At 43.9% G+C, this 144179-nt stretch overlaps 1 protein-coding gene and 1 long non-coding RNA gene across 3 annotated transcripts in view; both read left to right on the top strand.

The window, feature by feature from the left end:
• Positions 1–14884, top strand: part of LOC306928362 (heterogeneous nuclear ribonucleoprotein A/B-like) — a 15556-nt gene extending 672 nt beyond the window's left edge. The window contains exons 2-9 of one of the 2 annotated variants that reach the window (XM_079508413.1): positions 1172–1412; positions 2218–2386; positions 3192–3350; positions 3824–3955; positions 5708–5819; positions 6974–7126; positions 8201–8289; positions 13590–14884. In XM_079508413.1, coding sequence (XP_079364539.1) covers positions 1207–1412; positions 2218–2386; positions 3192–3350; positions 3824–3955; positions 5708–5819; positions 6974–7126; positions 8201–8274 — 1005 coding nt within the window. In that variant the 5' untranslated portion in view covers positions 1172–1206 and the 3' untranslated portion in view covers positions 8275–8289; positions 13590–14884. The remainder of the gene's footprint in view (positions 1–1171; positions 1413–2217; positions 2387–3191; positions 3351–3823; positions 3956–5707; positions 5820–6973; positions 7127–8200; positions 8290–13589) is intronic. The other variant, XM_079508414.1, reaches the window with a different exon arrangement.
• Positions 14885–25402: 10518 nt separating this feature from the next.
• Positions 25403–123139, top strand: LOC306928538. The gene is made up of 5 exons (XR_013790706.1): positions 25403–25509; positions 87277–87366; positions 113596–113707; positions 120992–121096; positions 122856–123139. It is a non-coding gene; the product is annotated as an uncharacterized lncRNA (long non-coding RNA).
• Positions 123140–144179: the final 21040 nt, after the last annotated feature.

The following is a 144179-nucleotide window of genomic DNA, read 5'->3' as shown; positions in this document are numbered from 1 at the left end:
TTGGTTATTTTAATGTTAATTTTAAAGGCCGGTTCGTTTCTGTGTGCGTGTTGTTATGGATGGATGATGCTAATGCTAAAGCCCGAATCAATGGGGGTTTCTTTACGTTGGTTTTGGGCCCATTATCATTTCACGCGCGCTTCTAGAATATACTATAAAAAACGTGTTAGTTGAGGGGATATATATATGTTTATAAATGTAACCAACTGAACCCCAGGTTTTATATTCGTATTCTTTCAAAGTTGCAAATGAAACAGTTTGTTTTAGTGTGATTGTACACTTAAGAATGATCACACAGGCTCATTTCCTGCTTTTGTCTCGTTGCGTCCCATTCAAACTGAACGAGCATTCCTTAAACTGTGGCTTGTTTACAACTACACTGGTGTTATTGGTGATCAAAACTCAAGGGCTTTAGTTTTAATTTAATGTTTTATTGCACTTAACCATACCAGCCTTTACAATAGGCAATAGTGCATGCGTCCTACTTGTGAATACAATGTGTATGTAGTATGCGTGTGCTCTAATGTGATTTAGAGTGGGGGTGGAACCCCGAGTGCGTTCCCGGGGGTCCCCAGCTACAAATATTCCTCATTTGTACGCAATAATTCTGTTATTTTTTAAGTGACCAGCCATCAGCAGCCATGGCAGACACAGACTGAATCCTTCTGTACTTCAGTATTTTATTTAAAAATAATAATCACATTTTATAGCGCTTTTCCAAGCGCTCAAAGCGCTTTACAATGGTCGATGTATTGGGAGGTGAACAGTCAATGCAAGCGTCCTCACTTCCCACATTCACACACCAATGGTGTCAACTTAGCGTGCACCTACCGACTCAAGTAACCAGCCATCAGACTAAAATCTTTCTGAACTTGTCTCTCCAGTATTTTATTAACGTGAGCAGCCATGGTTGGCCGACACAGACTAAATATTCTTATTTTCTTAGTGACCAGCCATGGCAGACACCGACTAAATCCTTCTCTTGATTTTACTTGAGCAGCCATCACGGACACGGAGACTAGATGTTGTGCAGCCATCAGCAGCAGCCATGGCAGACACATAGAGACTAAATCGTTCTGCCCTTGTCTCCAGTATTTTATTGAAGTGGGCAGCCATCGGCAGCAGCCACGGCAGACTAATAGATACTAAATCGTTCTGCCCTTGTCTCCAGTATTTTATTGAAGTAAGCAGCCATCAGCAGCAGCCATGGCAGACGCAGAGAACCAGTTCATGGAGACGTCGGAGGAGAACGGCCAGGAGGGCGCGGAGGAGGCCCAGAACGGAGCGGAGCAGGAGGAGGCGGTCGCCATCGAGGAGGTGGAGGAGGAAGGAGGCGACATATTGGAGGGGGGAGAGCCCGGCGACGGTGACGGAGGGAAGATCAACGCCAGCAAGGGAGAGGACGATGCAGGGTGAGTGTCATTGGACGGGGACGGGTGGACAATGCAGGGGTTGATTGTATTTAGTGTGGACGTTAGTGCTGTGGGATTCTTGCTCAAATGTGAATCTCGATTAAATTTTCCTCCACAAGATGATCACACGATTCGATCAGGTTTTCAATGAAAATATCTATAAAAAAACATAAGAGTAACTCAAATGAATCGGGGCCGTCAACTAGTGCTGCACCATTTTCGCTCAAATTTTGAAATGAGATCGCATAGCCAGTGTCGGAATCTCGATCTTTTGTCGATTAATTGTGCAGCACTAGGTCGTCAAGGAGTGTGTGTGTGTGTGTGTAGTGTGGATGTCGTCAGGGATGGGTTTGGGAAGCCACGCCCAACACAGAGGAACCGCAAACGGATCCGTTCATGTTTGGAACCTTTTCCGGGTCAGAGGTTCACTCGGTTCCATTTGTACACACTCTGCATTACAGACCTGTATGGTTCATTTGTAACCCTCTATAGGGGTGAGTGTAAACTCAGGAATGGGGCGGTGTTGTCACGATTAGTTTTCAAGCTAATCTATGCCAAAAACTAAAATCCTTAATCATAATGAACATAATTGATGTATATAAAAAAAATGCAGTTCCATTTGCCTTTTTAGGCTTCGTAAACAATGCACATGGCAGATATAGCAAAACAGAAATAACTGACCTGTTTTCATGTGCTTTTCATGTGCTTGACTTGACGTTCCTCGTCACACCAACCACTGATCCCGGGAGTTGTATTTATAATTTGGCCACTGATCCCGGTGTTGTATGTATTTTTATTTCGGCAGCAAAATGTTTGTCGGCGGCCTCAGCTGGGACACAAGTAAAAAAGACCTGAAGGACTACTTCACCAAGTTCGGCGAGGTCTCGGACTGCACCATCAAGATCGACGCCGGCACCGGTCGCTCACGAGGCTTCGGCTTCGTTCTCTTCAAAGACTCCATGAGTGTCGACAAGGTGGGTGGACTGTACTCGCAGTGTGTTTTTACGAGCTTGTAGGTCTGCTATTTTTGAAAAATCATGCAAATGCGGCGCAAATCTTTGAATATATATTCTTTCAGAGCAAACGTTTTAACTCAAATATTTGCTTCTGGGGGTGTCCCTGGAGCAACGTATTTTCAGATGGGGGTTGGCGGCCAATTACATATATTTTTTGGGGTCCTTGACATGAAATATTGAGCACCACTGCTATTGAAACGGGTATTTCAGAAAACTGTCGGGATTTAGAAGACATTTTTTTTTATTTGAGCAAATAATTGAATATATATATTTTTTCAAAGCAAACATTTTTAACTCAAATCTTTACTTCTGGGGGGTGGTCCCTGGAACACACTATTTGGGGATGGCGGGTCGGCGGCCAAATGCATATCATTTTGGGGGCCCTTGACTGGAAATAAGTTTGAGCACCGCTGAACGTTTCTCACATAACTGTTTTAGATTTAGAAGACGTTTTGAGACTCTTAACCCATTCTGGGCGGGAACTCCTTTTATACTTTAGCTGTTGAAAATAGCAGATCTACAAGCTCATTCTCGTTTTAAACTAAAATCTTTGCTTCTGGGGGTTCCCTGGAACAACATATTTTCAGATGGGGGTCGGCGGCCAATTCTTTTTGGGGGTCCTTGACATGAAAATGTTTGAGAATGACTGGCATAGAAACATGGGTGTTTCAGAAAACGTCAGGATTTAGAAGACATTTGTAGAATCGTCTAAATGGGTTAATGGTTTGAAACGTGCGTCTCCCCCACCCCCCCTTGCGTCCAGGTGTTAGAACAGAAGGAACACAGGTTGGACGGCCGACAGATCGACCCCAAGCGGGCCATGGCCATGAAGAAGGAGCCCGCCAAGAAGATCTTTGTCGGGGGCTTGAATCCCGACGCCACCGAAGACACCATCAGGGAATACTTCGGGGCCTTCGGAGAGGTTCGTTGGGTGTTTTGTGTGTGTGGGTGTGTCAAGAGACATGTGTAATTATTTAATATAAAAGGCTAAATGACTATCTAAATTACTATAATCTTCACTACAGTTTGCAAAATGAATATGGGCGTGAAGTAATGGCACCCCTAGCCCATTTTGACCTGTGGTAACCTATACGTTACGTATACGTTTATTTCATGCCAGGAGATACCTGTCATTCTTTATAATTTTTTTAATAAGAATCTGAAGGTTTTCAGGAACTTTACGAGTAAGTGGTTTTCAAATTGGCTTCAGGTCTAAAGTGTCTTTGTGCTAAACAGAAACCCCCGGTAGTGTGTAAGCCACAATCATAAGGGGGATCCTGCCAAACGCATACATTTTTGTCTTGCGTTTCATTTGATGTCTTCTTTAGGAAAAGCTGCGTTGTAACAGCCTTTGAAACTTTTCCTCCCAACGTCCTTTCGTCCTTTCACTTCCAGATCGACACCATCGAGCTCCCCATCGACACTAAAACACAGAAGAGGAGGGGCTTCATCTTCATCACGTACAAAGAGGAGTCCTGTGTGAAGAAATGCCTGGAGAAGAAGTTCCACACCATCGAAGGGAGCAAGGTAACGGATCTGCGACGGTGTCTGTGTCTCACTCATATAAAGGCTGAGCTACAACAAACGAGGCTTGTTGTGAACAAGTGCTGCGAGCTTGTAGATCTGCTGTTCTGTCCGTCACTGTCGTTAGGCCTGTCCCAATTAATACATAATCGCCTAATTGCAATTATTTGAGAATCATTTTTATATTTTCAAACATTTTTCAAAAATAGCGGAAATGGCAGCTCTACAAGCTTACAATATGTCACGGCATATGGTAAGCTTGTAGAACTTTCTGCCATTTAATTTTTTTTGGCAAAGAGAAAAATATTACAAATGATTAAACGCGCCAGTGATTTCTTTGTATATTTAAGTTATTTGTCATATGTGCCCTGTGCAATTTGTAATTGCGAAGCCTGAAAGGCAAACGGGAATCCAAATTTTAGCCGTTCAATGACCAAAACACACAATTAAATCGTATTACTGTGACAATTAACCGTCAACTTAAACGTGTAATCGTGACAGCCCTACTTGCACAGCGGAGCATAAATTAGGCTTCAGTGCTTGGCACTTTTATGGCAGTCCTTTTCAAGAGGCAAGCCTTGTGTGTCACGGTTTGCCCTTTACAACTGCTCGGACGTCGCCGGCTCACATTCATGCGTGTTGGGAAGTTTATATTGTGACATGACGCGTGTTTACTCTGTGGTTTGGTTTGTGGCAGTGAGTCAACATTTAAAAATGCTCTGCCTAAACGAGCGCTTCCCCGCCAGGAAGTATTTTGGGTGTGGTTTTGACTTTGCATGTGGATGTTTTTTTTCCCTTTTCTTTAATGACTTGATGACGGCAGGTACACACAGTGATTTACAAACTAAACAATGAAGCTGCAATAAATATGCAAGGGTCACTGTACAGGAGAACAAAATGTAATGCCTTGTGGACAGACTATTGGATTACTGGCTATTGACCGCAATGATCCGAAAATGCAAATACCAGTTCAAAATGTACATTATATTTATTTATGTATCGGTATCGCACACAATGTCGCCAATGATGATCGCACAATGTAGCTCAGGTTCAACGCAGCTTTGTAAAACAAATGGCAGATACACGTGCTATCAGATCAGTGGATCTGACGTGTAATTTCAGCATTTTGGGCTAGCATCGGAGGCAGCCGGTACTCTTTATGAGAACCAGTGTTTTTGGCAGCAAGTTTTAGTCAGTCTCTTGAATAGTTTCCATTTAGTCATATTTTAGTCACCTGGAATGTTTTACCGTTAGTCTAGTTTTAGTCTACTAAATCTACAGTTGATTTACTCGACTAAAATGTGTTTTGGCGGGCCTTAATGCTGTCGTAATGACTGTTTTTGCACGTGCTGAAAATAGCAAATCTACAAGCTCACAACGTGTCGCGACGCCTTGTGAGCTTGTAGATCTGCTATTTTCAGCATGCAACCAAGTGTAAAATTACTTGTACTGGACGTCTTGTCCACTAGTCCCTTCCTAACATTTAGTCTAGTTTTTATTTGTCAATTGACATTGTCAATATATTTAGGTTTAGTCGTCATAGCTTAGTTTTCATTTACTTAACCATTTGGTTTTTGCCAGTGAAAAAAGGTAGTCGACGGACATTTTTCGTATTAGTCGACAAAAACAACACTGATGAGAACAACTACTGCGTCAGAATGAAATGACATCGGAGACATCGGCACAGGAGCGTTCCGACGGGCCATTTCGCCGAGCTCAACATCTCGTGTCTTTAACCCCTTCCCTCCCCTCCAGTGTGAGCTGAAGATCGCGCAGCCTAAGGAGGTGTACCAGCAGCTGCAGTACGGCGGTGGTCGGGGGGGCTACGGCGGCGGAGGAGGAGGACGGGGCGGCAGGGGGCGTGGAGGTGAGTCGAGGGTTAATGGGGAACTAACGGACGGACGCCGCCCGGCTGCGTCGGTGTCTTTCACTTCAGTTTTTATTTTGTTGCTGTCGGGACAGGAAACCTCATAACTCCATTTTTGAGGTTCTTGATTTTGTTTTTTTGCATAAATCAGTGCTATTGAACACCCTTTACGTCTGTGTTTCGAAAATATTGAACCAATATAAAGTAGTTCAAAATGCTTGGGACAAAACCTCTTAACTCCATTGGACCCTCAAAATGTCTGCTAAAGCAACGAACTCCACAACCTCTCCCCCTCTCATGGAAGTAATTGACAATATATAAAGTTACAACACCAACTTTGATGAGGCTGTATTGCTTTGTTTTAAAAATATATGGTTTTCTTAATTTCCTGAGTCAAGGTCGTCTCTGCTAGGCCTGTCACAATTGTTGCATACTGGCCTATTAATTGCAATTATTTGAGATGATCATAATTCGTTTGGCATAATTGCCAATCTTTTCCATGTTGAAAAAATTCCATATTTTTTCCCAACATTTAGAGCCATCTCTACAAGCTTGTAGATCAACTATTTCTGCTACTGTGCATTTTTTTTTAAAGACAAAGATCTGAAAAAATATCACATTTCAGTGATTTCTTTGTATATCTAAGTTATTTGTCATATCTGTCCTGTGCAATTTGTGATTACGATGCCTTCTCTTAACTGATTTACGAAGCCTAAAAGGCAAACGGAAATACAAATTGTAACGTCGACTCGGCAGGTATACTGCATGTTTTAACCCATTTTGGGCGGGAACCCCTTTTGGTGTTAGCATTATGTTATGCTTTAGCTATTGAAAAATAACAGATATACAAGCTCGTAGCGCGCCACTCGATGGCCCGCTATGAGCTTGTAGATCTGCTATTTTTGAAAAATCGAAGAACGACTGACATGGAAACATAGCTTTTTCAGAAAACTGTCAGGATGTAGAAGACATTTATAGAATCTGATCTCAGGTCAAAATGGGTTAACGTGTCTCTGTGGATGCTCTAGGTCAGAGCCAGGGCTGGAACCAGGTGTACTTCATGTTTTAACGTGTCTCTGTGGATGCTCTAGGTCAGAGCCAGGGCTGGAACCAGGTGTACTTCATGTTTTAACGTGTCTCTGTGGATGCTCTAGGTCAGAGCCAGGGCTGGAACCAGGGCTACAGCAACTACTGGAATCAAGGCTACGGTAACCAAGGCTATGGCGGCTACGGAGGCTACGGCGGCTACGGAAACTACGACTACTCTTCCGGTTACTACGGATACGGGGGTGGAGGTTACGACTACAGTGAGTTGTCTGGACGCCGTGCGCCCAACGCACCGGGGATGTAGTAATACTGGTAGAGACAGTCACACAGAAAGGACTTAAAAATTAATAACCTTTCAGTGTCGGATTTGTGCAAAAAAACAAACAAATCCGATCTGACAAATGGTCGTGTATCGTGTTGTCAATTAAATTCAATTTAAGAGCTTTTATTGGCATGATAAAACATACCTTTACGTTGCCAAAGCAAGTGTCAAAATATAATAAAACTGTTGAAAATGGGGGGTGGGAAGTATATACAGTTGTCAGAGGAAGCGATGGCAAAGTTGACTTTCCTGTGTTTGTTTACCACGCAAAGAATGTTGACGTCATCTCCTCTATTGGGAGAAGGATTGTGGTCTTATTTCAGTGGTTCTCACCAAGTTGGGGTTCCAGGGGGTCCCCCAGCTAAATGATTTGTTATTTAGGAACCAAATGGATCCTTGTTGCAGGTTATTGGTGGCCTTAAGGCCTATTCATAGTCCAGTTTTCGGTGAAACGGTGATTAGTTAAACAGATGTGTTGTGTGAGCGAGCGGTGACCACCGCGGGAGGCGTGGCGTCATGATGTAGTTTCCCGTGGTCACCTCTTCACCGAAAACTGGACTATGACCAGGCTTCAATGTATGCCAAACTCTGGGCTCCTTGAAATAATTATAAAAAAAGCTTTGAGAATCACTGGCTTAGTTCAAAATTGCAGTTGTCTATGTTAATTCTGTAAAACTTTTAATTGATTGGATTGACACTTAGACATAACATTTAGACTTTATTATTATTAACGTAAGTGCATCAACAAAAGAGAGACAAACACACACACCGGTATTGCTACATCCCTGGTACAACACGCATAACACGGCAAAAAAAAAGCCCTCGCTTCCTCCGCCTTCCTCGGATGCGAAGCGAGTCTGGGAGGGTGGAAGGAAAAAAAAAGACGGGTGAGCTGAATCGTTGGCTGAGCTTGGAAGGGGGTGGGGGGGGGGGGAAAGCCACCACCTGCCTGACTGTTTGACTTGTCTCTTGCCAGAAGCACTCAGTCGCCTCTCTCTCTGTCCCCCCGCAGACCAGGGCAATGCGCAGAGCTATGGGAAATCGCCGAGACGGGGAAGCCACCAGAGTAGCTACAAGCCATACTGATCATTGTAGTGCAAGGTATGCTATGTCTTCATAGTCCAAACTTTGTAACTACTATATATATATATTATATACAACTACTGCCATTTAAATTAGTGGGGGTCGGGGGGAGGGGGTTTGTTATCGTAGCGGAGCAAGCGACCCGTTTTCTAGAATCCCCCCCCCGTTGGTATTTACTAACCATTCTTAGAACCCTTTTAAGAGGCCTTGATTTGACCTTTGGCATTTTGTGGGGGTGAGAGCACAGAGACCTGTGGCCTGTCGAATAAATTGGGATGGGAGTGCAGTCGTGATTCTTAGTTTGTTTCGACCTGCAAAGCATTGAATTCATTCCCCTTGTAAAAAAAATTGTTTGGGTCAATGGTTCATGGTTAAAAATAATATTTAAAAAAACCTTCGGGCCAAGCTCATCTTTTGGGCCATGTAAAAGTAGATGTAGTTAATTATCTTAATGTAAGTGTGAGTCACCCCCACCCCACCCCCCCTCCCCTCCACACCACACCCACAACTGTATATTTTTAGCAGCAATTCTAACCACTTAAACCCTATTATACTATAGTCGACCGGGATCCCCCCCCCCCCAGGGCTCCGTACTGGGTCCGCTAGTAGCAAAAATAGCATGTCTACAATCTCGCTGTATAGATCTGCTAATTTTCCCTAGGGTTCAAGTGGTTAGAAACTGTGCCAGCCATTAGAGGCCCCATGAAGGTAGGCGCCAGCCTCAGAATCGACCATTATAGCCCCCCCATGCTACAGGCACTCGCCTCGGAGCCAGCCATTAGAGGCCCCATGCTACAGGCCTCAGAGCGAGGGTTCAGAAACCTTCAGGGAGATGGGAGACTCTCTGCTTTACAGCTGCAAGCTCCGAGCAACTTCACACTAGAGGGACGGTTCAGGTTGTCTTGTTTGCTTCCTTCCTTTTTTTTCCTTTTTTTTTTCTTCCCAGAATGAAGAAGCCTTTCTGATTCGAGGGTTTCTTTGGTTGCGTCCAAAAGGCCTCTGTCTCCTATTTTTATATCGGAGACATTTGAGATGGTAGCCCAAGTAGCTGCTACTGCTGCTCTTGTTCTGCCATTGAAAATGCAAGTAATTATTTCTGTTACTATAAAGACTAGCTTTGCAAAATCTTAAATATGATTTTGTGTCCCCTTAATTATGAGCATGTTGACTTCCTCATTGGACATCAATGTCTAGAAATGGCAGATATACAAGCTCAAAATGTGTTTGCAAACCGAACGCGTGAGCTTATACATTTAGCTATTTCTGTACGACAAAGTTTCATCGATGGGGCTTATGTGGTAAATTGTGTCCTCTGCTAGTCAACAGCTGCACGAAGAAGGAAAAAAAAAAACAACTTTTGGATTAACTGGAAGAAAATGCAATACATCAGCAAGGCTTCTTTTTAAAAAGAGAAAAAAAAACCCTGAACTGTCCCTTTATAATGGAGACCCCTGTGCTTCTGCCCTCATAACTTTCTAACAACGCTATGCTGGTCTTTAAGACCCTCGTCATGCCATACTGGTCTAACCAACGCAGCGCTGGCTTTATAACCAAATGCTATATATCTGTTAAGACTTGGAATGGGACTCTTGACAGAATTCACTGTTCTTTATGCACTTTATGTTTTTGCTACAGCTGTTTTTCGTGTGTGTGTGTGTGTGTGTATATATACAAATGTACATGCTTTTTTTTTTTGAATATTCAACACTCATATTTGAATGAACCCGTTAATGAATTCATCAATGTCAAAATGTAACGAATGTTAGGATGGGATGACTGAAGCCCAAAGCCTACATTTTGCTCTTGTCTAAATAACCTTGTCGCTTGGCCAACATTTCTGATGTACAAGCTTGTCGTGCGTCTCAAATGACCCAGTGTGAGCTTGGACATCGTTTATTTTACGGCATTGTGACAAGATCATACAGTGAAGTAGACTCTATGCACATATACTTTTTTTGTTTGTTTGTTTTTTAAATAACTCTTCCTACTTCTAGGCCTCTTCACACTTCCTTCACAGGTGTTACCGATGATGATAATTCTGTTAATTTAGTGTACAGTGGTTCTCAAACGTTTTCATTTCAAGGACCCCCATAACTCTTGAGTGTACAAATGGAACGAATTTGGTTCCATTTGTACACTGTTGCACGTGACCCGTACGGGGCCATTTGGAACCCTCTCAAGAGCACTTTGAGACCCACTGGTGTAGCAGAGTGTCTCCAGTGAGCAAACCTGCACAATGGCAGCACCCTGACTCCGTTTGACCAGAATGGAACTGAGCCTTCATTAGTATTAGCACTGACTCTTGTTTGACCAGAATGGAACAGAGCCCGCATTAGCGTCATTAACACAGACTCTGTTTGACCAGAATGGAACAGAGCCTTCATTGGCATCATCGGTAACGCCTGTGAAGGAAGTCTGAAGAGGCCCGGAAGTAGGACATGTTGTTCGTTTTCCAAAATGGCGTCTGTGCATAGAGCCTATAAATTGGGCTTTAGGCATGCCTTTATACTTGGTTGCACCACAGGCTTGTATAATGGTGCAGATCTACAGACTTGACAAATAGGACTTGACAATTAGTCTCAAGTTATATTTTTTGAGACAAGAAGTGGGCTGATATTGTGGAACCGGTGGTGCAGAGTTGTAAAATGTCCCCTTAACCAAAAAGATTTAACATTTAAGTGTGGTTCCTTTGTAAAATGCCCCCCATACCAAAGTTTCAGAATAAGATATGTGACGCACATCCTCCATTCTTGGTGCTGAGCCAAACTGTTAAAGGGCCACTTCACCCCTTTTGCAACCAGATCTTATTTTAATGATGTTTGGGAGACAAACACTTTTTTACGTTTTACGTGCGTAATGTGTTTTTAGATATTGTAGGACTCCATAATGCTTTTGTCCACTGCTCTTCCTTGTGGATAGCAAGGAAGATTAGAGAAGGAAGTGTCATGGTCAAGTGACTGCTTCGCCGTGACACATTCATGTAACCGGAAGTTACATGAATACAAAGCAGTGAATGGAGCCAGCTGGTCCAGCTCATAACAAACATTATTTATGAACCATTGAGACCTGTCATATAATCGGTTCAGGAATATAAAAGACGTATCACAGTTTGTTTTCTAAACACTTGCTTTTCGATGTGCACAGTACATTTTATTTGAGGATTTAAACGGCAGCAGGTATCGTTTCTGTTCCGGGGGTATCGTGACATTTTAGATACTTCTATAAAATGAGTGTACACATCGAAAAGCAACACAGCAGACATAATGTCTTCTGTTATTTGCCAGAAGCGATTCCTTTACAAAATATCTCAGTCATTCAGAAATGGTGTGTGTTCATGAGCTGGTCACTGGGCTCTCATTGACTCCAGTGCATTCTGCCAAACTTCCGGGTGCAGTTTGGCTCCCATGGTGTGACGAATCTGCCGCCTGGAATTGCGTGATAGCGAAAATGACGTTGGTGACCTTACCTCCATTTCATACACATTGATGTAGTCCAGGAAATAAGTGAGCCCAGTGTCCATGACATCATGGAGCCCATGGACACTTTGCAATGGTGAAATATCTAAAAGCCCATATTACCCACATAAAAACCCCAGGAAAGGGTTTATTTTCTCCCAAACATCATTAAAGTAAGATCTGGTTGCAAAAGGGGTGAAGTGGCCCTTTAAGACGACAACGTAGAAAAAAGCAAGGGCTTGCAACTCACTTTAACCCATTCAGGGCGGGAACCCTTTTTGGCATTGAAAAATAGCAGATCTACAAGCTCATAGCGAGTAGGTCTGCTATTTTTGAAAGATCGTGAAAATGTGCCGCAAACTTTTGAATATACTCTTTCAGAACGAACGTTTTTAACTCAAATCTTTGCTTCTGGGGGGTGCATGGAACAACATATTTTCAGATGGGGATCCGCAGCCAAATACAAATAATTCTGGGGGTCCTTGACATGAAAAAGGTTGAGCACCACTGACATAGAAACAGGTTTTTCAGACAAATGTTAAGATTTAGAAGACTTTTTTTTAGAATGGTCCTCGGGTCTAAATGAGTTAAGATGCTCCCAAAAACCTTTCTTCAGCGACAAAGCAGGCAGAACATATGACGCAGCCTTCGACCGCCAAGTATACTTGACAAAGACCTCACGGTCATGATGCGAGCCCCTCCCTTTTCCCCATACCAACCCATTTAGACCTGAGGTTGATTCTACAAAATGTCTTCTAAATCATGACCGTTTTCTGAAAAACCTATGTTATCAGTGGTGCTCTATCAGTGGTGCTCTTAACATTTTCATGTCAAGGACCCCAACAATTATATGTAATTGGCCGCCAACCCCATCTGAAAATGTTGTTCCAGGGACCCCCCCCCCCCCCCCAGAAGCAAAGATTTGAGTTAAAAACGTTCACTCTGAAAGAATATGTATTCAAAGATTTGTGCCACATTTTCACGATAAAAAAGGCAGATCGACAACCTCGTAGCGCGGCACCTATTTTTCAATGGCTAAAGTATGGCATAGTGCTTAAAACACAAAGGATTTCCTGTCCTGAATGGGTTAACATTAAAGTCTGGTTCCCTTGTAAATGTACCAAAGTCTGTAAAGGAAGTAGAGTTCGCACAGCTCTTAGTCACGATGCAAAAAACCCAAACATTGTATTGGTACTTTTTATTTTTTTATCATACCCTGTGAAGAAGGCATATTGTTTGCCGAAACGTTGGTCTTTCAATAAAGCTTTTTTGCATCGTGACTACGAGCTGTGCATCCTCTCCTTCCTTTACAAGTTTTATCTCCCATGGTCGGCACCTCCCCACTATTGGTGTGCGCTCCTACCTACCTCTTTGTTTGCTCTGATACCCCGTACCAAAGTTTAACATTAAACTGTGGTTCCTTTTTTTTTTTAAATGTCCCCATACCAAAGTTTAACATTAACCAATTTAGACCTGAGGCCGATTCTACAAATGCCTTCTAAATTCTGACAGTTTTCTGAAAAATCCTATGTTTCTATGTCAGTGGTTCTTAAACATTTTCATGTCAAGGACACCCAAACATATATGTAATTGGCCCCATCAGAAAATATGTTGTTCCAGGGACCCCCCAGAAGCAAAGATGTGAGCTCTGAAATAATCTATATAAAGATTTGCGCCACATTTTCACGATTCTTCAAAAATAGCTAAAGTATAGCAATGCTTAAAACACCAATAGGGGTTCCCGTACAGAATGGGTTAAAGTGCGTTTCCTTTTTTAAAAGGTCCCCATACCAAAGTTTAACATTAAACTGTGGTTCCTTTTGGTTTCTCTCTCTCTCTCTCATCTCCCGCTCGTCTTCGCAGGGCTCTAGTGGTCCAGGGTAGGAGGTAAAAGGCGGAACGGAGCGACATAAAAAAAAAAAACTAAAAAAAAAAAAAAAACTTGGCAGGATCGACATCGACAGCACGCTGGACTGGACTCTACTTCCCCCTCCACCCCACCCCACTGCCCCCCCCCCCATTTGACAGAAGACCATTTTGTACAGAGATCATCAGAATACAATGTTAACTTTTTTCCATGCGTTCTTTTTGGTTTTGTTTTGTTTTATCCTATCGTTTTTAGGTTTTATTTCTTTGAGTTTTTTGTTTTTTTTCCTTTAGTGTCCGTTCCCCCTGCCGCCCCCCTTCCCCCCCCACATTTCCAGAAATGGAAGTGTAAATTTTTACTGTACTTTTTGGTACCTTTTTTGAGTCTAATGTATTGTAAGGGTTGTATTTTACATGTCTGCTAGCTTTACAGGAGGAATATTGGCGCTGTAAAGGAAGCATTTTTTTTGGACAAATAAAAAATGATTTTCAGTAATTTTTTCCCCCTCCTGTTCTGGTGTTTCCAGACTTCTGGTCCACAAGTTTAAAAAGAAGGAAGAAAAAAAAAAAAAAAGGAACGGCCATGTTATAAGAAGACGGATTTTGTTTTTTTAAGTGAGATTTGGTTTCTATAGATTGCTGGGCTTAAATATAAGGGATATTTCAAGATGCACAATTAATTTGTTATTCAAAAGTGTAAACATTGGTTTTTTGTGTCTTAACAAACAACACTGCGTTAATTCGAGCACATTGGAGTTTTCTGCTAGAAAAAAAAATATATAGCTTCTAATATTGGGTTTGTACTCGTTTGCGTGTCGCCTCGCGCGCTGAAACCCGGCTGATCGATCGGCTAAAGCAGCAAAGTGTAAATCGGCCATAGTAGGCATGCCCTCTGAGAATTCGGCTCTGACGTTTGTAGCTTTTGTTTTCTCCTCCCCTCCCCGTTTCAAGTATACAAATTGGTCACGTTGAGAGGGTTTGTTTCTCAATGTCCAGAACATTGACGTTCATGTCTGCATCAATAATGTCCTTCTAGCCTGGCAAACTGTAGGCTGCTCTTCTCAGAGCCGTGGAAAACGGGCACAGTTTGTTGTCACTTTAAAAAAAAGAAGAATAATTATACAAATGTGGAAATATGCAGCTCCGCCTTTTCTTTTTAAGAGTGACAACTGCTGTATTGCATGTTGTTTTTTTTTTGGAGACGGGGGAAAAAAACCTGTATTGATTTAGCAACCTAAGTTTTTAGTGTCATTTTGGTTCCTCTGCTGGCTTCAATATATCTTTTTTTTTTGTGTGTTTTTTCTTAAAGTGCCATTGGTTTTAAGAAATTCTAAAAGTTAACTGTTTCGTCTAGAGAGGGAGCCTTCAGTCCTCCCGGAGTCTCCTCAGCCAGTGTATTTGGAAAAGTTTGTTAGAAATAAAACATTCTGGTTTATAAATAACAATCTGTGTTCTTCCAATGCTTAATGTTAATGCTACTGATAATGTTAATGTGACTATTGGAGGAAACACTTTGGGTTTATCTTTGGCTTTTTTTCCATCAAAATACCTGCTTTGATATTTGTCTTTTTTTAAGCAATTGATCAAACTTTGAAACCCAATTTTTGTTCAACTTAAAACTGCACTATGTAACTTTCCCTCTTCTACTCCCCCCATATTTGAACCTGCCTGGTTTTCCTGCGCATGTGCTGAAATGTTTTAGTCTATTGACCCAATTGAGCCTGCCTTGCCTGCTTGCTCAGGGGATAAATTGAATCTTGACTGCCGGGTCAAAAATTCGTGTCAGCTCCTGTGTCTTGACACATTCTAAAAATGTCTCGATGGAAGAGCAGGGAGACTAAATGCAACTGCCCCATATGTGTAACTTGTACAATTGGGGTGGTTATATTCTGTCCGTACCAGTTTTAAAATGACAATTTATTCATTATAAAGTTACATAGTGTGCCTCTTTAGCCACATTAATGCTATCCTCTCTATTCTGGACATGGTGGTGAAAATGACCTCTACAAGGTCAGAACGGGTAGTTGAATCTGCTATTTTAGACAAAGTGGCTGCGGTAGGTACTAGGTAGAGGGTAGAAGGGAGGAGGGGGGCCAAGAATATAGACCCCTGTGGCATCTAGAGTTTGAGACTTGATGTCAGCCTAGTCCAATGGTTCTTAAAGTGGGGTGGTTCCAAATGGGTCCTTATGTTACGGGCCTCTAACGTACAAATTGAACCAAATGGACCCATAACTGGCACCCTTTGGTTTCTATATTTCACTTTCACACACAAAATAAATGAACTGATATGGAAAAGTCATGGCCGCTGCCTCACATTAGAATTGTATTATTCTAAACTAAGGGGGTGGCTGTGAGCTTTCCATGACTTTTTAATTCATTTATTTTTGATATTTGAAAGTGAAATATCCCTTTTAACCACACAACCACATATACTGAGGATTACAATAATTTTAATTGGCTTAAGTGATGAATGTACACCAATTTATCATATTGGTAACTAAACTAATTCAATGGGAACAATTTACACGGTTTATGAAATGATGGCAGAAAGAAGCATGGCACTCTTAAAGCTAAGGGTGTAATGTAGCATGTCTGCTGTCCTGTTTGGGCTCCACGCACCGTTTCTCAACATCGGGTCCGGGTACCAGATGGGGGTGCAAATGGAAATATTGCTGAGGATCTGCCAGTGTATCAGGGACCCAGAGGTATACATTTCCTCATCTGAAACATTTTATTTATATAGCACTTCTCAAAGTTCTCACTCACCACGTGCTTTACATAGAGAAAAATACAAATAAAAAAGGACAATAGTACAGAACAGAAAACGGCCTATATACAATTTATTTCAAATGGGACAGCAAATAAGAACATGGAAATAACATGAAACATCTGGAAATGCCTGTTCAAATAGTTTTTTTTTTTTAGATCTTAAAAATGTCCACAGAAGCTGCGGATCACAACTTAGGTGTGTGTGTGTGTGTGTGTGTGTAATACCGTAGGTAGGAATAGAATTGGCTCATTTGGCTGTCAATCGAACAGCCAGGCACGCTAGTTTAGTGAACGCCCACCAAAACAACACATGAAACACAGCACAAGTTACCGTCTTAGCGAAAATTGTGACGAAAGAAACATGGAGGAGAAACTAAGACCACGGCAAAAAGAAAAGGCAATGCAGTTACAACAACAAGGACTGGGAAGTATTTATCCGTGAGTGAAGCCAGTGCAAGACTCACAATTAAGCCACGTGCTGCAGGAGGCGTCACTCTGTGGATGGCTGCACCAAAACAAGATTCCAACACAGATAATAAGGTAACGGCAGTCGGCAGCTGAAATAACTAGTGTTTATACAAGTGGTTCCCAAACCTTTTCTTGTCAAGGACCCCCAAATTGACACCTATTAGCCTGCGGACCCCCATTTGAAAACACATGCCAGGGACCCCCATAAGAGAAGTTGAGAAGATGTTTACAGCTCTATAGCAGTGATTCTCAACCTGTTTAATTTCAAGGACCCCAGTTTGATATGCCTTAGACTATGCCATAGTTACAGATGTGCTTGCACCTGTGCTTGAACTCACAAGTGGCAAAACTGCCCACAATCCATTCTTTTCAGTTGGCTTTGTTAGGAGGATGCTTTGATAAAGTAAACATTTCTTTATTGGTTCATTATTGGTTGTAATTAATGTCTTCACAATCAAATCAAAGCATCTTGGTTGGTTGGTTGTAGTTTTATGTATTCTTTGGTTGGTTGGTTGGTGTATTGTCCAGTTGTATTGGTTGGTGTGTTTACAGTTTACAATTTAGGCATTAATCCAGAGCGATTTACAGTAAGCAAGAACAAAAAAACATGGTAATACATCAACTACATAAAAAATAGTCATCATGATTCATTCACACGTATAAGCTTAATTAAGAACCTAACAGTATAATATCTATCTAATGCAGGGCTTGACATTAACGTTTTAACTTCGGACAAGTACATTTCCCAATTCACTTGTCCGGGCACAAAAGTCACTTGTCCGGAGCACGAGCACACACATAGGCCTACATTTTAAATCAACTAACTGTAATGCCCGATTCATACTCCTATTTTAGAGCCGAATAAAAGTCGGTTCGGCTCTGTAGAGCCTACAATGTGACGTCATTTGAGGTTCGGAGGGGCGGGTACCGTCCTGAAGTCGGCTCTTCGGTGCTACTGAAAATTTCTGACGAGCCAAAATCATTTCGGCACTACAGCGCCGAAACAGCGGTAAAATAGGAGTATGAATCGGCCCTTAGTTGGTTTTACTTGGTGAATACTTGAATATTAGGTGAATATTCTAAGTTTGCAAGTTAATAGCCCTAGATTAGAATGTCTTGTGATCTTCATGTATTCCAAATGCACAGCCATAGATCGGTCCTATCCGTGCACGGTTACCAGACTGACCTCGTCTGCATTTTAACTTATAGCACTGCCTGTGCACCCGCCCAATAATTAATTCCTAAGACTTGGAGTCGTTTTGGGGACTAGTTTCATATTAATTTGAAAGTTCTGGCAGAAAATGTGTATTTAGTCAAATATCTCCACTTTTCCATGCGCTGCACACGGACAACCTTCTCTCCGGCGAGGGGCCCGGAATGAGTGCAAACTTTAGGAAGCACAAATGTATGGGGCACACAAAACAGGTTGTGTGATCAATTACCCAACACCAATCACAACACACCTGTCAATTGTGTGCTCCATAATGTTTGTGCAATTCCCAAACATCGACTGTTCCCAAAGGACGTTTTTTTTTCTTCAGTCTAGCTTTGGCTCATGTAAAAGTGGCAATATTTTACATAACATGTTTTCTGCCAGAACTTTCACATGGATATGAAACTAGAGGACAATATATGACTCAAAGTTTACATGCTGATGTGGTCAGTCTGCTAACTGCTCTGATAGGACTGATATATGGCTGTGTATTTGGTATTTGGAATACATGAAATAAGTAAGTAAGATTACAGACATTCTAGGACTATTAACAATATTGGAAAGCTGATGATTAGGAAAGCCAGACAATATTGTTGGCTCGTATGACGTCACAGAAAAAGCGAAACCAAGAGTCACTTGTCCAACGGACAAGTACAATTTAATGCACTTGTCCGGGAAGATTTCATACTTGTCCCAGACAAGCCTTAATGTCAAGCCCTATGTCTACATAAAGTGCTATTTAAGTTGCATAAATTGAGCCTATGCATACGCCGCTCTGTAGGAGGACCTTGAAATGCATGGACTCTGAAATTAACCCTAGAACATTAAAGGAGAATTCCATACTAGAAGGCTTTCTTACCTTTATTTGTAGTTGTTACGTCCCCACCAAAAAGGTCCAGGTGTTATTTTGTGCAAAAGTGCATTATTGGCTTTCCCCTACCATAAGCCCTCAATGGGGGTTGGGTTTTTCTGCTAATTTGCTTATTTCCATCGAAATAAGTAGTAAAGTGTGCCGCTTGGGATACTATTTAAATTATGAAAAGAGGATATATAAAAAGAAAAAAGATTTTTGAGCGATGGAAATAAGCGAATTAGCACGACACCCCATAGCCCCATTCAATTCAATTCAATTCAATTCAATTCAATTCAATTCAATTCAATTCAATTCAATTCAATTCAATTCAATTCATAGTCGACGAACATTTTTCGTCTTAGTTTTAGTCGACAAAAACAACACTGCTTCTATGGAAGCACATTGCGCAGCGAAAGTAGCCGATTTACAATCGCTCGCAGGTGCATTGAGAGCTTGTAGATCGGCTCTTTTGGTTATTATTTTAATATTGGAGCATTGGAAATGATCAAACTATCTGTGCAGTTCAAGCATCTTCCACAAAATCCTAATGGTCTTGAGATATTTCATAAAAGCACATGTTAAAGCCTCAATCAGTGATTTTGTCACCTGGTTGGCAGTATGTAGAACGGTGTGAGGGGGGTTCCTGTCACACCGTTTCCCAAATCGCACATTAGGAGGGACACCAAGGGGCGGGATTCCATTTTTGCTTTAAACCATGCCATCTACATCTACAGTACAAGTATGTACATCTACAGTAAAAGCTCACATCGGCTGTTTTTGGGAAAGATATTTGGTGTTGCGGGAAAAGGGAGGGACCAAGACCCCTGGGAGACCCATGTCCGAAATAATAATAATAATAATACGCTTTATTTGATTCAGCACCTTTCCAGAACAATGTCACACAGTGCTTGACAGATGAAGAAATAAATTGAGTTTGAAGTGGTATTAAGCGTTGTATGCTGACAATCACAAATCATTGATGCAACATCGACAATTTTCATGCTTGTAGATTGGCTATTGTCACTCAATTAGATCTTGAACATTGCTTAATTGACATTTCCACCATATGTTTTAATGGCACATCCACAATGGTGATGTCAGGTTGAAAGTGGTGAGTTTCATTGGTAGTTGCAATCAGGCTTTATGTGTGATTGGCATCTAGTTGTCTATAGGCCCCATTTAGACTGCAGTCACATCCAGTCAAATCTGATTTATTCCTCAAATCTGCATTTGCAAGTGACCAGACCGGATGGTCTGTCGCAGATCTGCATTCAGACTGGCAGCGGAATCCAGCTCTGTGCCACATACAGATTGGAATCCGATTTGTTTAAATCAGTCTAAAACATAAAACAAGTCACATGGATCAGGCTCAAATCAGACTTGAATCAGATTTGAAACCACCTCTGAATGTGACTCAAGTCACATTTGTAAAAACCGGATTCCATGTGCATTTCAATGGGTAAAGAAAATTGTCAAATATCACGTAAGAAAGAGGCAAACGTTGTGAAAATAGCCTTTTCCCCAATCCAAATACGATTATTTTGGGGCCTGGAAAGTTTGGGCCCCTTGGCTTGGGATAAGCAAGTTAAGCAACACATTTCTTGTGCAGACATTTTTTCAAATATTATGCTTGATATTGTTTTGAAGTTAATGTTTATAGTTGAAGACAGTCAATGGGGCTTGGATAAAGCTTGGAACCTTGCCCACATTTGGAGTCATACATACTCTGTGTGATGTCATATAGATTACTGATGTGACATCACAGGTTGCTTGAAGAGAAGAGAGAAAGAGAAAAGCACTCAGTCGAGTAATTCAACGTATCGGGGTGCACGGTTCAGGTAGAGACAGTCCATAGAAAACAATACCAGCACTCACTTTGTATCCAATAGGATTCTTGTTTTATTTTAATTTCCCCCAGCAGCAAACAAACGGACGTTTCGGCCAGGAGGCCTGACCTGAGGACGATTCTACAAATGACTTCTAAATCCTGACAGTTTTCTATATCAGTTGTTCTCAACCCCCAGAATTATCTGTAGGCTATGCGGACCCCCATCTGAAAATATGTAGTTCCAGGGACCCCCCACAAGCAAAGACATGAGTTAAAAACCCTGAAAGAATATATATTCAAAGATTTGCGCAACATTTTCAAGATTTTCAAAAATAGCAGATTTACAAGCTCGTAGCGCGGCACTTGGTGCGCTATGAGCTTGTAGATCTGCTATTTTTCAATAGCTAAAGCATTAACCTAATGCTTAAAACACCAAAAGGGGTTCCCGTACAGAATGGGTTAAGAGTGCTGTAAAGAAACACTGGTATATATTAGCTAGTGATCCGAATGTGGGTCATGTGTTTTAAACAGCCTCCCATCTTTGCGCATAAACGTGACAAAACAATGTAGACTCTTTAGTGAGAACAGACTGTTAACTTCCACCGTCCCATAGTCTATGTCCGATTTACCTACAGGCAACTTTCCATGTTCTGTGTTCATTGCAATGCAATGATCAGAGGTAATCATTTAATTACATCCACACTCTGGGAAAAAAAGATTGATGTCATGTATTATCACCTGTGTAAAACTAAGTTTGTTGTGTATCTGTTGAAGTGCCCGTGCAGCCTATAGGGGTAAAACCAAAAGAGAACTTAAAGGACAACTTTAGTTTTTTTCAACCAAGGTTCATGTTTTAGGTTGTTATTAGACAAAGTAAACGATTAGTGTTAATTGTTTTTCATTTGCTTCTTTTGTTTTAGCGATTTTAGCTATTTTTGACAGGGGGGGGGGCAGGGGCATTCGAACATGGTCCTAAATATGTATTTTTTTACAAAACAATATGGTGATTTATTTTTGAGTGGTGTAAACCACTCATACGACTGGCTTTGTTAGTTTACGTGTCTGTCTATCTGTGCTAAAAAAATGAGCATGGTTGCTTCGGTCACCCAGTTTACCCGGGTGTGATTTCATTACGTCAGACATTACGTCAGATCAGAGCTGATCAGGCTATATAAGACCTTACACCACTCAGTTCACACGGGTGTGATTTTTTAATTATTTACTATAGTCCTACAAGACTCCAAGAAATTATATCTGGCCACAAAAGATCACGGGATCTGTTGAATGTGACAAACTGACATATTGAGCCTATGATACACAGTATGGCATCCCCCTAGTACCTCTACCTTCACATTCAGTAGATCCTGTGATCATTTGTGGCCAGATGTAATATCCTAGGACTATAGTAAATATGACTATGACTACTAAATACGACTATGACTAAATATACTGTTGATTTTGTCAACAAATAAAAACTAGACTAAAATGTTAGGAAGGGACTAGTGGACAAGAGATTCAGTATAAGTCATTTTACACTTGGTTGCATGCTGAAAATAGCAGATCTACAATCTCGCAAGCTTGTAGATCGGCTATTTTCAGCAAGTGTAAAATCAGTCATTACGACGGCATCAAGGCCTCCCAAAATACATTTTAGTCGAATAAATCAACTGTCGACTAAAACTAGACTAACACTAAAGCATTCCAGGTGACTGAAATGTGACTGAAACTAAATAAACTATTCAAGAGACTATGACTAAAACTAAAATAGAAATTTGCTGCCAAAAACAACACTGGTGGGACATAAGGTTTGCTCTCTGAGGTTTCCGGGCATTGAGGCTGTTCAGCCTTTAAAAAGAGGCCGGGGATTGTGAAAGATTACTGTTACAGCAGAGAGAGGATTCATACCTTACAAACCGAACACCTGGAAGGGCTTAATGCGGAGCTATACACTGACACCACGCTAGACAGGAACGCCCAAAAACGTAAGAATTTACCCCGGAGTTTTCTATGGCTGCCAATGCAACTTGGTCCAATCCTTAATCACGTACGGACAAACATCTATGCCGATGCTATCTAACTTGCGGAGGTAGCGTGCCTTGTCCACGGGCAACAGATCTTTCAACGTATGGCATTGCAAATACGTTTGATAATCGCTACTCTGCTCAATATTGTTTTGAAAATGCCGCAAATTGCATTGCAGTGAACGAGCGAAAATCACAACTTCCCCCGTTTGTGGGCGGAGTCACAGTTTGAGGCGCTGTTTACGCGCCGTGGTGTCAGTGTATTGCTCGATTGTTTTCTATAATTGTTTTTATATACTTACTGTGTACTTGAATTGTGCTTAAAAAGTGAGGTAGTAGTAAGAACTAGTTTCCCTTTTCTATGGTTGTGAAACGATGTACAGTACTGCTTCTACAGATAATAGGGAGGCTTAAAGATTGGGCCCTCTCCTATTCTTTATATTCTTTATATACTTTATATACCATGGAATTAATGACTCTTAAAATGTTCTTTATATATTATTTGGTCTAGGTGAGTCTGTCTGGGTTTTGAAACCTGCACAGGGCCAGGTGTTTAAAAAAAAAAAAAGGCTTCTAATAGGAGTCTTAAAATATAGAAGTATTGTACCTGTATGTTGTTGTTATTTGTACTTGTTTTTCTTGTTGTTTTAATTGACCCCCTGTGGGAAAATGTGTTTAATGATGAAATTAGTCGTATTAATGACTAATAAGAGATGTGGTGCACTCGGACCGCTTCGTGTGTGGCACCGAGGTCCCCTTTATAAGTGACACCCATGTCACAGGTTGGCCTCACGATGTCATGAGGGTCACGAGCTAAATGTGTAAATACAACTCCACGATCATTTTAAAGAACATGTTATCCATTTACAGTGGTGGAAAGCATAAGTACGCTACTGTACTTAAGTACACATTTGAGATGTTATACGTCTACTCTACTCCACTACATCTCAGAGGCAAATATTGTACTTTTACTCCACTACATGCAATTGTTTGAAAACTTAAGTTACTATAGTCTACTTAGACTACTTACATAATTATTACAAAACTTACATTAACCACGTCAGCACTGTATACATTTCGGCCATTTTAAATTAGGCGATCTACAAGCTCACAATGCGTTGCGATTGGGGGAAAAAAATAAGTAAAAAAATCTTCTCTTCTGGGGGTCCCTGGCATGCACAAAACCCTCCCCTATCCCCAGATTTATAGCTGTTGCCAAATAAATATCAAATATATAGCAATTTGGGGGTCCATAGATGCTTGATTGAATACTACATTGCATTCTAGTACACCATCCAGGTTGTACAGTGGTGAACACATATAATGATCAATAATTATATTCCCAATAACATAATGGCCATTCTGCATAAACAAATGTTTACTTTGAATTGTGCACTGCTGTCTAGTCTAGCCCTAGAACGGCTCTTGTTCCATACAGTATATACAGTATTTCACATACAGAGCCATAGAACGGTCGCACTTACTTTCATGTCGGACGTAAACTTGGTGGCCTAAATGTGATAAATGCTCTGTTTGTACTCACCCATTAAATAATTCCAAAGACGTGGAGTGAAATATGGTCCTCTAGTTTCATATCCATGTGAAAGTTCTGGCACAAAACGTGTATTTAGTCAATTATCTCCACTTTTTCACGAGATGCACACGGACGTCTTTCTCTCCGGGCAAAGGGGCCCGGAATGACAGCTGGACTTCATTTATCAAAACTTACTCTGATCATCACAAACGTCATCACCAATTGACCAGGGAAACACAAAAGTTTGGGTCACACAATTGGCAGGTGCCTTGCGATAGGTGCTGGGTAATTAATCACACCACCTGCCAATTGTGTGACCCAAACATTTGTGTTTCCCTGGTCAATTGGTGATGACATCTGCGGTAAACAGGACGTATTCGTAAAATCAGTCCATCGATCATTCCGGGCCCCTTTGCCCGGAGAGAAAGACGTCCGTGTGCATCTCTTGAAAAAGTGGAGATAATTGACTAAATACACGTTTTGTGCCAGAACTTTCACATGGATATAAAACTAGAGGACCATATTTCACTCCACGTCTTTGGAATTATTTAATGGCTGAGTACAAACGGAGGATTTATCACATTTAGGCCGCCCATAATTCGATTCAACCAGGAACGGGTGGAAGGGAGCTATGCCTATGATACATGAACATTTACGAAGTTAATTAAATGATCACAGGCATTCTAGGTCTACTGTCTAGTCCACACATTGACTAATGGACTACTTGATTGAGTTGATTATGTTGACTAACTAAATTGACTACTTTGACTAGTTGTAGGCTACTTCCATAGGACACTGATGTAAACTAATGTACCCATTCTACAAACTGAACAAAAAATCAAATCAATCAATGAATGAATGAATCAATCAATCAACCAATTCCTTGACTAATGGCACGCGCGCGCACACGCACACACACACACACACCGCCCCATGCCCCTCATCAACACAGCATCAAAACCACCTGTGTCCGCAGAAAGTTCTACGCAGCATCAATACAAGTGCACACGCGAGACGAGTCGACTGGAGGAATAATCTGCAACATTACATTCACCTGTCGTGTGTTAGTAGTTATTAACTTGCTTGCATGTCGTTAAAGTGAGTCGGTGTTAAACTAACATGATGCCAAACGCAAGCACACCTTGGAGTGGACAAGGGAATACTTTGGTGCTTTTTCGTCGACGGAGGACCGAAGCAGCAGAAAGTAAACGCTACAGGACAGCTTCTCGGTGAGTTTTTCGTTCACAACAGCGGTTTTCAAGTTAACCCTTTTCATTTCAAGTGTCCATTATTTATTATGCATTTTGAGTCACGAGCCACCGTTTGATGACATTTAGCACAGATCCAACGCTTAAGTGTTGTTGGCAAATGTCGAATGGGAAGGCGGTGACGATAAATGAGTTTAGTTACATGAGAACCCGTGCATGAATTACCAAGTAAGTGCCGTCTAATTATTTCTGCATGGCGTGTTGTAAATAATCTGTCTGTTTGGTTAACTGGTAGACAAACATTAGGGCGTTACTGCTGTCATGTGCAAACCTAAACCCGTTTTCAAGCTTGGTTAAAAATCACACATTTGTTCTATCCCGTGCTTTAATTTGCCAAATTAATGCACACACCATCAGTGCCATTAGCCCACAACAGAGGCTGTTTTCAACCCTACTTGATTTAGCCTCTCGGACCCAAAACTTAATGTTTTGTTGTTTTTTTTGTCCACAATTCCATCCATTCTGTATTGATGTTGGTTCCATTAGGGGAGATAACAGGCACACGTTGATCAAAAGGCAAAACTATTGCTTATAATGTACACAAATGTACGCTCTCAAGAGCGTACATTTGTGTACATTATAAGCGGGTGCTGGGTGCTGCTATGGCTGGAACCTTGTGATGCAGCAGACATATTCATTGTCACACTTTGCAATGTTCTGTTACCTACTGTGTTTATGGCATGAATTATATTTTGTCTGTGTTGTGAAAAACGCGACTCATACACGTGTGTGTAACTGGTATACGTGAGAGCACCTCCCACTAAAATGTATGTCCACGCCCCTGCCGGCATTGGTGGTCAGCAGTTTCCGTAGTGTAGTGGTTATCACGTTCGCCTCACACGCGAAAGGTCCCCGGTTCGAAACCGGGCGGAAACATCTTTTGAGCCTTTTCCTCTCTGAAACGGGCTGCGTTATGAAATGTATTGGGAATTCTAACTGGCAAATGTGACCAGATTTGACTGAGGGGCTGACATTGTTTTTGTTTGTAACTTTTGTCGGGTGAAAGCAGGGAATCATAGCTTCAAATTGACATTGGTTGTTCAGTTTGACCCACCAGTTTTGGAGATATGGCTTATAGAGTAATGTCTTGCAGGAGTAGTGGGGGGGAAAAGAGTGAGCAGAGAAAATGGGCTTCAAAGCTTGCTTTCAGTTCTATGATCTGTGACTTTAGGGGGCGCTGTTTTCCCTTCTTTCCTCCAGCAGTCCACCAGCAGTGTTGCCATGTCTGCTTATTATAATAATTATTATTTGTGCTTGTTTCTAAAGAAACATAATGTATAGCCTACTGTATACATTACACAATGTATACTGTATACATTGTGTAATGTATAACCTGATTATTTGGGCTTGTTTCTAAAGTGTAGTTATGGAGTGTTGGTAACCAAGTGGACCCTTATTAGATCTTTAACTATTCAGAGTGTAAAATAAAACATTACATTTGGTTTCATTTTCAAGTCTACACAATAATAATTGTTCTCTCCTTTAAAAAAGAAAATACTGTATTTATTGGGCATTGTGTAGTATGAAAATCAGAATATAACCAACAAATAAACAGTACAAAATGAAAATAACAGTGACAGATACATTATGTGGATGTTTCAGATGAGTACAAATAAAAAAGGTATAAAAATGCAATAAACAACAGTATAAACAAACAACGTTTGAGTGTGTCCTTACACACTCTTGCTCTCAAACTCTGCTAGCACTAATTGTGCTAAATTCCTCTGTTTCATTAGCCTGTTATCTCTCCTAATGGTACCAACATTAATACAGCATGGAATTGTGTAAAAGTCTTATTTTTCCTCATTGTTATTTTTATTTGGGCTTGTTTTGAATGTGTATATTGCTTATTTTGGATATGGACCAGTGGTTTAAACGTTTTCATGTCAAGGACCCTAATGTTGTTTGTCTGCAGACCAAAATAACGTTATGCCAGGGACAAGATTTGTGTTAAAATGTAACCTACATTTAATGCTTGTAGATCGGCTATTTTTGCTTATTGTCTCCACCAGGCCGAAGGCATGGGGAGAGAGTGTTTTTGGGCTTGTTTTCAGTTTTGGTGGCTAGCTCCCAATAGCAGAAGTAAACTATCTTGTAAGCTAGCTTTTGTGTCTAGCTCCTATATGCATTACAGTGAAAGCTAGAATTCTGACTGGCTAGCTCCCACTAGCTGTGTGTGTGTGTGTGTGTGTGTGTGTGTGTGTGTGTGTGTGTGTGTGTGTGTGTGTGTGTGTGTGTGTGTGTGTGTGTGTGTGTGTGTGTGTGTGTGTGTGTGTGTGTGTGTGTGTGTGTGTGTGTGTGTGTGTGTGTGTGTGTGTGTGTGTGTGTGAGCATTTTGATGTCTAGTTCTTATCAGCGTCCCATTGCAAGCTAGTGTTTTGGTGGTGGCTACCTTGTGATAGCATTTCAAACTTCAGCATTCTCAGCTTTTCCATGACTTGTAGTGCCCTTGCATTTCTGTGGCTAACTCCTGCTAGAATTTTAGATAGGGGCTGCCAAGTTTCAGCAAATGGTAAGAGTGAGACCTTAGTGATTTGGCCTTTTTAACATCGATTTAGAGAAATACAGACATTCCACTCTAGAAAAAAAATCCTAAAATATATGAAGATTTGCATATGCCACATATATGAGGATATGATCTTTATTATCACCAATGTATTTCCTATAAATCCACATACTGTTGCACATATTAACCTGAATATGGAATATATGCAGGATATTCTGCATAGGCTATATAGTAGCGGATTCGACTGTTATCATACGATCTTATGGGCCCAGTATGTCTGTTTATCATGCATCTTATGGGCCCAGTATGGCCATACTGGCCTACTCACCATAGTAGCCTGGTCAAGGTTTCCCCCTGGTGGACGTGTCATTGTCTCCACCAGGCCGAAGGCATGGGGAGAGAGTATGTTTTGCACTCCGTGTGTGTGTGTGTGTGTGTGTGTGTGTGTGTGTCCGTCCTTCCTTCCGTCCTTCCGTCCGTCCGTTATCAGCTAATCTCCGGCACCGTTGGCCTGATCCATGCCAAACTTTGCACACACTCTCCCTGGATGCCAACAACGAACCTCTGCCCCAAATATTCTTCAATGGCCTGTTATAGCGCCACCATGAGGCCGATTTAGGCAAAACACATTTCTGTACATTACTCGTACACATTTCATCCATACATCACACAATTCGGTATACAAAATCTTCATAGTCATGTGATCAACACGGATCTGCACCATTTCCCATCTTCCATCCTGATTGGCTAAGATTGGCTTCCCAAGCTCACATGATTGGTCCGTTTCGAACAAAATGTCGCAAATCACAAACGGTGTGCAATTTCCGTGAAATTATACACGCACATTTCCACTAGGCCGAGGACGACATGCCACTCATTCTTTTCCAAATCAGCCTCATGGTGGCGCTATAACAGGCCAATTCCTGTTTTTAGCTATAACTGCATCGATCTGTATACAACTTATGTATGCGCACTCCCTAGAGGCCATGGAAAAACATTGTCTCTGCATCCCTCCACATCTACCGGTTATAGCGCCACCATGAGGCCGATTTCTGCAAAACACATTGCTTATGTTAGTCGCACAGATTTCATCCAAATCTCACACAAATCGGTACACACGATCTCTGTAGTCATGTGAACAAGACAGTCTGTTGGATTGCTCAGATTCTACACTGATTGGCTAACATTGCCTTCCAAAGTTTTCAGGAGTGGCCCGTTTTGTTCACAATGCTGCACATGTCCTGCTCATCCAGAATTCTATCCTCAGAGATGCTATGAGTGATCTGGCTCTGCATTTCCTCAACAAAAGAACATTGTTGCAAAAAACAAAAACATACAAACATGTTTATATTACTCCTAAACATTTTGCCAAACATCTCACACAGTCCTATCCTCCTGGTGGAGACCTGTGCCCGGAAGGGCACTTTTTCTAGTTTCCAACTATTGTCGGTGCATGGAAACTAGGGGCTACTAATATATATACTATTCTCTGCCTATCGGGACGTAACTCGGACGGCGCTGAGTCGGGTCTGGTGGCCAGACACGGCGCGCCTCCATCAGGACATCAGTGATTATCAAGCGAAATAATCACGGAAAACTACCGACTGAGCCGTTGGGTTGGCAGAGCATGCCCATACTAGCTCGAAAAATTCGTACTGATCCTAACTGATAACTGCGGTCTTGTCCATTGATACCAGTCGAAACGGGTGTATATAGCCTATACTATATTGGCATGTATATGTATTTCCTTTCCATGTGTGGAGTGGGAAAACACCCCTGTTTTAAATGCATTAGACCAGTGGTTCTCAAACCTTTACCATTTGCTTTAAACTAAAGAGAAAATGATAGCTAGAAATTATGATGCTGAATGATAACCCACCCTTTCAATGATAGCATTTAACATAATTAGTGAGATTTGCACCAGGTCAATAAGAGATGGTGACTATATTGGTCAGGTCTGATATGCAGTGTTTTTGGCAGCAGATTTTGGTTTTAGTCAGTCTCTTGAATAGTTTTAATTTAGTTTCAGTCACATTTAGTCACCTGGAATGTCTTAGTGTTAGTCTAGTTTTAGTCAACTAAATATCATAAGATTTTAGTTGACTGAATCTACAGTTGATTTAGTCGACTAAAATGTATTTGATGCCGTTGTAATGACTGTTTTTACACTTGCTGAAAATAGCTTGCGTTGTAGTGAGCTATTTTCAGCATGCAAACCAAGTTTAAAATGACTTATACTGGATCCCTTGTCAACTAGTCCCTAACATGTTAGTCTAGTTTTTATTTATCGACGGAATTGTCAGTATATTTAGTCTTAGTTTTAGTCATCATAGCTTAGTTTTCTTTTAGTTGTAGTAGTTTTCATCAGTGGAAAAAGGTAGTCGACAAACTTATCATCATAGTTTTAGTCGACACTGCTGATATGTGATATGACGGACTACATCACAAATGTATCTAAATTGTCAATATATTTAATCACCCACCTCTGTTGATCTGTCTCTCCCTCTCCAAGCTATTACTTAAAAACATGTCAAGGTTTTGCTTTCCATCTTGCATCATTGCATTCGACTTTAATGTAAACCTTGACTGAGTGTCTCATTTCTGATATTGTCCTTTTCATTAAATTGCCAATATCACCATATGCACCACCCCAACTGTGGCTGTACTCCCTGCTGAGAATATCTATGCCTATCGATGAGATGAGAGCAGGGCAGGAATTTCACGGCGGCCATGGCCGTCGTTGCCCCTCTCTTTGGCCGTGTGCCCCTCGAAAAAGTATATGCCCATACGGCCACAGTGGCCGTGGTGCACCGACCGGCGCCCACAGAAGTTAATTTTACCGTTTTTCCTCTGCGCAATTTTCCAGTCATTACGGTAACCAATGTTCCTCTCACGTCCCGCGCAGAACAAATCTGTGTTGTAGTTGTGTTGCCATTTGCAAAGTGGTTTGGTACTTTGCCTTAATAACTACTGCCGCTGGTCGTCATGACACACACACACACCCCCGCACGCCTCCTCGTCCGTGCCACACATACACGCACTGACAGAGTAAACATTTAGCCCACATGCCAATGTAGCTAATCTAGCTATCCATTCTACCGTATCTATCTAGCCCACCAAAACAAACAAATGTACTTTTGCGTCGCATTATGGATAGCGACAGAGAAATACCATGGATATAATTAAACAATTGTTCCCCTGTGCACAGCACACACTGTCTCCAGGTAAGAACAAAAAAAACTGATCTGAAGCTGCACTTTCACTTTGTGTTGACTTACTGTATCTCCAGAGTCCTCAGTCCTGCAGCGGTGCAGCCCCACATTGGAGAAATTATCTTATCTGTCACTAACCTCTCTACAATGCCATGTTAGTTTAGCACAAAATATAGGCTTTTCTAAACCAAGCCCTTATTCAAAAGTTATGTAGGCTGTCATTGTATTTTCTGTGAATTAACTCAGTTTAACCCAATGATCCTCAGCCATTTAAATGTCAAGGACCCCCAAATTAAATTTATATGAATTAGCCTAGGGTGACAGCCTGACAGGGTCCTAGGCCATTTCATTATGATTTTCATCTCTGGACTGGGACCCCAAAACAGTAGCTACTTATATTTTGTTTTTTAAAGCTGGGATTATTTATTTAAGAAGCACTGTTCTGAACCAATGTTCCCCTTGGAATTTTTTTTAATCGTCCTTAACCTTTTTAAGCTAAAATAATTATGGCCGGGGACTTAAAAATATTTTTTTAATTGATAGCCTTCATGCCCTGTCACTCGGCCTCAAAAAGTTGACCAGTGGCCTTGTCTGGATGAGAGTGAATGACCCAGCCTAGTTTGCTAATTACATAAATTAAATGGTACTAGTTAGTAGTGCTGCTGCTTAAAACTTAACCCCCCCCCCCCCCCCCCCCCCCCCCACCCCACCCCACACACACCACAAATCAGACTGCTCACAGACTACAGCGAGCCATCATAAAAGAGATCATATTACAGCCAGCAGCAGCACTACCACCACACACGCACAACAACCGGACCAACAGTCACTGCAACAAGTCTACATGTTTATTTACCTGGTTGCAGTGTTGCCGTAGTTCACGCTGATGCATTTTCTTTTTCTGGTATCCAGAAGGATAAACTCGCTTCATGACAGATAGATTCCGTTCTGTCTCAAAACAAACTTGTCCCGTCCGAAGTTGGCAAACACTTTGAAAAGGGAGTGAGCCGCGCAGGGAAAATAACTGCTACTTCTCATTCTGATAACCAAGGTATGCCGTTTACCCTTCTTTGTAGCCTACACAGGACGTTCTTTGCGCAGGTGGTGGGCGCTGCACAGGTGGCCGCGCAGTGTACACTGTGCAAAGCAGAGGGGCTCTTGAGGAATCAGGGGACTTACGCAGCCTGTGTAGTCAGCGTGAGAAACACCTTTTGTGGCGTGAGTGCGTGTGACAGACAATAAATGCGTGACTCTCACGCCCATTTTGTGAGAGTTGGCAGCCATGTTTTAGCCCTGTTTAGTAAGAAATAAATTTGGTGGCTAGCAGCCCTATCTAGAATTTTGGTGTGAGGTCTCATTTTGGATTTTAGGCCTTTGATTTAAAAGAAACACCATCCATCTTCAACCGCTTATCCAGACCCGGGTCGTGGGGGCAACAGTTCCAGCAGAGATCTTCCCTCTCCAGAGCAACATTAGCATCTTTCTTTTAGGGGATGCTGAGGCGTTCCCAGGCCAGTGTGGTCTGCCAAGGGGTCTCCTTCCAGTGGGACGTGCAGCAAGGATCTCCCTATGGAGACACTTGGGAGGCAAAACCAGATGCCGTAACCACCTAAGCTGGCTCCTTTCCAGGTGAAGAAGCAGCGACTCTACTCCGAGTCTCTCTTGCGTGATTGAACTTCTCACCCTATCTCTAAGGAAGATGCCATCCACCTGGACTCTGAGAAAACCCGTTTCGTCTGCCAATGAAATGGTAGCTGCCAGAGAGTCCTGTGGTTGAACTTTGTTTCATAGACATAGAAAAAACACAGGTTTCCGTAGTGTAGTGGTTATCACGTTCGCCTCACACGCGAAAGGTCCCCGGTTCGAAACCGGGCGGAAACATTAGAAAGTTTTTTTTTTTTTTTTTTCAGAGCTGTGTGTCCCTGAGCCTGTCCCTGACTGGTGGCCTGGGTCTGTCTGAGCACAAACATCTTGGTTGGTTTTCACCATTTCTCAACCGTTTTGGACGCGGGGCGGCTTGCCGTAAACGGCCCGGCCCCCTGGCTGCATTCCTGGGGGTCTGGATGTTCCAGGGACCCCCAGGGACCCCCACACGGCAACTGTCATTTCTCGACCGTTTCGGACGCGGGGCAGCTCGCCGCAACCGGGCCAGCCCCCTGGGCACGTTCCTGGTGGTCTGGTTGTTCCAGGGACCCCCAGGGACCCCCCGGGGACCCCCAGGCCCCGCGGACCCCCACATGTTAACTGTAGTTTCTCGACCGTTTCGGACGCGGGGTGGCTCGCCGGAAATGGCCCGGCCCCTTGGCTGCATTCCTGGGGGTCTGGATGTTCCAGAGACCCCACAGGGACCCCCACACGTTAACTGTCATTTCTCGACTGTTTGGGACGTGGGCCAGCCCCCTGGGCGCGTTCCTGGTGGTCTGGATGTTCATGTTTTTTTTTTGCTTTTGTCACATTCTTAAGCCAATCATTTGACTACCGCAGACACTGCCACCGAGTAATCAATAGCAGAAAAGGTCATTTTGGTCTTTTATTGTCCTTTTTATTGAGATGGTGTTTATAAGTGGAATGCTTACTGTTTCGACGAGGTGAGCAAGGAACACCGCTATCTTTGTGTACCGTTCTGGGTCATGTCACCTCATGTCAATCCTCGTTAGTATAGTGGTCAGTATCCCCGCCTGTCACGCGGGAGACCGGGGTTCAATTCCCCGACGGGGAGGACACTTTATTGTCGTCCTGTTTAATGAGTGGAATGCTTACTGTTTCGACGAGGTGAGCAAGGAACACCGCTGTCTTTGTGTACCCTTCTGGGTCATGTCACCTCCATGTCAAGCCTCGTTAGTATAGTGGTCAGTATCCCCGCCTGTCACGCGGGAGACCGGGGTCAAATTCCCCGACGGGGAGGACACTTTATTGTCGTCCTGTTTAATGAGTGGAATTCTTTCTGTTTCGACGAGGTGAGCAAGGAACACCGCTGTCTTTGTGTACCCTTCTGGGTCATATCACCTCCATGTCAATCCTCGTTAGTATAGTGGTCAGTATCCCCGCCTGTCACGCGGGAGACCGGGGTTCAATTCCCCGACGGGGAGGACACTCTTTATTGTCGCCCTGTTTAATGAGACACTATGTCCTGTGTGTGTGTGTGTGTGTGTGTGTGTGTGTGTGTGTGTGTGTGTGTGTGTGTGTGTGTGTGTGTGTGTGTGTGTGTGTGTGTGTGTGTGTGTGTGTGTAGGCTTGCCCGGAAAGCCTATTATTTAATTTGTTTAAGTCGCCGTGTCTGTAATGCTTGAACAAACACCCACTGCCTTTGTGCATTGTCCTTGGTCATGTTATTGAAGCAAACACAAAAGGTAGGTGCGCACAACAGTAGTAGGGAGACCACAGAGACAAACTTTGTTAAACTATTACCATGTTATTACAATGTAATTATTACATGTAATTCCTTGTTGGTATGGTGAGGATTCCTATCGACGCTGTAAACCTTTCTTTCGCCTTGTGAAGACAACCCTGAGTTGATGTCCCCATGCATTGGTGGTTCAGTGGTAGAATTCTCGCCTGCCACGCGGGAGGCCCGGGTTCGATTCCCGGCCAATGCAACAAACCTTTTTTGAACGTGTGAATTTGCTGAGCTGCATAACGCCTCAGCAATCACGAAAACCGGTTCTTTGAATTGGAATGCAGCCTTCACATTTCACACTCGTGTGAAAAAGAATTCTGAGAGAGAATACACATTAACACAAAAAACTCAACATCCTCCAGACACGCAAGGAGGACATGGAGAGAGTGTGTATTGTCTTGAGGTGAAGCACAGCGTGACTGGAGGGAGGCTTTTGCCTCTCTGCCTACTGTGTGTCCACCCCTGCAGGAGAAGCTTGTAGGACAGTACTGGCCATTATAAACCACAGCGTAAACTGTATTTTAGCTTGTCCCTCACACCATTGGATGTCAGTCACAATGACATGACAGTCACAAAATGACTGCATCAGTTTCCGTAGTGTAGTGGTTATCACGTTCGCCTAACACGCGAAAGGTCCCCGGTTCGAGACCGGGCGGAAACATATTTTACAAACAGTCTTGGCAGCAACTGCCCCGAGTGCTGTCTGTTTTGTGTTGGAGAATCCTGAATGTTTGCATGGTTACATGTTTCCTACACTGTGCATGCATTACTGGACACGGAGATCACTGGTCTTGCTTAGAATACCCGGCCCACACATCCCATAATCGCAACCACTCTGCACTAGTCATCTCTCTGGTATCTGATGTAGTGCTGCACAATTAATCGAAAAAAGATCGAGATCTATGCAATCTCATTTCTAAATTTGAGCAAGAATGGTGCAGCACTAGTTGGATGTCCAATTCATTTCTGTTACTCTTTGTTTAAAGCCACAGTAGTTGGCTCCAGGTGCCTAATTTAATGTAGTAATGTTCAGCAACTGCGGACTAAATACAATAAATATTTTCATGGAAGAACTGAGAATCGTGTGAAAATCATGATCTCAACTCTTGTAGAGGAAAATCGAGATTCACATTTGAGCAACAACCGTGCAGCACTAATCTGATTGCTGATGGATCCAAACGAGATGGAAAGAGAAGCCCTATCTAGCCCTATCTGGATGAGGATTAACACAAGTTTTGGTTATTGTCTTAAAAGGCTGTACAATTTACATAGGTACCGGCTCAAATCACATGGCACGACAACGGGTGAGATGGAGAGTTCCCACAAGAAAAGGGCATAGTTTTGGACATTATTTATGGGATATGTAGTTCACTCATTCTAAGGAACTGGAGTGGTGACCGTTGGGCACTGGCCTACTTGGAATGATGCAAGTTGGAAATTAATGCCCCTCCCAGTTATTTTGTCTGTGTCCCTTTTATGCCCATATATGGAATTGTCAGGAATGCGAGCTCCATATATGGGCACTGGCCTGGGGCCCTGTCCAGAGCCTGGGCAGAGGCTTTTTGTGGCGCTTCTGGACAACCGTGGGTCCGACATACTCGACACCGGGATCTGCACTCCCTGTGGGGGTGTGGTACGAAAAGCAAGTGATTCATATGTCTTTTATATTCCTGAACTGATTATGACAGGTCAGAATCGTTCATAAATTGCTTTGTGTACCGTTCTGGGCCATGTCACCTCTATGTCAATCCTCGTTAGTATAGTGGTCAGTATCCCCGCCTGTCACGCGGGAGACCGGGGTTCAATTCCCCGACGGGGAGGACACTTTATTGTCCTGTTTAACGAGACTTTGTGTGTGTGTAGCCCGGAAAGCCTGTTCTTTCATGAGAGAGAAATCGGGAGCAAAAAAATGTCATCAGGACATGCCTAGTGTCAATATTATATATCCATATCATGATATTAGACTGGAAATTGTCTGATTTGGGATATTGTATTATTGTGATATGGTATAAACGTGTTCCATAAAATATAAATATCGGATCGGGAAAAATCGTCAAGATGCTCAAAATCAAATCGGATTGGGAGCAAAAAAACGTGATTGGGACATCCCTAGTTATTACCATGTTATTTATCATGTAAGTATCCCCGCTTGTCAGGCGGGAGACCGGGGTTCGACTCCCTGACGGGGAGGGCTGGGCAATATTTATAGTCGCTGTGTGTTCCTATTGCTTGACCTGTCTTCACGGTGATAAAAACACTCACTGCCTTTGTTCATTGTTCTTGGTCATGTTATTACCATGTATTACACAACCCAGTCTAGGGCAACCTTGGGTCGCAACATTAAAATGGACTCCCTCCTACCCAGTTCCCAATTCAGTCAGGCCACACATGGTTAAAATCCTATGGCTGTAGGATTTATTCAAGATAAAATGCATTGCAGTGTACATTACCTCAGGGTGGGGACCATAGTTTCCAGATCACAGAACATAATAATAACATACTCTTAACTAGCAAAAAGGAAACAAATACAACTAGAAATATAGCTGCAAGCAGCGATAAAGCGGGACCAAGATAGAAGAAGAACAATGCGCAATAAGAACAACACGCACAAATGAGACCGACGAGCTGAGTTGTCGGTACCGGGATTTGAACTCGCAACCTTGTGGACCGAAGGCGGGAGCTCTGCTGACTGACCTACACAGAGACAATCAGTGACTATATTGTAAACAGTAAAACCATTTAGTGATTTGGTAACAAGAAGGTGTGTCCTCATTTTAGGCATGTCTTGTGTGTGTGTGTGTGTGTGCGTGCGTGCGTGCGTGCGTGCCGGCCGGCCGGCCGGCCTTCCCCTGCCTGCCTGCCTGCCTGCGTGCGTGCCTGCCTGCCTGCCTGCCCCTGCCTGCGTGCGTGCGTGCGTGCGTGCGTGCGTGCGTGGCTGCATGCGTGTGTGTGTTAGGCAGACAATCGTTCATAACCATGGATTTGGATTGAAGATCATCTCTTTAGTTTTTGTGGTGTTTAACATAAGGTGGCTATTATCACACCAGTCTTTAAAGTTATTGATCTCACTGATATAGCCCACAGGGCGTTCAACAATATGTACAAATAAGACTGACAAGCTGAGTTGTCAGTAGCTGGATTTGAACACACAACCTTGCGGTCCAAGGGCAAGAGCTCGACTGACTGAGCTACACGGAGACAATCAGATACTCCATTGTTAACAGGAAAATCATTCAGTGTTAGTTCAGCATAAGTACTCAAACTTTGGTGTGTGTGTGTGTGTGCGTGCGCGCGCAATTTTCATTGGCTCATAAAAACTTCATTTTTTCACTTAGAAAAAATGTGCTACGATTATTTGTCCGTATAGGTCCAAAGTTCACGTGTAGAAGTTTTCGTGCATTTTGAGCAAAGATTCTGGGAGGAGTTACATTTGAACTGTTTTTCATATAATTCAAAATGGCGGGTGATCTAAAGGTCAGAGGTCAAGTCAGAACACGAAAGTTGTTCGGCATGAGGAGACACATATGTGTATCAAAGTGTCATTGCCAACGGTCAAACGGTTCATGAGATATGCACGTTCAAAGTTTGCAAGTTTGCAAGTTTTGCATCAATTGAGTGCTATAGCGCCACCATTTGGCCAATCGTGATGGGCTTCGCATAGTAAAGTGACATAAGCATGTGTGTGTATTAGAGGCAGAAGAATAATTTTCACAAAACAGCAATTTTCATTGGCTCATAAAAACTTCATTTTTTCACTTAACAAAAATGTGCTACGATTATTTGTCCGTATAGGTCCAAAGTTCACGTGTAGAAGTTTTCGTGCATTTTGAGCAAAGATTCTGGGAGGAGTTACATTTGAACTGTTTTTCAAATAATTCAAAATGGCGGGTGATCTAAAGGTCAGAGGTCAAAAGTCAGAACTCGGAAGTTGTTCGGCATGAGGAGACACATATGTGTATCAAAGTGTCATTGCCAACGGTCAAACGGTTCATGAGATATGCACGTTCAAAGTTTGCAAGTTTGCAAGTTTTGCATCAATTGAGTGCTATAGCGCCACCATTTGGCCAATCATGATGGGCTTCGCATAGTCACCGTTTGGCATGGTCCTCTATCATGTTGACAAATTTTGCGCAAACCGACTGCACGGTTCAGTCAGAACAGCTATTTTTGGCGGAAGGAGAATAAAATAAAGTACTGATCATATAATTCAAAATGGCGGGTGATCTAAAGGTCAGAGGTCAAAAGTCAGAACACGAAAGTTGTTCAGCACGAGGAGACGCATATGGGTATCCAAGTGTCATTGCCAACGGTCAAACGGTTCATGAGCTATGCACGTTCAAAGTTAGCATTTTCAATTGAGCGCTATAGCGCCACCATTTGGCCAATCGTCTTGGGCGTCGCATATTCACCGTTTGGCATGGCCCTCTACCAGATTACCGCGTTTCGCGAAAACCGACTGCACCATTCAGTCAGAACAGCTATTTTTGGCGGAAGGAGAAGAAGAAGAAGGAGAAAAATAAACACAAAAACAAAGAGTGACCAAAGTCACTGCGTGACTTCTTGGTCCCTAAAAAGTGCCCTTCTGGGCACAGGTCTCCACCAGGAGGGAGGGGGGGGTGGGTGGGTGTGTGTGTGTGTGTGTCGACTGAGACCTCTTCCCCATGTCCACTGAGATTCAATCTTCCTACTACATTCTCTCCTGAGAACTCTTCCCAAACCTCCCCTGAGATTCAATCTGCATACTACATTCTCTTACTGAGACTCTTCCCAAATCTCCACTGACATTTCCCTCACTCCTAACGTCTCCCCTGAGACCTCAATCTAAATCTTAGCTTAGCGAAAACCAATTCAAAGGGTAAAACCCATACACAATTTACCCTTTCTCAATTTAGAACCGTTAACAATATGGGGAACACTAAACAGAGCATATTTACACAAACTATCTAATACAAGATCACTGAATCAATCTACACAAAAAACATCTACAAAACATGCTTAAATTACAGACAAAAAATATATATATTCACAATCTCCATATTACTGGTTGGCACACTCATATACATAGCAGTCTTGACATTATTCAATTTGTTTGCTCACAAATGAAGCCCTCCTGAGGATCATCCTAGGTTTTTGTGTGACTCGCCACTACTGCGGAGCAAAACTAGGGGGACAACACCGCTCTCAAACTGTCACTCTGAAGTGCAAGGCCCCCCATTTCCCTGACCCCGCCTCTCAGCAAACATCCCTTGGTGTAAGAGGATTTTTGGGAGTGGGTTCACAGGCACCATAAGCAGGGCAGGCAAAGTGCTCCACCTCAGCTTTTACAATTGTTCCCACCCCTGCAGTTGTGAGAAAAAATGCCACAAACCCCTTCCCCAGCTTCTTGATGAGCACTTTTAACTTTACCACTCCATGCCACTTTCATATTGAAAAGTTCCAAATCAAAGTCACTACATTAAAAAAAAAATACAATACTGCCAACCAGAAATACAAGATGTGAAAGATTGTTAAACACAGGTTTAACAAAGCTTGGATGAGCCCCCATATTACAACCCAACAACATTAAAAGGGACTCCCTCCTACCCAGTTCCCAATTCAGTCAGGCCACACATGGTTAAAATCCTATGGCTGTAGGATTTATTCGCGATAAAATGCATTGCAGTGTACATTACCTCAGGGTGGGGACCATAGTTTCCAGATCACAGAACATAATAACATACTCTTAACTAGCAAAAAGGAAACCAAAATACAAATATCTGACCTAACAAAACAAATGACAAAGCAACTGACAAAAAAAGAAGTCCCCCACCCCTACATTACCCAATACATTACATTTATCACAAAGCTAAAAACGGACAAAGTGCTGGTGCATGGAACTTGTCTAGAAGGAAGACATCAGAAGTACTGACAACAGGCAGCTTTATAGGTGAGCCTGGTCAGAGGAGCCAATCACCAGCAAGGTCCACCTGGTAGTTAGCCAATCACATTCATGCACCACTCGGTCTACTCACACAAGCTGGCAACCACTCACTCAATCACTACTCATCCCACATTCACCCCAACTGGTCCTCTATCAGTCACTCCTCACTCATTCACACAAACACTGAGGGAAAAATACAGCACACAGGAATATACACATTATGACCCACAGGGCCATAACACCAGGCCCGAACGGAATACGTGGCCGCGGTGTTCAGACAAACTGCGGAATTACCGTGGAATTTGAACACGTTCATGTAGTAGTTTACTTTACCCAGGCCAGCGTGATTTATTTGGGTTAACCAGTGGACGCATCCCGCCCTTCCCCTCATTGACATTGTCTTTGACTGCTGACTAATATGTTGTGAGCTGGTCCGGAACGACTGGACGAGAATATTATTAAACTTTATCAAATTAAAGATGTCGGAAGTCCGATTTATTTGCAGAGGAGCTGAATGCTGAGTTGTCGTCATTCAATTACTTTTATTCGGACGGGGGGTGTTTGTCAACAACACTCATGGATTACCTGAGGAAACAGACAATGAAGCATAAAAACAGGAAGGCGAGTACTTTGGGTAAGTAGCATTTACATTTACTATTGTATTTACTAGCTGGTTAGGTTAACATGCTGAACTAAATATGTGTTTTGGAGCATCGATTGCTCAAAGTGTTTGTGGTGTGTGCGCGTGTGTAATGGAGAGGGAAGCGTCTGTTTGGAGAGAGGGAGTGTAAAGAGCATGCAAGAGAGAATATGAATGTTTCCTCATGCCAATAAAGCTCCATTGAATTGAGACAGAGAGAGAGAACCCCTTTAGCTGAGAGAGATGATGCAGGATAAAGTTGTATTGCAGATTAAACCTTTTAATAGATTTCATAGATTGCTTGCCCACGGTTTTGGTGCCCACATTATCCTAGTGCCTACTCTGATTTGGTGCCCACCTTTCCCTGGTGCCCTCTGTTTTTGTTCCCACATTTCCCTGGTGCCCAGTCTGCCCACCTTTCCCTGCTGCCCAGTCTTCCCACCTTTCTCTGGTGCCCACCTTTCCCTGGTGCCCACTCTGATTTGGTGCCCACCTTTCCCTGGTGCCCACTCTGATTTGGTGCCCACCTTTCCCTGGTGCCCACTCTGATTTGGTGCCCACCTTTCCCTGGTGCCCACTCTGATTTGGTGCCCACCTTTCCCTGGTGCCCACTCTGATTTGGTGCCCACCTTTCCCTGGTGCCTGCTCTGATTTGGTGCCCACCTTTCCCTGGTGCCTGCTCTGTTTTCGTGCCCACCTGACTGGCTGACGAGCAGCCGCTGGCTGGCTGGCTGACTAACTAAGTATATACTATGTTAATTTTATTTGTAAAGAATTGTAAGAATGTTCATGAAGGAGTGAATTATTATTGAATAAAAATGGATGAAATTGAAGGTTTGAAATAGATCTTACTTTAAGGTTTATTTAGCTTGTTTGGAGCAAAAATAACTAAACGCATTGATTATAGTACTTGATAACTCAGTGTTGATTCTCTCTCACACACAGCTAGGGGGTGTTGCGCACAGGCATCAGTAGCATTACAACATTATATAAAATACATTATACATTATATAAAACCAGCCCATTCCATGTCCCCTTCTATTTCTCATTCCAAGTGCATTATATGCGTGTTATATGTAACGCCAATGCCGCTATTCCAAAGACCCCCCCCTTAAACAATTTTCAGCAATGGGAAACGTTTTTTTGAGCAGTGCCTCCACTCCATTCCGTATAGCTATGTGTCCGTATGTATGTGTCCCTATACGTGTCTGAACACGGTAATTCTGTAATTTCTCCACTGTTTCGGACGCGGGAAGGCTCGCCGGAACCGGCCTGGCACCCTGGGCGCGTTCCGGATCCTCCGGGGAACCCCGGGGAACCCCAAACGGAGTTTCACCACTCACTTCACACGAAGTGTGATTTCTTTTAAAAGAATTACTTATTTTCCCTTTTGTACTGTCGGATGTGTTGCTATTGTCTTTCTTGAGGTGATGATGGGTGGCTGTGAGCCATGGTTTCGAGGCAATTCACACATTAACCTAACAATAGACCTGCCTGTCACACGGGGTTCTGGATACTGAATGGATTTATTCAAGCTCTTGTCAAAGCTCAAAACCAACCGTCAAACTACATAAAATAAAGCATAAACAAATGAATCCAAGTGCCCACGACAGACTCACAGCAACACAAACTGCAATAAAGCAATACAATTAACCCACTATTCAAGCCGTATAATGTTGACTTGGATACCATGATTCAGAAACACTTCAAGAACATGTCTGTCTTACTACACGTTCAAACGCTCATGAACGAGCGGAAGCGTTGGTGTTACACACTTGTGTGTCGTAGGTTAAACTACACTATTTAAAGGTTCCGGAACAAATCACACAATTACTACTTCCGGTAACTCAAATAACATGTAAAGGTAGTATAATGGCGATTTCACTAGTCACAGTAATATCCAGCAGAACTTTTGTTATTGACTCGTATCATTGAATAATTCTCCACTTATTTGTTATACAACTCACAACATCCAAGGAATGGCGGAGATCGTCCTCGTGTACTTTATGGGAGTTTATTGAAAAGTCCAATCCCTTATTTCCATCCACAAACAGAATTCCTCCTGAGCTTCTCTCAAAAAGGATCCACTTGAAAATAATAACTGGCTTAACAACACCAAAGAAAACAATAAAAACACGATTCCTTTCCTAGTTTATGGTTACAAAGTTTACGAAATTTACGGTCAAAAACTTGTGTCGTTCCACTGTTGCATCAACTCAACTCTGAACTCACTTTTGCTTTTCTCTGACGTCACTGCCAATTTCACATGCGCAGTAGCTGTTATATCGCTCAATATAACACAGTATATTTAGAAATGTATCAAAACATTGCAATAAACAATACCTGATATTAGTAAACAAACCACAACAACAATATGCAAATACTGGTAATAATATCACCTTGTTAAAACACAATAATAATAAACAGAAAAGCAATAATATTGTAAATCACTCAGAATGTGCTTTAGGTCAGTTTTGGCTCCTACAGGTAGTTTCAGGGGCAAATAAATAAGGAACAAAAATATACCCAAAATTAAACCTTATGGCAGTCATACTCCCACCAAATCACATTTTGGGATTTCATTAATCACTTTAAATCACCAATTCATCAACATTTAAGTCCCATGTTCACAAATAACCATGACATTCTTTCAAACAGTGAACACTGGTACGATCTTAATACATTGAAACCAAACTTAACCTTGCCACATTTGGCTTCACCCTTTAGTCGCACTATTTGACCCTTTGATGCTTGACCTATTTGACATCATCTCTTTTAAACTTTCCAATACTAGTCACTATGCTTACTAATATAAATTTAGTTCATAGATAATTGTTTTGAATTTACTAGACCTTTAAAGTCACAATTAAACAGATCGTGTAACTTGACATTGGTAAAGCTAACTTCCTACTTTACTGTCAATTCATAAGCAAAGATATTTGCGAAGATGTTTGCCTTGTACAGCACCATGTATTAGCAGATAACATTTTTCACCCAATGAACAAATATGGATGTCGATCTGAATTTGATTAAATAAATATGGACACTTCCATCTCTTCACACATTCCGACTGTTGGTCATTATTCTGAATTGTTCATCTCTAGAGTAGGTTGTACTAGACAATGTGGAAGGTCTCTACAGCTCTTGGGGTCAAATTGACAATCCACATTAAGTTGACCTTGACCTGCTTTAAGTTGCAGCAGTATAACAATTTGCTCTTCCAAAAATAGTGTACAATTTAACAAACCTTTAACAGGTAAAGACCTTAACTTGTCAAACAAGGATGAGCAACAACCTCACTTTGCCGAAAGAGCTGAGCAATTACTTTACAACTCTTTGGTCAGGCGATCTACTATTTTTACTACTTGAAAATAAATTGTCATACAACAATGAACACTACAAGCAGCACATTTCCCAAAATCATATGTACGAAACACAAAACCTTGTACGACCTTCAAATCATGACATGTACAAAATACATTTTATAAAAGTGACCCGTTTCCTTAAAGTGGTTTTCCTTTGACCTTGAGGTCAAACAAAAAGTATTGTGTCTCAACACTTGGGTTTGAGAACTTTGTTGAGCACAATTTCATTGCCTAGTCCAAGACCTGTCAGGCGGTCTCCCTTGACAGGTAGGGGTAGAGTTTCCCTTTACTTTTTGAACTTGACATGTGGGGGTATAATTTTCCTTTGCACCTTGAACTTAGCCTTTTTCTTTCTTTGTACATCTTCATTTGAGGATGGCAGTCCTCTTCCTCTTGATGTGCTCCTTCTTGGAAGGTGCAGTGGCTACTCCACCACTCTCCTTGTACTTCTTCTTGGCCATCTGTCTCCACATCTTCATGGAGATGAACATGTAGGCTGCCATTGGCCTCTTGGGGGCACCAGGCTTTCTTACTTTGACATCTTCGGGTTTCTTTTGTCCCCTTGTGGGACCTTTGGTTGGTGCTTTCCTAGCAGGCTTATCCTTGCAACAAGCTGCTGTGTACTTGGGGTTCTTTTTAACAGCAGCTTGCTTGACAGCTTGCAGGCTTTGTACAGTTGCTTTCCTTTTCTTCTTGTTGAAAGCAACTGGAGCACCTGTACCCTTTAACACAGGGTCTTTCACTTGTTTGCTCACTTGAGCTTATTTTTTCCTTTCCTTAACTTTCTCATTGTGCATGCTGCATGTGCTCCCACCATACCTGCTGATGCTACATGGCAGGGTTTCTTCTTCACATACAACTGTGCTGTTGCGGATTGCTTCCTCTGTTTCTTGAATCTGGGCATGAGCTTTAAGAACAACATCCTTTGTGTGTTGGACAGACTTTTCTAATCTACGGCGCAGGTCGCTGGTTGGAATTTCAATTTTTTGATATGCATTGTAAATTTCCTTTAATACCTCTACATCCCATTCCACAGCATTGACATATGCATGTAGATCACTTAGTGGAGCCTTATTGATGACACCATTTTTTGTTTTCCTTGCTTGTGCTTTCCAGTGTGCATAGACACAATCAAAACGATACCACAACCTTTCCAAATCCTTTTCCTTCCCAGTTAATGTGTGGTCTCCATTTTGTGCTGGCACTTGAGTTACATTAGGCTCTTTAGTTGTTTGAGACATTTTAATAAGTTGATGATGAATCAACCCACACAACTTAGTTTACATAACCAGTGCAATTAAACATTTAAACCAATTTTCCAACACCCAATTGAATATGATGTCATGTTAGGCTTGCTTTCAATTGAACCTTAAAGCAGCACTTCAAACCAATTATATTGCACCACACAAAGAGAAATGTCCAATAGCTCAATGTCCGTTTTGCAGAATGTGATTTTTCCTTTAACAAATGAAGTTTCTTTATTGTCTCCTAAATTAACTGCACCTTTGTGGTTGCATAGTCAATTTCATGAGTTCTTTGTTTTGACACAGTAGTCCCTTATAAGCTTCACTCTTTGTCACCATTTCACATATTCACTTATAGTGACTGACCTTTTTTGTCGGAATGAAGCCTTTCTTTGGTGGACCTGTGTGTCCTGTCCTTACAGTGGCTGTGCTTGTTGCCGTCTTTGAGTTGTCGTCGGGCACGAAGGGGGTTGCACTATACTCTATGTTTGCACCGCGCAGCTTCGGGTGAACTGCGAGCCGAATCCTGCGCCCTGGAACGGGCTCGGCTTCCCGCAGATCCGTGGTCTGGCTGCGGTCGGATAGACTCATGGATGGACGCCACGCAGATTTGTCGTTTCCGTGTCGAGTTGCATTACGTTAAACTGCCGTCGCTTTCTTTAGCAGATCCAAGTTCTTCGCCTGCGTCGAGTTGCATCAAGTTCGACTTGTCACTCCCGCCATAGTCATAAAATGACACGGTAGTTCTGGATACTGAATGGATTTATTCAAGCTCTTGTCAAAGCTCAAAACCAACCGTCGAACTACATAAAATAAAGCATAAACAAACAAACACTCGTATTAACATCAAATCAAGTCATAACATTGTACAATATAAGTAAATGAATGCGAAACAAGATAATACAAATAACACACCTTGCTGGCTGCATATATACTCAAGGGGGGGAATGAGTCCAAGTGCCCACGACAGACTCACAGCAACACAAACTGCAATAAAGCAATACAATTAACCAACTATTCAAGCCGTATAATGTTGACTTGGATACCATGATTCAGAAACACTTCAAGAACATGTCTGTCTTACTACACGTTCAAACGCTCATGAACGAGCGGAAGCGTTGGTGTTACACACTTGTGTGTCGTAGGTTAAACTACACTATTTAAAGGTTCCGGAACAAATCGCACAATTACTACTTCCGGTAACTCAAATAACATGTAAAGGTAGTTTCAGGGGCAAATAAATAAGGAACAAAAATATACCCAAAATTAAACCTTATGGCAGTCATACTGCCAATGAATACTAATCTCTGGTGTTCCTTCTGTGTATCAAATACATTGTACAGTACTTGCTTTCACTACATGCACCAGTAGAGGTGAGTCGCCCAAAGGGTGAAAATAACATTTTCATGTAATTGTTGGTTGGTATACTTGTTGGTATAGTGGTGAGCATTCCCATCCACGCTATACACCAGGGTCCAACCAATTAGTCTTGAATGGGGTGATACTTTCCCTTTTGAGCTCTCCATGCATTGGTGGCCCAGGTTTGATTCCCAGCCAATGAAGGAAGCCTTTTTTGAACATGTGAAGTTGATGAGCTGCATAACCGCTCATATCCGTTATTGGTTTGTGGCATGGTATTAACATGTTATAACCATTTATTTACTCGGGTTCCATTCCCTGATGGGGAGTAATCACCCCTTTACCACTGAGAGACCTAATTTGTACAGACCAAACTGTACAAATTATTGTACACCCGTGGGGCCTCTACAGCGCTGCCCGTTGGGCACTGGCCTACTTGGAATGATGCAAGTTGGAAATTAATGCCCCACCCAGATATTAAGTCTGTATCCCTTTTATGACCATATGTGGAGTTCTTTGTGAGGCCCAAATATGGAGTCTATGCATAGATCAGAATGTCAGAACAGGCCAGCTCCATATATGGACACTGGTCAGGGCCCTGTCCAGAGCCCCGGCAGATGCCTTTTTTGGGTTCTGGATAACCGTGGGTCAGACAGACTCGACACCGGGCACTGCACCCCCTGTGGTGGGGGTGGAAGGTGTTCTCGAATTACTTGGATTTCAGACGTACACAGACTTGCTGCATTTATGGTTAGATAGATAGTTTAGATAGATCGTTTTTGGGGATGGTGGCCTGAAAGGGCTGGCTCGTTTAATTTGTGAACACACCCCTGAGGTCATTGAACTCATGCATTGGTGGTTCAGTGGTAGAATTCTCGCCTGCCACGCGGGAGGCCCGGGTTCGATTCCCGGCCAATGCAGGAGCCTTTTTTGAACGTGCGAAGTTGATGAACTGCATAACCGCTCATATGTTATTGGCATGCGGCATGTTAACATGTTATAACCATTTATTTACTGGGGTTCCTTTACCACTGAGAGACCAAACTCAATAAATTATTGTACACTAGAGCGTTGCCCGTGGGGCCTCTACATCGCTGACCGTTGGGCACTGGCCTACTTCGAACGATGCAAGTTGGAAATGCATGCCCCACTCAGATTATGTCTGTGTCCCTATGCCCATATATGGAGTTCTTTGTCAGGCCCAAATATGGAGTCTATGCAGGGATCAGAATGTCAGAACAGGCCAGCTCCATATATGGACACTGGTCAGGGGGCCTGTCCAGAGCCCCGGCAGATTCCTTTTTGGGGTTCTGGACAACCGTAGGTCAGACTGACTCGACACCGGGCACTGCACCCCCTGTGGTGGGGTGGAACGCGTTCTCGAGTTACGTGGATTACACAGGTACACACACAGACTTGCTGCATTTATGGTTGGATGCTTTTGGGGATGGTGGCCTACAATCCTCTTGAAAGGGCTGGTTTGTTTAATTTGTTAACACACCCCTGAGGTCATTGAACTCATGCATTGGTGGTTCAGTGGTAGAATTCTCGCCTGCCACGCGGGAGGCCCGGGTTCGATTCCCGGCCAATGCAGGAAGCCTTTTTTGAACGTGGGAAGTTGATGAGCTGCATAACCGCTCATATCTGTTATTGGCATGTGGCATGTTAACCACATGACTGGGAGTAATGACCCTTGTACCCCTGAGAGTCCAAACTCAAGAAAGTATTGTATGTGTTTTGGGGGATGGTGGCCTGCAATCCAATTGAAAGGGCTGGTTCGTTTAAAGTGTTATTCATAGTCTAATATTTTCGGTGGTGAGGTGACCACCGAACTACAACATGACATCACTGAGCCACGGTGAAGAGCAAAGCACCGCTCTCCCCAGCCCTGCTCACCACCGCGCCACGTTATTACAGCTCCGGTGGTCACCTCGCCACCGAAAATCCAGACTATGAATAGGCCTTAACTTGTGAACACACCCCTGAGGTCATTGACCTCATGCATTGGTGGTTCAGTGGTAGAATTCTCGCCTGCCACGCGGGAGGCCCGGGTTCGATTCCCGGCCAATGCAAAGCACTTTTTCGGTGTCTTTACATACGTCGAGTAAACTGGCATTGAGAAACCCTAGTTTACAGACATGCCTGTCTTTGTTAGTATGATGGTGAGCCTCCCTGTCACGTGGGAGCCTGGGTTTGATAACCAGACCAGGAGAAGCTTGTACAGGACTGGCCATTATAAACCAGTGTTAAGCTGTATTGTAGCTCGCTTTTTACACTCCATGGGAGTTGCAGTCATGTTACTGGAGTTCTTCATCAATTTCGATAGTGTAGTGTAGTGTAGAGACTGCTTCTTTCCAAAAAAATAACTTCTCACCCTATCTCTAAGGAAGATGCCAGCCACCCATCAGAACTAATTTTGTCCGCTTGTATCCGCGACCTTATTCTATTCATGACCATAGGTGTATGAACGAAAATTGCTTGGTTAGACGGAGAGCTTTGTATTCTGGCACAGCTCTCTTCATCACAACAGTGCGGTTCTACAGTTGTGGCCCCCGGCCTAATCTAGTTGAATACCCCTGAGCTTATGCAATTTTATTTCCATGTTGGGGGGGGGGGGGGGGTGCGCCAGGCTGTGAACTCTCCTCACTAGCTGACGCCGTCAGTTAGGTCGGTAGGTAACGGGATGCACGGCCCAAAAAGTTTGAGAAGCGCTGCCCTATAAGTAAGGTGGAATGCTTACTTTCTCAACACGGTGAGCAAGGAACACTTTGCTTTGTGCACCCTTCTGGGCCATGTCACCTTCATGTCAATCCTCGTTAGTATAGTGGTAAGTATCCCCGCCTGTCACGCGGGAGACCGGGGTTCGATTCCCCGACGGGGAGGACACTCTTTATTGTCCTCCTGTTTAATGAGATGCTGTGTCCTGTGTGTGTGTAGGCCTGCTCGGTCGGAATACCTGTTTCATGAGTGACACCATAACCATAAATGAGACCACGTTTCGCGGATACCGCCATCTTTACTTCAGCGCGATGCATTTTGGGTAGGCGCAAAGCAGTCGGGGGCAAAAAGGGACCAGGAAGGTCATGTTATTACTATGTTATTCCTCGTTAGTATAACTAACCTGTCATGCAGGAGACTGGTGTTCGATTCACAGACGCCGAGGGCAATATTTAATTATGCTTGAACTTTTCACGGTGCAATCCTCTTGGAAGGGCTGGTTCGTTTCACTTGTGAAGACACCCCTGAGGTCATTGACCTCATGCATTGGTGGTTCAGTGGTAGAATTCTCGCCTGCCACGCGGGAGGCCCGGGTTCGATTCCCGGCCAATGCAGGATGCCTTTTTGGAACATGCAAAGTTGATGAGCTGCATAACCACTCATATCCGTTAGTGGCACCCGGCATGTTAACATGTTATAACCATTTATTTGCTGGGGTTCCATTCCCTGATGGGGAGTAACATTTGACCCTTTTACCACTTAATTAAGGATGCAAGCAGCCAGACCCTCGTGCGTGCAAGTTACAGGCAAATATCGACCAAAAAGAACTGGGAGCAGAGCTAAGTAATTACTGAATGACAAGGATTTTCAAATGAGTCCAGTGAGGTGACTCATAACTCTGTACGACAATCTGTTCAAAGGTTATGGCAAATTATAGAAACTAACATATTGACCAATCAGAAGAGTGGGCAGGGCTAAATTTCACCAATGAAGGACAAGGATTCTGAACCAAGTCCAATGGCACCACCCACAAGTCTGTATGACAAACCATTAAAAAGTTATGGGACAAAATAGGAACTATCAAATATAGACCAATCAGAAGAATGGGCAGGGCTAAATTACACCAATGAAGGTCAAGGACTCAAAACCAAGTCCGATGACACCACCCACAAGTCTGTATGACAAACCATTGAAATGTTATAGCACAAAATAGGAACTATCAAATATCGACAAATCAGAAGAATGGGTGGGGCTAAGTAACACCAATGAAGGTCAAAGACTCAAAACCAAGTCCGATGACACCACCCACAAGTCTGTATGACAAACCATTGAAAAGTTATGGGACAAAATAGGAACTATCAAATATCGACCATTCAGAAGCAGGGGCGGAGCTTAGTTACACCAATGAAGGTCAAGGACTCAAAACCAAGTCCGATGACACCACCCACAAGTCTGTATGTCAAACCATTGAAAAGTTATAGCAGAAATTAGGACTATCAAATATCAACCAATCAGGAGAAGGGGCGGGGCTAAGTTACACCAATGAAGGTCAAGGACTCAAAACCAAGTCCGATATAACTTTTTATCGTTAAGGTCTTTTGTGTACGCTGAGCGAGTTTTATTTTGAACGGACCATCCTGCTAGGAGGAGTTCTTTAAAGTGCAAGTGTCAGGGGGGGAATTGTCATAAATTGCACCAAAATACATTTAAAATGGCCGACTTCCTGCTTGGTTTAGGTCATGGCACCAAGATACTTTTTAAAGTTGGGACATGATACAGGTGTGTACCGATTTCCATACATGTAGATCAAACTGTATTGTGGGACTTGAGGTACAAATTTGTGTAGGGGGCGCTATTGAGCCATTAGGCCACGCCCCTTTTTGAGACTATTCAAATACGTAATTTTACACCACTTGTGATGTGTGCACAAAGTTTTGCAACTTTTCGAGTACATTTAGCACCTAAAAAACGCCATTAGGCCACGCCCAAAAATGGGCGTGGCCTAATGGCTCAATAGTGCCCCCTACAAAACTATGTGCCTCAAGCCCCACTATACAGTTTCACCTACATGTATGAAAATCGGTACACTCCTGTATGATACAGGAGTGTCACAACTTACAAAAAGTCTCCTGGCCATGACCTAAACAGCATTGTGGCGTTTTGGCGCAATTTATGCCATTTCCACGTGTCACACTTTAAAGAACTCCTAGCAGGATCGTCCGTTCCACATAGAACTAGAGCGTCGCAGTCCCGCCCCCTTTCATGACGACGCCAGGCCCAGGAAATGAATCCCAATGCATTTTTCCCATAGACATTTCAAAAAGTATTTATTTAAAGACAGTTACGCCGCGGACAAAGCCAACTCGAGTCGTGACAACTCATGACAACAAACACAATATTTTGGACCAAACAAATAATTACAAAGAAGAAAAACAACAAAAAAAGTGTTGTAACCTGCCTTTCTTTTCTTCTTTCTAATTATTTGTTCGGCCCAAAAAATTGTGTTTGTTGTCATGAGTTGTCACGACTCGAGTTGGCTTTGTCCGCGGCGTAAACGTCTTTAAATAAATACTTTTTGAAATGTCTATGAGGAAAATGAACGGAGAATCATTTCCTGGGCACTGGTAGGGGGGCGGGACTGCAACGCTCTATACACAAAAGACCTTAACCGTTTTCAACCAGTTGATTGGTCGATATTTTATAGTTCTTATTTTTTGCTATAACTTTTAAATCGTTTGTCATACAGACATGTGGGTGGTTTCATCGGACTTAGTTTTTGTCCTTGGCCTTCATTGGTGTAACTTAGCCCCGCCCCTTCTTCTGATTTGTCGATATTTGATCGTTCCTATTTTTTGCGATAACTTTTCAACGGTTTGTCATACAGACATGTGGGTGGTGTCATCGGACTTGGTTTTAAGTCCTTGGCCTTCATTGGTGTAAATTAGCCCCGCCCCTTCTTCTGATTGGTCAATATATGCTAGTTCCTATTTTCTGCTATAACTTTTCAACGGTTTGTTATACAGACGTGTGGGTGGTTTCATTGGTGTAACTTAGCCGTGACCCTTCTTCTGATTGGTCGATATTTGATAGTTCCTATTTTTCCTATAACTTTTCAATGGTTTCACATACAGACTTGTGGGTGGTGTCATTGGACTTGGTTCAGAGTCCTTGTCCTTCATTGGTGAAACTTAGCCCCGCCCCCTCTTCTGATTGGTCAATATTTTTTTGTTTCTATCATTTAGAAACGGGCCGGCCGCTTTTGGTCCACGAGCCATGCTCGCACCTCGCAACGCCTCCTCCCCTCTCCCCCCTCACTCGTGGTAACAACAAGGAAGTCAACAAGAACAGCTGCAGCCTGCAGTCATGCCGACCAAAATAAATCAAAAGTGTAGAATCCCTGATTCTGGATAGAATCAGGGATTCTATCCATCTCTGATTCCCTGCCACTACAACCCCTTCGGATTCGGAACGCATCTTCTCCAAAGCGGGATTTATTGTCTCTTGTATGCACTAATATAAGTACAGTAACTAACTATAATATTGCACTCTCAGAGACAGACGCTTTTTAGGTTGTGCGAACGGTGCGGCCGCACAGGGCCTCAGGGAGTCGCGCCTGCGAGACGGCATTTTTTTATTCGTTGAAATGGAACGGCTTTACTGCCATGTCTTAATACAGTGTTGCTTTTTACAAATAAAATAAGCAAATTAAGAAGGTTGATCACAAAGTTAGTGTGCTACTTTCATGGGAATGCAACGCGTTTAAGAACAGCTGCCTGGGTGCTGTGCGAACAGTGAATCATTATATAGTTTCTTACCTTGTGGCTCGTGCTGGTTTGAAGAAGAATTATAGGCATAATCCAATTATAATCCAAGGTTTGTTTGTCTGGAGGATGGAGATCCAACACTATGTCATATTATTAAAGTAGGCTAAGTAAACTTTAAGAAGAGCTGGTCAGTGAGAAGCTGCTCCGCTCTGCTAATTGATCTGACCTATATTTGCGCAACTGACTGGCATTTGGTAGCCTAGTAATTATACTTATTTGGCAGCACCTGCAATTCAGTAACCTACAGGCCTACACATTTCAAAAGGCTTTCATTTTCTAATAAGGTTTGTCCTTATAGATAGAAATGTGATATTGGATATTAATTAATTATTAAAGCACAGGGCCTCGCATTTCTCCCAGGCAGCTCTGATTGCGTGCGCCTCGCAGCAAGCACTCGTCTCGCTGCTGTCATAAAGCCTCGATTAAATGACGCTTTATTTCAGTTAATTTTACGGCAAGATAAGCAAAATGCCTTTCCTTTACACTTGCTTGTGCTGTTTCCACGAAGCCTCTGAGTTTATTTCAGTTATAAATGCAAAATGCCGTTCATCGTGTGCTGTAATGCTTTGGATTATATTTTTTTATTTGAGAGGTAATGCCTGTGTCAGGCAGTTTTATTTAATGTTGACTTGTTACGGTCGGATGTTTCATTGTAAGCCTAATTATTTGTGCGTCACTGCTTTCATGAAGGCTGCTACAATTGGGCGGATTGGGTGAAAGCAACAATTGTTGCTTATTGTTAAATAAAATAATTGAGACCAATCCAAGCATGCGTTTCTCTGCTATATCGTTGTTTTATTTATTTTAAGCCTAATTCATTGTGCGTCACTGCTCGCCTCGAGCTTTTATGCTCGCTTATCCTTAGTTTTAGTTTCCTAGTGGTTTTGCCCACATAAGCTAAACCACAAGGACAGCGCAGCATATAAACGGCATGAGTGGAAGCGCACGTTATGACACGGTTAATGGGAAACACACTGCTTGAATGCGGGTGGCAAAAATGATCCGTTTTATAAGTGTTGTTGCATTGAGCGCAACTGCCACAGCTGTAATTGCCGTTGGGTAGCGGGGCTAGCAGTGTCTGGCTGTAGAGGTGCATGCCTTTGGTCTGCATGAACAAGCATATCTTTAATATTGCGCCCTCGCTTATTTACAAAAAGGGGTTTGTGTTTAAAGATAGGCGCTAGAGCAGGGTCGGACGTCAGGACATGCCAATGTTTATTAAAAACCGGCTTTATGACGCCCGAGTGGGGAGAGAATGTGGTAATACAAGTGACTGAAAACTTTTTATCACTCACTCTTTTTGAGGAGGTCTGCCCGAGGTTGTTTCAGTGCCGTGTCATAGGCTTTTTTGATCAACTCAGCCGGGTAACCTCGTTGTAGGAACCTAGCTGTCATATCATCCGCTTTCTGTATATAATCCTCAGAGGAACACTCTTCTGAGTCGGTAAAATTGGCTTTTAGGAAGCCCTCTTTTTAGAGGTGTAGGATGGAAACTGTTAGCCATTAAAAGGGTGTTCTTGTCAGTTTCTTTCCTATACAGGGTGGTAACTAGTGTGGTGTTGTCTTTAACGACCCACATGTCAAGAAAGGGAACCTTTTGCGAGCTGTATTCACAAGTAAATTGTAGGTTGCTATTAAAGCTGTTCAAAAGTAGGTGAAACTCATTTAGTTCATCAATGGTTCCTTGATATAGACAAAAAACGTCATCAATAAATCTATACCATTTTAAAATTTTGTGCAAATGTGCATTTCGTTAAAAACGTAATTTTCTTCAAAGAACCCAACGTATAAATTAGCATAGTTAGGCGTACAAATGGAACCCATGCTAGTCCCAGACACCTGTAAATAAAAATCGCCATTGAACTTAAAGTAATTCTTTTTCATTACCCATTTAGTAAGTTCAATTATGAAGTTATTAGGCGGATTAACAGTAGCGTCACGGTTATTAAGATAATAGCCTAAAGCCTCAACACCACCATCATGGGGTATGTTTATGTAGAGGCTGGCAACATCAAAAGTAACCAAAATCACATCACCCGGCAAATCAGTGATACCAGAAATATTGTTTATAAAATCAGTAGAGTCTCGAATGTATGCTGGTAAAGAATGTACATAGGGTTTGATGAAGTAGTCAACAAATTCAGATAGAGGAGCCAACAAATAATTAGTTTGGGCAACAATAGGACGACCCGGGGGATCAATTAGTGATTTATGTATTTTAGGCAGTGTATACATCACCGGGCGGACTGGATGCTGACAATATAAGAAGCCATGTTCAGATTTCGTGATCCAGCCATTCTTTTTGGCATCCTCTAAAAAAACACTGAGTTCTTGTTGCAACGAACCAGTGGGATCACTTTTCATTTTCTTGTAGACGGTCGTGTTTGACAATTGAAACATAATCTCAGCTTCATATTTGTCTTTATCCTGAATGCAAACGCCACCTCCCTTATCTGCAGGTTTAATCACTGTTTTTGTCATTAATGAGTTCATTCAATGCCGTATTTTCATTGTCCGTTAGGTTTCTTTCAACATGAAAAGGCTGATTAATCTTTTTCATAATATCTTGTTCAACCTATCTACAAAACGTGTTAATAGAGGCATTGGGTGTGTTTGGACAAAACATGCTTTTTTGTCTGAAAGAGGTGGAGGCAGGTAGGCATATAGCACTAGCAGTAGCAGTAGGACTCAGGTCTCTGTCGTTGGAAAAGAAGTGTTTTAACTTAATATGTCTGAAACATTTAAACAAGTCCACTTTTAAACCGAATGCATTGACACCACTCGTAGTGGGAACAAACGATAAGCCCTTGGAGAGGAGGGACAATTAATTGATCATTGGACAGTTCTTTTGAAGAGATGTTGATTACCGTGTCCTTGTGGAGCTGCGGGTCCAAGGCCGGTTTTGTCATTGCTGACCGCGTCCTCTTTCCCCTCCTGCATTTTTTCTTTTTCCTCTGTTCCTCCTGCGTGTTTCTAATATTACCAATTGTATACTGTCATGATTATTAATATGGATTATTATGTTTTTTTCTTTTTGCGTTGCACTGGTGTATATTGAGCTTTTATATGATTGTTCTCATTTAACCACATGAGAGTACCTGTCACCCTAAGTGAGTGATGTCATTTCTTGGTTTGTCCCGATAGGCTTACCTTTAGGCCGGACAGCCTACAAAAAGGATGCTTTCCCATTTGTGTTCATAAAGATAGCCTGATGAAGGCCGCATAGGCCGAAACGTTGCTGTTTCCCTAATACAAGTTGGTCACTGCATTTGAAGACAGTGTGCGGGTGTTTGTTCCTTTTTCATTTGTTTCTATCATTTGCCATAACCTTTGAACAGATTGTCGTACAGAGTCATGAGTCACCTCACTGGACTCATTTGAAAATCCTTGTCCTTCAGTTGAGTTACTTAACTCTTCTCCCAGTTCTAATTGGACGATATTTGCCTTTAACTTGCACGCGCGAGGGCCCCGGTCATGGCTGCTTGCAGCTTTAATTGTACATGTTTTTGGGGATGGTGGCGTGCAATCCTCTTGAAAGGGCTGGTTTGTTTCACTTGTGAGGACACCCCTGAGGTCAATGACCTCATGCATTGGTGGTTCAGTGGTCTCTGTCCAGGCTTAAAAGCTTTAAAAAAAACTTTATGAAATGTCTATGAATGAAATGAGTGGAAAAAGACATTCCGGCACCAGCATCATTCTGAAAGGTGGTGGGAACTGTGGTGCCCTATAAGTAAGGTGGAATGCTTACTGTTTCAACACGGTGAGCAAGGAACACTATTTGCTTTTTGCACCGTTCTCGGGCCATGTCACCTCCATATTGCATGTAATTCCTAGTTGGTATAGTGGTGAGCATTACTATCCACGCTATAGACCAAGGTTCAACCAATTCCTCTTGAATTATGCAATACTTTCCCTTTGAGCTCTCCATGCATTGGTGGCCTGGGTTCGATTCCCGGCCAATGCAGGAAGCCTTTTTTGAATGTGAACCCATGCATTGGTGGTTCAGTGGTAGAATTCTCGCCTGCCACGCGGGAGCCGTGCATGTCTTTGTTAGTATGATGGTGAGCCTCCCTGCCTGTCACGTGGGAGCCTGGGTTTGATTACCAGACCAGGAGAAGCTTGTACAGGACTGGCCATTATAAACCAGTGTTAAGCTGTATTGTAGCTTGTGGTCGCTTATTACACGCCATGGGAGTTGCAGGCAGTTACTGGAGTTCTTCATCAGTTTCCGTAGTGTAGTGGTTATCACGTTCGCCTAACACGCGAAAGGTCCCCGGTTCGAGACCGGGCGGAAACATCTTTTACACACGCTCTTGACAGCAACTAAGCTGTGTGGCAAGTAGGCCATGTATGACCTTTCTTTGTTGCAAGGTGCAATTTGGCACCTAGACAGAGTGCATTTCTAGTTTGTATAGTGGTGAGCATAACTATCCACGCTATACACCAGGTGGCCCAGGTTCGATTCGCAAAGCACTTTATTTGTTGTTTTTGCATAAGTCAAGTAAACTGGCCATCTTTTACACGTACTCTTGTCAGCAACTGCCCGAGTGCCGTCCGTGTTGTGTTGGAGAATCCTAAATGCATGTATGGTTACATGTTTCCTTCCAGTCTGCATGCATTACTGGACTAGGAGACTTCAGTAAATTTGCTTTGTGTTCTACTGGATGTAAAATGTTGAAGTCAATGCAATTGACAGTTGTGTAGTTTCAGCATTTTTGACAAATATGTACACAGTGCTGTACCCTGCCCCTTTTTCTGCTTTCCAATGATGTGCTGTGCACAAACAAATAGTTGGCTTTGTCCAAGGCTTCCATCCATCCATCTTCAACGGCTAATCCGTAGTCGGGTCGCTGCTGAACAGCTTCTACCACAGAGCTCCAGACTCCCCTCTCCAGAGCAATATTAATAACTTCATCCTGGGGGATCCCGAGGCGTTCCCGACAGATATTGGATAAATAAACCCTCCAACTCATCCTTGGTCTGCCCCGAGGTCACCTTCCAGCCGGACGTGCATTGAGGACCTCCCTAGGGAGATGCTCGAGAGGCATCCTAACCAGATACCTGAACCACAAGCTTGCTCCTTTGCAAACAAAGAAGCAGAAACTCTACTCAGAGTTTCTCTCGTGTGACTGAACTTCTCACCCTATCTCTATGCCAGCCACCCGTCTGAGAACTCATTTTGTCCGCTTTCATCCGCACCCTTATTATTTTGGTCATGACCCACACTTCATGACCTTAGGTGAGTGTATGAACGAAGAGTGCTTGGTAGACGGAGAGCTTTGCCCTCTGGGACAGCTCTCTTTTCAACAGTGCTGTACAGCGAGCGACTGCAATTCCGCCCCTGCCGCTCTGATTCTCTGGCTGATCTCCTTCTCCGTCCTACCCTCACTTGTGAAGACCCTGCAATACTTAAACTCCTTCACCTGGGGTAATGTCTCATTCCCTACTTGGACTGCACAATCCATCGGTTTCCTGCTGAGAACTACGGCCTCAGATTTGGAGATGCTGATCCTCATCCCAGCCACCGTACACTTGACTGTAAACCGGGCCAGTGAGAACTGAAGGTCTTGGACCGATGGTGCCGTCAGGACCACAGCTGAAAAAAGCACAAAACTCATGCATACTCCCACTCCCATCAATCACCCAGGATTTAATCCACTTCGATCCTCTTGAATCTGAGGTTTGACTATCGGCCGGACTTAAACTTTTTTTGTCTTAAGACAAAGCTTAAAAGTATTTCAATAAATACTTTCTGAAACGTCTATGAATGAAATGAGAATGAAAATTCTCTTCTGGCACCAGCAGCAATCTTAAAGGACCGGGAACTGTGATGCCCTATAAGTAAGATAGAATGCTTACTGTTAGAACATGGTGAGCAAGGAACACTGCTTTGTGCACCATTCTCGACCATTTCACCTCCATGTCAATCCTCGTTAGTATAGTGGTAAGTATCCCCGCCTGTCACGCGGGAGACCGGGGTTCGATTCCCCGACGGGGAGGACACTCTTTATTGTCCTCCTGTTTAATGAGATGCTGTGTCCTCTGTGTATAGGCCTGCTCGGAATACTAGTTGTTTCATGAGAAAGCCACCATTGGCTTTGTAGAGGGTGGTTGGTCATGTTATTACTGTGCTATTACCATGTTATTCCTCATTTGTATAGTGGTAAGTATCCCCGGCTTGTCATGCGGGAGACCGGGGTTCAATTCACAGAAGCAGAGGGAAATTTTTAATTATGCTTCTTCACGGTGATAAAAACACCCACTGCCTTTGCATTGTTCTTGGCATGTTATTACAATGTAATTTTTATTTGCTGCATAACCGCTCATCCGCTATTGGCATGTGGCATGTTATTAACATGTAACATGTAATAACCATTTATTTTTCTCGGGTTCCATTCACTGATTGGGAGTTTTCACCCCTTTACCACTGAGAGACCAAACTCAATAAAATATTGTACACTAGAGCGGTGCCTGTGGGGAATTCTTTGTCAGGCACGTCCAAATATGTCCCTTTTATGCCCAAATATGGAGTCTATGCAGACATCAGTATGATGTCCGAACAAGCCAGCTCCATATATGGACACTGGTCAGGGGCCTTGTCCAGGGCCCCGGCAGATTCCTTTTTGGGGTTCTGGACAACCGTGGGTCTGACCAACTCGATACCGGGCACTGCACCGCCTGTGGTGGGGTGGAACGCGTTCTCGAGTTACGTGGATCTCAGACGTACACACAGACTTGCTGCATTTATGGTTAGATTTGTTTGGGGGGATGGTGGCCTGCAATCCTCTTGAAAGGGCTGGTTCGTTTAATTTGTGAACACACCCCTGAGGTCGTTAGCCTCATGCATTGGTGGTTCAGTGGTAGAATTCTCGCCTGCCACGCGGGAGGCCCGGGTTCGATTCCCGGCCAATGCAAAGCACTTTTTCAGTGTTCTTGTAAATAAGTCGAGTAAACTGGCCTTGAGAAACTCTAGTTGACAGCCATGCATGTCTTTGTTAGTATGATGGTGAGCCTCTCTGTCACATGGGAGCCTGGGTTTGATTACCAGACCAGGAGAAGCTTGTACAGGACTGGCCATTATAAACCACAGTGTTAAGCTGTATTGTAGCTCGCTTTTTACACCATGGGAGTTGCAGTCATGTTACTGGAGTTCTTCATCAGTTTCGATAGTGTAGTGTAGACAGCTTCTTTCCAAAAAAAGAACTTCTCACCCTATCTCTAAGGGAGATGCCAGTCACCCGTCTGAGAACTCATTTTGTCCACTTGTATCCGCGACCTTATTCTATTCATGACCATAGGTGAGAGTATGAACAAAGATTGCTTGGTAGACAGAGATGGAATCCACATTGATCCTCTTGAATCTGAGGTTTGACTATCGGCCGGGCATAAATGTTTCAAGTCTTAAGACGAGGCTTAAAAGTCTTTAAATAAATGCTTCTGAAATGTCTATGCTAAATGAGTGAGCTAAATGAGTGGAATTTTCTCTTCCGGCTCCAGCATCATTCTGAAAGGAGGCGGGAACTGATGAGTAAGGTGGGATACTTACTGTGAGCAAGGAACACAATTTGCTTTGCACCGTTCTAGACCATGTCACCTCCATGTCCATCCTCGTTAGTATAGTGGTAAGTATCCCCGCCTGTCACGCGGGAGACCGGGGTTCGATTCCCCGACGGGGAGGATACTGTTTATTGTCCTCCTGTTTAATGAGATGCTGTGTCCTGTGTGTAGGCCTGCTCTGAATACCTGTTGTTTCATGAGAAAGACACCATTGTCCTGGTTGGTCATATTATTACTGTGCTATTACCATGGTATTCCTCGTTAGTTTAGTGGTAAGTATCCCACGCCTGTCATGCGAGAGACCGGGGTTCAGTTCACATACGCTGAGGGCAATATTTAATTATGCTTGAATTCTCTTCACGGTGATTAAAAAACACCCACTGCCTTTGTGCATTGTTCTTGGTCATGTTATTACAATGTAATTGTAATACGTTGTTGGTATGGTGGTGAGCATTGCTTTCCACGCTATAGACCAGGGTTCAACCAATTCCTCTTGAAATGATACTTTCCCCTTGAGCTCTCCATGCATTGATCGCCTGGGTTCGATTCCCGGCCAATGCAGGAAGCCTTTTTTGCACGTGCAAAGTTGATGAGCTGCCTAACCGCTCATATCCGTTATTGGTATGCGCCATGTTATTAACATGTTGGAAACCATTACTGGGGTTCCATTCCCTGATGGGGAGTAATCACCCATTTACCACTGAGAGACCAAACTCAATACATTATTTCACACTAGAGCGGTGCCCGTGGGGCCTCTACATCGCTGCCCGTTGGGCACTGGCCTACTTGGAACCATGCCCATATATGGAGTTCTTTGTCAGGCATGCCCAAATATTTAGTCTATGCAGACATCAGTATGATGTCCGAACAAGCCAGTTCCATATATGGACACTGGTCAGGGGTCCTGTCCAGAGCCCCGGCAGATGCCTTTTTTTGTTCTGGACAACCGTGGTTCAGACCGACTCGACACCGGGCACTGCACCCCCTGTGGTGGGGTGGAACGCGTTCTCGAGTTACGTGGATTTCAGACGTACACACAGAGACTTGCTGCATTTATGGTTAGATTTTTTGGGGGATGGTGGCCTGCAATCCTCTTGAAAGGGCTGGTTTGTTTAATTTGTGAACACACCCCTGAGGTCGTTAACCTCATGCATTGGTGGTTCAGTGGTAGAATTCTCGCCTGCCACGCGGGAGGCCCGGGTTCGATTCCCGGCCAATGCAAAGCACTTTTTCTGTGTTTTTACATAAGTCGAGTAAACTGGCCTTGAGAAACCCAAGTTGACAGCCATGCCTGTCTTTGTTGGTATGATGGTGAGCCTCCCTGTCACATGGGAGCCTGTGTTTGATTACCAGACCAGGAGAAGTTTGTACAGGACTGGCCATTATAAACCACAGTGTTAAGCTGTATTGTAGCTCGCTTTTTTACACTCCATGGTAGTTGCAGTCATGTTACTGGAGTTCTTCATCAGTTTCGAGTGTAGTGTAGAGACTGCTTCTTTCCAAAAAAATAACTTCTCACCCTATCTCTAAAGCGTTATTCATAGTCTGGATTTTCGGTGGTGAGGTGACCACCAAACTACAACATGACGTCACAAGCCGCGGTGAAGAGCAAACCACCGCCCCAGCCCTTCTCTCTGTTTTTACTCACCACCGCTCAATGTTATTTCAGCTGGTCAACTCGTACCACCGAAAATCCAGACTATGAATGAGCCTTAAGGCCACCCGTCTGAGAACTCATTGTGTCCGCTTGTATCTGCGCCCTTATTCTATTCATGATTGCTTGGTAGACAGAGAGCTTTGCCTTCTGGCACAGCTCTCTTTTCATCACAACAGTGCGGTACAGCGACTGCAATAGTGCTCCTGCCGCTCTGATTCTCCGGCTGATCTCCTTCTCTATGGGGTAAGAACAGTATCAAAAGTGTCACGGTAAATCTTACATATTTGTAACTCACAAGTTCAGATTTGCAACTCACGTGTTTTGTGTTTTGTATCTGTATTTGTGTTTTGTATCTGTATTTCGCATCTGTGTTTTGTATCCGTGTTTCGCATCTGTGTTTTGTATTTGTGTTTTGTATTTGTGTTTTGTATTGTATCTGTAATTTGCATCTGTGTTTTGTATCCGTGTTTCGCATCTGTGTTTTGTATTTGTGTTTTGTATTTGTGTTTTGTATCTGTAATTTGCATCTGTGTTTTGTATCCGTGTTTCGCATCTGTGTTTGAAACACAAATACAAAACACAGTTGTGAAACACAGATACAAAACACAGATGCAAATTACAGATACAAAACACAAATACAAAACACAAATACAAAACACAGATGCGAAACACGGATACAAAACACACAACACAAATCTGAACTTGTGGATACAAAACACAAATGTGAACCTGTGAGTTCACTCACGTGAGTTGCAAATCTGAACTTGTGAGTTACAAATCTGTGAGACCTTTGAGAATGTGATAAAACTCTGCTGCTCTACTAATGAGACTCTTCTGACATTGGGCGTTAACGAACGTCATCATTGGCTGAGGGAATCTGTCAATCATTCTGATTGACAGATTCCTCGGCCAATCAGATCGGTCCGCCTTCAGCCAATCCTATGGCTCTAATGTCCTGGGGGCACGCTGGTCCATAGCTCTAATGCCCTATGGTGGGGGGCACGCTGGTCCATAGCTCTAATGCCCGGGGGGCACACTGGTCCATAGCTCTAATGCCCTATGGCGGGGGGCACGCTGGTCCATAGCTCTAATGCCCTATGGCGGGGGCACGCTGGTCCATAGCTCTAATGCCCTATGGTGGGGGGCATGCTGGTCCATAGCTCTAATGCCCTATGGTGGGGGGCACGCTGGTCCATAGCTCTAATGCCCTATGGCTGGGGCACGCTGATCCATAGCTCTAATGCCCAATGGCGGGGGCCACGCTGGCCCATAGCTCTAATGCCCTATGGCGGGGGGCACGCTGGTCCATAGCTCTAACGCCCTATGGCGGGGGCACGCTGGTCCATAGCTCTAACGCCCTATGGCAGGGGGCACGCTGGTCCATAGCTCTAACGCCCTATGGCTGGTCCATTAGAGCTATGGACCAGCGTGCCCCCTGGGCGTTAGAGCTATGGACCAGCGTGCCCCCCGCCATTGGGCATTAGAGCTATGGATCTGCGTGCCCCCCGCCATAGGGCATTAGAGCTATGGACCAGCATGCCCCCCACCATAGGGCATTAGAGCTATGGACCAGCGTGCCCCCGCCATAGGGCGTTAGAGCTATGGACCAGCGTGCCCCCCGCCATAGGGCATTAGAGCTATGGACCAGCGTGCCCCCCACCATAGGGCATTAGAGCTATGGGCCAGTGTGCCCCCCGCCATTGGGCATTAGAGCTATGGATCAGCGTGCCACCCGCCATAGGGCATTAGAGCTATGGACCAGCGTTCCCCCCGCCATAGGGCATTAGAGCTATGGACCAGTGTGCCCCCCGGGCATTAGAGCTATGGATCAGCGTGCCCCCCACCATAGGGCATTAGAGCTATGGACCAGCGCAGCGTGCCCCCAGGGCATTAGAGCCATAGGATTGGCTGGAGGCGGACCGATCTGATTGGCCGAGGAATCTGTCAATCAGAATGATTGACAGATTCCCTCAGCCAATGATGATGATGAGTTTTATCACAGTCTCAAAGGTCTCACAGATTTGTAACTCACAAGTTCAGATTTGCAACTCACGTGAGTGAACTCACAGGTTCACATTTGTGTTGTGTGTTTTGTATCCGTGTTTCGCATCTGTGTTTTGTATTTGTGTTTTGTATTTGTGTTTTGTATCTGTAATTTGCATCTGTGTTTTGTATCTGTGTTTCACAACTGTGTTTTGTATTTGTGTTTCAAACACAGATGCGAAACACGGATACAAAACACAGATGCAAATTACAGATACAAAACACAAATACAAAACACAGATGCGAAACACGGATACAAAACACAGATGCAAATTACAGATACAAAACACAAATACAAAACACAAATACAAAACACAGATGCGAAACACGGATACAAAACACAGATGCGAAGTACAGATACAAAACACAAATCTGAACTTGTGGATACAAAACACAAATGTGAACCTGTGAGTTCACTCACGTGAGTTGCAAATCTGAACTTGTGAGTTACAAATATGTAAGATTTACCGTGACACTTTTGATACTGTTCGGACTCCATACTTCTCCGTCCTCACGCACACACTTGGCGGCCCCCCACACACAATCATTCTACAGTTGTGGCCCCCAGCCTAATCTAGTTCAATACCCCTGAGCTTATTAGGTCGGTAGGTAACGGGGTGCACGGCCCAAAAAGTTTGAGAAGCGCTGCCCTATAAGTAAGGTGGAATGCTTACTGTCTCAACACAGTGAGCAAGGAACAATTTGCTTTGTGCACCCTTCTGGGCCATGTCACCTTCATGTCAATCCTCGTTAGTATAGTGGTAAGTATCCCCGCCTGTCACGCGGGAGACCGGGGTTCGATTCCCCGACGGGGAGGACACTCTTTATTGTCCTCCTGTTTAATGAGATGCTGTGTCCTTTGTGTGTAGGCCTGCTCGGTCGGAATACCTGTTGTTCCATGAGAATGACACCATAACTAGGGCTGCACACAACTTTTTTGGTCTAGTACTCAGAGGAGCACCTGGAGAAGTTACTTGGTACCCCAAAATGCAGCGACCCGTCTCGCCGGATGGATAAAAGAGGGATGCATGAATTGGAAGTTGGAAATTGCAGCTAGGTGTGTACACTACCCGACTTTACGATAACAAGGGACAGTATGTCGGGACACGGTGTTGTCATGTTGATAAGCTTCATGTTGTGCAGGCTGCAGCAGCAGTGCCAGTCCGCAATGCTTTGCACTCTTCCCACTGTCAGAACTAAAACCTATAAGCCTATGTTACGCACCTTCGTCTAGGGTGAAGGAACACAACATAATTCAAGAGGAGACAGGGTTGAAAAAGAACTTTAGTTTATTGTTGTAGCTCTTTTTTCGTTTAGCAGAGACAAAGTTTACATTTTCTTGTTCTTTGGTTCACATTTTCACAACTGTATAGTATTGGCTTCAAAGTGCAGGTTCTATTCTAAGGAAAACGGCTCTAACTGGAAATCAAAAGTTTACCCCTAACTAAGGCCCTAACCGAGAGTTAAACAAAAATACAATTCTAAATCCCTAACTAACCTAACTAACCAAAATTACAATAAATCAGGGAAAAGAAAAATACCTGGCACCCCTACATGGTGGAGTAGGAACCGGGCTTTACATATGAAGAAATAGCAATTTACAAACTGAATAATAACAATTATATATATATATATATATGAGTGAATATATATATATATATTAAATAACTAAATAACTGGGGAACAAAACCAAACAAAAATAGATCTAAGGCATAACTTATGGCAGAACTGAACGAATTAATAAAGAACAAACTAAACAAAAGGCAGGCAAACGAGCGGAGGACAGAGGGATCGAGTCTCTGCTGCTAGATATGCTGTCGTCCTCCGATGAAGTCCAAGTTCAACTGAGCTTTTATAGAGCGACAGGAAGAGTGCTCAGCCAACAGGAAACTGGTGTTGTCGGGGAGAACCAATAAGGAAGAGAGGGGCAGGTCCAATCAGGGACCTGTCACTCACAGCCATGTCTGTGTTCATCCATATGAGATCTGTAGCCAACAGTCTCATCGTCTCATTCATAATTAGGGAACTAAAGAAACACAGCTTATAATATGCCACATAATACAATATAGATATATATACATATATACAATAGATTTCCAACTTATAATTATTATCCCAGTTTAATAGTCACCATAAATAATAATTATACTTAAACAAATATAATCAAATCAGGACCGTGGTCCGTAACACCCCCCCCACAAAACAGAACTTCCTCCCCCAAAAGAAGGAGTTGAGTTACTCTGGGGAGTAAACACGAGAAAGAGCATCTGCCAAGACATTATCAGCACCTTTCTTGTGACAAATTTGTAAGTTGAAGTCCTGTACCAGTAATGACCATCGCATAAGCCATTGATTCGGATTTCTCATTTGTTTCAAAAAGACCAAAGGATTATGGTCAGTGTAGACCGTTACAGGTAAAGAGCCGTTACAGGTAAAGCTCCCACATAAACTTCAAAAAATTGTACAGCAAGGAGCAACGCAAGGGTCTCCTTTTCAATGGTGCTGTAGTTGTTTTGAGCCGGATTACATTTCTTGGAGTAATAGCAAACGGGATGGTCAGTACCTGATTCATCTTCTTGTAACAGAATTGCTCCAGCCCCACTGCCGCTTGTGTCCACCTCCAGCTTGAAGGGTTGATGGAAGTCCGGGGCAGCCAGGACAGGAGTGCTACACAGGAGGGCTTTGCAAGAATCAAAAGCATGTGACCAGACATAAGGCTTTTTCACAGAAGTCAAACTGGTTAGAGGAGCAACTACATCATCATCATCATATCATTGTACGCTACCAAGTCATCAAGATAAGACTCAACATTAGCCACGCCCGCTAGCACAACGCGCATCATACGTTGAAACGTAGCGGGTGCATTCCGAAGTCCGAATGGCATAACGGTGTACTGATAGAGGCCATCGGGTGTCACAAACGCAGAGATATTCGACGCACGAGCAGTTAAAGGGACCTGCCAGTAACCTTTAAGCAAATCGAGTTTTGTAACGAATTTAGCAGCACCAACGCGATCGACACAGTCCAACATTAAAGGCAATGGAAACGAGTCCGCAGTAGTGACATTATTCACCTTTCTAAAATCAGTACAAAAGCGTTGACTGCCATCAGCCTTTGGCACGAGTATACATGGTGAACTCCACGCGCTACAACTAGGAACAGCAAGACCATGTTCCAACAGATAGTCCACCTCCTTTTTAATCAACGCACGCTTAGTGGGATTCACCCTGTAAGCGTGCTGCTTAATAGGAGGACTATCACCCACCTCCACATCGTGGGACAGAATAGTAGTGCACGTAGGCGTGTCTGAAAACAAAGCCAAATTATTTTCAATCAAGTTCACCATGTCCGCTCGAGCCACAGGCTCATGGCAGTCAACGCTTTTGTACTGATTTTAGAAAGGTGAATAATGTCACTACTCACAACAGGACCGTGGTCCGTAACAGCCTATAAGCCAGACCGAATCACGACAGTGTGATTTGAGTCTGGCTTATTAGCCAGGCTACGGTGCCTAGGCTGTGAGAGACGGCATCGCACACGAGCAACTTGCTCCAGCACCCGGAAAACAAACATAAGCACAGCGGCGAATGGGAAGAGTGCAAAGCATCCCCTTTTACTTTTTAGTTTGCTCCACATCTGAAACGGAGAAGCCGAACCATTTGTGTCAGGATTTCTCAGTAGTAAACTCCTGTCAACCGAACCGCCCTCCTCCCAGCAGCGAGCAGCATGGAAATGGAAATGGATCCTCCAATGAAGGTCAAGGACTCAAAACCAAGTCCGATGACACCACCCACAAGTCTGTATGTCAAACCATTTCACAAACTCACGATTTTGATAACTTTTCATCGTTACGGTCTTTGTGTACGCTGAGCGAGTTTTATTTTGTATGGACCATCCTGTTAGGAAGAGTTCATTAAAGTACAACTGTCAGGGGGGGGAAGTGTCATAAATTGCGCCAAAACACCAAAATAAATTCAAAATGGCCGACTTCCTGCTCGGTTTAGGTCATGGCACCAAGATACTTTTTTAAGTTGGGACATGATACAGTTGTGTACCGATTTCCATAGATCAAACCGTATTGTGGGGCTTGAGGCACAAAGTTGTGTAGGGGGCGCTATTGAGCCTTTAGGCCGCGCCTATTCAAATACGTAATTTTACACCACTTGTGATGTGTGCGCAAAGTTTCGCAACATTTCGAGTACTTTTAGCGCCTAAAAAAACGTGATTTAATTTGGGGGAATAAAAAAAAAATCATTGCGATTTCAATAGCGCTTCGCACTACTGTGCAGTGCTCGGGCCCTAATAATCATTGATGGAGTGTGTGCAGAGTATGGCTGCGATCAAGCCAACGGTGCCAGAGATTAGCTGTTCACAGACGGACGGACGGACGGACGGACACACGGACGGACGGAGTGCAAAACATAATCTCTCCCCATGCCTATACAGACAGTGGTGTCATCGGACTTGGTTTTGAGTCCTTGTCCTTCATTGGTGTAACTTAGCCCCACCCCTTCTTCTGATTGGTCGATATTTGATAGGTCCTATTTTCTGCTATTTGACATACAGACTTGTGGGTGGTGTCATTGGACTTGGTTCAGAGTCCTTGTCCTTCATTGGTGAAATGTAGCCCCGCCCCCTCTTCTGATTGGTCAATATGTTTTAGTTTCTATCATTTGTCATGAGTCACGAGTCATGAGTCACCTCACTGGACACATTTGAAAATCCTTGTCCTTAATTTGAGTTACTTAGCTCTTCTCCCAGTTCTAATTGGTCGATAGTTGCCCGGTCATTGCTGCTTGCAGCTTTAATTGTCTCCACCAGGCCGAAGGCATGGGGAGAGAGTATGTTTTGCACTCCGTCCGTCCGTGTGTCCGTCCGTCCGTCCGTCCGTCCGTCCGTCCGTCCGTGTGTCCGTCCGTGTGTCCGTCCGTGTGTCCGTCCGTCTGTGAACAGCTAATCTCTGGCACCGTTGGCTTGATCGCAGCCATACTCTGCACACACACTCCATGAATGCCAGAGCTGAACCTCTGCCCCAAAGTTTTCACATTGGCCTGTTATTGGCCACCAGGAGGCCGCTTTGTGCAAAACAAATGTTTTGACAGTACACCAACAGATTTTGTCCAAACAAATTGCTACACAGTCTCTCTAGAGCCATTCAACGAAACGGGTCTTTCAGATTTTTCAGACTCCATCCTGATTGGCTAAGATTGGCTTCCAAAGTTCGCAGGAGTGCTCCGTTTCAAACAAAATGCTGCAAATCATGAACACATGGTGTGATTTCCGTGAAATTTTGCGCGCACATTCCCACTAGGTCGAGGAAGAAATGCCACTTGAATATTTTCAACTCAGCCTCATGGTGGTGCTATAACTGCACCGATCTGTGTAAAACCATGTATGCACACTCCATAGAGGCCAAGGAAAAACCTTTGCCTGGAATTTTTCACATCTGCTCTTTATAGCGCCACCAGGAGGCCAACATATGTAAAACACATTTTCTAATATTACTCCTTCAGATTTTATCCAAATTTCACGCAAATCGGTACACATGCTCTCCATAGTCATGTGATCATGTGATTTGTTTGATTTCTCATAATTATCCATCCTGATTGGCTATGATTGGCTTCTAAAGTTTTCAGGAGTAGCCCGTTTTGTACCCGTTTTGTACAAATCGCCACAACTCCGCAACGCATGCCTATTCCCACTACTAGGCTGAGGAAGAAATGCCACTTGACAGTTTTCAAATCAGCCTCATGGTGGCGCTACAACAGGCCAAGTCGCGTCTCACACACACACACACACACACACACACACACACACACACACACACACACACACACACACAAACAAATAAACATGTTTATATTACTCCTAAACATTTTGCCAAACATCACACACAATCCTATCCTCCTGGTGGAGACCTGTGCCCAGAAGGGCACTTTTTCTAGTTGTACATGTTTTTGGGGATGGTGGCCTGCAATCCTCTTGAAAGGACTGGTTCGTTTCACTTGTGAAGACACCCCTGAGGTCAATGACCTCATGCATTGGCGGTTCAGTGGTATAAATCTCTGTCCAGGCTTAAAAACGTTCAAAAAATACTTTCTGAATTTTTTTTGAAAACATAATACAAGTAAACTGGCCTTGAGAAACCCTAGTTGACAGCCATGCATGTCTTTGTTAGTATGATAGTGAGCCTCCCTGGCTGTCACGTGGGAGCCTGGGTTTGATTACCAGACCAGGAGAAGCTTGTACAGGACTGGCCATTATAAACCAGTGTTAAGCTGTATTGTAGCTTGTGGTCGCTTATTACACGCCATGGGATTTGCAGGCAGTTACTGGAGTTCTTCATCAGTTTCCGTAGTGTAGTGGTTATCACGTTCGCCTAACACGCGAAAGGTCCCCGGTTCGAGACCGGGCGGAAACATCTTTTACACGCGCTCTGACAGCAACTGCGCTGAGTGCCAAGTAGGCCATGTATGACCTACTTGTGTGCAAGGCACAAGTTGGCATCTCGACAGTGCATTTCTAGTTGGTATAGTGGTGAGCATTACTATCCACGCAATAGAGCGTCGCAGTCCCGCCCCCTTTCATGACAACGCCAGGCCCAGGAAATGAATCCCAATGCATTTTTCCCATAGACATTTCAAAAAGTATTTATTTAAAGACCTTTTAAGCGTCGTACAAAGCCAACTCGAGTCGTGACAAATCATGACAATAAACACAATATTTTGGACCAAACAAATAATTACAAAGAAGAAAAACAAGAAAAAAAGTGTGTAACTTGCCGTTTCCTCTTCTTTCTATTTATTTGTTCGGCCCGAAAAATTGTGTTTTTTTTTTTCTCACAACTCGAGTTGGCTTTGTTTTGTTTTGAAATGTCTGAGGAAAATTAACGGGGAATCACCTGGGTTCGATTCCCGGCCAATGCAAAGCACTTTTTATTTAGTTTTTACCGGAGTTCTTCATCAGTTTCCGTAGTGTAGTGGTTATCACGTTCGCCTAACACGCGAAAGGTCCCCGGTTCGAGACCGGGCGGAAACATCTTTTACACGCGATCTTGCAGCAACTTCCCAGAGTGCTGTCCGTGTTGTGTTGGAGAACCCTAAATGTACGTATGGTTACATCCTTTCCTTCAGTGTGCATGCATTACTGGACTAGGAGACTTCACTGAATTTGCTTTGTGTTCTACTGGATGTCAAATTTTGAAGTCAATGCAACTGACAGTTGTTTATGGGAGTGTAGTTCCAGCATTTTTGACAAATATGTACACAGTGCTTTACCCTGCCCTTTCTTCTGCTTTCCAATTATGTGCTGTGCACAAAAAATACTTTGTCACCCGTGTTGGCTTTGTCTGAGGCTTCCATCCATCCATCAACCGCTTATCCGTAGTCGGGTCACTGCTTAACAGCTTCTACCACAGAGCTCCAGAGCAACATTTGTAACTTCATCCTGGGGGATCCCGAGGTGTTCCCGGCAGATATCGGATATATAAACCCTCCAACTCATCCTTGGTCTGCCCCGAGGTCACCTTCCAGCCGGACGTGCATTGAGGACCTCCCTAGGGAGACGCTCGAGAGGCATCCTAACCAGATGCCTGAACCACAAGCTTGCTCCTTTCCAAACAAAGAAGCAGAAACTCTACTCCGAGTTTCTCTCGTGTGACTGAACTTCTCACCCTATCTCTAAGGGAGATGCCAGCCACCCGTCTGAGCGAAGAGGTCTGACGGAGAGCTTTGCCTTCTGGCACAGCTCTCTTTTCATAACAACAGTGCTGTACAGCGACTGCATTTCCGCCCCTGCCGCTCTGATTCTCCGGCTGATCTCCTTCTCCGTCCTACCCTCACTTGTGAACAAGACCCTGCAATACTTAAACTCCTTCACCTGGGGTTCCCTACTTGGACTGCACAATCCATCGGTTTCCTGCTGAGAACTACGGCCTCAGATTTGGAGATGCTGATCCTCATCCCAGCCACCGTACACTTGACTGTAAACCCATAGCTCACCTAGCCGTATACCCTCTCCGCCACGACTTCGCCTCGAGATCCTGTCAATGCAAATCACAAATGGGATAGGTGACATTCCGCAGTCCTGGCGGAGGCCAACCCCCACCAGAAACTAATCTGACTAAAGGTGGCCTTACACTAGCCGACTCTTTTCAATCTGAAATCTGATAGCACCACACACTACAGGATAATCGGAGCGGGGCAGAGCAAATATCAAACATGCTTGATGTTGATCGGGTCGATCCCGATCGCGCCCCGAGCAGATCGATTGAGTCGGGCACCCCCGAGCGTCAAAAAATGCCCGATTATCGGCTAGTGTAAGGCCACCTTTACTCTGACTTATTAAATTATGCTTGAACTCTCTTCATGGTGAACACCCACTGCCTTTGCATTGTTCTTGGTCATGTTATTACAATGTAATGAGTTCATGTAATTCCTTTTTGTTATGGTGGTGAGCATTACTATCCATGCTATACACCAGGGTCCAACCAATTTCTTCAAAAGTATCGCCGTACTTTTGAACGTGCGAAGTTGATGAGCTGCATAACCATCCAGTATTATGTGCCATGTTATTACCATGTTATAACCATTTATTTACTGGGGTTCCATTCCCTGGTGGGGAGTAATGACCCTTGTACCCCCTGAGAGACCAAACTCAATAAATCATTGTACATGTTTCTGGGAGGCCTGGGCTGTTTCATTTGTGAAGACACCCCTGGGTTCATAGACCTCATGCATTGGTGGTTCAGTGGTAGAATTCTCGCCTGCCACGCGGGAGGCCCGGGTTCGATTCCCGGCCAATGCAAAGCACTTTTCTTTTTACATAATTCAAGTGAACTGGTAAACAAAGCATTTTCTCACAATGGGTGTGAGTGGGACCGGTCTCCAGTCATTTAACCCCGTTACTTAGCCTTTTATAGGGACTGGGACAATGATTGCTGTTTTAAAGCATGATGGTACTTTGCTCTGACAGAGAGATTGGTTGAAAATGTCTGTGAAGACACCGGCCAGCTGTATTGCACAAGCTTTGAAGACTCGCCCTGGGATCTCTTCCGGTCCTGCTGCTTTCCTGGTGTTGGTGTGCAGAAATGACAGACGAACATCAGCCTCTTACAGAGGCTGTACCATCTGATGGTTATCTCTGCAGCATTCCGTCACCAACGTGTGAACGGCAGTTCCTTTGTTGAGAACCCAGGGGGTCAGACAGTGAGGGGGGAGGGGGCCAGCTTTCTCTGTGCTTCTTCAAACCTGAAATAGTAACTGTTCAACTGGTCAGGGAGAGAAGGGGACAGGGCATTATTTTTTTTCGGGGGAGGATTTAAAGTCAGTCAGTCAATACATCTGAATAATGTGTTGCTTTGGTGTGTTGAAATGTGTATTCTGCTGTGTTGCTGCAGTGATTTATGTTTACTTTGTTTGTTTTTTGAATGGACGCAGTTACACAGAGATTATTCCCAGAGCTCTTTATAAACAGAAAGGTTGAGTTCCCAGTTGTGAAAACAGAACATGTATAAAAAGGCTTCTGGGCGGACATAGCTCCGTGTCAATCCTCGTTAGTATAGTGGTAAGTATCCCCGCCTGTCACGCGGGAGACCGGGGTTCGATTCCCCGACGGGGAGGACATGATTTATTTTTTATTTTTTCCTTTTGTAGGTTAGAATCATAGTTGCATTTAATTGCACTTTTTAAAGCTGAAATATACTTTATTGAATTTACTGTGATTTGTTAATATAATTAGTATGGTTATTGTGTGGTTGTTTTCACTGCCCTCCTTAGCTAGCCTAAGATTTAGACTCTCGTAGATGTATAAAATACAAGAGAGTCTAAATCTTAGGCAACTCCTTAGAATTCAGGCCAACTGAAGTATCTAGGTTTTAAGGGTGTGTGGTGATCCAGCCTTATGTTGAATGTAGGTGCAGGGTTAAAGAAAATCAATAAAAGCATAAAAACAAGCACAGTGGTCAATGACCCACTGCCACTGTTTTGTATGCAGGTTTCCGTAGTGTAGTGGTTATCACGTTCGCCTCACACGCGAAAGGTCCCCGGTTCGAAACCGGGCGGAAACATGTTTAGTTGAGACCAAAGGCTCAATTTGTTTGAAAAAGTGAAGGGCACCCTCTTTAATGTCCCGATTAAAGCGTTGTGTGAGTGGGTCAGGCTGTTTGTACTTTAATCACAGTGGTAAAGAAGGAAACACCTGGGTGAGTGCAACTCCGTGTGGGGGACCTTCCAAACCCACAGGAACGAGCTCAGGGTGCTGTGTGGGGGTGCGGTTAGTGTGTGGGGGTGCCCGGGCGGTTCACGGAACTTCCAGACCCACAGGAACGAGCGCAGGGTGCTGGCCCGGTTCCGGCGAGCCGCCCCTCGTCCGAAAAGGTTGAGAAATGACAGAGTTGGCATGTGGGGGTCACCGGAGCTTCCAGACCCACAGGAACGAGCCCAGGGTGCCGGCCCGGTTCCAGCGAGCCGTCCCACGTCTGAAACAGTCGAGAAATGACAGAGTTAGCCTGTGGGGGTCCCCGGAACACCCAGACTCCCATGAACGCACCCAGGGGGCCGGGCCGGTTGCGGCGAGCCGCCCCGCGTCCGAAACGGTCGAGAAATGACAGTTAGCATGTGGGGGTCCCCGGGCATCCCCGGGGGGTCCCTGGAACTTCCAGACCCACAGGAACGAACCCAGGGTGCCGGCCCGGTTCCAGCGAGCCTCCCCGTGTCCGGGGTTAAAGAAAATCAATAAAAGCATAAAAACAAGCACAGTGGTCAATGACTCACTGCCACTGTTTTGTGTGCAGGTTTCCGTAGTGTAGTGGTTATCACGTTCGCCTCACACGCGAAAGGTCCCCGGTTCGAAACCGGGCGGAAACATGTTTAGTTGAGACCAAAGGCTCAATTTGTTTGAAACTAAAATAAGTTAAGGGCACCCTCTTTAATGTCCCGATTAAAGCGTTGTGTGAGTGGGTCAGGCTGTTTGTACTTTAATCACAGTGGTAAAGAAGGAAACACCTGGGTGAGTGCAACTCCGTGTGGGGGACCTTCCAAACCCACAGGAACGAGCTCAGGGTGCTGTGTGGGGGTGCGGTTAGTGTGTGGGGGTGCCCGGGCGGTTCACGGAACTTCCAGACCCACAGGAACGAGCACAGGGTGCTGGCCCGGTTCCGGCGAGCCGCCCCTCATCCGAAACGGTTGAGAAATGACAGAGTTGGCATGTGGGGGTCCCCGGGGGGGTCACCGGAACTTCCAGACCCACAGGAACGAGCCCAGGGTGCCGGCCCGGTTCCAGCGAGCCGTCCCATGTCTGAAACAGTCGAGAAATGACAGAGTTAGCCTGTGGGGGTCCCCGGAACACCCAGACTCCCATGAACGCACCCAGGGGGCCGGGCCGGTTGTGGCGAGCCGCCCCGCGTCCGAAACGGTAGAGAAATGACAGAGTTAGCATGTGGGGGTCCCCGGGCATCCACCGGGGGGTCCCCGGAACTTCCAGACCCACAGGAACGAACCCATGGTGCCGGCCCGGTTCCAGCGAGCCTCCCTGTGTCCGAAATGGTCGAGAAATGACAGTTAGCGTGTGGGGGTCCCCGGAACATCCAGACCCCCAGGAACGCGCCCTGTGTGCCAGCCCGGTTCTGGTAACCGCCCCGTGTCCGAAACGGTCGAGAATAGACAGAGTTAGCGTGTGGGGTCCCTGCGGGGCCCCCGGAACATCCAGACCCCCAGGAACGGCGCCCAGGGTGCCGGCCCGGTCCCGCGAGCCGCCCCGTGTCCGAAACGGTCGAGAAATGACAGAGTTGGCGTGTGGGGGTCCCCAGGGGGTCCCTCTACTGTACTGTACTCTCACTGAACTGTACTGTCGCACCCGAAATCATCATATATACAGTTAATATGTGTGCGTGTGTTAGGCTGCACAACAGTGACACTTGGTGATGAAAACCAACCGAACAGTATTTTCGTGCTCGGAATCAGGGACACAGCCATGGACACAGCCAGCCAGAGACACACAAAGCTCCTTATAGGAGTGGTTGCACCACTCAAAAACGGGCAGAAACAGGCTTTTCCTGTCTGTGAAAACATGCATGAAGGCAGCCTACTAACTACTCACTCGGTAAGGATTTCCAGGCATCCATGTTGGGGACATGCATTGTTATACGTGTATTTGTATTATTAATTAACAAATGGCTGGGCAGAGTTTTTCGTTTCTGTTTCATGTCTTCTACTGCGTTCACAATCACTCACATACATTCACTGCTCACAATGCAACCCTTCCTGACTCACACTTTTACTCAGTAGTGTAGCAGTCCAACAGTGCCATCTAGTGGCGTCGGATAGTATTACCTTTCAGGAAACCTTTAGTTTGACCTCAATAGGCTTAAACCGATCCTGCTATTCCCTTAATATTTTGTTAAGTTGTGTTAAGTTGCTATGTTGTGACTACATTTACGTTTTACCTTTAATTTGGTTACAATTAAAAATATTATGGCTAGTTCGGTATAGGTACATTTTATCTCTTGTTAGGTTTATATTTTACTCATAGTTAGCTTTCTATTTAATACAATTTACATATAATATTATTTTATGTAACATTGATCAGATCGTTCTAATTCGCAGAAAGTTATAGGGGAGATTTGAGGGCTAATTATCACGTTTTCGGTTCATTTGGAGAACTTACATTTTCCCATTCAACCCTTGTGGGTACTTAAAATGGCGTCAAGTCTGTGTATGTATCCATTGTCTCTGTCAATCTGTCCAGAAGGGATTATGCTGAATTATACGTGGCACTATATTCTATTGATTTCAGTTCATGATGTGTGAAGTGCTGGACAATCCAGTTGTTTGTTTCTGTCCCATTGTTCAAGTTAGCTTAGTGTTAGGGTCAGGCATAGTTTTAGTGAGGTAAGGGTTAGGTTTCTGGGTTAATATATAAGATTATTATTATGTGAGCCAGCTACCAACAGTCATTAGTGCAAATCCCTTGACTCCTTCAAAACCACTCTCAAAGGACACCTACGGACGGCTGCAATTCGAAACTGGCCCCCGTAAAACCTGAATCCCCCACCCACCCCTTTTTCTCCTCACTGTATATATGTTTGTTTTTTTTCCTTTAGATTTTTCCACTATGATGATTTCCTGTTTTTGGCTATATAGAATAGTTGTACGTCTCTTATTGTTATGAAGAATTGAACATGGTGGGCCCTATTGTAAACAAGTGTAATACTTTATGGTGTCGTCCACAGTTAACAGTTTTGTATTGAGTTGTGCTTGAAATGTACTGTAATTCTCCAATCTGTTAATAAATAAATTCATCAATCAATCAATCAGGTTGGGTTTAGGGTTAAGGTTAGCTTTAGCCTTTAGGCATATTAGTTTTTGTGAGGTTAACAGGACATTTCACCCTTTTTGTAAAAACATATATAGGCCTATATATTTGCGCGATGGCAGTCTCTCTGCCTGGTCACATATGTTAATGACTTTTAGAAGATTTAGAACACTTTCCTGGGGGTCTTTATATGTGTAATATGTGGTTTTAGATTTTAGCAGTGAGCCCAGTGTCTCTGATGTCATCGACACTGGACTCACTGCCTACAATTCCTATAATGCTTTGGTGCACTGCTCCTCCTTGTGGATGTGGGAGGGCTGTCTTACTGAGTAACAACTTGTAGTCCAAGGAAGCTCTGAGAAGGAAGTGAAGTGGTCACGTGACACTTTCATGGGAGCCAAACTACCCGGAAGTTTGGCAGAATGCACTGGAGTCAATGAGAGCTCAGTGACCAGCTCATGAACAAACATTATTTATGAACAATTGAGACCTTTTGTAAAGTAACAGAAGACATGTAACATATTATTGTCTGCTGTGTTGTTATTTGAGGTGTACACTGTGTAATGTTTTATAGAGGTATGGTATCTAAAGAGCACAAAGTACCCTTTCTGAACGCACGATCGCGAGACTTCCCACCGTTTCCTGTCTGGCAGCCAAATTTTGCGATACTTCGGAGCCAGAAACGATACCTGCTGCTGTTTAGATCCTCAGATAAAATTGTATACTGTGCACTCTGTGCACATCGAAAAGTAAGTGATTAGAAAACAACCTGTGGTATGTCTTCTGTTATTTTTCAGAAGTGATTACTTTACAAAAGGTCTCAATTGTTCATGAATAATGTTTGTTATGAGCTGGTCCAGCCGGCTCCATTCACTGCCATGTATTCATTGCACTTCCCGTGTGAGTTTGGCTCCCATGAAAGTGTCATGGCGCAGCCCAGTCACGTGACCACTTCCCTTCCTTCTCAGAGCTTCCTTGTTGTAGTCCAGGAAGTAAGTGAGCCCAGTGTCCATGACATCAGAGACACTGCTAAAATCTAAAATATCTAAAACCACATATTACACACATAAAGACGTCACCCTTTTTTTGCAAAAAGGGTGAAGTTTCCCTTTAAGGTTGTTCGGTTAGGTTTAGGCATATAACCACGGCCATCGGGTAGAAAACTCCGGGAAAGAGGTAGTGCCAAATATCCAGAGCCCCCTTGGGTGAAACACCAAAGCCAAATTCCTATAACCAAAATCTCTGCCACTCGCTCACTAAACACTCTGTCACTACCGTAACACCACAGCATGGTGGTGTTACGGTAGAATTGGTGACCTGCCAAAATATGTGACCATGTTGTGGACTTCACATAACTTAAAACAGTGGTTCCTAAACCTTTTCATGTCAAGTACTAGTGTTGTAGTCGAGACCACCTAAAGCGAGACCAAGACAAGACCAAGACATAGAGGGGTCGAGACCAAAGACTAGACCGAGACCGCCGCGACCCTAGGGGGCCTAGACCAAGACAAGACCAAGACCTAGAGGGGTCGAGACCAAAGACGAGACCGAGACCGCCGCGACCCTAGGGGGCCGAGACCAAGACCTAGAGGGGTCGAGACCAAAGACGAGACAGAGACCGCTGCGACCCTAGGGGGCCGAGACCAAGACAAGACCAAGACCTAGAGGGGTCGAGACCGAGACGAGACCAAGACCGCCGCAAGGCGAGACCGAGTTAAGACCAAGACCTTGTTTTTTTTTTAATTATTGGATAGGCACAGAAAACAATCTTGATCTGAAACACTGCAGTGCAAATAGATTTTACAAAATTAAGTATAGGCCTACTACAGCATGATTCATTCAAATATTTATTTTAAATATCAATTAATGAATAACAATGAGGCATGCACATCAGAGCCGCCTGGGAGAAACATTTTTGTGTTAATTCATTAATCAATATCCAAAACTATACAAAATCTATAAGGCCAAACCTTATTAGAAAAAAATATTAATATATGAAAGCCTTTTCAAATGTCCTATTGGAATTGCAGGTGCTGCCAAATAAGTAATTACCCTCATGCCAGTCAGTTGCGCAAATATAGCGGAGCAGCTTCTCACTGACTGCAGCACAATGACCAGCGCTTCTTAAAGTTTACTTACTTTAATAATATGACATAGTGTTGGATCTCCAGACAAACAAACCTTGGATTATATAATTATTGGATTATAATTCTTCAAATGACTAGCATGAGCCACAAGGTAAGAAACTAGAATGATTCACTGTTCACAGTCAAACCCTGCAGCGGTTGTTCTTCAACCCGTCGCATTCCCATCGAAGTAGCCTGCCGATACCCACACTAACTTTGTGATCAACCCTAATTTGCTTATTTTATTTGTAAAAAGCAACACTGTATTAAGACATGGTAGTATAATATTGGTGCAAAATGGAAATATGTAATTAAATAGTTGAGAGAGAGAGAGAGAGAGAGAGAGAGAGAGAGAGAGAGAGAGAGAGAGAGAGAGAGAGAGAGAGAGAGAGAGAGAGAGAGAGAGAGAGAGAGAGAGAGAGAGAGAGAGAGAGAGAGAGAGAGAGAGAGAGAGAGAGAGAGAGAGAGAGAGAGAGAGAGAGAGAGAGAGAAGAGAGAGAGAGAGAGAGAGAGAGAGAGAGGAGAGAGAGAGAGAGAGAGAGAGAGAGAAAAGTCCCGTTCCCATTTCAAAGAATAAAAAAAAGCTGTCTAGCACGAGGCCTCGCAAGCCGCACCGACGCCGTTCGCACTATACCTAAAAAGTCAGGCTGTGGCGCTGTGTAACTCTCCGCCGCACGGCCGACACTTTATTTATGCCAGCCTGATATAATTTCATACAATCAGAACATGTTCTAACCCAATTTCAATAGATTTAAGATTACGTGTGCTCTTCTTCAGCGCGGCGCTGCGCTCCTACAGCTGTCTTTAATGTTAATATGAATGTGATCAGTCCTTGCGATCGGGTTGATAGAGCGTTTTGCATTGTCTCGTCTCGAGTGGTCTCGGTGGGGGAAGAGACCCGAGACAATTGGTCCGAGACCGAGACGAGACCAAGACAAATGAAGGGCGAGACCAAGACGAGACCGCAAGACAAAGGTGAGAAGCGCGAGACCGAGACAAGACCAAGACAAATGAGGGGCGAGACCAAGACGAGACCGCAAGACAAAAAAGGCGCGAGACCGAGACAAGACCGAGACAACGAAAATGTGGTCTCGAGACGAGACCATGTCTCGAGAACTACAACACTATCAAGTACCCCCAAATTGACACTAATTATCCCGTGGACCCCCATTTGAAAAGACCCCCCATAAGAGAAGATGTTTACGGCTCTAGCAGTGATTCTCAACCAGTTTAATTTCAAGGACCCCCAGTTTGACATGCATTAGTCTACGGACCCCCATTTAATGTCATTTATATCTCTGGGACCCCAATTTATATTGTAAAATCAATGTTCATTTAACTCGGAGTGTACAAATGGAACCAAATGGACCCGTTTCCATTTGGTTCCATTTGTACACTCTCAGAATTACAGACCCATAAGGGTCCATTTGGTTGCAAACTATGATTTAGCTGGGTACCCCCTGAAACTCCCTCAAGGACCCCTGGGGGTCCCCGGACCTCACTTTGGGAACCACTGACTTACAACTAGGGTTGGGATTCGGAACCGGGTCCATTTCAGACCCGGTTCCGACATTGCGGATCCGGAGCCGGTTCCATCGTTTTTTTATTAACGGTTCCCCAAACGGTTCTCATCAGTCGTCATTTAGCTCCGCTGTGTCTGTGTGTGCATGCAAGCAGAGCCTGGGGTCACCCCACCTACAGAGTGAGTGGGGTCGGGGAGGATACGCCCACTGTTATGTGCATTCAGCGACCGCTGCGGAGCGAGTGGGACACTGGGACAGTATGTCGCACAGATCTCTCTCCAAAGTGTGGTTAACAGAGAGGGAAATGACTGAGGCTGAGCAGTGAGCACGCAAAGTGCAATAAATGCGATGCTATAGTTCCCTCTGCAAAGGTTGTTGCAACTTGTACCACGTCCACATTGAGGAAACATCTCAAAATCAATATGCCTACACGAGTCCACAACTCACGAGAATAATCTAGGCACATCTCGTTTGTGAGCCATGCGGAAAGCCGTGCCCGCTCTTCCCGCAGCTTCACCACAGCCGACGGGGGACGATCTGATGCAAGGCTGGTTTACTTTCCCCAGGCTAGTAACGTAATAGAAAATAAAAACTACTAACGTCTACAGAGCTTTTCATTAGGCGTATTGTACAACTGTTGTTAATGGTGTTAATTTAGAACGCCAATGACTCGACGTCTTTCTGTCTGATATTTTATGAATCACAGTTCAATACAAGGTCTGCTAAGAGGATTTTATAATCCAAGAAAGCACTATGGCTTGTTTCCATTAGGGTAAGGGGTCCTTCATATTACATTAATCTGAACATTAAAGACAACATTTGTCACCACAACAATATCATTATTGCAATGTGTACTGTATATTTAATATACAGTAGGCTACAAATTGCAATATACAGTACAAATTGCAACAATGATATTGTTGTGGTGGCTAGCTGCTGGTGGTGGTGGTGAAGTTTAAATAATAGTGCCACCTCATAATTGTAAAATGCATTTTCAATAATTGAATTAATGAATTTGCAATATACAGTACAAATTGCAACAATGATATTGTTGTGGTGGCTAGCTGCTGGTGGTGGTGGTGAAGTTTAAATAATAGTGCCACCTCATAATTGTAAAATGCATTTTCAATAATTGAATTAATGAATTTGTGTTTATTATGTACTTGGTTAGGTTAGTTATAATATAAGCATAATCTATGTCAGAAAAAAGGGGGGAAAAATAATATTAGGATCCGTTAAGGGAACCGTTAGGAACCGGAACCGTTAAGAGGGATCCGGGAAGGATCCGGAACCGTTAAAATCCTAACGAATCCCAACCCTACTTAAAACATGGATGTCTTTAAATACGGACACTGGCGTTATGTGATTGTCTACAATGATTGTCACATATTTCAGCAGGTCATCAATTTCACCGTAACACCGCCATGCTGGAGCGATCGTGTGAGTGGCCGAGATTTGGGGTATTGGAATTTGGCTTCCTGTTCTGGGTCAGTTTCTCATAGCCTCATTTGATTGGCTTAGCAGCAAAACACACTAGACTAGGTCTACACATACTTCAGAATGTGATTTAGATACACAGACAGACACACAGGACAAAACACACTAGGCCTACATATTCATCTTCAACACGTGATTTAGGTACACAGACAGACATACAGACAGACAGACAGACAGACAGGGCAAAACACACACTAGGCCTACATCGTGATTTAGGTACACAGACATACCGGTACATAGGAGTAGGGATGGAGCTCGATAGCCGATACCACGAAAAGATTTGATAACAAGCTTATTGAGTACCCTTTATCAATAAGCTTTGGGCTTATCAAGCCTGTTATCGAGCATAGCGGCCCATGACGTCATGTTTAAACAATCAAGATAAGAGGCGATCAATAAATAAATGAAATCATCCACACTGGCACAAACATGTCGGTCTAAAAGTGTATTGATACCTGCCAACCAGCGCTGTCTGGGTAAACAAAATTACGTTTTTAAAGTGGCGGTACACATATTAACCAGTTAACAGTTTCTTTAATATTAGTTTGTTGGTAAAATAAATAATAGAAAATGCTCGATAGTGGGCTCGATAAGAACCCGGCTCGATAAGCCTGATCGATAATGTGCTCGTTATCAATAAAAATGAACGAGCTCCATCCCTACATAGGAGTGATGGATCCAATATCCGCAGGCAGGGTGACAAAGAGTCATGCAGTGATTTAAATAGGTTTTCAATGTAATGGGTCCCGGGATGCACAGGTGATCATTCAAATGAGTCCCAAAAAATTATTATGAGTCCCAAAATAAATCACACCTGTGTGAAGTGAGTGGTGCAACTCCGTGTGGGGGTTCGCGGGGCGGGGGGGGACGGGGATGTTCCAGACCCCCAGGAACACGCCCAGGGGGCCGGGCTGGTTCTGGCGTGCCGCGTCGCGTCCGAAACGGTTAAGAATGACAGAATTACCGTGTGGCGGCCCCTCTACTGTACCCTCTACTGTACTGTAATGTACTGGCACCCCCGAAAGCATACAGTTAATACGTGCGTGTGTGTTTGTGTGTGCATTATGTTGCGCACAGATGGTGAAAAACAACCATGCTGTTTTCGTGCTCATACCCAGACACCCAGCCACCCACCCACACACAGCTCCGTAAGGGAGTGGTTGCACCACTCAAAAATAATAATTAAAAAGAATATATTTTATTTTATAAAAAAATATATATAAACATATCAAATGGGCCTATACAGTATATTTTTAATGTAGGCTAGTAGTATTAGCAAGCACAACTCAGTAAGAAATACTAATAGTGGGCAACAGTGGATTTAACATAGCTTGCCTTAAACCAACCAAAAGTTGTTTGCAGTTGCAATTATTGTACTTAGTCAAAATATCGGCGTGTGTTACACAATGTGTGTTTCCCATTGAATCGGGTCTGCTTGTCACGCTAAAACATGTTCCCCTAAATATTTCTGTCGGAGGCAGCGCCGTTTAGTTGAGAGAGTTGCGACATCTCCATTCACTGCTTATTCGTGGGGCTGCATGCGTCACTGATCACTCCATTGTCGTCACTCTCTGTCTCTAAACAGCTCTAGTCTAGAGGCTGCGCTCAGTCAGAGCCAACATGGTTGACAATGTTGTTACAGACTAGTGGTTCTACAAGAACGATTCCTACGTGGATTTAATTTTTTATAACATAGGATGAGGTCGGATGCGGGCATGCAAAATGATCGTGTCCGTAGATTATTGTTTTACCACATTTTTTCCCCCCGCGATTTCTTTTTTTTCACGTGGATTGTTATTACTGTGTATGCTGAGTACAGTAGTCACTACTAGTCACTCTGCGTCCACGGGACGCAAAGGGTGAGCGGAGGTTGCGGCCCAAAACTATAAAGTGCGTTTTGGGACGCAAAACGCAGCCTATTTACATCACTGGTCATGTATTTCACATTAAAGTATGTCTGCAAAAAAAGGTGAGTGAAATCAGTGTCTCTAGTGAGAAAACGAGGAAAGCCAAGTTGTTGTCGTCAGACCTAATAGTTGATAAATGTTAGTGCGTTCTATATCATATTGTAAGAAGATTAATATGATCCAGTCTGTAGACTTGGTAGTGAAAATAACATACTGTATCCGAACAGTAAAGTAAAAAGATCTGTGTTCACAGTCATTAATGGGAGAGAATTCACCATTTGCCTCATATCTAGTCGACATTTCTGTTTGGATGTTTGGGCTGTTAAGGGTTGGTAATGCAACTCTAGATTCCACATAATTTATATAAAAAATTGAATCTAAGATGCTTGCGGCTAATACATGAACATGTTATAGTCAAAGTGGTGGAGTGTCGTGAAGCGACATGCTGCACACTTGTAGATTGGCTATTTTCACTATTTAATCATTAGTTTTATTGATGGATCTTTTTAATTTTCTATGTAAAAGTATATATTATGTTTATTGAAGGATCCCCATTAGAGACACATGACTGAGCCTCTAGTCTTCCTGGGGTCCTGAATAAAACAAATACAATACAAATGTACAACTAAAAATACAATTTAAATTAAAAAAACGGAACAAAATAAAAACAAATTCCCATTATAAATCAAAAGAACAAATTCGCAAATCACAGTTCACAGTTATGTACTTGGCAGATTGGCAAGGTATATCTTGATATTCTTTTTGAAAGTAATTTTGTTATGAATTGTAGATAAGATGTTTTTGGGCAGTGCATTCCAGAGAGTTATTGACCTATATATATATATATACCAGTGTGTTTAAGACAGTTTGATTTTGGTGTTGTTTTTATTCTTATGTTGCCAGAAGCTGCTCCTCTGGTGTTGTAACCATGTTCAGAAGTCATTTTTAACTGGTGAGCCAAGCTATACGGCTTAGTCTTGTGGAAGGGGTGCACCTAGTGGCTGCAAGTTGTTCTCAAGCCTTTTCAGCGAGGGCACCTAAATTAACATGCATTTGGCCACAGACCCCAATGTGAATAGTATACGTTGTGCCAGGGACCACCATAAAAGCTCTGTTTCAATATTAAAAATGGCTATTGTGAGCTAAGTATCTACCAGATTGTCTGTTTTCAAATATGCCAATGTACAGTAGGCCTACAGTAGAGTACAGTAGCCTACAATACAGTGTACAGCAGCTCGATCTCTGGATTCCTTTTAGAATCTTTGCCAACACAGAAAAGAAGAAATGGGAACAAGACCTCTCACTCCAGATAAGCCCAGAAGATTGGTCCTATATGGGATAAAAATGACATACCTTCATCACAAGTTATCCCAATTCAAAACTATAAATAGTTTATTACATGCCAGAGAAGCTGCACAAGATGAACAGTGAGATGTCTTTTCTCTGCTGAAGGTGCACACAAAACGGACTTTAATTCATATGTTTTGGTCATGCAGTGATGTCATTATTTTGGCATTCAATTGTATTTTGAAGGATTTACTTGGAACTCACTCTTTCAGAAGAGGTGTTTTGTATTGCCCTATGTGGTAAGTCACTACATGGATCAATTTCATGACTTTTGCCGTAAAAGTAAAACTTCCAAAACTATGTCCCGTTTTGTTGTACCCCGTTAGGGGTATGTCAAAAACTAAAGATATTTTTTAAGGTTTACTTTGTTCCTGCACTACAAAACTCAGTACAACAGGGTTCATTGTCGATTTATTTGCGTATGATAGTACAATAACATGGCATTCTTCAAAAACAAAAAATGAAGTAAAAACAAAAAAAGTACATTTGTCTTCTTGGCACGTAGACTGATCTAGTTGAGCACCAGTTTATGTTGACCTCTCTCTCTCTCTCGCTCTCTCTCTGTCTCTCTCCAGGTGTTCCATGATGGTGGTGCATGGTGTGTCTTCTCATGAAGACTGGCCTCTCCTCTCCTGTTCGATGGCTGCAACACAACAGACAAAAAGGTACTATTATCATTACCCTTGAGCAAGACGCAGAGTAGCTAAAGCTCCCGGTGAGCAGGTTGGTGCCTTGCATGGTTTCCTCCGCCATTAGTGTGAATGTGGGTGTGTGTGAATATTTTATCAAAATATGCTTAAAACTTAAAATGACTCACCGCTCACCCAAACACATCTCTCTGTTTTTACTAACCACTGTTTCGGTGCTCACCTTATCACCTAAAACTGTATGTATGAGTTGGCCTTAACAGGGCTCTGTCCCGCTCTCTACAGCTCTTTTAGTAAAAGAGAAAGTCGGCTCAAAAGTCGGCTTCCTGGTGGCGCTATAACAGGCCGTTCTGGAAATGTTGGGGCAGAGGTTCATCGTTGGCATCCAGGGAGTGTGTGTGCAAAATTTGTCATCGACAAGGTTAACGGTGCCGGAGATTAGTTGTTCACAGACGGACGGACGGACACACTGACGGACGGACGGAGTGCAAAACATACTCTCTCCCCATGCCTTCAGCCTGGTGGAGACAATAAGTGGAATTGGAAATGATAAAACCAGGAAGCGGACACTGGAACTCTGTGAAATGTAAACTTATAAATTATCTCTGTGGGGCTTCCTCGTGTGTGTGTGTGTGTGTGTGTGTGTGTGTGTGTGTGTGTGCACGCGCACGCGCGTGCGCCAGTTCACACGGGTGTGATTTTTTTTAAAATGTTGCCTTATACAGGTTGTTAATGGTACCTTCACCTATTTCAGCAAGACATCCACCACTGGGATTTCTTAGGACTTTTGAGTTTTGATAGATAACATATTTTTGGAACAAAAATAGTTGAAACCGTTACTGTTGCATGTTGTTCGGGGAAGTTTCTCAAAATGCCTGCATTATGTCTGATTTGCGATAAATGTATTTTTCTGTTAGTCTTTAGCCAGGATGTCTCTGGACACAATCATATTTCCCTGGCTTCTTGGGTCGTAAAATAAATGTCCTAAACCAGCGATTACCGGCCTCAGAGAGGAAGTGTTTTATTTCAGAAGAATGCCCAGGCCTGTCAGAATCATTAGACAATCGCCCAATCGGAATCATTTGAGATAATTGTTTTTTTTTTTGCATAATCGCCATAATCGCTCCCATGTTGAGAAAGGTTCACACATTTGGAAACATTCCACTATTTTGTAACACTTTTTTTTAAATGTTTTATCCCACAATTTTGTAACACTTTTTTTCACCCAGTGTCAATTATCTAATGTAATCATGGGCGCTACACTTCCTCTGCCAACCTGGGGGGGCAGCGGACTGACCTCATGCTTCCTTCTATGCATGAGGAGTCCAAGCTGCTTCTTTTCACCTGACAGGGGAGAGTTTCCCTGGCCGGACGTAGCGCCTGGAAGGAACACGTTATTCCGACCAGTTCCTTTCCCCTCCATCAGGCGCCCCAGCTGGCCAGGGGGAGGTAGTTTAGAGACCAGGATTACGGCATGTTTTAGGGCCTCTACTGTTCCCAATATATGTTAACGACATGACTTCAGCTTGTGACTGCCAACTTGTTCCTGTTCGCAGATGACTCGGCACTGCTGGTCTCGGACAGGGACAAACTGCAGGTTGAAAATGCCCTCAGCTCTGAACTCGGTAGAATCTGCACCTGGCTCGCTGATAACAAACTATCTTTACACCTGGGAAAAACTGAATCCATTCTCTTTGGATCTAATAGTAATCTCAGCAAGGCAAATGGCTTCTTGGTTAGAGTGGGTGACAATGTTATCACACGTAAAGATGAAATTACCTACCTAGGTTCCATCCTGGAGGCTAATCTTTCCGGTGATAAAATGGCCACCAACGTAATCAAAAAAGTCAACCAAAGAACAAGATTCCTTTACAGGATCTCCTCACTGGTCGACAAAAACACCTTGAAGACCTTAACAGGAGCCCTTGTACAAGGCTTCTTTGACTATGCATGCACCTCCTGGTACCACAGCACCTCAAAGGCCCTTAAAACTAGGCTCCAGACCTCCCAAAACAAACTGGTCAGGCTCCTACTTGGCCTCACCCCCAGAACCCACCTCACCCCTGCCCACTTTGACAGACTGGCATGGCTTAGGGTCGGCGACAGAGTACAGCATCTTGCAATGGGTCTGGTCCACAAGATTCGATACTCCACCAAGATACCCATGTACCTGTGTAGATACTTCCTTAATGTTAACGAAGTCCACACCCACAACACCAGAGGGAGTGCAACGAATCATGTTCAACCCAGATTCGGCACAAACAAGGGACTAAATTATTTTCGCTCCTATGCCACCAAAATGTGGAACGCCCTACCAACAGTCATTAAGACATGCGAATCCCTTGACTCCTTCAAAACCGCTCTCAAAGGGCACCTACGGATGGCTGCAATTCGAAACTGGCCCCCGTAAAATCTGAACCCCCCCCACCGCCCCCCCCTTTTTCCCCTCACTGTATATGTTTCTTTTCCCTTTTTACCTCCATTATGATGAATTCCTGTACTGTTCCTTGTCTATATAGAAGTGTCTATTTGTACGTCTCTAAATGTTTTGATGAATTGAACATGGTGGACCCTGTTGTAAACAAGTGTAATGCTTAATTGGGTCGTCCACTCACAGTTAACAGCCTTTGTATTGAGTTTGTGCTTAAAATGTACTGTAATTCTGCAAACTGTTAATACAATTTTCAATCAATCAATCAATCAAACACAGGGAGAACATGCAAACTCCACACAGAAAGGCCCTTTCGCCAACCCCGCCTCGGGTATGGGCACTGATGACACGGAGGAGGGAACACGCCCACAGCGTCCCCAGCGGGAATCGAACCCAGGACTTTCTAGCTGTGAGGCGACAGCACCGACTGTGCCACCGTGACCCTTGCAACACATTTGTTATATATTCACATTAGGGGTAGCTTCAATTAATCAATATAGAGCACCGAAGTCTGACGTCAATATCAGTAGAGGGCGCACAGGTTCATGTACTTTTTATTTGCATTGTAATCCCCATAGGGGGATTTAGATCACCTCATAAGAACTGTGTTTGAAAAATAAACATGTCATCCCGGCCGTTTCACTCATATGGATATGAAGAATCAACTGACTGAATTAGTTACATTTTCGCTAGAAACAGACTGTATCAAACAGGACTGACTGACTTAAACGATACAGAGACACCTCCCTGACAATATCGCTGAGACAGCTTGTTCAATTTTGGACCACAATTCTTACATGAGACGATTTCAAGATGACACCATGTTATTCTCCATAGAGAAATTACTTCCGTGAACCAGGGGATGAGCGAGTGATGTCAGGACTTCGGCGCTCTATGGCAATAATCGTGTCGTATTCCTGCCCAATAATCGTATCGATACGGCAGGAGATGCTGTGTGTGGCGCGACTTTAACGTCAGCATCAGTTTCTCTCCGACAGTTACAATGTATCATTAAATCTTTTGCATTCATCCATCAAAGCATTATTTATTGAGTGGCGCTAGCCTATGTATGTATGTATGTATGTATGTATGTATGTATGTATGTATGTATGTATGTATGTATACGTATACGTGTATGTACGTGGCTGCAACACCTAAAGTGGCCAGTAGAGCGTGCACACACACACACACACACACTCAGAATTGCTGAGTTGCGGAGTTGCCCCAGAATGCTATTAGCACTGCGTGCTCAACAATATACCCCTACAACGTTATATAGCTGTTTCTTGGCTGTTTCAGTCAGACAGACAGACAGACAGACAGACAGACAGTCTCACTCTCTTTGGTGGGCAGAGGGTTTTTCTCCCGGGTCTCGGTCTTCCTCAACTTGTTCTTGTCAAAGCTGACTATCTCCACCAGGTCGGGTTTGTCTGCCATGATGACTGGAGTCTGGGGGGAGGGAGAGAGCGAGAGAGAGAGAGCGAGAGAGGGGGGAGGAGGGAGAGAGACAGAGGGAGGGGGAGAGAGAGAGTTTATTTTTTACACACCATTATAATGTTCTTATTTTGATCATAAGACTCAATAATTTACGGAATGATTTACTGATTTACTATGACACTAATGTATGGCACATTAGGAGTCCAACTAGTGCTAGTTGTTCTCGCAAGGGCTATCTTTTTGTGTGCTTCTGTTAATGCTCATTTTGTATGTCCGTGGGCAAAAAAAAATGAATTTTGACAAAAAAAAATCCACCACGGGCCACCATACGCATGAGCCCTGGAACGCAGTGTACCATCACTGTGTCTCATCCATCACTACCCCCCCCCCCCCCCCCCCACACACACACACACACACACACACACACACACCACCACGCCCCAGACACCCAGAACATTTTGTCAATATCCGTCTACGCACATCGAAAACTGCTCGATCCACACACTGCGTTGTGAGCTTCTGGATTCGGCTATTTTCGAAACAGGCCCCCCAAACAAATAAGGGACCCCTCCTGGACCAGTGGACCCTACTTTGAGAACCGGTGCTCTAGTAATAATAATAATAATAACAATACTAGCCTATAACTACAGTGTGTATGAAGGCAGCTCATCGTGCTGTACAAATGTACAGTAGACACATTCATTTATCCATCCATCCATTCATTGCAACATTATCACTAATGAAAATAATATTATTCTATATTAGACAGACAGACATAGATAGATAGACAGATAGATAGACAGATAGATAGATAGATAGATCATCTTACCGTGCAGTTGCAGGCTGTGTGTCGTACTGCGGTGTGTGTGCGTCTGGCTCGCTGTGCTGTGTCGGCTGCTAAAGACTGAGTGTGTCTGCGAGGCGAGCTTAAATAGCCTCAACCCCACAACGTGTGTGTGTGTGCGTGTGTGTGTGTGTGCGTGTGTGACGTCACATACTGGCAGCAGGGGTGTGGACAGAGAATGGGAGCGTTGCTGCGCTATCGATCTCACTGCTGTTTCACCACTTTACCACACACACACACACACACACACACACACACACACAGAGCGCTCGCTCATCCTCCGGTCTTACTCATTTCTCTGTCATGACTCTGATGTCATAATGATACAGTTGACAGTGCTGTGAGCCATCTGTCACACAGTGCGGTTTCTTAACGGTGATTCATCGATTCTCGATTCATTGTTAACACTTTCAGCGCCCCCTGCTGTTCATTTGAAATGACCGCAGGGAGCCAGCTATATCCCCTATATAGGCGCCATTCTATTACCGTCAATACAGCCCAAATACAACGAGAGGAGGCGCAAAAACGTTTTCGAGCAGCAACCGACATGTCTTAGGTTTCACAACAAGCGGTGACATGGCTGGTGCGATGCGATCAGAAATCACTGTTTACATCTGAACGCCGGGCGGTTTGGACTAAAACAACAACTTTGGAGTACTTTTCAGAGAAAACAAGCAACAAAGAAAGACTGAGTGGGCTCTGTCTAGCAGCCTGGGCAGCACGAAAGGTTAGTGTTGAGCTTCGGCTGCATGGTATTGATATAACCCTTACTACACGCCATTTGACGGGTATGGCGACCTCCGGGGTTAAATCTTAACCCGTCATCTGACGGGCTGCGAGGCGTTTTGGCGTGCATCGTGTTAACATGCCTAGCTGTGATAGGAGAAGATAGGAGCACATTGTTAACATCCCCAGCTGTGATGGGACAAGATAGGAGAACATTGTTAACATCCCCAGCTGTGATAGGAGAGGATAGGAGAACATTGTTAACATCCTTAGCTACGATAGGAGAGGATAGGATAAATGGAACACAACCACCCTAAAGGCTACAAATCATTGTGTGTAGTCATGCACTGTCTGCATTGAGTGACCTCGTTACATAGAACTTGATTTATTGGGCGAACGCTGGCACTTTGGCATGGGGGGCCAGATCAACATGGCATGAATTCTGTACTGGCCATATAAGGAGCATGTCTTGAGTGTACAGGCTTTGATGAGGTCAGATCAACATATGGAATGTCAGAACAGGTCAGCTCCATACAGTATATGGAGATCTAAGCGTGGTAGCGGGGACATTCTCTTGAGTGTACATGGTTTGATTAGGGCCCAGGTAGGGCCAGGCCTAGTTTTCGCCGGCTGCTGGGCGCGGCTGCACTAATAACTTTGGGGCAGGCCCGTCTAGAGTTTGAATGGACAGGTATCAGTCAAAAGGGAGACATCGACGAGGAAGGATGGATGGGGAGGATCAACATATGCAATGTCAGAACAGGTTCTGACATATATCCATATATGGAGATCTAAGGGTTTGAGGTTTGAGGTCAGATGTTGCTGGCCAATATTGATGACATCAGGGATCTCCATATATGGGCTTAACTGCGACAGCAGGTCTCATTTACTATGAGACCTGATATGATATCCATCCCTGATGATGTCACGATGACCTGGGCACCATATGGGGGCTGATGTCACGTGATGTCACGATGACCTGGGGGCTTGCCTGGAGTGACCAACCTGTGGACCTGTGGTCGCAAAAAGAAACATTTAAACAGTTGCTTGAAAGTGTCAATTCTGAATGTGCCGTGAAGTCTGCAGAAGGCCTGTTGTAAAAGTGTCAATACTGCAATGTAGAAATACTCTGTGACAAGTTCAAGTCTAGAATTGTAAATTTACTTCAGTTAAAGTACAAAAGTATTGGTGTCAAAATGCACTTTTAGTACAAAAGTAGAAAGTAATCTATAGCCCCTTTTTTATCAAAATAACCAGTGGTTTGATTGATTGATTGATTGATTTATTAACAGTTTGCAGAATTACAGTACACTTACAGTACAGTTAACTGTGAGTGGACGACCCAATAAAGCATTACACTTGTTTACAAGATGGTCCACCTTGTTCAATTAACCAAAACATTTAGAGATGTACTGTACAAATGTACACTTCTAACAGGAATTCATCATAAAGGATGTAAAAAGGGAAAAGAAACATACAGTGAGGGGAAAAGGGGGTGGGTGGGTGGGTGGGTGGGTTGAGGGGTGTAAAGTAACTAAGTACATTTACTCAAGTACTGTACTTAAGCACAATTTTGAGGTATTTGTACTTTACTTCAATATGTTAAATTTGCAGTACTTCTACTCCACTACATCTCAGAGGCAAAATTTGTATTTTTGCTCCACTACAACTATTTGAAAACTTGAGTTACTATAGTTACTTTGTAGATTTACATTTTGATTAGAAAACATACATTAACCACTTCAACCCTACATCTCGGCTATTTTCAAAAGATTTTGTACACATTTTGAACTTGTGAAACGGGACATTCTGCAATATGAGTACTTTTACTTTTAGTACTTTAAGTACATTTTGATGCTGATACTTTTGTACTTTCACTTGAGTACATTTTTAATACTTCTACTTGTAACGGAGTACAACTACATTGCAGTATTTATACTTTTACTTAAGTAAAACATTGGAGTACTTCTTCCACCACTGAAAATAACTTTGGTTCTAGGCTGAGCTCACAACATTGTGTTGTGTGAGGGGGAGGGGCGTTTCGACTGCGCCCCTCCCCCTCACACAACACAATGTTGTGTCAAACCATGTGACCTCCATTGGAAATACATTGGGCGGCCATGACACTACACAACATGCATCCAACGAGCACGAGAATTGCATTAAAGGTGTGAGCTCAGCCCTAGTCAGGCACGTGCAGAGAGTGTTAGAGAGGCAGGGCCTGAAATCCCCTAACAGGGCACTTTTGAACAAAAATAGCGAACACAGCAGATCTACAAGCTCACAACGGAACCGGGCCGGCACCCTGGGTGTGTTCCTGTGGGTCTGGAAGTTCCGGGGAACCCCCCGGGGACCCCCACACGGAGTTGCACCACTCACTTCACACGGGTGTGATTTTTCTAAATAGCCGATCTACAAGCTCACAATGTGTTGCATCGCAAAGCATTGTGAGCTTGTAGACCGGCTATTTTCAATTGGCTGAAATGTATATAGGGCTGAAGTGGTCAATGTATGTTTTGTAATGATAATCTAAATCTACAAAGTAACTAGTAACTCAGGTTTTCAAATAAATGCAATATTTTGATCCGAGATGTAGTGGAGTAGAAGTAAAAAGTATCGGAAATTGGGAATACTGCAGTGAAATACAAATATCTCTATTGTACTTAAGCACAGTACTTAAAATGAATTTGCTTAGATATTTTACACGACTGATTGCATGTCACATGACAGTCAGATGACAGTGTGTTGATTGATTGGGTCAGATAAAGAGCTGACAGAAAGTGGCTGTTGTCTTAGGCTGAGCTCACACCTTTCATGCAATTCTCGTGCTCGTTGGATGCTCGTTGGGTAGTGTCATGGCCGCCCAATGTATTTCCAATGGAGGTCACATGGTTTGACCCAACATTGTGTTGTGTGAGGGGGAGGGGCGGACGACTGCGCCCCTCCCCCTCACACAACACAATGTTGGGTCAAACCATGTGACCTCCATTGGAAATGCATTGGGCCGCTGGGCGGCCATGACACAACACCCAACGAGCACAGAGAATTGCATGAACCGTGTGAGCTCAGCCTTAGAACAATGCTAGACACACAGCTGCTGCAATTCATTGATTGAATCATTTATGATGACATTTAGCCTCTCAGACACATCTAGCTGGGGACCTGCAGCCTGCTTAATTATATAGTTTTTTATTTTTATTTATTTATTGACCTTTGTTGTATCAGGGAAACCATTTGCAAGCACGCCCTGAGTATACAATCACATATATGAAAAAGAAACGAAAAACAAATAACAGAATTTTACACAAGGTCAAATATAGACGAGCATCATAATGCTAATCCATTGGGGCTGTTGCATCCTTGAGTAATGCCTTAACATGACTACCGGTAGATTGACCAGTTCAAGAGAGCCCTGGATTTTCTTCTATTTGTCTGGAGCGTAAACGATGAAAGCAGTATTTCCGTGTTCACTGTTCATTCGTAAATGGAATGTAAGCCTGTGAGCGTGTTAGATATCATGTGGTTTTTGGTATTAAAAGCTAGGTTATTGTTGATTTCCAATATTAAATAAATTAGCAAAAAGCCAAATACTTTTTCCACTCTTGAAACATATACCTCTATAAGGTACATTGTGAACAGTTAAATTTGCGATTAATCGCACAATTAACTAGATAAATTGTGCCATTGACAGTATGTGCCATATTTAATCGCACTACTTATATAATACGGCATATGTTATGTGAGTTATCATACATCTTTTACTTCTCAGAAATCCTCGACGAAAGTCTCCAGAAATTCTGTTTTTTTTTTCCTTTTCGATAACCGTCCTTCAGTGCACACAACCAGACTCTCACCCATGTTTTCAAACGAAGCGAGGCCTAGCTTGTGTATGTCCACAAATTATATGATATGATATAGTACTTTATTGTCAGTTTGCACTGAAATGTGTCTTGTGACCCAGCGGCCTTGTATACAACACATATACACACATTTGACATAACACAGGACAAAAAAGAAAATATAATTGCATACATAGAAACATTAGGGCAAAGAGCAATGTCCACAGCTCAGTCTAGTCCTGGCCAAAATCCTGATTAAGCCTCAAAGTCCACTGGTGGACAAAAGACTTCTTCAGTCTGACCTTATTGTATGCTGGAACACCATATCTCCTTCCTGAAGGCAGCAACCTATACTCTCCATACAAAACAGGGCTAGTATTAGAGGTGATATTCCTTGCTAACCTTAGGATGCTGTTATCATACGTGGATGTATAGAGCCTCCTGTGTGGTTTTGTGTACCACGCTACTTGGCACACACACACACACACACAATACTTTTTGTTGTATTTTAAAATACTTTTTGTTGTATTTTAAAATACTTTTTGTTGTATTTTAAAATACTTTTTGTTGTATTTTAAAATACTTTTTGTTGTATTTTAAAATACTTTGTTGTATTTTAAAATACAGAACATTTCAAAGACATGTATTTCGAATACATGCCCATCTCTGCAACACACACACACACACACACACCTCCTGCGCTCACTGATTGGACAGGAGGGAAGGCCTTCCAATATAAAAGTCACAGCTCCTCACTCCCTGTCCAGTGGCTTTGGAAGACGCTCCTCTCGCCCGGTCTCGCCTCGTTTCGCCTCGCCTCGTCTCACCTCGTTTCGTCTCACCTCGTCACGTCTCCTGCCCTATACATGTGCCATGACTCGGTTAATTGATCATGAATCTGATCCACTGATCCAGCCGCCACAGCGTAAGCGTACTTTTCTGTGGTGTGTGTTTGTGTGTGTGTGCGTGTGCGTGTATGTTGGTGTTGGCGATGTGTCCCTAAAGGAAGAGAAGGACAAGGCAGAGCAAACGGAGAAGTACAAGGCAGACAAGGAGAAGGCAGAGAAAGACAAGGAAGACAAGGACATGGCAGACAAGGACAAGGCAGACAAGGACAAGGCAGAGAAAGACAAGGAAGACAAGGACATGGCAGACAAGGACATGGCAGACAAGGACAAGGCAGACAAGGAAGACAAGGACATGGCAGACAAGGACAAGGCAGACAAGGACAAGGCAGAGAAAGACAAGGAAGACAAGGACATGGCAGACAAGGACAAGGCAGACAAGGACAAGGCAGAGAAAGACAAGGCAGACAAGGACAAGGCAGACAAGGACAAGGCAGACAAGGACAAAGCAGACAAGGACAAGGCAGACAAGGACAAGGCAGACAAGGACAAAGCAGACAAGGACAAGGCAGACAAGGACAAGGCAGACAAGGACAAGGCAGAGAAAGACAAGGAAGACAAGGACAAGGCAGAAAAAGACAAGGCAGAGAAAGACAAGGCAGACAAGGACAAGGCAGACAAGGACAAGGCAGACAAGGACAAGGCAGACAAAGACAAGGCAGAAAAAGACAAGGCAGACAAGGACAAGGCAGAGAAAGACAAGGCAGACAAGGAGAAGACGGACAAGGAGAAGGCAAAGACTGCCTTCTCGGCTGGACTTGGACATGTTTTCACTGCCTCAAACAGCGAAGCTTGGCACGTTGTGAAGTACCGCCAAGTCACATTGAACGATGGAGGCTGTTACAACCCAGAAACAGGTATGCTGCTATACTAGGGCATTAAGCAACTAGTCGACTAGTTTACTAGTCGACTAGTGCGTGTATTCAATTCATTACTACAGCCACATGACTGAGCTTAAAGTAATAATCACCAATTCTCTTCCTTATAGGTGAATTCAAAGTGCCCGTAGCAGGCGTGTACCTGGTCAGCAGCACTTCTCACATCAGCGGCATACGAGCGTACATGCGGCTCGTGAATCGACCCGCCAATAACTCTGGCGTCCCCCATCAGGAGGTTGTGATCGCAATGTCGGACACCTTCAGCGGCCCGTACGGGGGCAAAATGGAGGTCGACGGTGCTTTCACCGCTTCGATGACCGTCCCTGTGAAGCTGAGCCGTGGGGATCGTGTCGTCGTCCAACTATGCACGGGTGGAAGAGTGTATGACAGCGACGATGACTTCAGTACCTTCAGTGTCGTGCTGCTCTATGTGGTGTGATGTGTGGGTGGAGTAGTGGTTGAGTTCTGCACTGTCTGCTTTAATATGAAGATTCACTGAAATATATTGATTTTGTTTTACCATCAACACTAAAACCTCACAGGATTCTACAAAATAAAACTAAACTAAATTGAGCAGAGGATAATGTAGCCAAGTTTTGACCATTTGTAAGCATTACTTTTCAACAAACAATGGAAGATTTGTTTTAGAGGTATTACAAACTAATTGAAAGTCCTTGAATTGTCATTTTATAAATGTGCAGTTACCCTATATACGTACACTCACACTGTATTTTGGTATGTTTACCGTGATAAAACAATGTTGAACATTAGGTTAATCCTCTGAGGACCTCCCAAAATAATTGTTGAGAACAACTGTCCTAAACTACAGGTAGGCCAAATGGCTAAAGTAAATGAATATGAAATGAATGAATACAAATAAAATAATGAATCACACTTAACAGAACAGTGAATCTATTGTGATTAAATGAGTTCACCTGGACAGCCTTACTAATCATAGTTCAGATAGGAAACGCCTAAATTGTAAAACGCTCACGTCAAAGTAGATTAACCATACATTGCAACAAATGGAATACATTTAAAGTCTCTGGGAGATATTCTCTGAATTTTAGCAAAACCCCCCATGGGTTTACAACAACAGGCACATATCAAGACAGTTAATGAGATTAACTTGAGTCATGCAAACATGATACATATACAATTTGAATGCATTTTAACATCAAAGCCATGAATCAGATTAGAGCTATGCAAACATTTAATTCTAGTTTACTTAAAGCCATGCTCACGAGAATTTCAGTTCAACATTCAGTTTACACATTTGAGCAATACATAAGCAATACATTGACGTTATTATTTAACTTGAATCAGCAGACATATTTCCCAAGTACTTGAGCCTATGCCAGACTTATGATCAAAAAGGTGGAGGCTGGGGTGGAGGAGGCCAGCTTGGCCAGCAGCAGCAGTGTTTGTGAGTGATGAAGCAGCTGTATGTAGCCGAGAGCCGTATTTAAAGGAACGGCTCTGTTAAGAGTGTGAGCTCCGATTTTTATTCGGGGCTTGGTTAGAGCTTAATTTGACTTAGATATGAAAATAAACGACGATAGGATGGGACCGGGGACAGGTAAAAGATATCGCAAAGATAGCGGAAGTTTACATTCTGTTTTTTACCGGAAATGACAACGGCCAGATTCGGTCAAAATCGGCATATGAGATATATTGTGTATATCACAGATTTTTCTATTGGCATTCAAATGATGAATACAAAATATGAATAGAGCTGGCAGAAGGCACTGAAAAGCTGCTATTGGGGTGGCAGTCCAAGGGTTAAGGGGGGAACACCTATTACACAATACTAAATCCCCAAATTGAGGAAACATGCCCCTGACGCAAGATAGGTAACCACTATAGACAGCTACTGTATGTGTGTCCCTGGCTGTGTCTGTCCGTCTGTCTGTCCATCCGGGCATTTGCGTTTGTTGACCACCACAAGTGTCACTGTTGCACAGCCTAACACACACGCATGCACATGTGCACGCACACACACACACACACACACACACACACACACACACACACACACACACACACACTTGTGCTTGTACAGCAGGCTTGTACAGTACAGTACAGCACCAAATCAGACTCACTCAGTCTCACTCTGTGTGTGTGTGTGTGTGTGTGTGTGTGTGTGTGTGTGTGTGTGTGTGTGTGTGTGTGTGTGCGTGCTTTCAACATGCTTTCAAGAATGTTTTTGAAAACATTGTGTCGCCTTGTGTCCGAGGCGGCTCGTTGCGCTCTGCAGGGCAAACTTTGAATACTTTCCTTACTGTAAGCAAGGCAATACTTTGATTTCTTGTCACCAATTTATTAATTTGTGTAATAATAAGTAGCCGTGTAATAAGTGGGATAATGTATGGCTCCTGCAGGTCTTTGTTGATAGATAAATCACCCTGTCAGTGATGTACAGTATCTATCAACAATGACCACCCAGCCTTACATTATCCCTTACATCTATAGTCACACCTGTTGTGTGGAAAATACTCGAAAGCACTGTGAATTTGAAAGTATAAATGATTGCCGTTTACAATATGCGTGCGTGCGTGCGTGCGTGCGTCAGGATTCAAATAAAAAAAAATCAGATCTACAAGCTTACTAAAACCTTGTAAAATCACTTAAAATGTGTTTTTGAAAGTTTACTTTTGTACTGTAAGTATATTTTAATGGCAAGACTTTTACCTGTAACAGCACATTTGTATATTGCTACTTTGAAGTATGATCATTATTATCACATTTGTACGATACGTTTTCGTAATAGTGTTATACTTCAACTCCACTACAGCTCAGAGTATTTGAAAACGTTTTTAGTTGCTAGTTACTTTGTTGATTTTGATTATTATTGAAGAACCATATACAGACCTATACTTGACAAACTGACAAATTGAAAATAGCCGATCTACAAGCTCACTTGTCACTTTGCGATGCTTTGTGAGCATGCAGTTCTGGTATTTTCAAAGATTTTGATACATTTTAATACATTAACTGCAGTAGGCAATGGAGCATACTGCAACATTTGTTTTTTTATGCCTATTTTGCCGCTTTTACATTTAATCAATTCAATTTTGAATACCCAACTTGTACTTGTAACCAGGGCCAAATTAGTCATTGCATGGGCCGGTGGGGCCGGGGCCCAGGGGCCCTTGGCTCTCAGGGGCCCTTTGGGGAAACTGGACCGCGTGGTACTGGGTTGGTCTGTAGAAATGCCAAAAATGTATTCAGCCTGATAGACATTGGCCACACTCAACAAAGTAAGTAAGTCAATGTTATTTATAGAGCTCATTTCACAGACATCAGTCACAAAGTGCTTCACAACAATAAAAGCAAAACATATCAATAGTAACAATAGTAATATTAATAATTAAAAATAAGAATAATGAAAAATAAAGCAAAGAAAGAGAAAACGGAACAAACGGCACTGGCAAAAATAAATAATAATAATCAAAAAAAGGTCCACTGAGGCCACAGATTTCAGGGAGGTCATTCCATAGCCTGGGGGCGAAACTAGCAAAGGCTCGATCACCTTTTAGTTTTTAGCCTTGTGGGTGGAACGACCAGCAGGGCTTGGGATGAGGATATCAGAGGCCTTCTAGGAACATATGGGTGGAGTAAAGGCCCATACAAGTACTTGTATTTTCCGGTGGTGGGGTGACCACCGAACTACAACATGACGTCACGAGCTGCGGTGAAGAGCAAACCACCGCTCCAGCCCTCACTCACCACCGCTCAACTTTATTTCAGCTCTGGTGGTCAGCTCACCACCGAAAATCCAGACTATGAATGGGCCTTAAATCACAAATATATGAGGGTGCCTGACCATGGAGGGTTCTGTGTGTGATGACAAGAATTTTAAAATGAATTCTTTAATTTACTGGGAGCCAGTGCAAGGAAAACAAGATGGGTGTGATGTGGCAGGATCTCCTGGACCTGGTCAGCAATCTGGCAGCAGCGTTCTGAACCAGTTGCAGGCGGTCTAATGAGGATTTGGAGTGACATGTGAAGAGGGAATTACAGTAATCCAGACGTGATGATATAAATGCATGGATGATCATTTCTAGCTCCGGGTGTGAAACGACTGATCTAAGTTTGGCGATATTGCGAAGATGGATAAAACGGGTACTGGAGACAGACTTGACATGCTTATCCAGAAGCATGTCCTGATAATAATTCCTAGATTTCCAGGGTTAGAGCAGATGTTTGTCTTTAGTGACCCAAGGTGGTTGGCAACATCTGCAGTGACTTTATCAGGGGCGATTAAGACTTGTGTCTTTTCTGCATTTAATTGCAGACAATTGCTAGCCATCCAGTTATTGATGGCTGATAGGCATGCATGTAGTGTGTTGATTATATCAGTCTTTCCTGGCTTGAATGAGCAGTAAAGCTGTATGTCGTCGGCATAACAGTGGTAGGAAATACCCTCAAAGCTGCTTCTTATTGGTCCTAGGGGAAGCAAATATAAACAAAGACAATCAAACAAAATGATTGGATCCTTTGATATGATGGCGACTTCTTGTGTCACTGTCATTGTGTTGGATGAGGATGCCTTTGTAAATCGATTGAATCATCAGATTAATGGGTGACCTTCAGGCTATGCATCGACTGATTACGGAATGTTCAAGGTTCAAGGTTGTACTTTATTGGCCCACTCAGACTGGCAGAGTGATGCATGCCCTCGTTATCCCCCCTTCACACACGTACAACATATGGAACAACATTATTTTCAGATGGGGGTCCACTGACACAGAAACATTTTTTTCAGTAAACTGCAGGATTTAGAAGACATTTTGTAGAATCTAGTGTCATGTCTAAATGGGTTAATACAAAGCTAAACACAGTGGTGGAAAGTAACTAAGTACATTACTCAAGTATACTGTACTGGAGTATTACCAAGTTGCAATGCTTTACTTCTACTCCTATCGGCTACATTGAAAATGAGGGCTTGCCCTCAACTGTATTTCCGAGTATAAATAAAGGTGTTGATGATGATGAATCCACTATACATCTCAGAGGCAAATATTGTACTTGCCATGATTCTCAGCAGGAACCCGATGGATTGTGAAGTCCAAGTAGGGAATGAGACATTACCCCAGGTGAAGGAGTTCAAGTATATCAGGGTCTTGTTCACGAGGGGAGGACGGTGAAGGAGATCAGCTGGAGAATCGGAGCGGGCTGTACCGCACTGTTTAGACGAAAAGAGAGCTGAGACAGAAGCAAAGCTCTCTGTCTACCGAGCAAACTTCATTCCTACTCTCACCTATATGGTCATGAGGTGTGGGTCATGACCGAAAGAATAAGGTCGCGAATACAAGTGGGCCGAAATGAGTTTTCTCCGACGGGTGGCTGGCATCTCCCTTAGAGATAGGGTGAGAAGTTCAGTCACGTGAGAGAGACTCGGAGTAGAGTCACCGCTTCACACACACACACACACACACACACACACACACACACACACACACACAGGCCGAGCAATCAGCATTAGTGTGGAAACACACAGAGCTACACACATGTGTTTATGATCAGCACAGATGTTAATCTATCAACATATTTAGTTTGATTGTGCTTGCTCACGTGAGCAACACACAATAGGCACACGTAGGCTAATAACACAGAAAAGCACAGAAACAATCAATAAACCTAAATATGATTCATTGTTTGTGCTCATCTTGTGTTATTACATATTGTGTGCTGCTCACGCACACACGTGTGTAGCTCTGTGTCCATCCATCCATCCATCTTCAACCGCTTATCCGTAGTCTGGTCGCGGTGGCAACAGCTCCACCAGAGTGCTCCAGACTTCCCTCTCACCCGTTTCGACTGTTATCAATGGACAAGACCGCAGTTATCAGTTCGGATCAGTACGATTGTTTTCGACGAGTATGGGCTTGCCTGCCGACTGATAAAAAAAACCCGACAGGATTAAGGTTGGCGAACATGTGTCAATATTAGGACCGCACTGCGACATGCTTGCGGTTAAGTTTAGGGGAGGGTATGAGGAGGCTTGTCGTTTTTAGTAGGCAGTAGACCAAAACCACAGGATTAAGGTTGGCGAACATGCGTTAATATTAGGACCGGGCTGCGACATGCTTGCGGTTAAGTTTAGGGGAGGGTATGAGGAGGCTTGTCATTTTCAGTAGGCTCCCAGCATGTCCAGTAGACCCGAATAGACCGATAAGATCGGTTAACGTGTCATCCACGCCAACCGCAGCCAGTAGGCTCCAGACGAGCCGATCGGCTAGATAAGATCGGCGTAATAAGTAACCTACTGGGAATTATCGGTTGATTTTCTGTCGAATCGGCTATCCCTCTCCAGAGCAACATTAGTGATCCCGAGACATTCCAAGGCCAGTGAGTCGATGTGTTTCCTCCAACTGCGCCTTGGTCTGCCCCGGGGTCTCCTCCCAGTGGGACGTGCCTCGAGGACCTCCCCAGGGAGACGCCCGAGAGGCATCCTAACCAGATGCCCGAACCACCTCAGCTGGCTCCTTTCCAGGCGAAGGAGCAGCGGCAGCAGTTCTACTCTGAGTCTCTCTCGTGTGACTGAACTTCTCACCCTATCTCTAAGGGAGATGCCAGCCACCCTTAGAAGAAAACTCATTTCGGCCACTTTCGGCGACCTTATTCGTTTGGTCATGACCCACACTTCAGGTGAGAGTAGGAACGAAGATTGCTCGGTAGACAGAGAGCTTTGGCTTCTGGCTCAACTCTCTTTTCGTCACAACAGTGCGGTACAGCGACTGTAATACCGAATACTGTAGCTCTGTGTTTCCACACTAATGCTGATTGTGCGCACGCGTGTGTGCGTGCGTGCGTGCGCGTGTGTGTGTGTGTGTGTGCGTGTGTGTGTAGGCATATGGCCATTGAATCGTATCGGATCGCCATAATGAACCAATATTGTCCATGTATCGTATCATCAACCATGTATCGTGATACGTATCGTATCGCTGTTAAAATGTATCATTACACCACACAGAGAGAGGTTGACAGGAGAGAGAGGTTGACAGGACATAGGGAGAGAGAGGTTGACAGGACATAGGGAGAGAGAGGTTGACAGGACATAGGGAGAGAGAGGTTGACAGGACATGGGGAGAGAGAGGTTGACAGGAGAGAGGTTTACAGGACATAGGGAGAGAGAGGTTGACAGGACATAGGGAGAGAGAGAGGTTGACAAGACATGGGGAGAGAGAGGTTGACAGGAGAGAGAGGTTGACAGGACATAGGGAGAGAGAGGTTGACAGGACATGGGGAGAGAGAGGTTGACAGGAGAGAGAGGTTGACAGGACATGGGGAGAGAGAGGTTGACAGGACATGGGGAGAGAGAGGTTGACAGGAGAGAGAGGTTGACAGGACATGGGGAGAGAGAGGTTGACAGGACATGGGGAGAGAGAGGTTGACAGGACATAGGGAGAGAGAGGTTGACAGGACATGGGGAGAGAGAGGTTGACAGGAGAGAGAGTTTGACAGGACATAGGGAGAGAGAGGTTGACAGGACATGGGGAGAGAGAGGTTGACAGGACATGGGGAGAGAGAGGTTGACAGGAGAGAGAGTTTGACAGGACATAGGGAGAGAGAGGTTGACAGGACATGGGGAGAGAGAGGTTGACAGGACATGGGGAGAGAGAGGTTGACAGGACATGGTGAGAGAGAGGTTGACAGGACATGGGGAGAGAGAGGTTGACAGGACATGGGGAGAGAGAGGTTGACAGGACATGGGGAGAGATAGGTTGACAGGACATGGGGAGAGAGAGGTTGACAGGACATGGGGAGAGAGAGGTTGACAGGACATGGGGAGAGAGAGGTTGACAGGACATGGGGAGAGAGAGGCTACATTGAGCCTATAGGGCTCTATTTTCGTTCATGCTAAACCCAATTAATCCCTAAACTATTTTGAAAAACATTTTTGAATAGTTAAAATAACTATTGTCCCTGTATTGTCTATAACTGACTGACTGACTGACTGACTGACTGACCGTCATGACAAATGTGATGAGGTCAGCACATTTTGGGCACATTTGGGCAAGTGGCTATGGCTGCTTTTAGCCCAAGGAGTGTTTTTTGTGCAAAACTAATGTTGGAATGGAATCAGAATAATGAAAACCCCCATGTCACATGCTACTTAAAGCAAAAGGAACGTTTTGCCTGCCATAGGATGTTAATGGTAGGGTCACAAGAAATATAAGAAATGAAAAAATCGGCACACCAATTCAGGCTCCCAAGTTTCTTTACTTTTAATCAGGTAACGTTTCGGGCCGCAGCCCTTCCTCAGACCTTCAAGGAATGAGTAGACAACATGTGTATATATAGTGTGATGTACCACACCCAACCTAAAGGTATTGACTGTTTGTTCAGCCTCCTCCACTACTAGGCTCACAAGAAACCCCTATCAACAAATTGCCCAATACTCACAGCCGGTCAGCAAGTGGATTCATGATTGTACAGTATGTATATAGACAATATTTTAGGCCAATAAAAAAATATACCAAATGTCCCACTTTAAAGGGATAGTTCAGATTTTTTGAACTTAAGTTGTATGAAATACTTGCCATTAATATAGTGGTTGCAACTGTATTAATTGATTGCCCGAGTCCCGTGGTGGGAGTTCTGCTGTGGTTTTGGTCAATATTAAGTAGTTCTGGTCATTTTGTGGGGGGCACTGGGGCCACGCAGTACAAGTAAATTAATCCACAAAACGAACATAATTTATATTGTTGACCTATTTCTAAAATATTAGCACGACTTTCGTTCAACTTTGACCCCTCTATCACATGGAACTATTTTCTGGGCGTAGTGATATGGACACAAAAAACATAGTTCTGTGTGATAGAGGGGTAAAAAAAGAACGAAAGTTGCACTAATATTTTAGAAATAGGTCAACAATACAAATTACGTTAGTTTTGTGGATTAATTTACTTTTACTGCGTGGCCCCCAGTGCCCCCCACAAAATGACCGGAACTACTTGATATTTCACCAAAACCAGAGCAGAACTCCCACCACGGGACTCAGGCAATCAATTAATACAGTTGCAACCACTATATGAATGGCAAGTATCCTATATTACAATTGAAAACATGTGCCCAAAAGCACGCACAGGAACAAAAGGCACCAGCTACTACGTCACTGACACGCTGCAACACGCTGCAACACACACTGCAACAACACACTAACACGTCACACACTTACCCTCCGCGTCGTTGGTTCCCTATCTCCTCATGTCGCGCCGCACGGCCACAATCGACACCAGCCGCGTAAAAATTGTCATCGCACTGCCACTAAAGCCGGCTCCCGTCCACACTCGCAAACAATATCAATATCAATAATAAACACAAACACGCCACAAGCACCGACACCCCCGCCTAATTTGTTGCCACGTCTATGAAAACAAGCACAGAAAAAATGCCATTCAACACGCTACTTACACACACTACCACTCGCTTACAATACGCGGACCTGGCAACACTACATTCTCTCTCCCATTTGCTCAGAGCCCACCACGTGACCCACACAGGGAGGGAGACGATTGCGTGATGCTTCTATGTACAGGATTCTATAGGTCACCACTTTTGGTGTGACACACATACGGCTTCTGTTTACTAATATGCGTTGTCAACACGTGCTGAGTTGACAAACATTGACCGACTTCGGAGAAGACTGATAGTTTCTCCTTTACTACTTAGGCTGTGGAAGTATTCACACTAGGCAACTTTTGCATTTATTGGCATTGCCAATTTGGGGAGAAAAGGAGGACGAGGAGGTGATCAAGCTCCACAACACCACATTGGTAGGTAGCCTCAAGGCTGCATTTATTTGCCTTCTTTTTCCTCTCGAGGCTGCATGGGATGATGTGAACCCCTCCAGCAGGCTAGGGAGCACCGCTCCGGTTCGCGGAAAATGACCGCGGGGTGCGGGTTGCCAGGTTTTTTTATAAGTAAAGTATTTACATTCAATTACAAAAACATATATATATAATACATTTTAATTTACGTCATATTTAGCGGCATTTCGGCCTAATTTCTCTGTTCTTTGTCAATGGCAAATATTGAGACGTGTGGGGACTAAAGCTGTATATAGGAGGGCCCTCAAACACATTAGTTCATAACTTTTCATCGTGCTCCTAAAAAAAAAAGTGGCATTGACAATTTGGGGAGAAAAGGAGGACGAGGAGGTGATCAAGCTCCACAACACCACATTGGCAGGTAGCCTCAAGGCTGCATTTATTTGCCTTCTTTTTCCTCTCGAGGCTGCATGGGATGATGTGAACCCCTCCAGCAGGCTAGGGAGCACCGCTCCGGTTAGCGGAAAATGACCGCGGGGTGCGGGTTGCCAGGTTTTTTTATAAGTAAAGTATTTACATTCAATTAAAAAAACATATATATATAATACATTTTAATTTACGTCATATTTAGCGGCATTTCGACCTAATTTCTCTGTTCTTTGTCAATGGCAAATATTGAGACGTGTGGGGACTAAAGCTGTATATAGGAGGGCCCTCAAACACATTATTTCATAACTTTTCATCGTGCTCCTAAAAAAAAATGTGTGCTACTAGCCGCAATTACATACACAGTTAAAATAATAAGAAATTTGCACCAACGACTGCGTCGACACCTGGCGTGGAACAAACGGGACGAACCGAGGCGCATATATGGATAACAACACTACACGCGCGCTGCAACACAAAACAGCTGCATACAACGCGTGTCACTGTGCACTTCTGTATCTGTGGACTTCTGTATCGCAACGCGGGCCAACGCAACTCTGGGATGAGCGGGCCGAAGGCCCGCGAAATTCTAGTTTCATACAACTTAAGTTAAAACAATCTGAACTATCCCTTTAAACAAAAGAAGCCTGTCGGCTGACGGACTACTGCATACTATTACAGACTGACTGAATTAATTTGAATGCCTATTTGGATGTGTCCACCAGATGGCGTAGTTGCACATTAAATAACATGTCTAACATGTCTTGAATATCACAAAACACATCAAAACACCTGAATCAGCCTATAATCCTGTCCCAACAACATAGATACCCCCTGTTCTCCATTTTCCCCAACCCACTAAAATGCAGTTAGAATGGAGCTAGTTGTCTTATAATTAATGCAGGTATTTTAGTAGCTCCAGACCTTTTTTTCCTCACTTAATGTATTTGGCCGCAGACCCCAGTCTGAAAATATGTTGTTCCAGGGACCCCCATCTGAAAACATGTTGTTCCAGGGACCCCCATCTGAAAACATGTTGTTCCAGGGACCCCCATCTGAAAACATGTTGTTCCAGGGACCCCCATCTAAAAATATGTTGTTGCAGGAACCCCCAAACGCAAAGATTTGAGTTTAATATGTTCACTTTAAATATATATATTATTAGTTTCCATTGTGCTATTGGGTTGAAAAGTGGTGAAGTCGTCCTTTAACACGGCCATGTGACAATCCATGAATCATTCAAAGTCAAAATCGTACGATTTGTCACACACGTTACTGCAGTGAAATTTGTTCTCCGCATTTGACCCATCTATTGGGTCAAATGCAGCTCACCGCTGCAGCGGTGAGCTGCAGCCGTGCAGCGCTCAGGAATAATTAGTTGATTTGATCCCCAATCCAACACATTGATGCTGAGTGCCAAGCAAGGACTGACCCCCCAATCCAACCCTTGATGCTGAGTGCCAAGCAAGGACTGACCCCCCAATCCAACCCTTGATGCTGAGTGCCAAGCAAGGACTGACCCCCCAATCCAACACATTGATGCTGAGTGCCAAGCAAGGACTGACCCCCCCAATCCAACACATTGATGCTGAGTGCCAAGCAAGGACTGACCCCCCAATCCAACCCTTGATGCTGAGTGCCAAGCAGGGACTGACACCCAATCCAACACATTGATGCTGAGTGCCAAGCAAGGACTGACCCCCCAATCCAACCCTTGATGCTGAGTGCCAAGCAAGGACTGACCCCCCAATCAAACTCTTGATGCTGAGTGCCAAGCAAGGACTGACCCCCCAATCCAACCGTTGATGCTGAGTGCCAAGCTATAGGACTGACCCCCCAATCCAACCCTTGATACTGAGTGCCAAGCAGGGACTGACCCCCAATCCAACCCTTGATGCTGAGTGCCAAGCAAGGACTGACCCCCCAATCCAACCCTTGATGCTGAGTGCCAAGCAAGGACTGACCCCCCAATCCAACCCTTGATGCTGAGTGCCAAGCAGGGACTGACCCCCAATCCAACCCTTGATGCTGAGTCCCAAGCAAGGACTGACCCCCCAATCCAACCCTTGATGCTGAGTGCCAAGCAAGGACTGACCCCCCAATCCAACCCTTGATGCTGAGTGCCAAGCAAGGACTGACCCCCCAATCCAACACATTGATGCTGAGTGCCAAGCAAGGACTGACCCCCCAATCCAACACATTGATGCTGAGTGCCAAGCAAGGACTGACCCCCCAATCCAACCCTTGATGCTGAGTGCCAAGCAGGGACTGACACCCAATCCAACACATTGATGCTGAGTGCCAAGCAAGGACTGACCCCCCAATCCAACCCTTGATGCTGAGTGCCAAGCAAGGACTGACCCCCCAATCAAACTCTTGATGCTGAGTGCCAAGCAAGGACTGACCCCCCAATCCAACCGTTGATGCTGAGTGCCAAGCTATAGGACTGACCCCCCAATCCAACCCTTGATACTGAGTGCCAAGCAGGGACTGACCCCCAATCCAACCCTTGATGCTGAGTGCCAAGCAAGGACTGACCCCCCAATCCAACCCTTGATGCTGAGTGCCAAGCAAGGACTGACCCCCCAATCCAACACATTGATGCTGAGTGCCAAGCAAGGACTGACCCCCCCAATCCAACCCTTGATGCTGAGTGCCAAGCAGGGACTGAACCCCCAATCCAACCCTTGATGCTGAGTGCCAAGCAAGGACTGACCCCCCAATCCAACCCTTGATGCTGAGTGCCAAGCAAGGACTGACGCCCCAATCCAACCCTTGATGCTGAGTGCCAAGCAAGGACTGACCCCCCAATCCAACACATTGATGCTGAGTGCCAAGCAAGGACTGACCCCCCAATCCAACCGTTGATGCTGAGTGCCAAGCAAGGACTGACCCCCCAATCCAACACATTGATGCTGAGTGCCAAGCTATAGGACTGACCCCCCAATCCAACCCTTGATGCTGAGTGCCAAGCAGGGACTGACCCCCAATCCAACCCTTGATGCTGAGTGCCAAGCAAGGACTGACCCCCCAATCCAACCCTTGATGCTGAGTGCCAAGCAAGGACTGACCCCCCAATCCAACCCTTGATGCTGAGTGCCAAGCAAGGACTGACCCCCCAATCCAACACATTGATGCTGAGTGCCAAGCAAGGACTGACCCCCCAATCCAACCCTTGATGCTGAGTGCCAAGCAGGGACTGACCCCCCAATCCAACCCTTGATGCTGAGTGCCAAGCAAGGACTGACCCCCCAATCCAACCCTTGATGCTGAGTGCCAAGCAAGGACTGACGCCCCAATCCAACCCTTGATGCTGAGTGCCAAGCAAGGACTGACGCCCCAATCCAACCCTTGATGCTGAGTGCCAAGCAAGGACTGACCCCCCAATCCAACACATTGATGCTGAGTGCCAAGCAAGGACTGACCCCCCAATCCAACCCTTGATGCTGAGTGCCAAGCAAGGACTGACCCCCCAATCCAACACATTGATGCTGAGTGCCAAGCAAGGACTGACCCCCCAATCCAACCCTTGATGCTGAGTACCAAGTAGGGAGCCACTGGGTCCCATTTTTACAGTCTTTGGTATGACCCGGGCCGGGGATCGAACCCCGATATATTGAAGAAACTGTCCACTGGTTAATGTGTGTAACGTCAATGCACTTCTAGACCGACATGTGTGTGGTAGCATGGATGATTACATTTAGTTCTTGATCGCCTCTTGTCTTGGTTGTTTAAACATGACGTCATGGGCCTCTATGCTCCATAACAGGCTTGATAACCCCAAAGCTTATTGATACCGGGTACTCGATAAGCCCAAAGCTTATTTATACCGGGTACTCGATAAGCCCAAAGCTTATTGATACCGGGTACTCAATAAGCTTGTTATCGGGTTCTTTCGGGTATGGGGTTTCGAGCTCCCTCCCTGCTGAGGAGAAATGCTGGTGGAAAGCTTGTTGAAAAGAGGATGATATGGTGTTGTTGACTTTTCACTGATTATAATGAACGTTTTTTAGTACATTAGGCATCAAACAAATTCCAACAGAAACTAAATTAAACTTTTTTTTTGGTTTCATGAATATATTAGTAACAACATATGAAATTGAAAAGTTCTAAGAAATCCCAGTAGGGGAACACATTGAAAAATGCTAAAATAGGTGTTGGTACCCTTAACCACCTTATGTAAGGCAACATTCTCAAAATTGTATTCTGATTTGAGTAGCATGTGGCGTGTCAAACGATAGTGGTTTCATTGATTCTGAATCCATTCCAAGCATTAGATTAGCACAAAAAACACTCCTTGGGCTAAAAACGGCCAAAGGTTATCGTCCCAAATGGGCAAGTGACTGAAAACATCATTCACATTATAACATTGTAACATTTTGTAACATTATAACATTGTCCATTGCTGGTTCAAATGGGAACATTCTTCTGCTGCTCATGAAAAATAACATCGTCAAAATCTAAGCGAAAATAAATACACACAACAGAAATGTGACCATGTATTTTGTGTGTGTCACATACGTTCTCTCATGCCAATAAAGTTCCAATTGAATTGAATTGAATTGAATTGAATTGAATTGAATTGAATTGAATTGCATTGCATTGCATTGCATTGCATTGAATTGAATTCTTTCATGCAATATGACAAAGTAAAATACAGAATCAATGCCCCCCCCCCCCCCCCCCCCCCCGGCTGCTGATTGGATGTGATCTGTTACCATTGTAAGTATATTTAGTCTTAACCATGAACAAACAGACAGCTTGTTGTCTGACCGCGAGACTGAACCCAGCTGTCTGTCCTGTGCTGACCCCACTGTGTGTGTGTGTGTGTGTGTGTGTGTGTGTGTGTGTGTGTGTGTGTGTGTGTGTGTGTGTGTGTGTGTGTGTGTGTGTGTGTGTGTGTGTGTGTGTGTGTGTGTGTGTGTGTGTGTGTGTGTGTGTGTGTGTGTGTGCACGTGTGCGTGCGCGTGCTGTATACACAGGGCAGTATAAAAGGCAGAGGCTGACAGTGAGTCTGTCAGTCTGCCTGTCTGTCTGACAAGATGACGAAACCAACTCTGATGATCCTGCTGCTGCTGTTACCTCTCTGCTTAGGTGAGACACACACACACACACACACACACACACACACACCGAGCAGTGTAAAGTAACTAATATGTGCACTATAGTCTATATACCGGCGATATGAAACCAATGACCGAAGAACAGTTAGGGCCGATTCATACTCCTATTTTAGAGCCGAATACAAGTCGGTTCGGCTCTGTAGAGCCTACAATGTGACGTCATTTGAGGTTCGGGGGGGCGGGTACCGTCCTAAAGTCGGCTCTTCGGTGCTGCCGAAACAGCTGTAAAAATAAGAGTATGAATCGGCCCTTAGTATGTATTTAGTCAAGTACTGTACGCAAGTACAATGTTTTACTCTACTCCACTACGTCTCAGGGACAAATATTGTACTCGTTGTACTCCACTGAACGTATTTTCAATACTTTAGTTAGCCGTTTACTTTGAAGATGTTGAATATTCTTAGTCTACAAAATATGGGTGACCAGACAGTGTTGTTTTTGGCAGTACATTTTGATTTTAGTTTTAGTCATAGTCTCTTCAATAGTTTTCATTTAGCTTCAGTCACATTTTAGTCACCTGGAATGTTTTAGTGTTAGTCTAGTTTTAGTCGACTAAATATAAGATTTTAGTCGACCAAATCTACAGTTGATTTAGTCGACTAAAATGTATTTTGGTGGGCGTTGATGCCGCCGTGTTTGGCACTGCTATTTTCAGCATGCAAACAAGTGTAAAATGACTTATACTGGATCTCTTGTCCCTTCCTAACATTTTAGTCTAGTTTTTATTTGTTGAAGATATTGTCAGTATATTTAGTCTTAGTTTTAGTCATCATGGCTTAGTTTTTATTTAGTTTTTATGTCGTTTTTGTCAGGGGAAAAAGGTAGTCGACGAACATTTTTCGTCACAGTTTCAGTCGACAAAAACAACACTGTGACCAGATCCAAAGTGTTCATTTGAGGGACAGAAGGATCGCTCGTTGTGGGACAGGGGTGACAGGACGGGGTTAACACCAACTTATCACCTAAGTGGCTATTATAGTAAGGGCATTTTATCAGGTATTTGACCAATCTGGGAACTTACCAAGAAATGTCTTCACCAATGTGTTTCTAAAGGTGACTAATAACATGTACTAAAAGTTTGAAATTCAACTCCCGTGGCCTTGATGTCATATGTGGCCAAATTTTACTGTAGGGACTGCCATTGGATTCCTTTTGAATTTTCTTTATTTTTTTCGTGCCATGTAAAAGCAGGGAATCATAGCTTCAAATTGACATAGGCCTATTGGTTGTTCAGTTTGACCCAGTAATGTCTGGCGAGTTGAGAAAGGTTCACTGCTGTGGACTCTAACATTACACCTAGCTACAGGTTTAAGCATTTATTTCATATTTACATGTCTTCTGTGGACTCTAACATTACACCTAGCTACAGGTTTAAGCATTTATTTCATATTTACATGTCTTCTGTGGACTCTATAACATTACACCTATAGCGACATGTTTAAGCATTTATTTCACATTTACATGTCTTCTGTGGACTCTATAACATTACACCTATAGCGACATGTTTAAGCATTTATTTAATATTTACATGTCGATTTCAGCTCTGACATTTATTTCAGACATGCTCTAGTGTGTGAAGAGTCTGCCTGTGCTATGAACTCATTTTGGATAGAAAAAAAAGTTTTTCTCCTCTGGTGAAAAGCTGGAGGTTGTACGATGGCAGGCTCTCAGTCAAATCACACATTCCACCATAGGCCTAATATTGCCTGTCATTTTGTTATTAAACTCCTCTGGAGTCTCACATTCTGTTTAAACATTTTATTTTTTGGTCATGGGTGGTATGTTGGTACTGTAGGCTGTAGCCTATAGGGATATTTCTCATGTTATTTGAACAGGCTTAAAAACACATCTTGCAGGAAAACAGACAATGTGAGAGCTTTACATCAGATAGCCAACTATTAGGAGACTAACTATTCAGTATTTAAGTCCGACGTCATTTTGTAGTGCTACGTTACGTCCGGTTCTAAGTGGCACCAGCTCCCGTCCGCATCTCATTGTAAATAGAATATCTAACCGCGTGAATCTTTTTACAATGACGTTATTTTTCAGAAAGGAAGCCATTGAGGGTTAAAATGGGTCTTAATGCTTCCAACTCGAGTAGAATTATTAATTTTTTGTACAAGTTTCCATGACAAAAAAAATATGATGTGGAGACAATAAAGACTATTATTATCATTATTATTGAAGGTGGTAACAGTCCATTTTCTCAGTAAAATATTTCGGGGGCATATTTAGAATGTTTGCAGGCTTGAGTATGTTGAATCTAGTTTGCATTAATGAGGATTTAGTTGACACAATGAAATAAAATGGCGATAGTATTCCGTGTGGGGCAGACGGCCTGTCACAGCCAGATTTGGGAGAGCAGCACAGCTTTGTTGTTGCGAGGAAAGCGGTAAAATTAGACTTTCGTGGTTGTTTTCGTCTCAGATTTAGTCCGACGGAGCGTCACAGTATAACTCTATGGGGACACAAAAGCGACACAAAAGTAGGACCCGGAAGTATCTCAGGAGGGGGCGCTCACGTCACAGCTAAAATACTGAATTAGGGCATTCGAACACTGATGCCTGTCAGTCACAATAGGCACGTTTACATGTCACGTTCTAATCGGGTTAAAACAAGGTTTTAAATACACCTGATTTAAAATATCCATGTATACACCTAAATAAACCCGATCAAGTCCGACCCGATTTAAATTCTAATCGGGTGCAGAGGGGTGGTCTAGACTTTTTTTAAACCCGATCAAGAGGACATTTCTTCCATGTATACACCTTAACCCGATTAGAATCTGATATGTTCTTTCTGCACATCAAATCGTCGGCAATTTCTGTTGCTTAACCTCCTTGTTTTTGGCAGTGCGATGAGGCGGTATTCCTCTCTCTCCCCCTCTCCCCCCCTCTCTCTCTGCAAGCGCACGTGCGCGCACACACGGCACTATTGCCGAAAGTGTTGCAGCCACTGAGATAATGGATGATGAGAATCACTCGTAGGCTACCTGAAGTTGCATGCGCTGCCCCCCCCCCCCCCCCCCCCCGCCCTATCCAATACTATGCCTACATGCCATTATGGTTTAAACTTGAAGCCGTGCTGGTCAGTTTAGTGTGCTTCAAGTCAGAGTCGGACCAGCTCCGCTGCTTCAAGTCAGAGTTGGAACAGCTCCGCTGCAGCTACAGTAATTGATTTGACCTAGTTTCACGTCTTTTGCTAGTGATGTAATCAATTCATCATTTGGAACCACCTGCGTAAAATTCCACATTAGCCTATTTGACATTTGAAATGGCTTGCATGCCATGTACTCTTAAAAATTTTCATTGTATATAGATATTTAATATAATATTCTTTCCATTGCAACTATAGGGTAGGGTAAAATGTGAAAGCTGAATTAATAATAAATAGTATAAAGACGAGACGACTCAGACCATAAGGGTTATTAATTACTAGCCACAAAATAAGCTGGAAATCAATCAACTCCGCTGAAGGCTCTATCATTCAGTAGCCTACCATTGCTAAACAGACACAGTCCAAGTAGGCTAGTTGCATTCTCGACAGAGATGAGAGAGGAGAGATGGAACCCAGCCAGCACGCCCATGGGTCCCATGTGGTTTCAATGCGGGATACATGGGTACAAGTGGGAATGGGCTTGAACTGGGAACATGTTGTTCCAACATGGTCTACATGTGGGCTAACTTGCATGGGTTGGAAGTGGGCAAGCCTATATAGGTCCCACGTGGTCTACACAAGGGCTAACTGGCATGGGTTGGAAGTAGGCAAGCCCATATTGGTACAACATGGTCTACATGTGGGCTAACTTGCATGGGTTGGAAGTGGGCAAGCCCATGTGGCCCAGGAAATGATTCTCCGTTCATTTTCCTCATATACATTTCAGAAAGTATTTATTTAAAGACGTTTACGCCGCGGACAAAGCCAACTCGAGTCGTGACAAATCATGACATTAAACACAATTTTTTGGGCCGAACAAATAATTAGAAAGAAGAAAAAAACGGCAGGTTACAACACTTTTTGTTGTTTTTCTTCTTTGTAATTATTTGTTTGGTCCAAAATATTGTTTGTGTTGTCATGAGTTGTCACGACTCGAGTTGGCTTTGTCCGCGGCGTAACCGACTTTAAATAAATACTTTTTGAAATGTCTATGGGAAAAATGCATTGGGATTCATTTCCTGGGCCATGGTAGGGGGCGGGACTGCGACGCTCTATAGCAGGGTTCCCCAATAAATTTTCCTCGAGGGCCATATTTTGACTAGGGTACCAGGCTGGGGGCCGAGTCCGCACGTGTGAGGTCGAGGTCTTGCCCTGAAAATGAATTTTCAGGGCAGGACCCCATTTGAAAAGGATGCCCAGTTTGACATGCATAGGCTACTGACCCCCATTTAATGCCATTTATATCTGGGACCCCAGATTTTTTTTGGGAAATTCTTCCGCTGGCCGCGAGGGGGCGCTCCGCGGGCCGCAAATGGCCCGCGGGCCGCCTATTGGGGAACCCTGCTCTATAGCCTATAGGTATTAGGTAGGCCTACCATTACAATCCCTTTGTTCTTCATGCTCATCTTCTCCATTCATTTCCCCCATCAGAAAAGTTGAAGTCAAACTGCTCTGCTGCTTCATTAACAAAACAAATCCAGTGGCGGCCTTATATATGTTTCAATCGTTTCAATTGAAACGGGCCTCGAGCATCGGGGGCCTCCCGATTAAACCCCCCCCCCAAAAAAAACAGTTCAGTGTGTGTAAAGGCGGGAGGGAAGAATGGGTAAAAGTGGGAAAACACATGTGGTGACCCATTTTATAGTAATAATAAGCCTATTAATAATAATAGGGTTAGCTGTGTGTATAATAATAATAATGTATTATTGAGTGGTGCAGCCACTTAAGGAACGGCAATGTTTGTCCCTATGTCTGTCTGTATGTATGTCTGTCCGTCCGTTTAGGGTACCAACAGGTGACAAAGTGGCGCTGTCGAGCTTCACACCGTGCACAGGTGCATGATGGGAAGTTGAGATTTTTTTAGTGGAGTGTACTCGTAGCCTACTGTACTGTACTGTACTATACTTTTACATAATAGGTAGTTAATCAACTAGTCGACTAGTAAACTAGGCAACTAGTCAACTAGTAAAAATGACTAGAAGTGAATGCCCTACAGTACAATGTAGTACAGTATGAGTACAGTATAGTACAAGTAAGTACAGTACGACTACAGTACAAGTGCATTACAGTACAAGTACAGTACAATGTAGTAGGCTACAGTACAAGTATGGTATCAGTACAGTACAATGTAGTAGGCTACAGTACAAGTACGGTATCAGTACAGTACAATGTAGTAGGCTACAGTACAAGTACAGTACAGTATTAGTACAGTACGAGTACAGAACGAGTACAGTACATCCAGTGGCGGCCTTATATATGTCTCAATCATTTCAATTGAATTTAAAAATTATGTCATTATTATTATTATTATTAGTAGTAGTAGTAGTAGTAGTAGTAGTAGTAGTAGTATTGCATTGCATCACATCCTTCCAATCAGCCTAGTCAATTATTCATCCTCCTCCTGTACGTCCACTTACCACTAGTTGGCATCAGCTAATAATCGCTGCAGGTACTTGACCTGTCATGTGTTGTTTGTTTGTAATTGTTCCCACTCCCACTAATAATTATTAATTATTAAAATGATGACGTCATGAACGGGGCGTGCACTCACTGCACTAGCAGCGCTGAGACACTGACAAAAAGAGGGAAAAAAACATATATATATTTTTTTGATAATAATTATTAATTATTAAAATGATGACGTCATGAACGGGGCCTCCCGATCTCTAAGGCCGCCCCTGAGTACATCACCACTCTGTTCAGATGGGTCTGATTTCATTATACAAACAGCAGCTAATCTGATTAAAAGTGGGCACATGTAAACACCTGATCGGATTGAACTTGCCCCATGTAAACACTTGATCCAAAACCTTCAATCGGGTTTATTTTAATCAGATTGGAAGAAAGGTGTCCATGTAAACGCACCTAATGTGGGACAGACAGGGTCTCAATTTGAACACTGATGCCTGTCAGTCACAATGTGGGACAGGGTCTCAATTTGAACACTGATGCCTGTCAGTCACAATGTGGGACAGACAGGGTCTCAATTTGAACACTGATGCCTTTCAGTCACAATGTGGGACAGACAGGGTCTCAATTTGAACACTGATGCCTGTCAGTCACAATGTGGGACAGACAGGGTCTCAATTTGAACACTGATGCCTTTCAGTCACAATGTGGGACAGACAGGGTCTCAATTTGAACACTGATGCCTGTCAGTCACAATGTGGGACAGACAGGGTCTCAATTTGAACACTGATGCCTGCCGGTCACAATGTGGGACAGGGTCTCAATTTGAACACTGATGCCTGGCAGTCACAATGTTGGACAGGGTCTCAATTTGAACACTGATGCCTGCCAGTCACAATGTGGGACAGGGTCTCAATTTGAACACTGATGCCTGTCAGTCACAATAGGGGACAGGGTCTCAATTTGAACACTGATGCCTGTCAGTCACAATGGGGGACAGGGTCTCAATTTGAACACTGATGCCTGCCAGTCACAATGTGGGACAGGGTCTCAATTTGTGGGACGCCTGAAAGGTCTTGGAAACGAGGGACTGTCCCACGCAAAGGGGTCAAATATCCCTGTACTGGTGGCCATTTGAAAATTGCAGATCTACGAGCTCACTTGTAGATGTTTGACAAGATTGTGAAATGACATCTGTATAGTCTCTAATTCTAACTAACTAGTGTAAACTAATCATTTTAAAACCATGAAACATGCATTTCTATAACTGTAAACTAATCATTTTAAAACCATGAAACATGCATTTCTATAACTGTTACCACTAATCATTTTAAAACCATGAAACATTCGTTTCTATAACTTTTAATCTAATTACCGGTATTGTTTAACATCAGCATTACTTTATGTACAAGAGGTACAATTATTATCTACCCTAATGGTCCAGCATGGAATTGTGGACAAAATCGTATCGTAACGGCTACAAACTATTTGTAGGTTTTGGGTCTGAGAGGCTAAATCTCATCACACGTGTGTGTGTGTGTGTGTGTGTGTGTGTGTGTGTGTGTGTGTGTGTGTGTGTGTGTGTGTGTGTGTGTGTGTGTGTGTGTGTGTGTGTGTGTGCGTGTGTGCGTGTGTGCGTGCGTGCGTGCGTGCGTGCGTGCGTGCGTGCGTGCGTGCGTGCGTTCAACAGGAATACAGCAGTATAAAATCAAGTGTTATGGCGAGGACTTCTATATGCTGAGGAACCAGCAGTTGGACTGCACCGCCAAAGTTCCCCAGGCCTGCTACACCAGAGGTGTGTGTGTGTGTGTGTGTGTGTGTGTGTGTGTGTGTGTGTGTGCGCGCGGTAGTTTCAGTGTTTTTTGGGTCAGAGGCGAGATTCACAAAGGTCAGCAAACAAAGATACAATGTCATGTAACAGATGTCTTTCACTTATATCTGTTATGTCATTATGAGCAAAAAACATTGCGTTTATTTTGTTGTGAGGCTGTAGATCTGCTATTTGTTGTTTTGGCTGACGTTTGGCTATTTCATTTTCCTAAAATGTCCATGTCCTCACATCGCTCAGACCTTCTTCGGTGGGCATTTCTGTCAACATGCCATTTTTTTTGCACCGACAAACAAAACAAGCGGACGACAATATTACCAGAAACACACACAGAGCTAGCCCTGAATGACCACGACAGGTCTGTAACTCCGAGAGTGTTCAAATGTGTACACTCTCAGAGTTAAGGAGGTCCTTGTCAAATAAGACCTTTGAGAACCACTAGTACTAGTCGGACTCCTAATATTCCATACATAGTGTGGTAGTGAGGGCGACTGTGAGGGCGACTGTGAGGGCGACTGTGGCTCAGGAGGTAGAGCAGGTCGTCCAATGATCCACGGCGGTTCGAATCCCGGCTCCTCCTGTCTACATGTCGAAGTGTCCTTGGGCAAGACACTGAACCCCAAATTGCTCCCGATGTGCTGGTTGGTACCTTGCATGGCTTCCGCCGCAATCGGTGTATGAATGGGTGAATGTAATGCACAATCTATGTAAAGCGCCTTGGATAAAGGCGCTATATAAATGCACCAATTACCATTTAGTAAATCATACTGTTGGTTAGTTAGTTAGTTAGTTAGTTAGTTGCTGCGAGAGTGAGGACTAGCCAACACCAACTCGGGATTCCTGGATCGCTGCAGCCCTCCACAAATTCCTATCCAACATCAGGTTCTTGAGCTCGGCAGTGTTGTCAGCCAAGCTGTCGCGCCGCAGCACGTCTACATAAGTGGCACGCTTCTTTCCCCTCCTGGCTTTGCCCTGTGGTTGGCTCCCATAGGGTCAATTTACTTGCCTCAAGTTCTGGGTGCCTGACGCAGTGCCTCCTCCTTCTCTCTCTGACTTTGTCCGTGACCCGTGGTATAGGTCCCCATAGAGGTCCACATTTCTGATGCGGTCCGTCCAATCCAATCCACTTTATTTATAAAGCACATTTTACAACTCAGAGTTTACAAAGTGCTGTACAGAAGAATAAAGCTAAATGCACTGTAGCTAAACACAGAGAACAACAGCAAACACACGAAAAATACAAAAACGGATGCAAAACATGGAACCATGGAAACTCAACCGGGGTTAAAAGCCAAGGTGTAGAGGTGGGTCTTTATGTGGGATTTAAAGGTCTCAATGGAGGGGGCCAGTTTGACATTGGGTTGTGGGAGAGCGCATTCCATAATGTGGGGGCTATGATGGAAAAGGCTCTATCCCCTCTGGTCTTTAAACGGGTCTTTCCATGTGACACCTAGTGCCATTCGTGGCATTCTTGTGTAGACTCCATCCAGGGCTTACATAGTCAGAACCTGGAGACTGACATTCAGTAATTGGGTCTAATGATCACAATAAGAACATTGTAATGGTTTATAAAAAAATTAAAATCTAAAATTTGCGTGTGCGTGTGCGTGTGCGTGTGTGTGTGTGTGTGTGTGTGTGTGTGTGTGTGTGTGTGTGTGTGTGTGTGTGTGTGTGTGTGTGTGTGTGTGGGTGTGTGTGTGTGTGTGTGTGTGTGCGTGCGTTACAGATAACGGGGAGAAGGGCTGTGCGCGCGAGAACCTGTGTAGTCGCCCAGGATGGACCTGCTGCCACCAGGACCTCTGCAATGCCACGCCCCCTCCCGCCTAGACACGCCCCCAGCGAACACTGTGCGTGACCTATGACCTCCGGTCAACGACCGACCAATCAGCTGTCCCGATATAAATTTAAATTGTTGTTTTCTTCACTCATAAATCCATGCATGGTTGTGTGTGATCTTGTTGAATGCATTCATTCCTTCATTAAACGGATGGATTTTCCTGCCATTAACCCGTTTAGGCCTGACGTCAAAAATTTAAATCCTGACAGTTTTCTGAAAAACCTATGTTTCTATGTGAGTGGTGCTCAAACATATTCATGTCAAGGACCCCAAATATATATGACATTGGCCGCCGACCCCCATCTGAAAATATGTTGTTCCAGGGACCCCCCCCCCCCCCAGTAGCAAAGATTTGAGTTAAAATCGTGAAGACACATTTTCACGATTTTTCAAAGATAGCAGAACTACAAGCTCATAGCGCGGCACTCGCCGCGCTATGAGCTTGTAGATTTGGTGTTTATAACAAAACACCAAAAGAGGTTCCCGCCCAAAATTGGTTAAAACACAACATTCATGACTTTGAGAACGTTTGGTCTCACAGTACTTTTCTAACAGACGGAACGCAGTTGAGTGTTTGACCTTTTTACTTTTGGAGAATAATATTAAAGAAACTGTTAACTGGTTAATATGTGTGCTGTCACTTTAAAAGCGTAATGTTGTTTCCCCGGACAGCGCTGGTTGGCAGGCATCAATACACTTTTAGACCGACATGTTTGTGCCAGCATGGATGATTAGATTTATTTATTGATCGCCTCTTGTCATGATTGTTTAAACATGACGTCACGGACCGCTATGCTCCATAACAGGCTTGATAAGCCCAGAGCTTATTGATACCGGGTACTCGATAAGCCCAAAGCTTATTGATACCGGGTACTCGATAAGCCCAAAGCTTATTGATAACAGGTACTCGATAAGCCTAAAGCTTATTGATACCGGGTACTCAATAAGCCCAAAGCTTATTGATACCGGGTACTCAATAAGCCCAAAGCTTATTGATAACAGGTACTCGATAAGCCTAAAGCTTATTGATACCGGGTACTCAATAAGCCTAAAGCTTATTGATAACAGGTACTCAATAAGCCTAAAGCTTATTGATAACAGGTACTCAATAAGCCTAAAGCTTATTGATACCGGGTACTCAATAAGCCCAAAGCTTATTGATACCGGGTACTCGATAAGCCCAAAGCTTATTGATAACGGGTACTCAATAAGCCCAAAGCTTATTGATAACGGGTACTCGATAAGCCCAAAGCTTATTGATAACAGGTACTCGATAAGCCCAAAGCTTATTGATAACGGGTACTCGATAAGCCCAAAGCTTATTGATAACGGGTACTCGATAAGCCCAAAGCTTATTGATAACGGGTACTCGATAAGCCCAAAGCTTATTGATAACGGGTACTCGATAAGCCCAAAGCTTATTGATAACGGGTACTCAATAAGCCCAAAGCTTATTGATAACAGGTACTCAATAAGCCCAAAGCTTATTGATAACAGGTACTCAATAATTGAGAATTGTATGCTGAGGATCTGTACTTTACTTGAGTATTAGATTATAATTGTATTTGAAACGTATTACTCTTACTCGACTACATTTACAAGACAATTATTTTACTTTTACTTTTACCCAGGAAGGCTGTAGACACTTTTTTTATTTATTTGTATTTAACAGTTCTTATATGAGGTGATCTAAGATCCCCCTATGGAGATTATAATACTAATAAAACAGTTCTTACATGAGGCAATCTAAGATCCCCCATGGGGATTATAATTTTCCCCCTTTTTTTTAACGTACATGAACCCGTGGATACAATTTACAATTTAGGCCTTTATCAGACGCTCTTAATCCAGAGCGATTTACAGTAAACAAGAACAAAAGCATCACATCACATACTGTACATAAACGTAGTTATCATGAATCATACGTAAGCTAAGAACGTAACAGTGGAATATCTATAATGAAACTATACATACAAACTATACATATACTATACTATACATATAAAGTGCTATGACTACATCAAATGCAATTCTAGTGGTAACATGTTGTATAAAATGCTAACTATGTCTACATAAAGTGCTATATAAGGACTTAGCGCCCTCTAGCGATATTGACGTCAGACTTCGGCTACATTAGAAGGACTGTCGTTGTGGATTTTTGTTTTGTTTGTTTGTTCTTTCCATGTCTTATGAAAGCAGGGAAATAATATGATGTATATTGGTTTAGTATAAACCCTAGGGTTAATATTAGGGGTTGTCATATGAAAGCAGGGAATCAATAATAATATGATGTATAATGGTTTAGTATAAACCCTAGGGTTAATATTAGGGGTTGTCATTAAAAGCAGGGAATCAATAATATGATGTATATTGGTTTAGTATAAACCCTAGGGTTAATATTAGGGGTTGTCATATGAAAGCAGGGAATCAATAATAATATGATGTATATTGGTTTAGTATAAACCCTAGGGTTAATATTAGGGGTTGTCATATGAAAGCAGGGAATCAATAATATGATGTATATTGGTTTAGTATAAACCCTAGGGTTAATATTAGGGGTTGTCATATGAAAGCAGGGAATCAATAATATGATGTATATTGGTTTAGTATAAACCCTAGGGTTAATATTAGGGCTATCATATGATTAGGGTTGTCATATGAAAGCAGGGAATCATAGCAACTATAGCGGTGCACGCTTATGAAATTATGACCGATATCCGATTATTTGCAGGGTCATATCTGCCACAAAGGACCACAATGGAAACAAGCCTATATAGGGGCTTATTGGCCCAAAGCCTGTTAATAAAGTATTCAATCAATCAATAAAGCCTATAATCTTTTCCAAGTGTCTATTGTCACAAATTAATGATTACAGAATGAAAGTACTTTTTGCTGGTGAAAACGGAATCAATAATCTGTATTATTTTGAGACCGCTCCGATATTGATATGGCATTTTTTATGGCCGATGAGGCCTAGTCCCAATATGCTACCGATTATATCATGCATCCCTAATAGCAATAATAATAATAATATGATATATTTTGGTTAGTGAATAGTTGTGAAACTTCAGTTCATAGAACTGGAGTCAAGCTAAAACTCCTTGAATTTGACTGCTGAACAGTTAATTAACCTTAATACTGAAAAAATGCTCGCACACTCACACGCACACACACACGCACACGCACGCAATGTTTCGGTACAAGGGCAACGTTATGCAATAAATAAATACACTTATCTAATGATGTAAGCACACACACACACAGGGCCACGCATGTCCATACTGAGTGCATGTTCAAAGGTGATTCACGAACAAACGGTATGTGTTCTATTTACACACGCACACGCGCGCACAGTGCAGTCACCACAGGACAAGCTGGGTTCAGGGCAGGGGTCAGGTGGTGTCTGCCACTTGGCCGAGTGGCATCGTCGTCGTGCGGCAGGCGGCCCTGTCGCGTCGCGGAAACTCGTTGTGTGGCGACGTAAGCCACGGCCATTTGTCAAATTTGTCGACGGTAATGAGCCTTCGTCGCACCCTACTCCGTGCGTCATGCCCTACTCCGTGCGTCGCACCCTACTCCGTGCGTCGCACCCTACTCCGTGCGTCATGCCCTACTCCGTGCATCATGCCCTACTCCGTGCGTCATGCCCTACTCCGTGCGTCATGCCCTACTCCGTGCGTCGCACCCTACTCCGTGCGTCATGCCCTACTCCGTGCGTCATGCCCTACTCCGTGCGTCGCACCCTACTCCGTGCGTCATGCCCTACTCCGTGCGGCATGCCCTACTCCGTGCGTCATGCCCTACTCCGTGCGTCGCACCCTACTCCGTGCGTCGCGCCCTACTCCGTGCGTCGCACCCTACTCCGTGCGTCATGCCCTACTCCGTGCGTCGCACCCTACTCCGTGCGTCATGCCCTACTCCGTGCGGCATGCCCTACTCCGTGCGTCATGCCCTACTCCGTGCGTCGCACCCTACTCCGTGCGTCATGCCCTACTCCGTGCGTCGCACCCTACTCCGTGCGTCATGCCCTAATCCGTGCGTCGCACCCTACTCCGTGCGTCATGCCCTACTCCGTGCGTCGCACCCTACTCCGTGCGTCATGCCCTACTCCGTGCGTCATGCCCTACTCCGTGCGTTACTCCGTGCGTCATGCCCTACTCCGTGCGTCATGCCCTACTCCGTGCGCCATGGCGCACGGGAGAAGCCATCATCGTGACTTTTAACTTAATAGGTCGCCGACAAGTTCGCCCGCGACGGGTAGGCATGGTATTTGGCGTATTTATGCTCCATATAACTATGAATGCGCTAATGTGAATGTTCAATGCATATACACGTAATATAGTTACATGATGACCAAGCAATGTTACAGTCCACTGTAGGCTACAGCTACTTGGTTTCCAAATCGTATGCAGCGCGCTGTAGGCTACAGCTATTTAATTTCCCCACCGTAGCGCAGCGCGCCTCGTGTGCCCACTGCCCAAAATAAAAGATCTGCAAGCTGTCGACACGCCATCGAGCGGCATGTTGGTTGTTTGTATGTCTGTTCTTATAGGCAACGCACATTACGCATGGTATGTGGGTTTGAGAGGCAATGATTAATGTAAACTATACAGTAACCTAGTAGATTATTACGGTGAATGATGAAAAAGTTGCACCTTGTTAACGGGGACAGTATTTATGGGGGACAGTATTGGACATATTAACTGCGTCACTTCAGAGGATCGCTGGCGCTACTTTGATTCAGAAGATAAGTAATAAAAGTCTCACTATAATTTGCTCCCACGCACATGTCTGCGTCTGCGTGCGTGCGCGCGCTGACCGACCGACAGACACCCAGACAGACAGACAGACAGACAGACAGACAGACCGTATACCTCGCAATGCGCAGCAGATGAGCGAGAGCGCGTTGTGAGCTTGTAGATCGGCTGATTGTAAATTCATTGTATAGCCTTGATTTCTGTGTTGTCCTTGTAGACCATCTATTGCGTTGGGGGGGTCGCCCGGGGACCCCAAAGGTCCACGGGGACACCCCAGAAGGACGATCGTGATCACATTCCATAAATTATTATCTTTAAATTAATATCTGTGGACATGTCTGCGTGCGCTCTCTCTCTCCCTCTCCCTCTCTCCCTCTCCCTCCCTCTCTCTCTCTCTCTCTCTCTCTCTCTCTGTGCGTAAAAGCGTCCAAAAACACTCGTCTTTTCAACAGGCCATTAAACCTTCAAATCGAATCAAACAAATTCCTTATTTCCGGAGGTTATTAAAGTTATATCAATCGACAAAATGTGATACAACATTATTGGATTAAAATAATTGAAGCAATCAAATGAAAAGTAACCTTCGGGAAAATGCAGCCTTCAAATGAAGGCAGCGCCTCCACAAAGGAGCGTCGCAAAGGGACCCCCCCAAAGGTCCACAGGGCCCCCAGAACCCCCACCCGACCCCCTCCCCCACAGGGGGGGAGAAGCACACACGGAGAGGCACATAGGAGGCACATGCGTATACCCTCGGGCCGTTCTCGTCGCGTCGCGAAATGAGCGACGAGGCCGTTCTCGTCGCGACGACAGCTCATGACCGTCGCCAAATACCATGCCTACCCGTCGCGGGCGAACTTGTCGGCGACCTATTAAGTTAAAAGTCACGACGATGGCTTCTTTCGTCGCGACGACTTATAAAGACTTATAAAAGTTGGCTGTCTCTCTGGTTTTCTCCCCTCTGGCCCATCTGTCCCTCCCTCCCACTTCCAGCAGGCCGCAGGACCCCCCCCCCCCCCCCCCCCACCTCCTCCCTCTTTCAGTATAACCAAACCCTTCCTTTCCAGGCACCACTTTCCCTAGGAGGTCCCCAGCCACCCTAGGATGTCCCCCAGCCACCCTAGGATGTCCCCCAGCCACTCTAGGATGTCCCCCAGCCACCCTAGGATGTCCCCCAGCCACCATAGGATGTCCCCCAGCAGCGCCCAGCGCCCCACTCTTTAAACCCTCACCCCCCCCCCCCCCCTCCCTCCTTCTCCCTCGCTACAGCCACGCCGGCACCCATTCCGCCATCAGCCATCGCCCTCAACGCATGGTCTCCCCATCCCTCCGATCACAAATCCTACACGGTATGGACACCGACCTCTCCTCCCTGATCTGTAACTGCCCCACCCATCCCACCACCCTCTGCACCTTCATAGCTCCAGGACCCCGCCCCCATGCTTCACGCCAAACCAGCTCCACCATCCCTTCCCTCCTCAGCGTCACCACCTCCAGCAAAGTTTATCCTGCCGCCACCAAAGCCAGAGACAGGCGCGGCCGTCCCCTCGTCTTCGTCTGGAGCAAGATGCTCTGTAACTCTACATTTGCTCTTTCTGTGGCGGCTCCCACCCCCGCCTCAACTGCACCGATAAACCAAAACAGCCATCACGCAGCTGACTGACCATACACCTCAGCACCCCCGTCATCATCCCAGAACTGGCCAAGGAACTCTCCATCCACCCCAATCCCACCTTCATCCGCTTCTTCCTAGACGGCCTCAACCACGGTTCATCACCCTACCTTCATCCAGCCACACCTGCAATAACCTCCTGTCAGCCACCACCGACCCAGAGACCGCCCTTTCCCTCCTCCAAAAGGAAGTTAAAAACGGCTCATGATCGGCCCCTTCCCCTCCCCCCCTTCCCCACCTACCGCATCAGCCCCATTGGCGTAGCCACCCGCAAGTACTCAGGCAAGAAACGGCTCATAATAGACCTCTCATCACCCCACGGCACCTCTGTCCCCAGCATCAACAGCCTCATACACAACGAAGAATTCTCCCTCCAGTATGCCACGGTCGAACATGCCATCAATCTCATCCGTCTTGCCGGCCGTAACGCCTGGTTGTCAAAGGCCGACATCACCCAGACTCGTGGCATTTGTTCGGCGTTCGCTCGGACAACTCATTTTACTTTGCCGTCCGCCTGACCTTTGGCTGCAAGAGTAGCCCGAAACTCTTTGACAACCTCTCCTAACTCCTCTGCTGGATCCTTACCAACAATTACAAACTCCCATATCTGGTCCATCTCCTTGACGACTTCCTCACAGTCGACCCCCCATCAGCACCACCAGCAAGAAGCCTCACCACCTTAAAATCCGTCTTCAACTGCCTCGGAATCCCCCTCGCAGCCGAGAAAACCAAAGGCCCCCTCACCACCATAGAGTTAATCGGCATCACACTCAACTCCGTCACCTTCCAAGCCTCACTTCCCCCAGACAAGCACAGCCGCATCCTACTCCTCATCACCTCGACGTCCCCCAGTGCACCAAGCAACAGCTCCTCTCACTCCTTGGCCACTTTAACTACGCCACCTTCAGTCACCTTCACTCCCAAGTGTCTTTCAGAGCTGAGACTGTGGCACCAGCTCCTGACCCACTGGAATGGTATCACTTTCTTTTACCAGGACTTTGTTTCATCCCCGGAGGACCTGCAGCTCTTCACCGACGCAGCACCTTCCATCGGGTACGGGGGTACTTCGGTGGTCGGTGGTTCGCTGCCGAGTGGCCCCAGGAGTTGTTGGCCCAGTCAGTCGACAACGTCCACTCATCCGCGCTCTACGAGCTCTACCCCATCGTCGTGGCGGCTTCCCTTTGGGGTTCAGAATGGGCCAGCAGGTCCATCCTGATCCACTCCCGACAACCTCACCACAGTGTACATCATCAACAAAGGCAGATCTTCCTCACTTCCTATCATGGCCCTCCTCCGCAGACTCACCTGGATAACCGTCACAAAAAACTTCATCCTACGTGCAGCCCACGTCCCCGGTCACAATAACACCATTGCTGACTCTCTTTCCCGCTGCTCCTTCCAGAAATTCAGGAGCTTGGCCCCAGAAACCGACCCGACAACAACCCCGGTTCCACCCTTTTCGGAAATGACCTTCCCCTAAACCATCCGTTTCACCACCTCCTCACTCACTCTCGGCACACGAACTTGCGAGGCATTGCCCCATCCACCCTCTCCTCCTACTGGACAGCCTGGAAGAACTTCCAATCCTTCCACACCCTCTTCCACGTCCACTTCCCATCCTCGGACCTCATCACCCTCTCTTCCTACATCAGCTACCTCCATTCCACGGCCATCAGGTCATCAACCATCCGGGTCTACCTGTGCGGCATCAACTTCTTCACCAAACTCATAACCGGCTCTCCCCATCCATCCATCCATCCAACATCCTCAGATCACCCTGCTACTCAAAGGCTTCCAGAGGATCGAGCCAAAACTCCCCCCCCCCCCAACGCCAACCCCTCACAGCCGAAATCCTAGCCAGCTGCGTTCACATCCTCCGCACCGGCTACTCGGACCCCCACACCGATACCACGCTCAAGGCCATGTTTCTTCTGGCCTTTTTTGGGTTTCTGAGATGTTCCTAGTTCACCACCTCCAACTCCAGGTTTGGCCCGGCTCTCCATCCCAGGTTGGCCGACCTAATCGTCCACAGCACTTCCTCCCTCATCTTCACCATCAAGCACAGTAAAACGGACCAGTTCGGTAAGAGATATCCAGGTGCACCTGCTATTGTTCTGGGGGATCTGAATCACTGGATCTGAATCACTGCACTCTGCCTGGTTTTAACCAGTTTGTAAAAAGTCCCACCAGGAAAGACAAGATCCTTGACAAATGCTATGTGAACGTTAAAACGGCATATGAATCCAGAATTAGACCCCCCATAGCCAACTCTGACCACAACATGGTGTACCTGATCCCTACCTATAAAACAAAACTTAAAGCTAGCAAGCCAGAGGAGAGGGAAATAAGGAAATGGTCACTTGAAAGCAGGGAGAGGCTGGGAGCCTGCTTTGACTGTACAGACTGGGACACATTCCACAGCAGCTCCGTAGATGAAACCACCACTGCGACTACATCAACTTCTGTGTGCAGATGGCTATTCCTATGAAGACAATCATGAGTAACTATCAGCACTATTTAGTATTCATCACCGGTGTCATTTTTCACTTCACTTTGCAGTTCTGTCCCCTGTACCATGTTGATCTGTTCCTGTATTGTACAGTATTGTATTGTGTTTTTGTATGGACATAGTGTTGGGTGCTGGTGAGGGAGAGGGTCACGGAGAAGCATTCTCTATGTTTCTTTTTCTTTTTAGTTTTCCTTTAAATCTCTTGAAATGGCCACCCTCAGTCTGCAGGAGAGCAGTGAAGAGAGAGGTTGTATGTACAGAGGGTGCAGGAGAGAGCGCCTTGTGAGAGGACTGTGCCCGTGTGACGGAGTGTGACCCACGGTTCCCATGCCAGACATCGAGTCGGGACAGTGACAGCTCGAGCATGACAGAGTGAGTGAAACAAAGTAGAGATAATAACGAGTATAATAGCGAGTCTTTCTGGGATCGACATCGCTGGAGGAGAACGAGACGAGCCTGGACAGTGGCACCAACCAGAGAGAGAGAGAGAGACGGAGCCCAGTGGTACTGCACGCCAGACACAGATGGACCCAGGCTTGCCTGGGTTGGCTGTAAGTAGTGAACCATCGCAGTACGCACCCCATATCTGTCAGCAGCTCCGTGCTTAACATAGGAAACCTACCTGTGAACAGTTGAATTGGCGCCCAGTCTACTGTGTGTTACAGGAATAAGAAGTAGAAGTCACCTGAGAGACACCGGACCGGTGGTCCTTTGCAGCACTCCACACTTTATGCAACCTCCTCTGACTGTGATGATGAATTGAACGTTTTAATGGTTATAGTCTTTTCTTTTTGTTTGTGGTTTTGGTTCATTGTTTATTTCAGTTTAGTTAGTATTTGTACATTTTTAGGATTAGAGTTTTAGCATTTATATTAAAGATTGTATTTTACTTGGCCATATATAGCGCCTCCCTGTAATTAGATAAATAAACATTTCATGTTGGTTAGTTGTAACCCCCTGCAAACAGTGTCCGCCTCAGCCTTTATTCCTGGTACTGATGAATTGAAATGCTCTTTTACCTGGTGAAAAACACGAACCTTGTGTGTACCTTAGTGATCTATATACAAAAAGGAGTCCTGGGCTCCCTAGCCCCCAGGTGGCGTAGTCAGCAGATATACAGCATTTGTTTTATTGAGTTACACAGTAGTATGCACCTTGCACTTTTAAACAGTGCGTCTGAATTTAAATATGAATGTGTTTTCTCAAGAGTCAAACAACCAAATTAATAGAGTTTCTATGTGACGCATTTCGGCCACGGGTCACACTGGCACATATGCACACATGGCATCAACGCATGGTGTTGTGTGCTGGCACACTACACACTCTGTCTTTCTTTTATCTGTATTGTATTGTATTGTGTTTTTGTATGGACATAGTGTTGGGTGCTGGCACATGCACACATGGCATCAACGCATGGTGTTGAGTGCTGGCACACTACACACTCTGTCTTTCTTTTATCTGTTGTTTTGTGTTTTTATATGGACATAGTGTTGGGTGCTGGCACATGCACACATGGCATCAACGCATGGTGCTGTGTGCTGGCACACTATACACTCTGTCTTTCTTTTATCTGTATTGTATTGTATTGCATTGTATTGTACTGTATGTGTCATTGTATGTTTAGTTTTACTACCATTTTAGGAGCCTGTTCAGGGACTACAGATGTAAATTAGCTTATGGCTAACTCTGGCACATTTACATGGAAGTGAAAACTGAAATGTTGATTAATGAGCATTGTCCCTGTCAAATAAATAAATAAATAAAATTAAGATCTATCCCAATAACAAACTGTATGTGACCAGAGACATTAAAAATGAGATTAACGACAGGAAAGCTGCGTTTAAGAACAAGGACTTGGCCAAACTTAAGAGTTTGGACAAGAACCTAAAGAAGAAAATTAGGGAGGCGAAACAGGCTCATAGGCAGTGTTTAGAGGATTCATTTCAAGCAAATAACCCTAAAAGACTCTGGGACACTATGAAAAGTATGACCGGTATGTCTCCTTCCAATAAGCCAATTGTGACGAACAACTAACTGGTGTTTGCAAATGATTTAAACAGCTTTTTCTCTCGCTTTGAGTCTGCAAACGATGGACTAGCATGCTACGCGTTCGCGTGTAGTGATTAGAGTTCTCATTGGGCCTGAAAATTAAGGCCCGGCCCTACCCTACCCTAAAAATTACCATAATGTTAGGCCCGAAAACCCGAAAAAGCCAGAGTGAAGAAAAAAAAAAGCCACTATATGGCCGCGGCGCTTTGCGCCGTGGTTCAAATGTTATTGAGGCGAGTGTGAACGGACTAATCGCCGAAATAAAGGATTTATGTAACTCACGTTAATTGGCTGATAATGTTCCATTTCCAACATTCTAATGGTTTCCAGCGATTTCCAGGGGTGAGTAAACATCTTTGAATCAGCCAGCGATCGTCTGATGTGACGCAGTTAATATGTCCAATACTGTCCCCGTTAACAAAGTGCAACTTTTTCATCATTCACCGTTGGCTAAGGCGCGATTCATACTCCAATTTTAAAGCCGAATAAAAGTCGGTTCGGCTCTGTAGAGCCTACAATGTGACGTCATTTGAGGTTCGGGGGGGCGGGTACCGTCCTAAAGTCGGCTCTTCGGTGCTACTGAAAATTTCTGACGAGCCGAAATCATTTCGGCACTACAGCGCCGAAACAGCGGTAAAATAGGAGTATGAATCGGCCCTAACGGTGTGCAACAGTCCCGAACAGAGCTATACACTATTATGACAACTGTCAACGTGGTTATAATCTACTAGGCTACTGTAGGCCTATATAGTTTACATGAATCATTGCCTCTCAAACCCACATACCACGCGTAATGTGCGTTGCCTAACCAAAAGAACAGACATACAAACAATCAACATGCCGCTCGATTGCGTGTCGACAGCTTGCAGATCTGTTCTTTTGGGCACACAATGAGGCGCGCTGCGCTACGATGGGGAAATTAAATTAATACTGGACAACTTTGCTGTACTGTACAGCGCTACGATTTGTTAACCAAATAGCTGTAGGCTACAGTGAACTGTAACATTGCTTGGTCATCATGTAACTATATTACGTGTATGCACTAAGTGAACATTAACATTAGCGCTTTCATAGTTATATGGAGCATTTACCGTGGTGAGTGTTGATTAGGTAGCCTAATTTAGCTTATTCACCCAGCTGGGTTCAACGAGACAGCAGTGCCTTGTTAAGCCCCGACGTTTCCAAAACGAGCTATTGCGGATGAATCGATGGTCGTATAGAATATTTGCTGAGCACTAAGCAACTAATTTAGTTCGCAAACCAGAGGCCAGACAGCAGTAGCAAGTTCAACAACCACCGTTCTATTCTGTCACTTCTGTGGTGCGCTGCTGCTGCCTCCTCCTCCACCATGCAGTCCGGTCACAGCCTAAACTGTAAAAGTGAATCGCCAACATTCACCAGCTCAGCCCTCTTCATAAATACATTACACAAACAATATAATTGTTATTTTTATTATAATAAAATAAAATAATAATAATAAAAAAGAAAATCACGGAAAATCACAGAGCCCGGCCCGACTAATTATCGTGCATTTTGGGCCCGACCCTACCCAGAAATGTCGGGCCGGGTCGGGTAGGGTCGGGTTCGGGCAGAGATTGAGAACTCTAGTAGTGATGCCCCTGTATTATCACGCCGGCGCCCCACATGTCACACGTGTCCTGACCACCTAAGCCGTTTATGCCGCACGTTCCATGCTTCGCATGCGACGTGCCCATAAACGACCATACTCCACGTCTATTCAATAAACCATCTAAAAGGTTCCTATTAGGGCCGGGACTTTAACGTGTTAATTGAGATTAATTAACTACAGAAAAATGATCGCGTTAAAAAAATGAACGCATTTAATTGCACCTTTTTTTCCCACCCCGGAACGTTTCTCACTGGGCGCGTTTCAAGTACTGAATAGGCTGCGGCACGCCTGCACCGCAGCAACAGCATAGAGGGGGAGCAGCAGCAGCAGTACACTCTACACCAGTGTTTCCCAACCTGTGTACCGCGGTACTTTACTGTGCCGTTTGATGTGTCCAGGTGTGCCGCCTGATTTGACCGAAAATGTAACACTAACCCTAACACTTAAACCCTCCCCCGAAAGCAATAGCTATTGAGCTGCAGGATTCCTATTGTTGCGTCGTCGTTGTTGTCACACGTCTAATTAATTAGACGTGCGACAACAACAACCACGGAACAATATACTCTAACGACCATCGGCCATAGGAATGTTAATCACTAGTGGTGTCAAATCTGTCAAGTCTGGATCGGTCAAAATAGCGTCTGCATCGGACGTTGGTTCGATCCTAAAGTTGTGAACTAACTGCGGGAAAAACACAGATGTACAAGCCCAAAGCGCTGTGCATTGCGACGGGTAGATAACGTGTAGATCTGCTACTTCCAGCGCAGTAAGGGCGCATGCTTATGACGCTCATTAACTATGCATCAGCAGCAAGGGACAGTCACAAGTTACAACACGAGCAGCAGACGGGATTCACAGGCAGATCCGACACAACTTTATTGCACACATCTGTGCTTTCATCCACGCTTCCATAGCCTTTTAAATCGTATTTCCCATCCACGGGCACAAGCAGTGATATCAGCAGCTTCCACCCGATCTGTGGTGGTGTTCTGTTGTCTGACGAGGGAAGCTACTAGCTAGTCGCTAGCATGGGAGCTAACGTTAGTTTAACTTCCATAGTTAGAAGGAGTCCTCCTTAATAACACTATGTACTTTCCATCCGTTCCCCAACCCCTCACACTCGCTGCTGCGTTTACACGGGCAGACACAAAGACGAATGGGAATGATAGACTGCATCATTGCGTCTGCCCGTGTTTAATGGTCAGGGTTTCACTGTCCACAGCACAGGCAGACCTGTCAAAACTATGCACTTCCCAAAACTCAGAGACATGCCACCACCTATAAATTCAAACCCACTTTCATTTATTTTATTCCATAGTCTTAGTTTTTCTCTAATAAAGTTGTTTTTAAAAAGCTCACTGCTCAGGTCAAATAGGCCTATTGATATGCAAATGTGATTAATTGAGATTAATTAATCACAAAGCCTCCAATTAATTAGATGTTTTTTAATTAAGTTTTAATGTAGAAGCTATAGATCTAGCTTCAAATAAAAAATCTAAAAAAGGTTAAATGTGTCAGACAGATGAGTGCTGTCATGTGTGTTTTTAAAAGTATATTGGGTTCAAAGAAGTTTTACTCTGTCAAAAGTATAATGTGTTTGGTATCAAAGACGTTTTAATATATATATATATATATATATACACACACACACACATACACACATGCACACCCCCCGTATATCTAGGTGTGACCCGAGATTTTTAGGCTATGAAAAGTGTGCCCTGGGACAAAAAAGGTTGGGAAACACTGCTCTACACTACAGCTCCGTCAGTCAGACAACAACAAAGCCCAAACCCAAACGAATCGAATGAAGAAGCCGCTTATATCGCTTTTGCTCCGTGGATGGGACATTTAGATTTAAAAGCGGATGGACGCGTGGATAGCAGCATGGTTGTGTGCAATGTCAGAGGGAAAGGTTCCATAAGCCATATGACCAACGTTAGCTTCCATGCTAGCTGCTTCAGCTTAAGATGTCTCGCAGAGGATTTCACCACAGCACGAAGCTGTCAAGCTGTCCTCGATGCGAAACATACTGAAGCAGCAAGCATGGACGTCCATGGTCAGACAATGGTCTGCCCCAACCCCATGTGAAATGCGCTCCCCAGCTAGTTCATTCCACAGTTTTTGATTTTATTCCTTTGTCTTAGTGTTTCCCCCCTAATAAAGTTGTTTTTATTTGTTTTCTCATGCCCCGCCATGTAAAGCACATTTGAGTATTCATATAGACACTGAATACACTTTATATAGGAACTTGCTGCACTTAATATCTGTTGGAAAAAAAGTTGTATTGCTTAAAGGGGAATACCACTCATTTTCAACATTTTTCTAGGGAGTTGTGTGGAAATAATAAAAAGTCACCCCATTCTGTGTTACCTAGAACTGGAGTCTGACAAAAAACAGTAACATTATGAAGTACATCTTTGTGATGTCACTGAGATGTACAATTTACAATTTACAATTTAGGCATTTAGCAGACGCTCTTAATCCAGAGCGACTTACATTAAGCAAGAACAAAAAGCATGGGAATACATCACATATGTAAAATGCATTTATCGCGAAACATGCGTAAGCTAAGAACGTGACTAGAACATATCTATATAATGACACTATACATATAAACTATAACTAGAACATATCTATATAATGACACTATACATATATGCTATACTATGCTGTACATATTTACTATGAAGTGCTATGACTACATACAATGCACTTATTGTGCTGTCTACATGACATGCTATAAGTCTGTTTCAAATGCTATATAAGTCTAAGAAGTGCTGTCTAAGGGGGGTAGGGTAAGTGCTATGGGCCATGATGGAGTCTGAAAAGGTGGGTTTTCAGACTACGGCGGAAGATCGGGAGTGATGCTGCAGTTCTGATTGCAACGGGAAGTGCATTCCACAGTTTTGGGGCCAGAAGGGAGAAGAGTTTGGGACATGTGGAGCGTTGTCCCGGCGTTTTTAGTGAGGGTACTTCCAGCTTCCCTGCGTTGGCTGATTTGAGTGCGCGGGAGGGTTTGTAGGGTTCAATCATGCTGGCAAGATATGGGGGAGCCATACCTTTGGTTGCTTTAAATGCCAACATCAGAGTTTTGTATTCTGTGCGGGCAGCGACCGGGAGCCAGTGCAGGGAGCGGAGCAGGGGGGAGACATGTGAGAATTTTGGCTGGTTGAAGACCAAGCGAGCTGCGGCATTTTGGATCAGTTGGAGAGGCTTCATGATGTACTTCATAATGTTACTGATTTCGTTTCAGACCTCCAGTTCTAGGCAACACAGAATGGGGGGACTTTTTTATTATTTCCACACAACTCTAAGGTATATTAATGACATAGTAAAATGTTGAAAATGAGTGGTATCCCGTAGTCACTATTCATTGATTCACTGGGATACCAAAAAACATTTGAAAAAAAAGGTTTCTCACTGTTCTCTGGTTGAATATTGATATGCGATTAAAATGCGATTAATCAAGATTAATTAATTACAAAGTCTCTAATTAATTAGATTAAAATCTTTAATCGAGTCCCAGCCCTAGTTCCTATGTCTGATGCTTGGTCTTTCCTAGTGAAATGAATATTAATAAAACATATGTTCGTGACACAATTAATGTGTCTCACGTGCATGTACGTTTGTGATAAAATAGGTTATTCTCGCAAATATGTTCTACAGCAAGCAACTGATTCCTCTCCTAATGTCATGCACTGGGTGATGCAATGAATCAGATTAGTAATGCTATTGCAAATGAATACACATTTTATTATAAATAAAATAAAATAATTGCAAATAAATGCACAGATCATTTGTCTCGAGATCTGTAGCTTCGAGATCCGCCAGGTAAGAAAAGAGAAGGGAAAACAAACGTTTAAAAATACATTTGTGTTGATTTCTTTCACTGGTTCAACTTCTGCCTCATCTGAGTTGGAGCGCATGCATTCAGAAGCAGCGCACGTGTGCAAACGCGTGCATATGCGCTCAAGAGCGAGCTTGCGCAATGCATTATGGGGCAGATTTGCTTTGCTGTGGCAATGTAGTGACCATCGGATGGTCCCTACAATTCCCGGTGCATTGTGGGATACTTCAGTCCACTACATTAGACTACATTCGGACACTATAACAAAATGGCGGAACCCCAAAGTAGTGCACTGTATGGGGCATAGGGAATTCATTCGGACGTAGCCCTGTTCTCTTACCAACATGGCCCGATGACGCTAGAGTTTTTGGAAATTCTAGTGTTTTTATGACATTGATTGATTGATTGAAAATTGTATTAACAGTTTGCAGAATTACAGTACATTTCAAGCACAAACTCAATACAAAGGCTGTTAACTAGACAGGTGCAATTATGGTTTGACCCTAAAAAAATTGCAACAGAAGGTTTCTCAACTGTTTTGTGTAGTATTAGGTGTCCTTAATAACATACTAAAAGTTTACCAAAGTTTGACCATGCGAAAGGTGTTATTTTAGCATAATATGCATAATATGCCCATAACATCCTATATAAGGCAAAAAAGTCCACATTTCATCATTCTTTAAGTAACATGTGACATATGAAACTAGGGTGTTTGCATGATTCTGAATCCATTCCAAGCATTAGTTTTGCACAAAAAACACTCCTTGGGAGGAAAACGGCCACACAAACGTGATGAGGTCAGCACATTTGGTCAAGTGGATATGGCCTAATTTAGCCCAAGGAGTGTTTTTTGTGCAAAACTAATGCTTGGAATGGATTCAGAATCATGCAAACACCCTAGTTTCATATGTCACATGTTACTTAAAGAATGATGAAATTTGGACTTTTTTGCCTTATATAGGATGTTATGGGCATATTATGCATATTATGCTAAAATACACCTTTCGCATGGTCAAACTTTGGTAAACTTTTAGTATGTTATTAAGGACACCTAATACTACACAAAACAGTTGAGAAACCTTCTGTTGCAATTTTTTTAGGGTAAGGTGCCTTTTTTTCATATATGCCCTCACCTAAACTGTGAGTGGACAACCCAATTAAGCATTACACTTGTTTACAACAGGGTCCACGATGTTCAATTCATCAAAACATTTAGAGACGTACAAATAGACACTTCTATATAGACAATGGAGGTAAAAAGGGAAAAGAAACATATACAGTGAGGGGAAAGGGGGGGGGGGGGGGGGGTGGTGGTGGGGGGTGACAGGGGTCAGAGTGGCACACTGTTCCCCAATCGTACAGACAGGATTGCAGGTATTAGTATTATTGTTATGCTTCTTCTCACTCCTTTTTGAATATGCATTTTTTTCCCCTGTTATGATTTATTTGCTTGTTTTTAAATGGCCATGTCACGGGGCAGCCCGTGCCCTATACACACACACACACGCTGATTAAGGTCATTGCCCGCACGCACACACCACACAGGTGCTTCCATTTATTAACCGGCCGGGTTGGAGGCAACGGAAGTGTCTGTGGGTAGCGGGGCAGACAGGTCCTAACATATAATTGTCAATACTGTTGAATGCATTCACAACTTATTCATGATTCACAATGATATCAATGTTTCACGATGATGCACTAATGAAATGATACACACAGACTGGCAGGGTAAAACATGCAGTTTATTGTAACCGGGGTTTGCTCATGGTTTGTCACCTGTATGGCCTCTGCAGTGCTGGCATAGCCTGGCTAATAAGCCAGACTCAAATCACACTGTCGTGTGGTATTTGAGTCTGGAGATGCTGTGTATGGATCTTGTTTCCCGGGAGGCGGGTTCAAACATTTTCTCTTTGACGCAATTGGTCAGAGCTACTGTCAGTCAAAGGTCTCAAGTATTGAACGCCACTGTACCAAAGCCCGCCCATATTGCATACCGTGTCCCGATTGGCCACACCAGTTCTCTGGTGTAGGAAATGGGTGTACAATTGAGCCTCTCCAGACCGTAATCCGACGGCAGGCAATTTTTTTTTGCCAACGGCTGATTCGGTCTGGCTTATTAGCCAGGCTAGTGCTGGCACACTTCTCTCTAAATCTGAACTGCCGAAACAGAGCTGGACTCAACCATTCGGCTTAAGAGAGGGAGGGAAGGTGCCAAGTACTGTTGAGGAGTAGGGGTGTTTCACAATGTTTATGAGCAAAGTATGTCTATTATCTTTTGAACTGAATGCAAACCTAAATGATGTTTAGTCTAAAATAGAACATCTATTTAATTGGTTACTTATTCATGTTCGTATGTTACTTGTGAGCTGGTAGATCAGCTGTTTGTGGTAGGATCCTCTCCTATAAAAAGGAGACTGCAGGCAGAGTAAGTCAGTTATGTTCGGGCAGGCAACATGTCGACAGCCCAGTGAGAGAGCTGCTAGGGCCCATTTCAGGGGCATAGCCTAGTGCAGTTCTGTTCCGTGTTCCTTTGTCCTACGTTTTGCTTTAAGTATTGTGAGTTCTTTATTTTGCATTTTTGGCCAGTATTGTTTTGCTGTTGGATATCGTTTCACTGTGATGATCTGCATTGGAGTTTGGAGAAATAAAACCCACAAAAAAGCATCGCAGCACTACAGTTGGTAGTGCTGTCGCCTCACAGCTAGAAGGTCCTGGGTTCGATTCCCGCTCGGGACGCTGTGGATGCTGGCGGCGTGTTTCCTCCTCCGCATCATCAGTGCCCATACCCGAGGCGGGGTTGGCGAAAGGGCCTTTCTGTGTGGAGTTTGCATGTTCTCCCCGTGTCCCCTAGGGTAGGTACCCTCACAAAAAACATGCAGTAATCCTGGTCTCTAAACCGCCTTCCCCTGGCCAGCCGGGGCTCCTGATGGAGGGGAAAGGAACTGGTTGGACACAGACAGACACACACACACACACACACACACACACACACACACACACACACACACACACACACACACACACACACACACACACACACACACACACACACACACACATTAAAACCTGGGAGCTGACCAGTACAACCACAGTCTTAGGCCCTTTCCCAATTCCCCCCTTCTCCATCGCCCTTAGCCCTTCCCCTTGCTGATGCGCGTTCATGTGAGGAGGAAGGGTTATCTCAATTCTCTTTGGAGCGAGGGGTAGGGGCGAGGGATTGGATCCCCTTCAAACGAAGGGACATATTCAAAGAAAAAACATTTTCAAGATGGCGGGAGCAGGCGGAAGAAAGACGGCACACAAATGTAAGCTATATTTTATTTTTTTGTTATGGAAAAATATGACAATCGATATTATTCATTATTATTGCAATCTCTAGCAACGTTAACTAACGATATGCTAAGGTGTTGCATTCATACGTAACGTTAGCCTTGAATCATGAAAGTCATAATACGACCATGAAACATAAATAATAATAATAATTTCAAAAAACCTATAATACGACCGTCATGTGAACCATGGCTAACGTAACGTTACCCATTAATTTGGCTGTTTATTCATTATCAAAATTACCGGTGGACCTGGTCACTGACATCTGTCAGTGACCTGTCAGTGTCAACATTCTGGTTTGGCTACTCGGTGCAGTGATAGTAGCCCTGTGGTATGGTTTTATGACCAATTGCATCAAACTAACGTTATGCTCCATATATCCTCTGGCATGCTTGCAGGGACCCCTGAACAAACAAGAGCCTTGATCAGATTCAGGGCTGAGAACGAGGCAAAGTTCGAGAGATCGAAAAGTGCCGTGAAACCTCTTTGGGAGTGTTTTTGTTTAGAGGATACCCATTAGCTGACAGCACTGCTGGCCTTTATTCTTGATTTGTTTATAGGCCTACCATAAATGTTTATCATTTTGTCTAATACAGAAAACTCCTCGAAGAATTGGGTCTGGGCGGAAAAGTCACATCACAGCAGGCTGGCAAGAAATGGGAAAATCTCAAGAAGAAGTACAGGGTAATGGTGTGTGTGTGTGTGTGTGTGTGTGTGTGTGTGTGTGTGTGTGTGTGTGTGTGTGTGTGTGTGTGTGTGTGTGTGTGTGTGTGTGTGTGTGTGTGTGTGTGTGTGTGTGTGTGTGTGTGTGTGTGTGTGTGTTTTCCCTATACATGCTATTGCCAAAAATCATATTTATTACACAGATAGGTCAGTGGTTCTCAACCTGTGTTGGGACCCACAGGGAGGTTTTCTCAATCAACAGTAAACAATTCAACATACAGTATCTGCACATCTCGGTGACAAATGTTTTCTTGGGGCAGGTAGTATATAATTGCGAACGCAGTGAGCATTTACTATGAGACCCAGCAGATCCTGTCTGTGTGTCTGTGTGTGTGTCACGCTGTAACACCACCCGCCCACCACCAGAGGGCGCAGCTGTATCACACACAAACACACACATGCACGCACGCACGCACGCACGCACGCACGCAGACACACACACAAAACTTAAAAAAAACTTAACTTAAAAAGGAAAAACTTTAAAAAAAACTTAACTTAAAAAAAACTTAACTTAAAAAAAAAAAAACTTAAAAAGGAAAAACTTTAAAAGGAAAAACTTAAAAAAAACTTAACTTAAAAAAAACTTAACTTAAAAAAAAAACTTAACTTAAAAAAAAACGTAACTTAAAAAAAACCTTAAAAAATTACGTAATTTATTCTAATTGTTGTTTTTGCAATTTACGAGCTGCGTTCGCT

This window comes from Electrona antarctica (genome assembly GCF_951216825.1).
Source record: "Electrona antarctica genome assembly, chromosome: 8".
NCBI lineage: Eukaryota > Metazoa > Chordata > Actinopteri > Myctophiformes > Myctophidae > Electrona > Electrona antarctica.
The sequence above is the reverse complement of the archived record's forward strand: the minus strand, read 5'-3'. Positions and strand labels throughout refer to the sequence as shown.